The following is a 144,179-nucleotide window of genomic DNA, read 5'->3' as shown; positions in this document are numbered from 1 at the left end:
GTGTTCTTTCACCTAAAATGTACCATTGATCCCACAATTGGCACACCCTGGCATCCAGATAAGTCCCTTGTAACTGGTACCTCTGGTACCAAGGGCCCTGATGCCAGGGAAGGTCTCTAAGGGCTGCAGCATGCATTATGCCACCCTGGAGACCTCTCACTCAGCACAGACACACTGCTTGCCAGCTTGTGTGTGCTAGTGAGGACAAAACGAGTAAGTCGACATGGCACTCCCCTCAGGGTGCCATGCCAGCCTCTCACTGCCTATGCAGTATAGGTAAGACACCCCTCTAGCAGGCCTTACAGCCCTAAGGCAGGGTGCACTATACCATAGGTGAGGGTACCAGTGCATGAGCATGGTACCCCTACAGTGTCTAAACAAAACCTTAGACATTGTAAGTGCAGGGTAGCCATAAGAGTATATGGTCTGGGAGTCTGTCAAACACGAACTCCACAGCACCATAATGGCTACACTGAAAACTGGGAAGTTTGGTATCAAACTTCTCAGCACAATAAATGCACACTGATGCCAGTGTACATTTTATTGTAAAATACACCACAGAGGGCACCTTAGAGGTGCCCCCTGAAACTTAACCGACTGTCTGTGTAGGCTGACTAGTTCCAGCAGCCTGCCACACCAGAGACATGTTGCTGGCCCCATGGGGAGAGTGCCTTTGTCACTCTGAGGCCAGTAACAAAGCCTGCACTGGGTGGAGATGCTAACACCTCCCCCAGGCAGGAGCTGTGACACCTGGCGGTGAGCCTCAAAGGCTCACCCCTTTGTCACAGCCCAGCAGGGCACTCCAGCTTAGTGGAGTTGCCCGCCCCCTCCGGCCACGGCCCCCACTTTTGGCGGCAAGGCTGGAGGGAACAAAGAAAGCAACAAGGAGGAGTCACTGGCCAGTCAGGACAGCCCCTAAGGTGTCCTGAGCTGAGGTGACTCTGACTTTTAGAAATCCTCCATCTTGCAGATGGAGGATTCCCCCAATAGGGTTAGGATTGTGTCCCCCTCCCCTTGGGAGGAGGCACAAAGAGGGTGTACCCACCCTCAGGGCTAGTAGCCATTGGCTACTAACCCCCCAGACCTAAACACGCCCTTAAATTTAGTATTTAAGGGCTACCCTGAACCCTAGAAAATTAGATTCCTGCAACTACAAGAAGAAGGACTGCCTAGCTGAAAAACCCCTGCAGAGGAAGACCAGAAGACGACAACTGCCTTGGCTCCAGAAACTCACCGGCCTGTCTCCTGCCTTCCAAAGATCCTGCTCCAGCGACGCCTTCCAAAGGGACCAGCGACCTCGACATCCTCTGAGGACTGCCCCTGCTTCGAAAAGACAAGAAACTCCCGAGGACAGCGGACCTGCTCCAAGAAAAGCTGCAACTTTGTTTCCAGCAGCTTTAAAGAACCCTGCAAGCTCCCCGCAAGAAGCGTGAGACTTGCAACACTGCACACGGCGACCCCGACTCGACTGGTGGCGATCCAACACCTCAGGAGGGACCCCAGGACTACTCTGATACTGTGAGTACCAAAACCTGTCCCCCCTGAGCCCCCACAGCGCCGCCTGCAGAGGGAATCCCGAGGCTTCCCCTGACCGCGACTCTTGAACCTAAAGTCCCGACGCCTGGGAGAGACCCTGCACCCGCAGCCCCCAGGACCTGAAGGACCGGACTTTCAACTGGAGAAGTGACCCCCAGGAGTCCCTCTCCCTTGATCAAGTGGAGGTTTCCCCGAGGAACCCCCCCCTTGCCTGCCTGCAGCACTGAAGAGATCCCTAGATCTCCCATTGACTTCCATTACAAACCCGACGCTTGTTTCTACACTGCACCCGGCCACCCCCGCGCTGCTGAGGGTGAAATTTCTGTGTGGGCTTGTGTCCCCCCCCGGTGCCCTACAAAACCCCCCTGGTCTGCCCTCCGAAGACGCGGGTACTTACCTGCAAGCAGACCGGAACCGGGGCACCCCCTTCTCTCCATTCTAGCCTATGCGTTTTGGGCACCACTTTGAACTCTGCACCTGACCGGCCCTGAGCTGCTGGTGTGGTGACTTTGGGGTTGCTCTGAACCCCCAACGGTGGGCTACCTTGGACCAAGAACTAAGCCCTGTAAGTGTCTTACTTACCTGGTTAACCTAACAAATACTTACCTCCCCTAGGAACTGTGAAAATTGCACTAAGTGTCCACTTTTAAAACAGCTATTTGTCAATAACTTGAAAAGTATACATGCAATTTTTATGATTTAAAGTTCCTAAAGTACTTACCTGCAATACCTTTCGAATGAGATATTACATGTAGAATTTGAACCTGTGGTTCTTAAAATAAACTAAGAAAATATATTTTTCTATATAAAAAACCTATTGGCTGGATTTGTCTCTGAGTGTGTGTACCTCATTTATTGTCTGTGTGTATGTACAACAAATGCTTAACACTACTCCTTGGATAAGCCTACTGCTCGACCACACTACCACAAAATAGAGCATTAGTATTATCTATTTTTACCACTATTTTACCTCTAAGGGGAACCCTTGGACTCTGTGCATGCCATTCCTTACTTTGAAATAGCACATACAGAGCCAACTTCCTACACACTGTAAAAGTGATATAAAGGGTCAAGTCTTTTAAAAGCAAACAAAGTCTCTTTCAAGCACTAAGTACCTGATTCACGTGCAAAATCTCTGCAAAGAACCGCAGAGGAGGAGATGCGGGGAACCAAAGGCGTGTGTGTCGATTTCTCGTGCTTCACATGGCGATGTGCCATTTAGTTTTCACGCAGGGACAGCTGTGCATTGATTTCCGGTGCTCGGTCATGGATCCTCTTCAGGTTGAGGGGTTTTCGGATGCCCCAGGGACGATGCGTGGATTTCCTGCACTGGCAGGACAAAGTCACAGGAGCTGTGTCGATTCGGTGGGCGTTGCGTTGAACTTTCTCCCGCATGGCAGCTGCTGCGTCAATTCCTCTCTGGAAGTCGGGCTGCATCGTTCCGGCTCAGCTGTGCGTCGATCGGGAGGGCTGTGCATTGAATTTCCGGTCACTACGCTGGCGCTGCATCGATATTCTCAATGCAAGTCGGGCTGCGTTGTTCCAGTTCGGTGTGCGGTGAAATTTTCACCGCACTGCAGGCTGTGTGTCGTTTCTGTCAGGCTATGCATCGAATTTCGCCGCACAAGGAGTCCTTCTTGTAGAGATGAAGTCTTTTTGGTCCTGAGACTTAAGGGAACAGGAGGCAAGCTCTATCCAAGCCCTTGGAGAGCACTTCTTCACCACAGCCAGAGAGCAGCAAGGCAGCTGTCCTTCAACAGAAAGCAGACAGGTGAGTCCTTTGAGCAGCCAGGCAGGTCTTCTTGGCAGGATGCAGGTTCTGGTTCTGGTTCTCTTCTCCAGGAAGTGTCTGAGTGGGTAGGGGCAGAGGCCCTGTTGAAATACCCAAATGTGCCTTTGAAGTGGGGGAGACTTCAAAGAGTGACTTAGAAGGGCACAAGGTCCCCTTTCAGTTCGATCCTGTCTGTCAGGGGCCCAGTATGGGGGTGTGGCAGTCCTTTGTGTGAGGACAGGCTACTGTCCTTTGTCATGTAATTGTCAGCCCATCCACCCTCCCAGCCCAGGAAGACCCATTCAGAATGCAGATGTATGCAAGTAAGGCTGAGTATCCTGTGTGTGGGGTGTGTCTGAGTGAATGCACAAGGGAGCTGTCAACTAAACCCAGCCAGACATGGATTGTAAGGCACAGAAGGATTTAAGTGCAGAGAAATGCTCACTTTCTAAAGTGGCATTTCTAAAATAGTAATATTAAAGCCATCTTCCCCAGTCAGTAGGACTTTGTATTACCATTCTGCCCATACTAAATATGACCTTCCTACTCCTTTCAGATCAGCAGCTGCCACTCAAACAATGTATGAGGGCAGCCCCAATGTTAGCCTATGAAGGGCGAAGGCCTCACAGCAGTGTATAAACAAATGTAGGAGTCTTACACTACCAGGACATGTAAACTACACAGGTACATGTCCTGCCTTTTTCCTACACAGCACCCTGCTCTAGGGGTTACGTAGGGCACACCTTTGGGGTGACATATGTAGAAAAAGGGGGGTTTAGGCTTGGCAAGTACTTTTAAATGCCAAGTCGAATTGGCAGTGAAACTGCACACACAGGCCTTGCAATGGCAGGCCTGAGACAAGGTTAGGGAGCTACTTAAGTGGGTGGCACAGCCTGTGCTGCAGGCCCACTAGTAGCATTAAATCTACCTGGGCACAGATAATGCACTCTACCGGGGACTTATAAGTAAATTAAATTGTCCATTTGGGTATGATCCAATGTTACCATGTTTAAAGGGAGAGAGCATATGACCTTTAGCACTGGTTAGCAGTGGTAAAGTACGCAGAGTCTTAAAACGAGAAAAAATAGTATCTAAAAAGTGGAGGGAGGCAGGCAAAAAAGTAGTGGTGACCACCCTAAGGCTGTCAGGTCTAACAGTTGCTAACAAAAGTTTGAGGCTAATTAGGCAGTACATCTGCTGGCCTATCAAGATTCTAGAAGTTTGGACTCCATTGCTAGATTAACAGAAAATAGCAATTAATGTTCAAGAACCTGAAACATATCAGCTCCAAAATGCATAGCAGATCACTGGGAGTAAGGAAGGAGCAGGAATATTTTGTAAATAGGAGCGATGAGAGCAGTTTTATCATGATTTGTACAGAACAATGATCAAAAATATATAATCTTATGAATAGACCCCCAGAATGACAGTGTAGCCACTTCTTGATTGGACTGGTTTGTGGCTCTTTAAAGTGTACATACTTATAATATAACTGAAACATAGCCATGAAAGCATTAACACAGCGTTCGATATACATATGGAATCAGCCAAATGAAGCAGCTCACAGATGTCCCCACATCCAAGATGGACATCCGGTGCCTCACTGTCAGAAAGGTTATTGGGGGGGGGGGGAGGTGAGACTGAATCCCCACTCAAGCAAAACCACAATCCTTGTGAGGGTGAACCCCCAAAAGTCACTGAATTAATCTATGTTTAACTCCTTGGCAGCTTGGCACAAAACCAGTCAGGCTTAAGTTAAAGGCAATGTGCAAAATATTTATGCAGCACACAAACAGTAATAAAATGAGAACACAACCCAAGAAAAATCCCACACCAATTTTGAAAAAGAGAACAAAATGTAATAAATAAAATGACAGCAAAAAATGACAATCAATCAATAGAATCGGATTTATGCAAAGATTTTTAGGAAAAATAGTGCTTATAAGCAAATAGCGCCAATTACGGTTATCTGAATGCGCTGCACCTGGACACAGTCACAGGTTCAGGCTGACCGTGATGGAGTGCACGCCAGGCACACAACCAAGTTTGACCCGCTGAGCTAGTATCTTAGGATGCAAAGTGTGTGTCAGCCTGCTCCACGCTGTGTCGAGGAGCCACTGAGCAGGAGCTGCAATGTGTGGTCCTGGTTTGAAATGCATCGCGCAGGGTCAGTGCTGTAGACGTTGTTGATTAGAAGTTGTGATGCTGGCATTGGTTTGATGAAGCCACCGGTCTGGGGCTGCAAGTCAGAGAATTGTGTTGGGATGTGGCACGCTGCATTGGTGCAGAGGAAGCCATTGGTCTGGAGCTGGCGGTGCGAGGACTTGCATCAGGAGGCGTCACCCTGCATTGGTTCCGACGATGCCGCCAGTCAGAAGCCTGTTGTGTCCCTGTAGCTCAGAAAAGGAGGCCAGCCCACTGACCTTTGGGGACACTTTTGTAGGCCTGGGTTTTAAGCACCAGGGGAGGGAGCAGGGCAGTTCTGAAACTGCCGCATGGCAGTCCTTCTTTTTGTAGGGTCCACAGGTCCAGGAGTGTTCTCTAGAGTTGGTGCCAAGGTCCAATATTTATACCTGGTGCCACTTTAAAGTGGAAGAAACTGCTGGGCTGCCCCTCCATCTTGTTCCCGAATTTCCTTTCTTCCCCTGCCCAGGCCCCAAGATGTCTGGGGTGACAAAAAGCTAGTGTAAAGTTTTCTTTATTAAGAACAAAAACGTGTGGGGCCCTCAAGCAAGAACAACATTTTCTACTCCTTACCACATATCAGCTCAAGCTCGGCCTTAGAAACTGAATGTCAAATTTCCTTTGGGGGTGATGAGAGTGCAAACACTGTCAATATTTCATTTGTATGTGAGCCATATTTCCAAACATCTGAAATCACAATATGGACATATTTCATTAGCTCAAAAATAATTAACATTTTGCTAAATTTTACAATTGCATAATATATACATTAATTTAAATTCACAGAATGTACGCCAGCACAACATTACCCAGAGGTATTATGAAAAAAGCAACACAGAATGGAACGTGCAGTCTGCGTGCTGCCTGCGGAACGTCAAGTGGTGAAGTTTTCCCTCTTTAGTCGGCTTCATCTAGGACCTGATTTATATTTCGGCGGACAGGACACTCAGTCACAGTCATGATGGATATCCTGTCTGCCTTAATACTATTACATGATATCACGCGGCACTTGTAATACGGCGGATGGGAAATCTGTCACAGTCGTGATGGATATCCTGTCTGCCTTAATACTATTACATGATATCACGCGGCACTTGTAATACGGCGGATGGGATATCTGTCACAATCGTCATGGATACCCTGTCTGCCTTAATACTATTACATGATATCACGCGGCACTTGTAATATGGCGGATGGGATATCTGTCACAATCGTCATGGATACCCTGTCTGCCTTAATACTATTACATGATATCACGCGGCACTTGTAATACGGCGGATGGGATATCTGTCACAATCGTGATGGATACCCTGTCTGCCTTAATACTATTACATGATATCACGCGGCACTTGTAATACGGCGGATGGGATGTGTGTCACAATCGTGATGGATACCCTGTCTGCCTTAATACTATTACATGATATCACGCGGCACTTGTAATACGGCGGATGGGATATGTGTCACAATCGTCATGGATACCCTGTCTGCCTTAATACTATTACATGATATCACGCGGCACTTGTAATACGGCGGATGGGATATCTGTCACAATCGTCATGGATACCCTGTCTGCCTTAATACTATTACATGATATCACACGGCACTTGTAATACGGCGGATGGAATATCTGTCACAATCGTCATGGATACCCTGTCTGCCTTAATACTATTACATGATATCACACGGCACTTGTAATACGGCGGATGGGATATCTGTCACAATCGTCATGGATACCCTGTCTGCCTTAATACTATTACATGATATCACACGGCACTTGTAATACGGCGGATGGGATATCTGTCACAATCGTCATGGATACCCTGTCTGCCTTAATACTATTACATGATATCACGCAGCACTTGTAATACGGCGGATGGGATATCTGTCACATTTACGGTGGAGTATCCAGTCCACTGCCATATAAATTAGGTCCATAATTTGGTAACTTTCTCTCCAAATCATATTCAAGATAGTAGGAAATTTAATGACCAGAAGCAACAGCAAAGAAACCCCCACTCCATCTTTTCTCTGGGACTCAAAATATTAGGAAGAAGAAAGCAAGACAAAGCAGAAGCGTGTGTACATCTTGCAAACCTTCCATTCTCATTCTGAATTATTGTCCATTTGTTCTGGGGCGTTGATGCAGCTCTTTGCAAAAGTCTTTATTCTCTATCAGGCAGTACTAGGCCTTGGTGAATGAAGGATGACAAGCCCTGGAGCAGCATCCGGCTGTGGGTAGTTCTCGGTAAGTGGAGATGAGGACGCAGCGCTGGTGAAACAGCCTTGATCCATCCCTTCAGCGTGCAACTAGTGGGCAAGACGAGTCGTGGATAAGATCTGATTTTCCTGTTGACAGGCTTCTGTCTGAGGTTGTAAGAGGTAGGATGTTGTGGGGTCAGTGGAGAGGGTAGGAAAGGATGGCGCTCTGAAGTGTAGGAAAGTAAACATTTCTAAGATACTTTACAGGAGTTCAGTGCAAGGTCTGGCAGCCATCGAGCACCAGGAGGCTGTGTGACAGGTAGAAAACTGTCTCTGCAAAAAGGAAATGAACGTGAGGAAAAAAAAGAGAGTTTTCTGCTGTCAGCATAGAGAGGACACAAAACTCTGAAGGAAGCAATGATTTGGCTGAGAGATGAGGACTGTGACAAGAAGGCAGTGCTTAATTTGTGCTCGCTGTTTCTGGTGCGGAGTACCAGCACTTATTTTTTAGGGCGGCACATTTTTGTGCCTCAAGGATTTACTGAGATCAAAAGACACATATGGGAAAGATGGAGGAAGACAAACACGAAAAAGCGTCACAATGGGATAAAGCAGAAAGCTGCACGAGTGAGCTGGACGGGCAGGGAGTGAATGTAAATGGATTGAAGAGGCCCGAGATGGCTTTAGGAGTACGCTACCTAAGTATTCCGTGGGCCCGTGTAAGGAAATGCCTCCTTGGCATGGTTACCTCCTGGCTTTTTGCCTTTGCTGATGCCAAGTTATGATTTGAAAGTGTGCTGAGGCCTGCTAACCAGGCCCCAGCACCAGTGTTCTTTCCCTAACCTGTACCTTTGTTTCCACAATTGGCACACCCTGGCATCCAGGTAAGTCCCTTGTAACTGGTACCCCAGGTCTCGAAGGGCTGCAGCATGTCTTATGCCACCCTGGAGACCCCTCACTCAGCACAGACACACTGCTTGCCAGCTTGTGTGTGCTAGTGGGGATAAAATGACTAAGTCGACATGGCACTCCCCTCAGGGTGCCATGCCAACCTCACACTGCCTATAGGCATAGATAAGTCACCCCTCTAGCAGGCCTTATAGCCCTAAGGCAGGGTGCACTATACCATAGGTGAGGGCATAGGTGCATGAGCACTATGCCCCTACAGTGTCTAAGCAAAACCTTAGACATTGTAAGTGCCGGGTAGCCATAAGAGTATATGGTCTGGGAGTCTGTCAGACACGAACTCCACAGCACCATAATGGCTACACTGAAAACTGGGAAGTTTGGTATCAAACTTCTCAGCACAATAAATGCACACTGATGCCAGTGTACATTTTATTGTGAAATACACCCCAGAGGGCATCTTAGAGATGCCACCTGAAACCATACCCGACTTCCAGTGTGGGCTGACTAGTTTTAGCAGCCTGCCACACACCAGACATGTTGCTGGCCACATGGGGAGAGTGCCTTTGTCACTCTGTGGCTAGTAACAAAGCCTGTACTGGGTGGAGGTGCTTCTCACCTCCCCCTGCAGGAACTGTAACACCTGGTGGTGAGCCTCAAAGGCTCACCCCCTTTGTTACAGCACCCCAGGGCACTCAAGCTAGTGGAGTTGCCCGCCCCCTCCGGCCACGGCCCCAATTTTGGTGGAAAGGCCAGAGGAGATAATGAGAAAAACAAGGAGGAGTCACTGGCCAGTCAGGACAGCCCCTAAGGTGTCCTGAGCTGAGGTGACTCTGACTTTTAGAAATCCTCCATCTTGCAGATGGAGGATTCCCCCAATAGGATTAGGGATGTGCCCCCTCCCCTCAGGGAGGAGGCACAAAGAGGGTATAGCCACCCTCAGGGCTAGTAGCCATTGGCTACTAACCCACGAGACCTAAAAACACCCCTAAATTGAGTATTTAGGGTCTCCCAGAACCTAGGTAACTAGATTCCTGCAGCCTAAGACAAAGAAGGACTGCTGAGCTGAAAATCCTGCAGAGAAGACGGAGACACCAACTACTTTGGCCCCAGCCCTACTGGCCTGTCTCCCCACTTCAAGAAAAACTGCAACAGCGACGCGCTCCACAGGGTCCACCGACCTCTGAAGCCTCAGAGGACTACCCTGCATCTAAACGGACCAAGAACTTTTGAGGACAGCGGCTCTGCTCCAAAGAAGAAACATCTTTGCAACAAAGAAGCTACTTTGAAAGAACACACGTTTCCTGCCGGAAGCGTGAGACTTTGCACTCTGCACCCGACGCCCCTGGCTCGACTTGTGGAGAACCAACACTACAGGGAGGACTCCCCAGCGACTGTGAGCCCGTGAGTAGCCAGAGTTGACCCCCCCTGAGCCCCCACAGCGACGCTTGCAGAGGGAATCCAGAGGCTCCCCCTGACCGCGACTGCCTGCTTCTAAGAACCCGATGCCTGGTAAGGACACTGTACCCGCAGCCGCCAGGACCTGAAGGATCCGACCTCCAGTGCAGGAGCGACCCCCAGGTGGCCATCTCCCTTGCCCAGGTGGTGGCTACCCAGAGGAGCCCCCCACCCTTGCCTGCCTGCATCGCTGAAGAGACCCCTAGGTCTCCCATTGAACTACACAGCAAACCCGACGCCTGTTGGCACACTGCACCCGGCCGCCCCCGTGCCGCTGAGGGTGTACTTTTTGTGCTGACTTGTGTCCCCCCCGGTGCCCTACAAAACCCCCCTGGTCTGCCCTCCGAAGACGCGGGTACTTACCTGCTGGCAGACTGGAACCGGGGCACCCCCTTCTCCATTGAAGCCTATGTGTTTTGGGCACCACTTTGACCTCTGCCCCTGACCGGCCCTGAGCTGCTGGTGTGGTAACTTTGGGGTTGCCCTGAACCCCCATCGGTGGGCTACCTTGGACCCAACTTTGAACCCGGTAGGTGGTTTACTTACCTGCAAAACTAACAAACACTTACCTCCCCCAGGAACTGTTGAAAATTGCACTGTGTCCAGTTTTAAAATAGCTTATTGCCATTTGTGTGAAAACTGTATATGCTATTTTGCTAATTCAAAGATCCTAAGTGAAATACCTTTCATTTAAAGTATTGTTTGTAAATCTTGAACCTGTGGTTCTTAAAATAAACTAAGAAAATATATTTTTCTATATAAAAACCTATTGGCCTGGAATTGTCTGAGTGTGTGTTCCTCATTTATTGCCTGTGTGTGCACAACAAATGCTTAACACTACCCTCTGATAAGCCTTCTGCTCGACCACACTACCACAAAATAGAGCATTAGAATTATCTCTTTTTACCACTATCTTATCTCTAAGGGGAACCCTTGGACTCTGTGCATGCTATTTCTTACTTTGAAATAGTACATACAGAGCCAACTTCCTACATTGGTGGATCAGCTGTGGGGTACAAGACTTTGCATTTGCTGGACTACTCAGCCAATACCTGATCACACAACTAAATTCCAAATATTTTCATTAGAAACAGATTTTTGACATTTGAGCTATTTTTCTAAATTTTTAAAAGTCCTGCTAGGGCCTTGAGTTAGTCCGTTAGCATTTCTTTTAGAGTTTAAAAGTTTTGTAAAAGCTTGAATTAAGTTCTAGAGATAGTTTTAGATTCTTAAAAAGTATTTCAACTTTTAGAAACATAATGTCAGCTGCAGAAGAGATTGTGATGGAACACAACCTCACCCCTTACCTGCATCTTAGGATGTCAGAGTTAAGGTCTCTCTGCAAAATCAAAAAGATTAAAACTGGTTCAAACCCTACCAAAGTACATGTCAAGGAGCTTTTGGCAGAGTTTGCTAAGAACAACCCCTCTGAGGATACCTTCCCAGAGGGGGAAGCTAGTGATGTGGAGGACTTCCCACCCCCACTCCTAGTTAGGGAGAACAGGGTCCCTCAAACCCTGTCTCCACAAGTGATAGTCAGAGATGCTGCTTCCCTCACAGGAGAGTCCAGCAACTCTGGAAGCATTGAGGGCAGCCTCAATGAAGATGACCTCCAGTTAGCCAGGATGGTCAAAAGATTGGCTTTGGAAAGACAGATCCTAGCCATAGAAAGGGAAAGACAAGAGATGGGTCTAGGTCCCATCAATGGTGGCAGCAACATAAATAGGGTCAGACATTCTCCTGACATGTTGAAAATCCCAAAAGGGATTGTAACTAAATATGAAGATGGTGTTGACATCATCAAATGGTTCACAGCTTTTGAGAGGGCCTGTGCAACCAGAAAAGTAAACAGATCTCACTGGGGTGCTCTCCTTTGGGAAATGTTCACTGGAAAGTGTAGGGATAGACTCCTCACACTCTCTGGAAAAGATGCAGAATCCTATGACCTCATGAAGGCTACCCTGATTGAGGGCTTTGGATTCTCCACTGAGGAGTATAGAATTAGGTTCAGGGGGGCTCAAAAATCCTCGAGCCAGACCTGGGTTGATTTCGTAGACTACTCAGTGAAAACACTGGATGGTTAGATTCATGGCAGTGGTGTAAATGATTATGATAGGCTGCACAATTTATTTGTGAAAGAATATCTGTTAAGTAATTGTTTCAATGATAAACTGCATCAGCATCTGCTAGACCTAGGACCAATTTCTCCCCAAGAATTGGGAAAGAAGGCGGACCATTAGGTCAAGACTAGGGTGACCAAGACTTCCACAGGGGGTGACCAAAAGAAAGGGGTCACGAAGACTCCCCAGGGGAAGAGTGTTGAGACATCCAAGGGAAAAAGTAAAGAGTCTTCTATAGGGCCCCAAAAACCTGCTCAGGAGGGAGGGCCCAGAGCCTCTTCACAATCCAATTTTGGGTACAAGGGTAAAAACTTTGATCCCAAAAAGGCCTGGTGTCGTAGCTGTAATCAGCAAGGACACCAAACTAGAGACAAGGCCTGTCCCAAGAAAGGTTCCACTTCTAACTCTACTCCAGCTAACACTGGAATGGCCAGTCTCCAAGTGGGATCAACAGTGTGCCCAGAGCAAATCAGGGTTCACACTGAAGCTACATTAGTCTCTGAGGGTGGGGTGGATTTAGCCACACTGGCTGCCTGGCCCCCTAATATGCAAAAATACAGGCAGCAACTCTTAATTAATGGGACAAGTGTAGAAGGCCTGAGGGATACAGGTGCCAGTGTCACCATGGTGACAGAAAAACTGGTTTCCCCTGGTCAATACCTGGCTGGACAAACGTATCCAGTCACCAACGCTGACAATCAGACTAAAGTACATCCCATGGCTATGGTAACTTTAGAGTGGGGAGGGGTCAATGGCCCGAAACAGGTGGTGGTCTCCTCAAATATCCCTGTAGACTGTTTGCTTGGAAATGACCTGGAGTCCTCAGCATTGGCTGAGGTAGAACTCATGCTGGGTATCCCTGAACTGGTGTGTGTCACAGTGGCAAGGCTCAGGGTGAAAAAGTGGTATTGGAGCCTGTAAAAATGGCCCAACCCTCCAAGAGAAAAGGAAAGAAGACTGGGGAACCAGCTTCCACACAACAAGAGAAAGAGAACCTCTCTTCTCAGGAAGAAGTTCTGCCCTCTGAGGGAACTGAGCCCATGGAGTTAGAACCTTATCAGGTTGAGCTCCTAGGACCAGGGGGACCCTCAAGGGAACAGTTGTGTAAGGGGCAAGAAACATGTCCCTCTCTTGAAGGCCTTAGGCAGCAAGCTGCTGAAGAGTCCAAAGGAAAAATAACATGAACACATAGAGTCTATTGGGAAGATGGACTCCTTTACACTGAGGCAAGAGATCCCAAACCTGGTGCCACTAGGAGAGTGGTAGTGCCTCAGGAGTTTAGGGAGTTCATTCTAACCTTAGCTCATGATATTCCTCTTGCTGGGCATTTGGGACAGACCAAGACGTGGGAGAGATTAGTCAACCACTTCTATTGGCCCAACATGTCCCAGAAGGTCAAGGAGTTTTGGGTCTCCTATGCCACCTGTCAAGCCAGCGGTAAGACCGGTAGACACCCAAATGCCCCCCTCATTCCACTTCCAGTGGTGGGGGTCCCCTTTGAAAGGGTGGGTGTGGACATAGTGGGTCCACTTGAACCTCCCACAGCCTCAGGGAACCAATACATACTAGTAGTAGTGGATCATGCTACTAGATACCCTGAAGCAATTCCCCTTAGGTCAACTACCGCCCCTGCAGTAGCTAAAGCACTCATTGGTATTTTTACCAGAGTTGGATTTCCTAAGGAGGTGGTGTCTGACAGAGGTACCAACTTCATGTCAGCACACCTGAAACATATGTGGAATGAGTGTGGGGTGACTTACAAATTCACCACACCATACCATCCACAAACCAATGGTCTTGTAGAAAGATTTAACAAGACATTGAAAGGCATGATCATGGGGCTCCCTGAAAAACTCAAAAGGAGATGAGATGTCCTCTTGCCATGTCTGCTTTTCACCTACAGAGAGGTGCCTCAAAAGGGAGTAGGGTTTTCCCCATTTGAACTTCTGTTTGGCCATCCTGTTAGGGGACCACTAGCTCTTGTAAAAGAAGGCTGGGAGAGACCTCTTCATGAGCCTAAACAAGATATAGTGGACTATGTACTAGGCCTATGTTCAAGGATGGCAGACTACATGGAAAAGGCAAGTAAAAACCTTGAGGCCAGCCAACAACTCCAGAAGATGTGGTATGACCAAAAGGCTGCTATGGTTGAGTTTCAGCCAGGGCAGAAAGTCTGGGTTATGGAGCCTGTGGCTCCCAGGGCACTTCAGTACAGATGGAGTGGCCCTTACCCAGTGCTAGAAAGGAAGAATCAGGTCACCTACCTGGTAGACCTAGGCACTAGCAGGACCCCCAAGTGGGTGATCCATGTGAACACCCTCAAACTCTTCCATGACAGGGCAGATGTGAATCCGTTGATGGTAACAAATGAGGACCAGGAAGCTGAGAGTGAACCTCTCCCTGATCTCCTCTCCACAGACCCTAAAGATGGCTCAGTTGATGGAGTGATCTATTCAGACACCCTCTCTGGCCAACATTAAACTGACTGTAGGAAGGTCCTGCAACAGTTTGCTGAGCTCATTTCCCTAACCCCTGGTCAGACACACCTGTGTACCCATGATGTGGACACAGGAGACAGCATGCCTGTCAAAAACAAAATTTTCAGACAGTCTGACCAAGTTAGGGAAAGCATCAAGGTGGAAGTCCACAAGATGCTGGAATTGGGAGTCATTGAGCACTCTGACAGCCCCTGGGCTAGCCCAGTGGTCTTAGTCCCCAAACCTCACACCAAAGATGGAATGAGAGATATGAGGTTCTGTGTGGACTACAGAGGACTTAATTCTGTCACCAAGACAGATGCCCATCCCATTCCAAGGGCAGACGAATTGATTGATAAGCTAGGTGCTGCCAGATACTTAAGTACCTTTGACTTGACAGCAGGGTACTGGCAAATCAAAATGGCACCAGGAGCAAATGAAAGACAGCATTCTCCACACCTGATGGGCACTATCAGTTCACTGTGATGCCCTTTGGTTTAAAGAATGCCCCTGCCACCTTCCAAAGGTTGGTGAATCAAGTCCTTGCAGGCTTGGAGTCCTTTAGTGCAGCTTATCTTGACGATATTGCTGTCTTTAGCTCCAGCTGGCAGGATCACCTGGTCCACCTGGAGAAGGTTTTGAAGGCCCTGCAAGCAGCAGGCCTCTCTATCAAGGCATCCAAATGCCAGATAGGGCAGGGAACTGTGGTTTACTTGGGACACCTTGTAGGTGGAGGCCAAGTTCAGCCACTCCTGCCCAAGATCCAGACTATTCTGGACTGGGCAGCTCCAAAAACCCAGACTCAAGTCAGGGCATTCCTTGGCTTGACTGGGTACTACAGGAGGTTTGTGAAGGGATATGGATCCATAGTGACACCCCTCACAGAACGTACCTCCAAGAAAATGCACAAGAAGGTAAACTGGACTGTAGAATGCCAACAGGCCTTTGACACCCTGAAACAAGCAATGTGCACAGCACCAGTTCTCAAAACTCCAGATTACTCCAAGCAGTTCATTGTGCAGACTGATGCCTCTGAACATGGGATAGGGGCAGTTTTGTCCCAAACAAATGATGATGGCCTTGACCAGCCTGTTGCTTTCATTAGCAGGAGGTTACTCCCCAGGGAGCAGCGTTGGAGTGCCATTGAGAGGGAGGCCTTTGCTGTGGTTTGGTCCCTGAAAAAGCTGAGACCATTCCTCTTTGGTACTCACTTTGTAGTTCAAACTGACCACAGACCTCTCAGATGGCTAATGCAAATGAAAGGTGAAAATCCAAAACTGTTGAGGTGGTCCATATCCCTACAGGGAATGGACTTTATAGTGGAACACAGACCTGGGACTGCCCATGCCAATCCAGATGGACTTTCCAGGTTCTTCCACTTAGAAAATGAAGACTCTCTTGGAAAAGGTTAGTCTCATCCTCTTTTGTTTGGGGGTGGGGGGTTATGTAAGGAAATGCCTCCTTGACATGGCTACCCCCTAACTCTTTGCCTTTGCTGATGCTAAGTTATGACTTTAAAGTGTGCTGGGACCCTGCAAACCAGGCCCCAGCACCAGTGTTCTTTCCCTAAACTGTACCTTTGTCTCCACAATTGGCACAACCCTGGCACTCAGATAAGTCCCTTGTAACTGGTACCCCTTGTATCAAGGGCCCTGATGCCAGGGAAGGTCTCTAAGGGCTGCAGCATGTCTTATGCCACCCTAAGGACCCCTCACTCCCCTCAGAGAGCCATACCAACCTCACACTGCCTGTGGCATGGGTAAGTCACCCCTCTAGCAGGCCTTACAGCCCTAAGGCAGGGTGCACTATACCGCAGGTGAGGGCATATGTGCATGAGCACTATGCCCCTACAGTGTCTAAGCAAAACCTTAGTCATTGTAAGTGCAGGGTAGCCATAGGAGTATATGGTCTGGGAGTCTGTCATACACGAACTCCACAGCACCATAATGGCTACACTATAAACTGGGAAGTTTGGTATCAAACTTCTCAGCACAATAAATGCACACTGATGCCAGTGTACATTTTATTGTGAAATACACCCCAGAGGGCATCTTAGAGATGCCCCCTGAAAACATACCCGACTTCCAGTGTGGGCTGACTAGTTTTGCCAGCCTGCCACACACCAGACATGTTGCTGGCCACATGGGGAGAGTGGCTTTGTCACTCTGTGGCTAGTAACAAAGCCTGTACTGGGTGGAGGTGCTTCTCACCTCCCCCTGCAGGAACTGTAACACCTGGCGGTGAGCCTCAAAGGCTCACCCCTTTTGTTACAGTGCCCCAGGGCACCCCAGCTAGTGGAGATGCCCGCCCCTCCGGCCACTGCCCCCACTTTTGGCAGCAAGGCTGGAGGAGATAATGAGAAAAACAAGGAGGAGTCACCCACCAGTCATGACAGCCCCTAAGGTGTCCTGAGCTGAGGTGACCCCTGCCTTGAGAAATCCTCAATCTTGAGTTTGGAGGATTCCCCCAATAGGATTAGGGATGTGCCCCCCTCCCCACAGGGAGGAGGCACAAAGAGGGTTTAGCCACCCTTAAGGACAGTAGCCATTGGCTACTGCCCTCCCAGACCTAAACGCACCCCTAAATTTATTATTTAGGGGCTCCCCACATCCCAGGAAATCAGATTCCTGCAACCTGAAGAAAAAAGAAGGACTGCTGACCTACAAGCCTGCAGAGAAGGAGGAAGACGACAACTGCTTTGGCCCCAGCCCTACCGACCGGTCTCCAACTTTGAAAACCTGCCCCAGCGACACAACCGACAGGGACCAGCGACCTCTGAAGCCTCAGAGGACTGCCCTGGACTACAGGACCAAGAAACTCCCGTGAACGGAGGCCCTTTTCAAAACCAGCTACTTCTTTGCAACAAAGAAGCAACTTTTAAAGACTTCATGTTTCCCGCCGGAAGCGTGAGACTCTAGACTCTGCACCCGACGCCCCCAGCCTGACCTGCAGAAAACTAACACCTCAGGGAGAACTCCACGGCGACTGCGAGCACATGAGTAACCAGAGACGACCCCCCTGGCCGCCCACAGCGACCCTGCAGAGAGAATCCAGAGGCTCCCCCTGACCATGACTGCCTGTAACAAGGGACCTGACGTCTGGAACCAACACTGCACCCGCAGCCCCCAGGACCTGAAGGAACCGAACTTTAATGCAGGAGTGACCCACAGGTGATCCTCTGCCATGCCCAGGTGGTGGCTGTCCCGAGAAGCCCCCCTGTGCCTGCCTTCACTGCTAGAGTGACCCTCGGGTCCCTACATTGAAACCTATACAAAAACCCAATGCCTGCTTTGCACACTGCACCCGGCTGCCCCTGTGCCACTGAGGGTGTGTTTTGTGTGCCTACTTGTGTCCCCCCCAGTGCTCTACAAAATCCACCTGGTCTGCCCTCCGAGGATACAGGTATTTACCTGCTGGCAGACTGGAACTGGAGCACCGCTGTTCTCCATAGGCACCTGTGTGTTTTGGGCACCACTTTGACCTCTGCACCTGACCGGCCCGGAGTTGCTGGTGTGGTAACTTTGGGGTTGCCTTGAAACCCCAACGGTGGGCTGCCTATGCCCCAGGACTGAGACCTGTGTTTTACTTACCTCCTAATCTAACCTTTACTTACCTCCCCAAGGAACTGTTGATTTTTGCACAGTGTCCACTTTGAAAATAGCTTATTGCCATTCTTACAAAGACTGTACATGATATTGTTTCCATTCAAAGTTCATAATGTATCTAAGTGGAGTACCTTACATTTAAAGTGTTTACTGTAAATCTTGAACCTGTGGTTCTTAAAATAAACTAAGAAGATTTATTTTTCAATATATAAACCTATTGGCCTGGAGTAAGACTTTGAGTGTGTGTTGCCTATTTATTGCCTTTGTCTGTACAACAAATGCTTAACACTACTGTGAGAAAGTAGCTTCTTTCTAGCCTTGTTACCCCCACTTTTGGCTTGTTTGTGAGTGTATGTCAGGGTGTTTTCACTGTCTCACTGGGATCCTGTTAGCCAGGGCCCAGTGCTCATAGTGAAAACCCTATGTTTTCAGTATGTTTGTTATGTGTCACTGGGACCCTGCTAGCCAGGACCCCAGTGCTCATAAGTTTGTGACCTATATGTATGTGTTCCCTGTGTGATGCCTAACTGTCTCACTGAGGCTCTGCTAACCAGAACCTCAGTGGTTATGCTCTCTCTGTACAAATTGTCACTAACAGGCTAGTGACCAATTTCACCAATTCACATTGGCATACTGGAACACCCTTATAATTCCCTAGTGTATATGGTACTGAGGTACCCAGGGTATTGGGGTTCCAGGAGATCCCTATGGGCTGCAGCATTTCTTTTGCCACCCATAGGGAGCTCTGACAATTCTTACACAGGCCTGCCACTGCAGCCTGAGTGAAATAATGCCCACGTTATTTCACAGCCATTTACCACTGCACTTAAATAACTTATAAGTCACCTATATGTCTAACCTTTACCTGGTAAAGGTTGGGTGCTAAGTTACTTAGTGTGTGGGCACCCTGGCACTAGCCAAGGTGCCCCCACATTGTTCAGGGCAAATTCTCCGGACTTTGTGAGTGCGGGGACACCATTACACGCGTGCACTATACATATGTCACCACATATGTATAGCGTCACAATGGTAACTCCGAACATGGCCATGCAACATGTCTAAGATCATGGAATTATCACCCCAATGCCATTCTGGCATTGGGGAGACAATTCCATGATCCCCCGAGTCTCTAGCACAGACCCGGGTACTGCCAAACTACCTTTCCCGGGGTTTCACTGCAGCTGCTGCCAACCCCTCAGACAGGTTTCTGCCCTCCTGGGGTCCAGCCAGGCTTGGCCCAGGAAGGCAGAACAAAGGACTTCCTCAGAGAGAGGGTGTTACACCCTCTCCCTTTGGAAAAAGGTGTCAGGGCTGGGGAGGAGTAGCCTCCCCCAGCCTCTGGAAATGCTTTCATGGGCACAGATGGTGCCCATCTCTGCATAAGCCAGTCTACACCGTTCCGGGATCCCCCAGCCCTACTCTGGCACGAAACTGGACAAAGGAAAGGGGAGTGACCACTCCCCTGACCTGCACCTCCCCTGGGAGGTGTCCAGAGCTCCTCCAGTGTGCCAAAGACCTCTGCCATCTTGGAAACAGAGGTGCTGCTGGCACACTGGACTGCTCTGAGTGGCCAGGGCCAGCAGGTGACGTCAGAGACTCCTTCTGATATGCTCTTACCTGTGTCGCTAGCCTATACTCCTTCCTAAGTAGCCAAACCTTCTTTTCTGGCTATTTAGGGTCTCTGCTTTGGGGAATTCTGTAGATAACGAATGCAAAAGCTCATCAGAGTTCCTCTGCATCTCTCTCTTCACCTTCTGCCAAGGAATCGACCGCTGACTGCTCTGGAAGCCTGCAAAACTGCAACAAAGTAGCAAAGACGACTACTGCGATCTTGTAACGCTGATCCGGCCGCCTTCTCGACTGTTTTCCTGGTGGTGCATGCTGTGGGGGTAGTCTGCCTCCTCTCTGCACTAGAAGCTCCGAAGAAATCTCCCGTGGGTCGACGGAATCTTCCCCTGCAACCGCAGGCAACAAAAGACTGCATCACCGGTCCTCTGGGTCCCCTCTCAGCACGACGAGCGTGGTCCCTGGAACTCAGCAACTCTGTCCAAGTGACTCCCACAGTCCAGTGACTCTTCAGTCCAAGTTTGGTGGAGGTAAGTCCTTGCCTCCCCACGCTAGACTGCATTGCTGGGTACCGCGTGATTTGCAGCTGCTCCGGCTCATGTGCACTCTTTCAGGATTTCCTTTGTGCACAGCCAAGCCTGGGTCCCCGACACTCTAACCTGCAGTGCACGACCTCCTGAGTTGTCCTCCGGCATCGTGGGACCTTCTTTTGTGACTTCGGGTGAGCTCCGGTTCACTCTTCTTCGTAGTGCCTGTTCCGGCACTTCTGCGGGTGCTATTTGCTTCTGAGTGGGCTCCTTGTCTTGCCTGGCGCCCCCTCTGTCTCCTCACGCAATTGGCAAAATCCTGGTCCCTCCTGGGCCACAGCAGCATCCAAAAACCCTAAGCGCGACCCTTGCAGCTAGCAAGGCTGGTTTGCGGTCTTTCTGCACAGAAACACCTCTGCAAACTTCTTCACGACGTGGGACATCCATCCTCCAAAGGGGAAGTTCCTAGTCCTCTTCGTTCTTGCAGAATCCACAGCTTCTACCATCCAGTGGCAGCTTCTTTGCACCCACAGCTGGCATTTCCTGGGCATCTGCCCACTCCTGACTTGATCGTGACTTTTGGACTTGGTCCCCTTGTTCCACAGGTACTCTCGTCTGGAAATCCATCGTTGTTGCATTGCTGGTGTTGGTCTTCCTTGCAGAATTCCCCTATCACGACTTCTGTGCTCTCTGGGGAACTTAGGTGCACTTTGCACCCACTTTTCAGGGTCTTACAGTCCCAGCGACCCTCTACAAGCTCACATAGGTTTGGGGTCCATTCGTGGTTCGCATTCCACTTCTAGAGTATATGGTTTGTGTTGCCCCTATACCTATGTGCTCTCATTGCAATCTATTGTGACTGTACATTGCTTTCTATTGCTATTACTGCATATTTTTGGTATTGTGTACATATATCTTGTGTATATTTGCTATCCTCATACTGAGGGTACTCACTGAGATACTTTTGGCATATTGTCATAAAAATAAAGTACCTTTATTTTTAGTATATCTGTGTATTGTGTTTTCTTATGATATTGTGCATATGACACTAGTGGTATAGTAGGAGCTTCACACGTCTCCTAGTTCAGCCTAAGCTGCTCTGCTAAGCTACCCTTTTCTATCAGCCTAAGCTGCTAGACACCTCTTCTACACTAATAAGGGATAACTGGATCTGGTGCAGAGTGTAAGTACCCCTTGGTACCACTACAAACCAGGCCAGCCTCCTACAACTACCCTCTGATAAGCCTACTGCCCGACCACACTACCACAAAATAGAGCATTAGAATTATCGACTTTTGCCACCATCTGACCCCTAAGGGGAACCATTGGACTCTGCGCACACTATTTATTACTTTGAAATAGTATATACAGAGCCAACTTCCTACACCCGTGTAGCATAAAAACCACGGGACCAAACCTTTTAATGCCTTAATCCAGAACAAGGTGTAGCAAAGTACCATCTTGCCTGGCATGTTACCCCCATGTTTTACTTGTGTGTTAGTTTGTTTTTGCCTATCTCACTGAAATCCTGCTAGCCAGGACCCCAGTGTTCATAGTTGTGACCTGATGTGTTGCTTGTGTGGTGCCTAACTGTGTCACTGAGGCTCTGCTAACCAGAACCTCAGTGCTTATGCTCTCTCTGCTTTTAAAATAGTCACTGCAGGCTAGTGACCATTTTTACCAATTCTTATTGGCACACTGGAACACCCCTATAATTCCCAAGTAAATGGTACCTAGGTACCCATGGTATTAGGGTACCAGGAGATCCCTATGGGCTGCAGCATTTCTTTTGCCACCCGTAGGGAGCTCAGACAATTCTTACACAGGACTGCCACTGCAGCCTGAGTGAAATAACGTGCACGTTATTTCACAGCCATTTTACACTGCATGTAAGTCACTTATAAGACACCTATATGTCAAACCCTCACTTGGTGAAGGTTAGGTGCAAAGTTACTAAGTGTGAGGGCACCCTGGCACTAGCCAAGGTGTCCCCACATAGTTCAGGGCAATTTCCCTGGACTTTGTGAGTGCAGGGACACAATTACACGTGTGCACTACATATAGGTCAATACCTATATGTAGCTTCACAATGGTAACTCTGAATATGGCCATGTAACTTGTCTAAGATCATGGATTTTGTACCCCCCAATGCCAAATATGGTATTGGGGTGCCAATCCCATTCATCCTCGGGGCACCAGCATGGATCCCGGGTACTGCCAAACCAGGTCTCTGGGGTTTTCACTGCAGCTACCGCTGCTGCCAACCCACAGACAGGCTTCTGCCCTCCTGGGGTCTGAGCAGCCCAGTCCCAGAAAGGCAGAACAAAGGATTTCCTCTGAGAGAGGGTGTTACACCCTATCCCTTTGGAAATAGGTGTTAAGGGCTGGGGAGGAGTAGCCTCCCCCAGCCTCTGGAAATGCTTTGAAGGGCACGGATGGTCTACAGTGGTTCAGGGATTCCCCAGCCCCTGCTCTGGCACGAATCTGGACAAAGGAAAGGGGAATGACCACTCCCTTGTCCATCACCACCCCAGGGGTGGTGCCCAGAGCTCCTCCAGTGTGTCCCAGACCTCTGCCATCTTGAATGCAGAGGTGTGAGGGCACAATGGAGGCCTCTGAGTGGCCAGTGCCAGCAGGTGACGTCAGAGACCCCTCCTGCTAGATGCTTACCTGACTAGGTGGCCAATCCTCTTCTGAGGGCTATTTAGGGTCTCTCCTGTGGGCTTCTCTTCAGATAACGAATGCAAGAGCTCACCAGAGTTCCTCTGCATCTCCCTCTTCGACTTCTGCCAAGGATCGACTGTTAACGGCTCCAGGACGCCTGCAAAACTGCAACAAAGTAGCAAGAAGACTACCAGCGACATTGTAGCGCCTAGTCCTGCCAGCTTTCTCGACTGTTTTCTGGTGGTGCATGCCCTGGGGGCTGTCTGCCTTCACCCTGCACTGAAAGCCAAGAAGAAATCTCCCGTGGGTCGACGGAATCTTCCCCTTGCTAACGCAGGCACCAAACGTCTGCTTCACCGGTCCTCTGGGTCCCCTCTCTTCGTGACTAGCGTGGTCCCTCGAAAACAGGAGCTGGATCCAAGTGACCCCCACAGTCCAGTGGTCCATCTGTCCAAATTTGGTAGAGTTAAGTCCTTGCCTTCCCACGCCAGACAGTAATCCTGTGTACTGCGTGAACTGCAGCTGCTAGGGTTTCTGTGCACTTTTCCAGGAATCCTTTGTGCACAGCGCAGCACAGCCCAGGTCCCCAGCACTCCGCCCTGCATTGCTCAACTCGCTGAGTTGACCACCGGCTTCGTGGGACCCTCCTTTGTAGTGTTGAGACGACCGCTGTGCTCAGTTTTCTTGAACCTGTGTTCAAGTACTTCTGCGGGTGCTGCCTTCTTCTGCATGGGCTCTCTGTGTTGCTGGGCGCCCCCTCTGCCTCCTCCTCCAAGGGGTGACTTCCTGGTCCTTCCTGGGCCCGGGAAGCACCCATTCTCTTCAACCGCGACCTTTGCAGCTAGCAAGGCTTGTTTGCTGTCTTTCTGCGTGGAAACAACTCTGCATCCTCCAGCACGCCGTGGGACATCTTCTATGCAAAGGAAAAGTTCCTGGCACCTTGTTGCAGAATATTCAGTTTCTTCAACCCGGTGGCAGCCATTTTGCACCTTCATCTGGGGTTTAGTGGGCTCCTGCCCCCCGTGGACCCTTTCGTGACTCTTGGACTTGGTCCCCTTTCTTTACAGGTCCTAAGGTCCAGAAATCCGTCTTCAGTGCTTTGCAGCCAGTTGTGGTCTTTGCAGAATCTCCTATCACGGCTTTAGTGTGTTTATGGGGAAGTAGGGTAACTTTACACCAACTTTTCAGGGTCTTGGGGTGGGGTATCTTGGACACCCTTCATGTTTTCTTACACTCCCAGCGACCCTCTGCTCAATACACTAGGCCTGGGGTCCCTAAGTGGTTCGCATTCCACTTTCTTAGTATATGGATTGTGTTGCCCCTAGGCCTATTGCATCCTATTATATTCTAGTGTTTACACTACTTTTCTGTTTAGTTACCTGATTTTGGTTTGTGTGTATATTTTGTGTTTTTTACTTACCTCCTAAGGGCGTATATCCTCGGAGATATTTTTGGCACATTGTCACTAAAATAAAGTACCTTTATTTTTAATAACTCTGAGTATTGTGTTTTCTTATGATATAGTGCTATATGATATAAGTGGTCTAGTAGGAGCTTTGCATGTCTCCTAGTTCAGCATAAGCTGCTCTGCTATAGCTACCTCTATCAGCCTAAGCTGCTAGAAACACCTCTATTCTACTAATAAGGGATAACTGGACCTGGCACAAGGTGTAAGTACCATCAGGTACCCACTATAAGCCAGGCCAGCCTCCTACACCAGGGTATATCGTAAGAATTACCACAGCAATCCTGTGGGTCCAATTTGTGAACAGGTATATTCCTTACATGATAATTTGTATTCAACACACTATTTGTCAAATATTACACTGGAGACCTTTCAAAATGTAAACATATAGTCATGACATCTCCTTGATTGGTGTAACACTTTACAACAGTGCAGAGAGTGTGTTTCTAATTCTTGTGGCTGGAGGCTAGGCACCAAAAACACACCTTGTGACGGTCTGCGACTGACATCTGCTTGCAATAGTCTCCTATCCGCCTGAAGCTTGTAATTTTCAGTGAGGGCATCATTCACTAGCACACTGTCTTGGGAATTTTAAGACTGTGGGAAACCAACAACATAGGAACAAACTCTGGAGCCACTTCGGAAGATACAGAAAGAAGAGAACGGACTTCAGTGTGCAGAAATGGAGTTCATATGAGGCCCTGCTTAGTCACTTCCAGGGTGGCACAGAACCAGGACACCACCTACTGGCACTGATGCGCAGGAGCACTGCTTAAGAATTCTTCATATCCAGTCTATGCCTTGGGAATAGTCTAACGGTAAAATATAAGCATCCGAAGAAAACAGTTTCTTCCCAGGCCCATTCACCTACTGGGTCTCTCCAGCACTATGAGGATGGATGCAATGTCCCAACCATGGATAACCAAATGTACCATTGTGACTTGTAGCAAAGGGGGAATCTGCATATACACTACAGACATTGTGGGACACACCAGAGCAGTAGAAGTTTTCACTTTTAATCAAAGTATGTCTTCCTCGATTACCAAAAGGCATTTATGTAAAGCTGAGATTAAAGAACAAGTTACTTCTCTTTTGTAATGCCTCATCTGGTGGAGACTGTACCTGGCCACAGGTTTGTTATATTAGAATTATTCCCAGGTGTCAGACTGGATCTGGCAATTCTCTAGCAGTACCCATGCACGCTGGTAGGTGGCATCGTTCAGCTCCATGTTGGTGTCAGCACCGGAAGTGACATACTCGGCACCTGTACAACTGGAATGGGTTAAGGATGTTTGAAGCACAGTGCAGACTCGAAACCACTCTTAGGGCCAGATGTAGCAAAGGTTTTTACCCATTCTGTGTCTATGGGAAAAAGTGTTCGTACATATGGCCCTTAGTCGCTAACCCAACCGACATAGGTTTCAAAGTCTAAACACTGTTTTCCAATGTGGAGCAAAAAGAAAAAATGCCTGCCACAGAACACATGAAATCTCACAACTATATTTATTACCCATTTGTTTCATGATTATCATAGATAATTTTTTGACAACAATAATCCAAAATGTATACAAATATTTATTTTTAGAACAGTTTCATAGGAATTATAGTACAGAACAACAGCAATGTCCCAAACTTATCCAGACAACATGTATTGAATAAATGTTCTTTAAATCCATTGACAGAAACATTTTTGAAATAGGTCTTAAAAGGTTCCTTTTGAACACAGCCAAAACGTTTCCCTGCCTTAAAAGCTGCTTCTTCAGAGCTAGAAGGAATTAACATAAATGTCATGAGTGATTCGGATTTCTCATACAGAAACTGTCCTATATTGTACTATACAACGTTTTTTTCCTATTAGTAGTAAGGGAGAGGGTGGCAAAAAGAAACATGCAATAGGTCTGTTTGAAAAATATAACACATCACAAATTTCTCAACATGATTTATTACTGGAAAAATCCCCAATCAATTCCAACCTCTGTAGCTCGAAAAAACCCTTAGGTTCCTCAGAAATCCAGAAGCAAGGTCTTTATCTAATAAGTACTGCTGATGATTCACTAGCAGGATGCAGGAGGCTATGAGGCCGAACAGCCTCGGAGTCTGTCTCACCGAAACCCAGTACAGAGGCTAAAACATCGGTATTGTAGCCTAAAAATCCTAGTCTTGCTGTTTGGGAAGAGAAGCCAGAAACTGCACTGTGTTAAGAACTGCTCCAATGAAAGTCAGCTTTTGAGAGGGCATCAGTTGTGACTTCCACACATACACAGTGAACCCCAGCGAGTGCAGTAGATTTACGTAGTCTGGAGGTGGGAGGTGACTGCTTGTGGTGAGTCTACCTTCTACTGCCAATCGGTGAGGTAGAAGAAGAATGGAACTCTAGACCTTTGCAGGTGTGCTGTAACCACCGCCATCACCTAGTGAACACCAAAGGGGCGCTGGTGAGGTCAAAGGGGAGCATGTAAAATTGAAAGTGCTCCTGGCTCACGGTGAACTGCAGATAATGTCTGTGGCTGGGCAGGAAGGGATGTGAAAATACACATCCTGCAAGTCTAACATCACCATCCAGTCTCCCAGATTCAAGGCAGACAGGACTTGAGCGAGCGGGGGCATTCTGAATTTCATCTCTTTTGAGAGCTTGAGAAGCAGCAGGTCAAGTATAGGACGAAGGTCTCCATCCTTTTTCAGCACTAGAAAGTAGTGGGAATAACAACTACGACCTACTTCTGATACTGGCACCCTCTCTATAGCTCTCTTGGCCAAAAGAGAAGACACTTCCTGACAAACAAAGGAAAAAAGGTCCTCCGTCGACCGATCATAAGTGGATGGCATTGGTGGAGAAGCAACCACAATGGGGATGGAGTAGCCCCTTTTTACAATTTGTAGTACGCAACTGTCTGATGTTATTGACCTCCAGTGGGACATGTGATGCTGTATCCTCCCCTCCCACTGGATGCCCATGCGGCTGCTTACCTCTGGCTACCTGTCCCATGTGGTCCGAGGGAAATGTCTCCTTGACCATGCAGGAGCCCAGAAGCTTGCTGGCCGTGGTGGCTGGAAGGGTATAGACACAGTTGGAAATTCCTTCTGTGGCCACAAAAGGGGCGAAAGGTGGACTGGGGTGGTGAGGGGCTAGAGAGAGACCCAAGGACCTGGCAGTAGCCCTGGAGTCCTTAAAGAGCTCTAACGCCAAGTATGCCTTCTCTCTGAAGAGACAGGAGACATCAAAGGGCATGTCCATAAGCAAAGCTTGGACATACCCAGAAAAAGCAATAGTCCTCAGCCGGACATGGCACCGAAGGGCCACCAATGAAATGATCACTCTGCCCAGTGAGCCGGTCATGTCCAGCCTACGACAAAAGGCAAACTTTCCTACATCCCTCCTGTTGGCAATAGCCTGAGAGAGTATGGCTAGGGCCTCCTCTGAAACCATAGGCAGCACTTGTGTCACTGAGTCCCAGATTGTGTGGGAGTAACGTCCCAAGAGGAATGCAGTTTTCACCGACCACAGTGCTAGGCTGGTGGAAGAGAACATTTTCTTTCCAAAAGGTGTCCATCTTTCCGGATTCCCTATCTAGTTTAGTGGAAGTGAACGCACCAGGGTTTATCCTGGAAGCGGAGGCTTAGACTACCTAGCAATCTGGAGTGGGGCACTGGGGAAGGAAAATGGGTTCCCCTGGAGTAAGGCAGTGGGCCATCATCCTGTGCACTGGAGCCCTAGTGCAGAGCTTGAGCCAGGCCCTGAGGAGGATGAGTGAGGGCTTCATTGAAGGAGAGGAAGGAATCAAAGGGGACAGTCCCCGCCTGAAGCACACTTGTCCCGACGTTTTTTTAGACTGCCACTAAGGGAAGCGTAAGGTGGAAGATATCAACTGCCCTACGCACAACCATAGCAAAAGAGACCCCCTTTTCCATAGTCACAGTAGGAGGGGAGACCAAGACAGTGTCAGGTGAGGTGTCTAACCCACTGGCATCTGCCAGATCTTCGTATCATCCAATGGGTGGTGATATTTATCAGGGTCGCCATACCCCTCCAATTTGTCCCCTGTACTAGACCTGTCAAAGACAAATGGCTCTTGGCCGAAACCGAAAAGCATGGTTTTAGATGCCACCGAGATCTGCGCTGGCAGACACCTGTCCTGCTCAGTGTCGGAGTCATGGACAATTGGGATTACGTCATTGATGGGCTTCGTACAAAAGTGAGCACTAGAGAAGGTCTCGGTCTCGCTGGTTGCGCCACTTTGAATCCAGCACTGCATCCAAGGGGCCCAACTGGCGCTGAGGGCTTACCCGCTGGCTGAAAAACAGTAGGGGTCTCTCCCAAACCCATGGGGCCCAAAGGCGCTCCAGAAGGGTTGGGCTACCCTAAAATGAGGTGAATAGCCTCATAAAATTCCCTAAGTTGGGCAGGGATCGCTCTGGAAAAATTGGGAAAGCACAGAGCCGACCTTGGTTGGGGCTCTGTCGAGTCACAGGCTTGGAGTGCCGATACCTCCTCGTCTCATCCAAAAATTTGGACGGACGCAAAGAAGTCAAAGATCGCTTTGACTTCTGAGATTTCTTTTTCTGATGTGACTTACCAGACAATTACTTTGACCGGGACAAGGACCATTGGATGCACAGCTCCGCGAGTGGACCCAGGACCTTCCATGCGACTGGGATTTTGCTCTTCTTGGGGTTGTCCAATGCTGTGAGGCGAGGAGCATGAGGCAGTGCTCCCTTAGTGCTTTCAGGTGCATGGCACGGCAATGCTCACAGGCCTTCAAATCATGGTCCTTCTCGAGGCACAATAAACAGACCAGGTGCGGGTCTTTCACAGACATCTGCTTGTGACAGGCACCACATGGTTTAAAACCAACGGGTTTCTTCGGAGACTTCATGTCTCTTCAGAAGAAACAAAATTTCTTTAAAACGTGGCAGACAAAAGGTTGAAAACAGTCAAAAAGTGACTGAGCAATAGCTCCTCACGGATCTGCGGTACCTGTGGTAGAAAGGAAAGAACTGACATCAGAGTGCCGAGGTGACAGCTATAGCGGTACCACATACGTCACTTCCGGTGCGGACAATGCTAATGCAGAGCTGAATGACGCCATCTACTAGTGCGAAGGGTAGCTACTGCTCGTAAATGTCTGGATCCAGTCTGACACCTGGGGACAATTCTAAGGTAAGAAATCTGAGCCTAGAAGTTTCTATCAGATAAGACTGCTGCTTAAAAATAGGTAGTGTTTGTTGAGTACGAGAGCTAGCAGGTAATGTGTGGGTGACCTATTGCCTCACATCTGGTGGCTGTCACTAAGGGGCGTTGCCTCCATTGGTCTGGCTACTAGTTAACCTGCCTCACTCTCTTTCTGGACTACTGGGCCTTTTGGAGTACTGGCTGTGTTCCAGAAGCATACCTTAGAGACCAAATGTTCTATTGCAGGCACTGTGACCAGTCGCTGCTAACCGCGGTTACTCAAACTATACCCTGCTTTCAGTGGCCCCAATCCTTCTTCACTTCTCCTTTTGCTGTTGAGCTTACCTTCTCTCATCTGTGTCAAGTCTTCCTTTCACCCTTGCTTTCCGCTTGCCGTTTTTCCTTTTCTCCTTCTCTGCCCCCTCCCGCTTTCTCTTTTCTTTCATTGTCTAGTCCCCATCCTCTGGTTTATTTTCTTCATTGTCTCTGCCATTTTCTACTCCTACCATTGAGTGTCTTCCCTGTGGCCCCCCCTTACCTGTTCCTCCAGTCACCCTCTATTCTTCCATTCATTCCTATCCTTTTTGCAGCCTTTTCCTCTTCTCAAATTGTCAGTTCTGTTCGAATGACAATGACACAAAGTTAATAATAAACATGAGGAAGATTACACTCCTCCAGGACCTGCTCAGTGTGTTCGAGAAGATTACACTGATACTATTTGCCACCAGCCTTTAGTTTAGAGAAACCGGAGCTACGTGTGTTAGACCTGCTTATGCCCACAATGTGCCTGCTCTGAGTGTTTGTGATGGAAGGACCCTTTACTGCTTCCTGTGCAGTGTACGTGAGTGTGTGCGGATGGGAAGCTGCACTCCACACATCCTCATATGTGCGTGCCTGCTCTGTGTGTTTGTGCGGGGATGTGTGGGTGTTTATGCGTGCACATGCAAGGGAAGCTGCACTTCACAATCCTTGCTCAGTGCCTGCCATGCTCATACCCACACTTGTGCATGCTGTGTGTCTGTGCGGGATGGTGTGTGTGGGTTTGTGTGGGTGTGCATGCTGCACTACACACATCCTCGTTCAGGGCTTGCCAGGCTCATCCCACACTATGCCTGCTCTGTGTGTCTGTGCAGGGTGGTGTGTGTGTGGGTTTGTGCGTGCAAGGGAAGCTGCACTCCACACATCCTCGTTCAGGGCCTGCCATGCTCCTCCCACACTGCGCCTGCTCTGTGTGTTTGTGCGGGATGGTGTGTGTGTGGGTGTGCATGCTTGTGCATGCAAGGGAAGCTGCAATCCACACATTCTCGCTCAGGGCCTGCCATGCTCATCCCACTCTGCGCCTGCTCTGTGTGTTTGTGCGGGATGGTGTCTGTGTGGGAGTGCATGCTTGCACATGCAAGGGAAGCTGCACTCCACACATCCTCGTTCAGGGCGTGCCATGCTCATTCCACACTGCGCCTGCTCTCCGTGTTTGTGCGGGATGGTGTGTGTGGGGGGTGTGTGGGTGTGCATGCGTGCGCATGCAAGGGAAGCTGCACTCCACAATCCTTGCTCAGTGCCTGCCATGTTCATACCCATACTTGTGCGGGATGGTGTGTGTGGGTTTGTGCGTGCAAGGGAAGCTGCACTCCACGCATCTTCGTTTAGGGCCTGCCATGCTCATCCCCACACTGCGCCTGCTGTGTGTGTGTGCAGGATGGAGTGTGTGTGTGTGCACGCATGGACGGGAAGCTGCACTCCGCACATCCTCGCTAAGTGCCTGCTCTCTGTGTGTGCGGGATGGTGTATATGGGGGTGTGTGTGGGGGTGTATGCATGCCCATGCAATGGAAGCTGCACTCTACACATCCTCGCTCAGTGCCTGCTCTGTGTGTGTGCGGGATGGTGTATATGGGGGTGTATGCGTGCCCATGCACGGGAAGCTGCACTCCACACATCCTCGCTCAGTGCCTGCTCTCTGTGTGTGCGGGATGGTGCATATGGGGGTGTATGCGTGCCCATGTACGGGAAGCTGCACGCCACACATCCTCGCTCAGTGCCTGCTCTCTGTGTGCGGGGGATGGTGTATATGGGGTGTGTGTGGGGGTGTATGCGTGCGCATGCACGGGAAGCTGCACTCCACACATCCTCGCTCAGTGCCTGCTCTCTGTGTGGCGGTATGGTGTATGTGGGGGTGTATGCGTGCCCATGCAAGGGAAGTTGCACTTCACACATCCTTGCTCAGCGCCTGCTGTGTGTGTGCGGGATGGTGTATGTGGGGTTGTGTGTGGGTGTGCATGGGAAGCTGCACTCCACACATCCTCGCTCAGTGCCTGCTCTCCGTGTGGCGGGATGGTGTATGTGGGGGTGTATGCGTGCGCATGCAAGGGAAGCTGCACTCCACACATCTTCGCTCCGCGCCTGCTCTCTGTGTGTGCGGTATGGTGTATGTGGGGGGTGCGTGTGGGTGTGCATGGGAAGCTGCACTCCACACATCCTCGCTCAGTGCCTGCTCTGTGTTGGTGCAGGATGGTGTATGTGGGGGTGTATGGGTGCGCATGCACGTGAAGCTGCACTCCACACATCCTTGCTCAGTGCCTGCTCTGTGTGTGCGGGATGGTGTGTGTGTGGGGGTGAATGCGTGCGCATGCACGGTAATCTGCACTCCACAGATCCTCGCTCAGCGCCTGCTGTGTGTATGTGGGATGGTGTATGTGGGTGTGCATGGGAAGCTGCACTCCACACATCCTCGCTCAGTGCCTGCTTTCTGTGTGGCGGGATGGTGTATGTGGGGGTGTATGCGTGCCCATGCAAGGGAAGTTGCACTTCACACATCCTTTCTCAGCGCCTGCTGGGTGTATGTGGGTGTGGGTGTGCATGGGAAGCTGCACTTCACACATCCTTTCTCAGCGCCTGCTGGGTGTATGTGGGTGTGTGTGTGTGTGGGTGTGCATGGGAAGCTGCACTCCACACATCCTCGCTCAGTGCCTGCTCTGTGTTTGTGCGGGATGGTGTATGCGTGGGTGTATGCGTGCGCATGCATGTGAAGCTGCACTCCACACATCCTTGCTCAGTGCCTACTCTGCGTGTGTGCGGGATGGTGTATGTGGGGGTGTGTGTGTGTATGCATGCGCATACAAGGGAAGCTGCACTCCACACATCCTCGCTCAGTGCCTGCTGTCTGTGTTTGTGCGGGATGGTGTATGTGGGTGTGTGCATGCGCATGCAAGGGAAGCTGCACTCCACACATCCTTGCTCAGCGCCTGCTGTGTGTATGTGGGTGTGTGTGTGTGTGGGTGTGCATGGGAAGCTGCACTCCACACATCCTCGCTCAGTGCCTGCTCTGTGTTTGTGCGGGATGGTGTATGTGGGGGTGTATGCATGCACGTGAAGCTGCACTCCACACATCCTTGCTCAGTGCCTACTCTGCGTGTGTGCGGGATGGTGTATGTGGGGGTGTGTGTGTGTATGCATGCGCATACAAGGGAAGCTGCACTCCACACATCCTCGCTCAGTGCCTGCTGTCTGTGTTTGTGCGGGATGGTGTGTGTGGGTGTATGCATGCGCATGCAAGGGAAGCTGCACTCCACACATCCTCGCTCAGTGCCTGCTGTCTGTGTTTGTGCGGGATGGTGTATGTGGGGGTGTGTGTGTGGGTGTATGCGTGCGCATGCAAGGGAAGCTGCACTCCACACATCCTTGCTCAGTGCCTGCTCTGTGTGTGCGGGATGGTGTGTATGTGGGGGTGAATGCGTGCGCATGCACGGTAATCTGCACTCCACAGATCCTCGCTCAGCGCCTGCTCTCTGTGTTTGTGTGGGATGGTGTATGTGGGGGTGTGTGTGTGTATGCATGCGCATGCAAGGGAAGCTGCACTCCACACATCCTCGCTCAGTGCCTGCTGTATGTGTTTGTGCGGGATGGTGTATGTGTGGGTGTATGCGTGCGCATGCACGGGAAGCTGCACTCCACACATCCTCAATCAGTGCCTGCTCTCTGTGTTTGTGCGGGAAGGACCTTTTACTGCTCACTGTACAGTGCGTGCGAGTGAGGATGGGAAGATCCACTGTACACCTCCTTGCACCCCTTTCAATAATCACATTTTATATTTCGACATCTTTATCGCTCTGCCACGTGCTTTACCAAAAGCCTAACATGTTCCAAAACATCCCATCTTTTTACCTCAACCAAAAGCCAAGTTTCAAAGCAGCCAAGGATCGTCTTCAAATTAAGATTCTCTGAAGAGCATGGGGGCTCCATATAGTGTGGGGGGCATCTCGTTTCTTAAGGAGCAGCTCAAGGTATGTCATTTCCCCCAATACAAGAGTCCCCCAAGGCAAACAAGCTGCAGGCACACGAAGGCTAGACACCAGGCATTTATGTACTCACGTCCAAAGATTTTTATTTACATACTGGGCTGGACATAGGTAAATATAAAACAAAGGCACGTGTCAAAGACTGCTTCACCTGGGCACCCCCAACATTACAAGAAGGCACATTCAACTGAGTAATGTAAAGATTGGAATTACAACTTTTTATTCTGCTGATACAAGAAATAGAAAGGAAAGTGCATCTGGGCTTTGGTTCTTACATTCAGGAATTCATGATACAATGGCAACTAATGACTGAGGACACAAAGTAGTTTGGAAATCAGTGCCAGCGATAGAAGAGAGTGACATTTCAATGTGTAAAAGGTGGCTAGGCTGTATGCAGGCTCATTGCCTCATGCCACCCACCATTCTGACTGCACATGGGCTCCCCACTGCCTGGGGCCTGCAGCGCCCCCCTGCAGAGGGTTTACCTCGGGACACAAACATTTTACAGTAATTACAAAACAACAGGAGCGGAGGAAAGTGGGGGTAGTTTTAAAAGAAATAGAGGTACACGGATCTGCATCATGAATGTAAAAGGACAGAAAACATGTAAAAGTAAAGTAAAAATAACTAAAGAAAAACAACTGCACATGGCCCCGCACTGCCTCCTACAGGCGAGAATGAAATTGGCACCAGATTCAAGCGAGGCACAAGGTCAATGCCACTCACTCGGAAGCACAGGGCAGGGGTTTATAAACTGACTGGTCTGCTTGCATAAGAGGATCAGAAATCGGATAATGAGTCGTTTAAACACATAGTCAGAGACAACTCACTGAGGAGGTCACTATGGAGATGGGGGTCCCCACTGAACACTGTGTCCCACACCCCTGGTGATGCAATGGGAACGGATCAGCTCAACATATCTCCAACAGAGGTAGTTATCATTCGGACAGGCCTGAGCCTGTGACGGGTTTTCAGGATGGCAGGAGCTATACATTAAGGCTCCAATAAGTTAACTCTGAGAGAAGCCCTCCTTGGCACAATGGAAGAATCTCAGACTGCATTTGCACATATGCTTCGGAATGAGGCTGCATTTTTCATTAAACAAAATATGCAAGAGAATGCTCAACTGGAAGAAGCTGCTGATTTGGTGAACGCTTCATGCCACAAGTTAAAAGACAAAATTCAATATATATGGAGACAATTAAAAAAAAATCCAATTAAGAAACTGCCAACATCTAGAGAGAGGTTTTTGTTTATATTTTTATGATAGAAGCATAGCAGGGTTTTATTTTGAGTAAAATACCATATCAGAAAATGTGCAGATAAATATACAAATTTGGAAAATCTAAGTGGTGTGCATTAAGGACAATGTTACATAACCTGTAACCATCAGTTTGTAGATTGCAGTGCTGTAGATTCACATGTTGTGCACACTCCTGCCATCTAGTGCTGAGTGCAGACATTTGCAAGTTGTTTATTTGCAAAGATGCGTTTGCTCTCAAGATAATTTAGTGACTTCTCCCTTGACTCACAATCAATCAGGACAAAGAATCCACCTTGGCTTTTCTTCTTCTTGTAGGTAAGTAATGTAGTGTTTGTATCGAGACAGCAACTGTGTACAGCGCATTGTGGATAAGTAAGCTACGACGAACCTCGGAGATAATAGCTCATGTCCCAGGAGGTGACGATCGCATTTGAATTTACAGCAGTACAAGCAACAAGCAGATGCTTACAGGGTAAGTAACATTTTAAGTTTGTAGCATGTGCTACTGTTGAATGCAGGGCTAAATAGATTGAAAATAAGTGCACACCCATAAAGTGGTAGCTAGGGGTCAGATGCCAATTTTTGGAATAAAGCTTTCATCACTGTTTCATCAACTTACGTCTCTTGGTGAGCTTGAACAGCCACACAGTAATGGTCCGTGTATGTCATGGTGTTGAATTTGTGGACGTTTAACAGATTCCTGCTATAGTTAAGTTACCTAAGAAGGCCAGAACTCCTTCGTTTTTTCTTTCTTTCTTTTTCTAAAGAAATGTGCCCTAGCAACAGAAAGCAATGTTTGCTTAAGTATTGAATTTCTGTGTGCATTCACCACCCATCTCACAATCCCACCCTTTAGAAATGGATTTACTAGGTGAGGGAGTTTTAAAAGCAACACACAGTTGCTTGGTCTTGCAGATGGATTTAGTCCTGTCAGTGTTGTACATTACCGTCCTCTCGCCATCTTATGTGTGTAATGCCCTCTCTGCCACTGTCTAAAGATGTAGAAAGAACATAGGCAATTGAGCAGTCTGATGAACATGAAATGGGAACCCACCTTGGGTAGAAACCTAGGGTTTGTCCCAAGGACAACTACGTGAACATAGATGAAAGGTTCCTACCCTGTGAGCACTCGAATTCACCAACCCTCCTCACCGAGGCCACTGCAAGTAGAAAGGCTACAGGACACGACTGAAAGTGCCCATCACAAGTCTAGTCGCTGAAAGAGAGGTCCAAAAAGTCCTGCTAACACCCTATTAAAGGCCAATGTGGGGGCAAGGTTACAGCAGAAATAACACTCATGAATATCGGGATTCTGGACAATGAAGTATGCTCTCTACTTCGCGTTGTGCCAGCTACTGCAGCTAAAGGTAATTGAATAGAAGTGTATGCCAGTCCAGCTTTTTCAAGAAGTAATAGATAATGAAAAATACTGTGCATTAATTCTTCACGTGAGTGGATCTGTTTAGGCACTAAGGGACAAACCCTTTCTATTTTGTGACACAGCAGGCCCATGTGGTTGGCTTGCATGCCTCGGACAGGTTTTCTACAGTCCTGAGGCAGTTGTAAACAATGAAACCAAACAACCATGACCTCAGGTGTCAAGTGGCCAGCTTCATTTTCCTGAGTTTGGATAGCCTAGCTGACCCTGATGCTGAACAGTATGTCCGATGTGATGGGTAACTTTATGTGCAAATGATCAGGCGTTTCCGGTAGCACTGAATACTATGCCAGTTTTTGCCCATTTTGGGAAAACCAGTGTGAGATTCATGGTTCTTAACCTCCCTTCCCACACTAAAGGCCCATACTTATACTTTTTTAGCACCGCATTTGTGTCATTTTTTGATGCAAAAATGGCACAAACTTGCAAAATATAATTGTATTTTGTAAGTTTCCGCTGGCTTTGCATCAAAAATAGACGCAAATGTGGCACTAAAAAAGTATAAATATAGGCCTAGGTGTGGAATCAGAGGCAGCAGAGAAAAGCGTGGGCAAAGATCCCTGACTAGTTCATCCATAGTGCATTACCCATCCACCGTGGGTGCAGATACCAGGAGCAGGGGTGTGGAATTCCTATAAACCGACGTCCAGGTCATAATGTTTGGGGTCAAGGGTAACAAGTTTTCATGTTTTTGTCCTTGGGACAAGTAGGCCCAACCCCCTGCAGCACAAACCCTTTGGCTGCCAGTTGACAGGACCACATTATAGATCAGGGAATGGAACGGTCTGCACTTAAGGTAATATTTGTGTCCATGTGTTAATGATGTTTACCTTGTACTTATGGTTCATTAATGCAAAGTCTTTCTTATTATGGTGAGCACTCTATAGAAATGTTGGAAGCTGGGACTGTACTACTGGCAGTGGTTCCAGCATAAAAAGGCGTACACACACACTTTTGCAAAGTTTAACAATATGAGGCTATGTATAATGCTCCCAGTATGATCTCTGGTTTGATACAAATATTTGCAAAAGCTTGAAAAAAAAAAAAATGGTGATTCTCCGATCTCCGAACAAAATGTTCACAAAAAATGCAAGCAGGGAAAAAACGTTTTGCTAAATTATTGTGAAATTTAGGTACCATTTCTTTAAAGCATAATTCAATAAAATGTGCTCATGCATGCTAGTATTTCAAAACACAATTCATAATGGAAAAGTCAGTGTTACTAGTTCCATCAATATTATAGGAAACATGAAGATAAAGAAGCATTGGCAAAGCCAATAGGTCTGACATTGATTGTCAGCATTTTGGTTTTGTCAATGCATGTCTTGTTTTGACAAGGTTTTTTCTAAAACTTTATTGTGGGAGCTGGTGGACCTTCACCATCATAAAAAACATTGGCAAAAACAACTCTATAAGCCAATATGCTCCTTGCGAAAGAGTAGAATGCGGTCACTCGCAGTAAAGCCATCTGATAAACAAAGAGAGACAGAATTTTATTACAAACAGAAGGTCTTGGATAACTAATTAGGGGCCCGATTCTTAAAGAAAATCATGAAAATGCAGTAGTAGTAGTGCAGATTTACGGCTTTCATGAATTCAAAATAATTTTACAGAAGTAGGCCAGGAAACGTGCTCCTAAAAAATATTTGTGAACTATATTTTAGCACAAGCAAATACGCATATGCCTATTTGCTCATAAGACAATATGTTGAGTGTTTCTAAGGTCACTTTCCCTCCAACCACTTTTTCCCAACCCTGGAGGAAGTTTTTCTTCTGCCCTTGTCAGGAGTAAATGTTCAACTCTTCTATCTATGGGAAAAGATCTTAGAAGAGATGGTGAAAACCCCTAAAATATGCAGGTTAGCAGGTTTGCACAAACTCAAAAAGGCATTTTAAACCTAGAATTATTGCTTACTCCTATCAACACTCCCAGGATGTAGATATTCTGAAAGGTGCCAAAATAAGGAAATTGCTGGTGTTCAAGTCCTACTATAGTATGATCTCTGGCAAAATCAGAGCCTATTATCAGAGCTCTTATATAATGAGGTCACTACCATAATTTGTCGCTGCACTACATGGTACCAAAGGGACAAGTGTATTTTTTTTTTTTAACAGAACAAGTAGATTTATGAAGCAACCTGTTCCACAGGCAAGTAGATATTTTGTAAAATTCCACACCCCTGCAGGAGATAACATTTGGACATCTTCTGTTTTCTGTGGTGGTGAACAGATCAACTGTGGCTGCGCCCCATTTCTGAAAGCATTGCTTAAGCAACATAGGATTAATATACCATTTGTGGGCTGGATAATGCATCCTGCTTAGCAGCTCCACAAAGTAGTTGCCCACCACAGACTGGTACTCCTACTGAAGCAGGATTTGGTTGTGATCAGTTTAATGCCTGATCGTTTGATCTAGAGTGGACAGCACAGGAGTGCGAGTCCCCTCCCCGTGTATCTGGATACAGTACATGGTGGTCATGTTCTATGTTTTACCAGGACTATTTTTACGAGAATAACCATGAAAAACAGTCTGCTTGCCAAATGAATCACTCGTTTCGGAATGACTGAGGTGAGAATCCCATTGTTTCGGTGACTCTCCTCGTCTGGTCACTGATGAGCCAGACATTTTTGCAGTGGGCGAAGATGCATTCTTGTGTGGGACTAATGCAAAACATGAAGCTATAACTCCCAACAGCTTCATCACCGTAAGGGTTTGGGTAGGCTTTCTGTGATAGAGTTTAAAGTAGCTCTAAGAAAAGATTGCACTTGCAATGGGTTGATATGTTATTTCTTTGGATTTACCATACACCCTAATCTCTGTAGTAGAGAGACTTCTGCCTGAGTTACTGATAGGCATTGTTGCTGACTGCTGTTCTTTATCAACCAGTAGTCGAGCTATAGAATGACGTGTCATTTATGCGCAGATCTGTTGCAACCACCAGTGGACATTTGGCAAACACCCTCATGGCTGTTATGACCCTCGAAGGTTAGGAAGTATGAATTGGTAGTGTTGGCATTTACCACAAACCACAGGTAGTGGTGAAACACCAGATGTATGAGGATGTGGAAGTAGGTGGCTTTAGGGTCAATTGTAGCCATTTGGTCTACTGTACAGAGGGATGAGATCCTGGAGCATTGTCCTTTTAAAGTGCTCTGAAAAGATGGAGCTATTCAGTAGACTGAGGTCAAGGATAGTCTGAGAAAATGCAGGGAGTATACTCTCTGAGCCCGCTGGTGTGGGAATACTGCCTCGATGGCACCCTTGGTTAGAAATATTTGAGCTCCTGACTGTGTGCTGCTGAGGTGGGATGTTTGGTGTTGTGATGTAGAACTCGAGCTTATATTTGCATTTGATATAGCCTTGCCTTCCAGTACCAGCTCCTTCCCTCTCTTCTGGTACACCTCTGACAGCTGTTTTATCGGCTGCACTATTTCTTCCCAATGATAAAGGGAGAGAATATCTACAGAGTTGGTGGTACCCTAATGTAACGCGGTCCCTCCTGCGCCACACTTTCCTTATGCGTCCATTTTCTTATTTTCTTGTCAGGAGGCAGGGCCTCCTTGGTTGCTTGGGTACAATCTTTCTACTCTCCACATGGATGACAAGGGAGTCAGATGGGACATGATCATTGAAATAAAGATAGTTATCTGGTGCTGGTTTATCTTTTTTTCCAAGCTTTCAAATCCGAATCCGAAAGGGGAAAAACAATCTGAGGTTCAGCCTTTGCCATAGTGCAGTTTGGGCTAACTGAGTCACAAGATACCTTGAGAACAAAGACTTCTCTGAGGAAAAACAACTTGCACTTATCTAAACCCAACACCACACAGCAGTAGTATGCAGATCATGTGATTTACAGCCCTGTCTTTCCATATAAAAGTGGACTATTTTTGTTTCTCGCTGGTGTGTCTTCTTTGGTGTATCTTTAGCTGTCCTTTTACACGAAAAGTTTTGCCACAATCATCACATTCATGTGGTTTCTCGCCAGTATGGATGCGATAGTGCAGCATAAGCTGGCTCTTTTTAAAGAAAGCTTTGTCACATTCAGCACACTGATGTGGCCCTAGAGCACCATGGACTGCCTCGTGCCCTTTTAAAGAACTGTTTGTACTGAAAGCTTTGTCACATATAATGCATTTATATGGCTTCTCACCAGTATGCATTCTTTGATGTATAATAAGAAGTGCCTTTTTATAATATGCCTTGTCGCATTCAGTGCATTGATATGGTCTAACCTGTGTGTGGTGTGCCAGATGATTCTTACAGGCACCACTTGTTCTAAAAGATCTGTCACATTCAGAACATTTGTATGGTTTCTCACCAGTGTGAGTTCTCTGGTGTACCACCAGCTGTCCCTTTAAAATGAAAGCCATGTCACATTCAGTACATGCATGTGCTTTTTCACCTGTGTGGCATTTCTGATGTATCAATAACTGATAAGTATCTTTAAAATTCTTGCCACATTCAGAACAGTTATATGGTTTTTCTCCTGTGTGATATCTCTGGTGTGACACCAGCGCTGCTTTTGTAATGAAAGCCTTGTCACATTCAGTACATTTATATGGCTTTTCTCCAGTGTGGGTTTTCAGATGCACTGTCAGATGCCCCTTCTGTATGTAAGCTGCGCTACATTCTGAGCATTTAAATGGCTTTTCCCCAGTGTGGAATCTCTGATGTCTTAACAGATCTGCCTTTTGAATATAAGCCTTGTCACATTCAGAACACTTATATGGTCTCAGTCCTGTGTGAACTGCCTGATGTATCTTTAGACTGTCTATTCTAGAGAAATATCGGTCACATTCAGTACATTTGTGGGGCTTCACATTGGTGTGTACTGTCTTATGTCGCGCTAGATGCCTCATTCGGTCGAAAGCTTTGCCACATTCAGTACATTTGTATGGTGTCTTACAGGCACTGTTTCTCTGATGAATCCTGAGCTCACTCTTTTTAATGAAAGCCTTGTGACACCCAATACATTTATAAGGTATGATTCCTGTGTGGCTTACCTGGTGTATTGTCAGACTGCCCTTGGTACTATACGCTTTTTCACATTCAGAACACTTAAATGGTTTCTCATCGGTGTGCTGTCTCTGATGAGTCGTCAGCAGCCACTCTGAAAGGAAAGCCTTGTCACATTCCATACATTTATATGGTTTTAGTCCTGCGTGGACTGTTTTGTGTCTGTTCAAAGTATCATTTGTGCTGAAGTCTTTGCCACACTCTGCACATGTATATCTTTTCTCCCCACTATGGATTCGATAGTGAAGCAGTAGCTGGCTTGATCTAACAAAAGCCTTGTCACACAGAGTGCATGTGTATGCTCTGGGAGCATTATGGCTTAACTGATGTTGCTTTAGACCACTACGAGTATAGAAAACCTTGCTACATTCATCACATGTATAATGCTTCTCCATCATGTAGTGTCAAACAAATACTTCCTTATAATTAATTTCTTGAAACAATCAGTGTATGGTATAATCTCTCTGAGGATTCTCTGCCAAGCCCATAAACATAGGTTTAGAATAAAAGTGAAGTCAGATTAAGGATATTTTTATGGCGGCTCCTTGGGTTACTGTCTCCTGTGTGTGGGTTTTTAGATCTCCTTACTGGAGTTCCTTTACACTGCTCTGTTCCTTCTACAGGTAGGTTTCCATCATACAATAACACAATACAGAAATGTTATGACTGCTCATATCTTTACATGACCTCTCTTTGTAATGCTTCCAAATTAGGTAAATTTGTAAATTATTGACCTGCTGATGGAGAAGCACTCTTCCTGCACTCAGGGCAATTTTATTGCCTATTTCTTTCTAAACGATCTATGCTGATAGGCAACAATCCTGCTAGAGTCAGTGCTTAAGGAATCCTGTTGCAGTCAATGCATTTGTTCGGTATGTTTACTATGCATTTCTTTTGACGTTTTACAGTTCTTTTTAATGCGGTGTCATCATACCGATTACACAAGAATCACCTCTCCAGCGGTACACAGAAATTGATTGCCTGCACCGTCTTTTTCAACGTCTTTGTTTAGTTGGCACTGAATGCTTATGTGCCTCCGAAGGCTTTCTTTGTCCATCGCTGTCATGGGGAGGGTCAGATTGGTCAGCGTATTCACTGCTTGTCGTGCTCAAAAGGTTTCCAAAGATCTTTTTTCTGCTATGGGAATGGTTTCACCTGCTGGCTGAAATAGAAATATAAAATTAATTAGTGTTCCATGGGCTTAAAACATAATAAACTATTAAAAAAACCTTTAAAAATCTTTATAAAACCCAGAAAGTTCGGCCTCTTTATTTGAAATGCAATTGCACTGTGCTAATGAAAACTGAAATATAATTTATGCAGGGGGAGCAAAGGAATGGTAGAGGTTTGGATGGTCTAGAATTCTGTTTTCTCCTTCTCTCTCTCTACAGCTTGCAACACCACAGAAACCAAGATACTAATCACAAAAGACCAAAACCTATGCAAAGTTTCAGAGTAAGGCTTAGCACATGTGACTCCGTTACACAGTTCATCTGTTCACCTACTGCACAGAATTGTATTCTTTCATTACTGCTCATGGCAGACCAAGCCTATAACATAATATTAAAGGTTATTTTGGTTTTTATGTTTGTTGCCATTAACATATCTGCTCATTTTTCATATACAAAGCTGAGCTACAAAATACAATTCTTATGACTAACCCTCAATTAAAGTGAGTAGAGGGCACAGTAATAAAAACATACACACTGGGCCATTAGGTTTCACAGATTCATAATAAACTTCTCACACACAGGCCTGTGTGCCTCCAGTTTTACTTGGCATGATCAATTATCTACTTGTAAGAGTTTTTAAAAAAATATATCTGGCTACATACAGCTGTAGCTGATTTTGCAGTCCAGAAGATCTTATATTCACAATTCTTCAAACAAATTAGTAGCAGTATCAACAGAGTGGACTTTATGCCAGCCGGTCAGCTATTGCATTTTATGTATTTTTCCTATTTTGCCGTAGCTTGATTGTGTTGTCCATCATTTTGTGGATAGTTACACTATACAATTAGTGCAAGACAAAGCGAGCAACCAGGGCACTCCAAAGTGGTAAGTCCAAAATGAATAAATTTGCAGAAGATGCTTTAATCCTTAGTAGTGAGAAGTCGAATAGATATACAGAAATAATTAAAGTCCATATGTTAGATCAGGTATATGAGAGTTCGGTAACAGCCAACACGTGTTTCGTCCTCACGGACTTCTTCAAGGCTCAAAGACTAACATTTGGGTAACCAAAGTATTTCTGTTATCACTCCAAAGGTAATTCTATATCAGAAAACATGAGTATTTCATCAAAGTAAAAAGGGTCCCTTATCATACAGGGAAAAATACTCTTCCAAAGCAGAGGGACTATCCCGTAGAGTGTATCCGTAGTAAAGGATAAACACTATGACAACGGCCTAAGTAGACCCAGTCCGTACTACCCCAGGATCCGGGAGTCAGGAAACAGCGGTGTGTGTGATAAATCGCAGCGCGTGATAACGCTGCCGTGTTCAGTGAGAAACACGGCAGCACCCGCAGAAGTACCCGAACAGGCACTTAGAAGATTTGTGAACCTGAGCTGGCTCAGAGTCCCAAAGGAGGGTCCCACAACGCCAGAGGCCAACTCAGAGGGTTGAGCACTGCAGGATGGAGTGCTGGGGACCCAGGCCAGGCTGTGCACGCAGGAAATCCTGGAAGAGTGCACAGGAGCCGGAGCAGCTGCAAATCACGCAGTACACAGGTTTGCAGTCTAGCGTGGGGAGGCAAGGACTTACTTCCACCAAACATGGACTGAAGGATCAGTGGACTGTAGGAGTCACTTGGATAGAGTTCCTGTGTTCCAGGGACCACGCTTGATAGGATTAGAGGGGACCCAGAGGACCAGTGATGCAGTCTTTTGGTGCCTGCGTTAGCAGGGGGAAGATTCCGTCGACCCACTGGAGATTTCTTCTTGGCTTAAAGTGCAGGGTGAAGGCAGACAGCCCTCAGAGCATGCACCACCAAGAAACAGTCGAGAAATCTGTCAGGACTAGGCGCTACAATGTTGCTGTTAGTCGTCTTGCTACGTTGTTGTGGTTTTGCAGGCGTCCTGGAGCAGTTAGCGGTCGATCCTTGGCAGAAGTCGAGGCAGAGGAACTCTGGTAAGCTCTTGCATTCGTTATCTGACAGGAAACCCACAGGAGAGACCCTAAATAGCCCTCAGAGGGGGATTGGCTACCTAACCAGGTAAGAGCCTATCAGGAGGGGTCTCTGACGTCACCTGCTGGCACTGGCCTCTCAGAGGTCTCCAGTGTGCCTTCACACCTCAGCATTCAAGATGGCAGAGGTCTAGGACACACTGGAGGGGCTCTGGGCACCATCTGTGCCCTTCAAAGCATTTCCAGAGGCTGCAGTGACAATTTTAAAAGCAGAGAGAGCATAAACACTGAGGTTCTGGTTAGCAGAGCCTCAGTGATACAGTAAGGCACCACACATGGACACATATAGGCCACATATTATGAGCACTGGGGTCCTGGCTAGCAGGTTCCCAGAGAGACAGGCAAAACAAACTGACACACAAGTAAAAATGGGGGTAACATGCCAGGCAAGATGGTTATTTCCTACAAATGGCAGGTAACGTCTGTGGGCATGCAGGATGGGACTGTGCAAATAAGCGTCCTGCAAGTCCAATGCTACCATCCAGTCTCCTGGATCTAAGGCAGATAGGACCTGAGCCAGGGTGAACATTTTGAATTTCTCCTTCTTGAGGAAGTAAGTGAGGTCCCGAAAGTCTAGGATGGAACGCAAGCCCTTGTCCTTTTTTCCGCACCAGAAAGTAGCGGAAATAATAACCACAACATACTTCTGGCACAGGGACAATCTCTATGGCTCCCTTGGACAAGAGAGCTGCGGCTTCCAGGTCGAGAAGTGCCAAATGATCCTCCGGAAGATGGCTGACTGATGGAGGCATGGTTGGTGGGGCAGATTCGAGGGGGGGGGGGGGGGGGGGGGGGGGGGACTAGCCCTTTCGAACTATCTGCAAAACCCACGTGTCTGTAGTGATGGATTCCCAGTGGGGCAGGTGGTGGCGAATCCTGCCAACTGGATCGGAATGAGGGGACGGACTAAGAGGGTTTGGAGGCTGCGGCAGAGGTGGACTGGATAGACCTCTGGTACCCTGTCCCACGCAGGATTATGCATCCCCAGCCACAAAGTGGCTGAACAGCATGGGTGGCACGGTGGCTGGGGACGTGACGGGGAGCCCCTTCCTTGGCCACGAGGGGTGAAAGGCAGACTGTTGGGGGCGAGAGGCAGTGGAAAGGCCAAGGGACTGAGCTGTAGCCTGGGGGTCCTTGAACCTCTCCAAGGCAGAGTCTGCCTCGTCTCCAAAGAGACGGCAGCCATCAAAGGGTATGTCGATGAGAGACCAGAAAGTACGCAACCAGGCTCTGGCCAACGTCGTCGCTAACCGATCTACCTAGAGTCGGTCATGTCCAGCCCATATCAGATCGTTAACTTCGCCGCATCTCTCCCATCGGTGACAGTTTGGGAGATGATAGCACGGGCCTCCTCTGGTATCTGCAGCAGAACATGCGCGACCTTATCCCGCAGAGAGTGGGTACAGCAGCCCAAAAGGCATGCAGTGTTCACAGACCGCAGCGCGAGACTGGAGGAAGAAAACATCTTCTTCCCAAATTGTTCCAGCAGTTTTGATTCCCTATCCGGGGGTGCGGAAGGGAATGCGCCAGAGGAAGAGGAAACCTAGATGACAAGACTCTCAGGCCTAGGGTGTTGGGACAGGAATTTAGGCTTTTTTGGGGCGGGCCTATGCAGGCGTGCGATAGTCCTGTTCACAGAAGCCCCTGTGTTGGGGTTGGACCAAGTACCCAAGAGGACATCGGTGAGGGCTTAATGGAATGGCAGAAGGGGCTCAGATGAGGAAGCCCTTGGCTGAAGCACCTCAGTCAGGAGATTTGACCTGACCTGTACAGTAGGCAGCTCAAGGCCAAGGACCTCTGCCACCCTACTGACCACCATAGAATAAGTCGTTCCCTCTTCCGTAGCCACGGTAGGTAGAGACAGCATGCCAACGTCTGGAGAAGTGTCTAGGCCCCTGGCCTTGCCCAACTCCTGTGCCCAGTCCAAATTGCGGTCTTCCTGGTCCAGGGACCCCTCCAATCCTTCCCTGAATTCGAACCCATAGGAAAAAGGGTCCAAATCTGACCTGGAGTGAGTAGGCCCCATCAAAGCCAAAGATGGCATTGGCCAACACTGTTCAGACTCCGAGTCAGAGTCGTCGGGGATGAGGATCAGGTCGACATCGATGGGCACCACTAACATCAGGAGCGTCGACAATCGAACCAGCACTGGGGAAGGTCTTAGTGGTACGATCAGCGTCAGTGTGGATCTGGAGGGGACCTCGGTGGCCGGAGCCAAAGCTGCCGGCCCGGAACCCAAAGGCCCCCCCTGACCAAACCCCTAGTGCCCGAAGGCACCGTATCAGGGTCTGCCTGCCCCAAAATAAGGCGCATTGCCTCATAAAGCTCCTTTAATTGGGCAGGGGTTTCTCTAGCTCCAGGAAATTCAGAGAAGCGTGGAGTGGACCCAGAAGCAGACTCCGAAGACTGAGGCCTCAAGCGTCGACGCTCCTTCCCGCATTTTACCAAAGTGTGGTAGTATATATATTCAATGCAGGTTGTCAATTTTTCCATGCCAAGGAAGTCCCACAGTTTGTAGAACCAATCAGCGTGAGGTGTTATGGCGTCTGAGCCCCACCTGGATAGGATGACTTGCTTTGCAGCGCAGAGGGTTAAGGTGATGGCCTTCCCTTTGGAAGTGGGTAGGTCAGTGCTTTGGGAATTCCTAGTATCACATAACTAGGAAGATTGGGTATGTCTGTTCTGTATACCTCATTACTATCCTTCAGTATAGCATCCCAATATCTTTACGGTTTGGTACAGTGCCATAGGAGGTGCATTAATGACTATGTTGCCACAGTTTCTCCAGCAGTCAGCACAGCCTTGGGTTTTCGTTTAGCCATTCCGCAGAGGGTGTAGTACTAGTAATCCACTATTCTATACTGTTTCCTTGCCTGTGGTGCTATAAGACGAGTTCTAGGTCCTCAAGGGGATGCCAGCCTATTCTTTAGGTGTAAAGGAACAGACCAGCTCAGATTCCCAGCATATCTGGTCTGGGGATTTGTTGATGCCTAGGGGTTTGTTTAGGAAAGTGTATATATCTGAGAACAGACTTTTAAATCGGTGAGTTTGGTTAGAAGCCATTTCTCGAAGGCCTCCTTTATTCATTTACAGTTGGCCTCTTGCCATGGGAGGAGCATAGTATCATGCATAGCTGGTGGAAAATTGGGACTGCCTATGATGGGCACGAATGGTGAGATGTGTGAGGATAGGTTTTTCACTAACTTCACTTTATTGCGTGTCCCAACTGTGGCCCAAGTGATCAGTGAAATATAGAATGCGGGCGGTGTTGTTTGGAGAGGCAAGCAATTTTCCATATATGGATCCCAGCAGTGGTTTGGTCAATGAGGCACCAGCGTTTTTCCAAAAGCCGCCTATTCAGTTTCACAGTATAGAGCGTAGCTGACCTGCTTGGTAATAGTGGATAACGTGGGGAATACCCAGGCCTCCCTCTGCTACAGATAGGCCCATCTCCCAGCCATGTGCGTTGGGTTCGTGGGTGTCTGTAAATCAGCTGGTGGGTCTGGAGTTTGAAGCTGTTGTTGATTTCTTCTATCTTTCGACAGAAATGGGTTGCAAGGGAGTTTCAGAACTCCTGTGATGGTGGGGATTCGTTGGAGCAGGTCCTGGGAGCGGAGAGCTCTTTGATGATGCCAAAGAGCTCTTTACTGTTGTGAGTGTTTGTGTCAATGCGTTTTTTGAAGTGGGTCCTTTTGGGGGTGCGGATCAGCTGGTGATGTTTGCGTATGGCATCCTTGAGTGTGATGTGGTTTGAGTCGGTAGGTTCGAGGCGCCATGTTTTCTCCATTCTGCGACATAACCGTTTCGATTCCAGTAGATCTGGGGTGAACCAGCTGGCCTTGGTTCTGTGGAGGGTATTAGGGCTTTTTTGAGCAGCGCGAGGGTGTTGGCGCAGTCTTCTATCCAGCGATGCAGGTTGGTGGCGGCTGAGTCAGGGTCCAGGGTCCCAGGGAGTGGGGCCTGGGCGAGGGTGGAGATCAGTTCTGTTGAAATTTTGCTCCAATTGTGTTTGGTGATGTGGTTGAAGGAGACGTGGCTGCTGGCTGAGAAGATGGGGTTGAGCGTGTGGCCTGCGGAGTGGGTGGCCGAATTGACGAGTTGTTTGAGGGCGAGGTTGTCCAGCAGGTTTGGTGGTGTTGGTGTCGTCGTTGTTGTTTTCTAAGTGGAAGTTCAAATCGCCGAGGAGGATGTAATCCGTAGAGTCGAGGGCGTTGGCACTGACCATGTCGGCGATGGCATCGCAGAATTGGGATCAGGGGCCCGGGGCTCTGTAGATCAGAGTTCCTTTGAGGGTGGTGTTGGCGTTGATGTGGATGTTGAAGTGGAGGTGCTCGGCGAGGTTGAGGGTGTCATGGGTGCTGCTCGAGACTTTAATGGTGCTTTTGTGGACTATGGCGATTCCTCCTCCTGGTTTGTTGGTGCTGTCTCTTCTGGTGATTTTGTAACCTTCAGGGATGGCGATTACTAGGTCGGGTTCCGAGGCCGAGTTTGTCCAGGTTTCAGTGAGGAAGCCGATGTCCGGTGAGGTTGAGGCCAGTAGGTCCCAGAGTTCAATTGCAGGTTTGTGGATGGAGCGGGTATTGAGTAGGATGCAGCTGAGGTGGTTGTCGGCAGGTCTGTCGTGGTGCTTTAGGGTACAGGTGAAGTGGCAGGCATGGCAGGAGAAAGGTCCCTTGGTGTTCTTCGAGGAGGACTGTAAGCAGGTGGAGGGCGTCCTGGATTGAGGGCGAGGAGGTCACTGGCAGTATAACAGCATGCGGAGGTGCGGGAGCCTCACGGGCCAGGGGGAGTGGCGCTGGGCGTGGTCCAGGCGCAGACGGGTGCAGACGGGCTTGCCTACAAGGCAAACAATGGAAAAAAAGGCACAATAAAAGAAAATAAGGCACAATAAAATGGACAGAAAAAGGAAGCACAAGTCTAGGAGCGCTTACCAGAGCAGCCCACTGGACACCAGGGATAAGGCGCGGGCGGGTGCCTGCGGGTGGTAGAGGGCCTTGAACATGCGACAGCAGCGTGGGCGGGGTCAGTGACACAGGCACAACATGGTGGAGCTGCGCGCATGGGGAGCGAGCTATAGACCCTAAAAGCGGGTCAGGGGTCACTCCCTGCGATGCGCAGCGGGCACCATTAAGAAGGGGAGGTGGGAAGGAGGAGCAGCTGGGAGGGACGAGCGAATGGGGGGTGAGGGGGGTGGGGCCGCAGGGATGCAGCGGCGGGAAATGAGAGAGGCTGAAACGGCTCGGGGGAGCTGAGAAACTGAGCGCAAGGGCAGGGAGTGCACAAGGGGCAAAATGGCACAAAATACAAAGCAAACAATGGAAAATAAGGCACAATAAAACAAAATAAGGCACAATAAAAATGGACAGAGAAAGGAAGCACAAGTCTGGGAGCGCTTACCAGAGAAGCCCACTAGACACCAGGGATGAGGCGCAGGCGGGTGGTGGAGAGCCTCGAACACGCGACAGCAGGGTGGGCGGGGTCAGTGACACAGGCACAACCTGATGGAGCTGCGCACGTGGGTAGCGAGCTCTAGAACCTAAAAGGGGGTCAGGGGCCAAGGTTGCCATGCTCTCCTGTATGGATCTCTGGCTGTCTTCAGAGCCAGGCAGGCTGTGCACTCTGGGGACCCTCGAAGGGGAGCATGTTTCTGCCATCTCCACTCAACAGGCTGTTATTGTCCTCCACCTTCTCTTCATCTCCACTACCTTGGGGTAATTCCTTCCCCAAGGGTGGGGATACCCTGTGAGCCTCCTCTGAGGCTCCAAAGGGCCTTAATTTAAGCAGCTTTCATCGCTTTCGCTCCCATGATGACTTTCCTCCCTGCACAATTCCTCTTTTATGAGGACAGATTTGTTGAGTTCCATGTCTCCTTTGTCGAAACGTGGCTTCTAAGCTAGTTCAAGAACTTGTGGAAACTTTATCTCCCTCTAGTTGAAGCTGTAGGAAACTTTCCCAAACTTTTTCAAACTCTCCTTTCCTGGGGAATGTTTTTGCAACTCTTGAAACAGTACTCTGGAATTCAATAATGTTCACAGAAAATATTTTTTGGAGAAAGAACTTCTTTTCTAGCTGTTTACCTTTGCAGATTCTCAGAGGTCTTGACTTCAACAATTGTGTGCTACTACTAAACGCAAGTTCAGGATCCCACCGCTAGACACCAAAGTGAGGAAATGGAGTTTATTATATAGGGTGCTTGTGCAATCTCACAATGTAATACACTTATCAGCCCCACAGGTTTGGGATTTCTATAACCCGAAGCCCAGTACATATTGTTTTAGGTCAAGGACAACAAGTTTCCATGTTTACTTCGCCCTTGGGACAAGTAGGCCCAATTCCATGCAGCACAAACCCTTTTCCTGGCAGTTTACAGTACCACACTATGGAGCAGGGAAGGGAACTGTTTGAAGTTGAAGTAATATCTGTAATGTTCATGCTGTTTGAACTTCTATTTATGGATGAGCGCTCTAAATAAATGTTGTAATCGCAGACTGCACTACTACAGTGGTTCCAGTAAAAAAAAGTGTAGAAATGTTTGTAAAGTACAATAATATGAGGCCATGTATAATGGTTCCAGAATGCTCTCCGATTAGATGTAAATATTTTCAGAAGCTTGCAAGTAAGATTGATGATTCTTTGGGTTCAAAATAAAATACTTACAAAAATGGACCTAGGAAAAACATGTTTTGCTAAATTACTTTTAAATTTTAGGTACCATTTATTTGAAGCATCATTTAGAACAATGTGCTGATGTAGGCTAGTCTTGTTTTTACATGGATTTTGTAAAACTTTTTTGTTTGTAGGAGCTGCCAGCCTTCACCATTGTAACAAATCTTGGCAAAAACCAAAAAATATGTTTTGCCTTTCAAAGTACACATCACCACAGTAGTTCTCCAAAACTACTTTGTGTCACGATATGCTCCTTATGAAAGACCAGATCGCTATCACTCATAGTGAACCCAAGGATAGAAAGAGAGATAGAATTGTAATTAAAACAAAAGGTCTTGGTTAACACCAGAATTAATTAGGAGCGCAATTAATACTCACAAAGGTGCACCCAGCTTAGCTGTCTTTGAATCACTGCAAATTTATGTATTTTGTGAATTCACAAGAATCTTCACAATTAGACCAGAAAACTGTACTCCTAGAAAATGTGTGAACTATATTTTAAGCAAAGGAAAATATGCATGTGCAGATTTGATCATGTAAAAATCTGTTGAGGGTTTGCAAGTTCATTTTTCCTCCAACCACTGCCACCCTTGTTAGGAATACATTTCCAACTCTTCATAGTATGGGAAAACATTAGAAAAGAGCTGGTGAAAACCCTTAAAACGTGCAAGTTACTAGGTTTGCACAGACTCAAAAGGGCATTCTATCCCCGGAACTAATGCTTATCGGCATCTCTGGCCCCGGTATGTAGATCTGCAGAAAGGCAACAAAATAAGGAAATTGTTTGTAATCAAGCCCTACTATAGTATTAGCCCTGCCATAAACAGCAAGGCTTTTATCAGAGCTCTTATATAATGTCTAATCTTATTATATCTTATATGAGATCCCTGCCATAAATTGTCGCTGCACTACACACACCAAAGGTACAATTCTATTTTTTTTTAAAGGACAAGTATATTTATGAAGCAACTTGTCACATGGACAAGTAGATATTTTATTAAATTCCACACCCCTGCATCCCATTTATGTCCAGAAGTTTTCGTATGTAAAATCCTCTGCGCAGTCCTGGGTATCTTGAAGAATAAATTGACATGATCTTCAAGAAATCGGACACCAATTTATAAAACTAGACTATTTTTATATGACTTTAGACACTAGAACGAAAAGATCCAGAGGATTGAGAGATATCGATTGTACAAACAATAATAAAAATAAAAGCTATTTCACTCAACCGTGAACAAGCCTTGGCAAAGTGAATGAATTAGACACTTTTTAAGTTTCAAATTGTCAATGCTGTTAGAAGTACTTGGGGCGACCATCTCCAGCAGGAAGCTGGTCAGGAGGACCAGCAAGGTCATCAAGAACAGATACCTTAACAAAAGAAGCACTCTGTCAGCAGTTCCAGGCACTTTATCCACGTCACAATGGATTTCTAGAGTGGTCCTGATGCAAGGGATAAAGGATGTTGAAGATGCTCGAAGAATGCTGTTGATGCGATGCGGTCGACGGGGATCTTCCTACAGGGAACCCTTTGTCCACGAAGATATTAAGGGGGTCCTGGTTGCAGGGTCAACGTCCCATTAAGTCCTCTTCAGTTTTGCTGAAGGGAAGTTGCCACTGTACTACCAGTTGCCCATTGTTGCTGTCACAGGCTAATCCTTCCTGAGTCTGTAACTTGCCTGTTGAGCATCCCAGCACCATCCAACAGAATTCCTGGGCTCAGCGAACTAGGGTGCAACTCTGTGCATAGGGTCTCGCAGCCTCAGTGCTGCATGGTGGCGGTGGTACAGTTAGAAGACTTTGGGCTAGCAACTTGCCCCACCAGGCATCTTCAGCTGTTGTGTCCATGTGCTGCAAACAGGAGGCCAGTCAGCTGGCCCTTGCAGTTCACTTTGCTTGACAGGGCTCTGGAGACAGCTTCTACACAGTCCATCTCTTCACTAGCCAGCAGCTACAACAGCTCCAGTCTTCATCGATGCACTCTCTCTTTGTTGGTCCCTCGGTGCAGCAGGGCAGTCTTCCTTCCAATTGGGTTGAGATCTGGCTGCCAGGAGTGTCACCTTTATGCTCGGAAAATGTTCTCTGGACAGGATATGGTTGGTAGCCAATGGGCTAACAGGTCCCCTCCCACCTGGTCCACTCCCTGTGCAGTATGGCATCTACCTATCCCAGGATGCACCATTCTTCCAGATCCCAAGATGGTGAGGCTCCTCTTTCAGTTTTCAGTCCTCCCTAGCCCACCGCAGTCAAGCTCATCAGCGTCCGTCAGCAACCAGTTAGCATCAAGCACCAGCAACTTTGCTCGTGGTAAGTCTTCTCCAGGCTTGCTTAACGGATACTCAGCCTGCACCCTACGAACTCCTGTACTTCTCACTTTAACTTACTTGATGCTAAGGAGCCACTCTTTTGTCTTATCTGTCACTTTAATCAAGGGCAATCCCTCCTTAGGGTGGCCTCAAATTAGGCCATGTTGAAAATGCCCGTTGTGCCATCGTTCTGCAATTGGGTTGCTTTACGTGTACCTAAACAAGGTGTACAGACAACTAAAAACAGGATGACATGTGTAACAACCTTTAGTACATGAAGCCATGAAATACGCAAAATCATTAATCGCATTGGGCATTGGTCTCAGATGAAATTAAAACAAACAAGCTCCTCATAAATTCCTTGAAGAACAAAGATTATGTGGTAAGCTCTTTTTTTAGGAATACCACTCAAAACCATCTACTAACACATTGTGGGATTAGCTAAAGGTTAAAGGGGATTTCAAGTGTGGGAAGCGTAAAGCATATGGCCTGGCGTTAGAGACAAGAGTTTTCAGCTACAAGGAAAAGACCTACACATTAGGGGAACATACAAAATGTAACAGTGTGGATGTCATCTAATCTCCGAGCGAGCTCCTCTATGTAGGTCAGACCAGACAGAGGGTAAAGGCACGTATCCTCCAGCATTGCGGTAGGATCAGGTGCAAGGTTCAGGACACACCCTTAGTGGACCATTTTACCGTCTTGAATCATCCTATGGACAGTTTATGCTAGCAAGCGATTGAGAAGGTTAGAGCAAATCCTAGAGGGACAGCTTTGCTGTTTTTTGGATTTTTTAAATGAAAGTAGCCAAACAATGGATTTTTAAAGGACCACTGTTGTTATGTATCATTATTACCCAGGTCCTTCTGTTGGGTGACCCTGTTGTTATGTAAAGAGCTCTTTATAGCGGAGACTTAGCTCACCCACACAGCCCTCCCCACAGTTGAAATGGCCATCCCTACCGAGTACAAATTCTACCATTTAGAGCAGCCTAGCGGGGGGGATTGCTAAGGTTTACAACCAAGTATGCAGCTGAATTTATGACCGTTGATCGAGTAGAAGGGGAAACATTTGGTTTCTGTTGCACACTGTCTTTTCAGCTGTCGTTAGCTGACATCTTAGTCTTTTTAAAACTCTTTGGATGCAGCTTTAGCCCACCTGGTGATGAAATGCTTGCATTTGATAGTATTACGTGATTTCAATATTCATGTGGAGTGTTTTGCGGAGATGGAGGTAGACACTTAGCTAGATAAAATATCACCATGAAATCTGATGCAATATGTCACTGAACCCATCCACTTGGCAGGCCACACAATCAATAAAAGGTTTTCTACTGTCATGCCAGATATGCTGGATGCCACCCCATACTCTGGTACTGCACATTTTTAGTGATGTTCAGATGGTCTGCTTCATTGCCGAACGGAGATCATGTAAGGAAACGCCCAAGCTAGTTTAGGCCGTTTAGTAACTTCAAGCCCAGTGAGCTTTTTGGCTCTCCAAACCCTACAGTTCCAATACTATCAGGAAATGTTGCATTAGATGCCACTACTGTAGGTAGCTGCCTTTGCCTTGCTTTGAACAAGCTAGCTCCAATCACTGTACCTAAATCCTGCAGAAGCAGGCCTTTAGTGCCCTGATTTACAGAAACAAAGCTGAAGAAAAAAAAAAAATCTCTGCAATAAGGGCCAAGAGATGTTGGTGCAAGCACTACAATAAGGAGGATAAGCTATTTACTGGGCGTCCTTAAGGAAATATCATGCTTCAGTTAAGATTGCCAATAAAGCCTTCTTTAACAGGACTGAAGCAGCAGGAAACAAGCCATGAGAAGTGTTTAAGATTTAAAAACAAAACTGCTGCTTGTGTCAGAAGCGTGCCATCTTCCTTAGACTGGTGTGAAAAACGAGTGAACTTATTTCATGATACGATTCTCAAAGTACAAGCTAATTTTTTCATGGGTTCTCTGAATGGGATGATAAGAGCTCCTTTTGATGAAGTAATAGAGGATACGTAAAGCTCTTTGTTCGCTTTTAATTCTATCCCCAGGAGTGGGGGGGGGGGCACTTTAGCTGCTATTTGCCTTTAATCGGGGCCCCCATCCGATCCGTGTCCCATTGATCTGTTAATTTTAGGGGCAGATGTAACCAACCCATTGGTGAAAAAACTACTTAGTGACTCAATTGCTACTGCTGTTGTACCTTACCCAAAGATGCGCTGGTCACAGGTGAGTAAAGTGGTGTCAGGGGTCAATCTCCCAGGGAAGAGGTAGCTACAGGGGAGGCCACAAGGTAGCACCAAACTTACACCTTCAGCAGCACAGGGGCAGCTGGGTGCAGAGTGCCAACACAGCGTCGGGCACCCAATGCAAGTCAAAGGGGGAGATCAGTTTTGGAAAATTGCTGCAGGCTCGAGCCAGGAGGCTGAACGAAGAAACCCCTAGCTGCCCAAGTAAGTTCTAATGCTAGGAGACGTAGGGACAGAGACGGTCCAGCTCCCCAAGACGAGGGGCTCTGAGTGCACGGGTGTTCTTTGGCATTGGGAACAGCTTACCGAACAGGTTGTGGGCAGGGGAAGTCAATCAATCAATCAGTGATTCCTAAAGTGCAGCTAATTACCCAAGGCGCTGTTTGAGGGCATACTGCTCAATCACAGAGCCACGTCTTGAGGTCCTTCCTGAACTGCTTCAGTGATGCGGTCTGCCTGAGTTTGAGGTAGCGTGTGCCATGTCCGGGCTGCGAGGTAGGAGAAGGATCTTCCTCCTGCTGTGCTTTTCCGGATCTTGGGAACGGCTACGAGGGCGAGCTGGAAAGAACAGAGATGTTGGTTAGGTATGTAGAAGGCGAGGCTATGGTTGAGATATGCCAGTCCAATGTTGTGTAGTGCCTTGTAGGTGTGGGTCAGGATTTTGTATGTGATGTGCTTGTTGACTGGGAGCCAGTGGGAGGAGATGTGGCTGTGTCACGGGATGTCCAGGATGAGTCTGGCTGCTGCATTCTGGATTCTTTGTAGTCTTGACTGTAATTTCTTGGTGATGCTAGCATAGACTGAGTTGCTGTAGTCCAGTTTGCTAGTGATGAGTGCATGGGTGACTGTCTTCTTCGTGTCAGAGGGGATCCACTTGAAAAGGATCGGAAGATGTGGAAGCAGGATGATGAGACAGCGTTGACTTGGCGGGTTGTGGATAGAGAGGAGTCCAGGATGATGCCCAGACTGCGTGTGTGGTATCTGGGAGCAGGGGGCCACCAGGAGTCATTCTAGGTGGAAGGGGTAGAGCTGATTACGAGGTTCTCTGTCTTGTTCAAGTTGAGTTTGAGGCAGCTGGATTCCATCCAGGTGGTGACTGTTCTCATCCCGTTGCAGAAATGTCTTTTGGCCTTTGCAGGGTCATTGGACAGGGAGAGGATCAGCTGGGTATCGTAGGCGACTATGTTTAGCCAGTGTTGTTTGATGATCTTGGCTAGCGGGACCATGTAGATATTGAAAAGGGTCGGGCCGAGTGATGATCCTTGGGTCACTCTGCAGCATGTGTCTTTGAGTTCGGACATGAATAGCGGTAGTCTGATACTCTGTATTCTTCCAGTGAGGAAGGACCTGATCCAATCCAACGCTTCATCTCGGATGCCGCTGTCATACACCTTGGCGTAGAGGGTGGAGTGGGAGACGGTGTCAAACGCAGCAGAGAGGTTGAGGAGAAGGAGTGCTGCCGTGCCTCTGTGGTTTAGTATGGTGCGTATATCGTTGGTGGCTGCTAGGAATGTTGTTTTGGTTCTGTGGTTGCTTCTGAATCCGGATTGGGATGGATCTAGGATTTGGTGTGTCTCAAGGGATTTGGTGAGTTGCTGATTGACAGCCTTTTCCGTTACTTTGGCTGGGAAAAGGAGCACAGAGATGGGTCTGTAGTTTTTAGCTCCCTTGGGTCAGCAGTGGGTTTCCTGAGCAACGGGTTGATCTAGGCGTGCTTCAAGTCTGATGGTAAGACTTCAGACAGGGAATACACAAGCAGGCAGAGTCACAGAATGGTGTAAGCAAGAAAATGCCCACTTTATAAAAGTGCCATTTTGAAACGGAAAATTTAAAAAACAATTTTACCAAAAGATGTGTTTTTAACTTGAGAGTTCAGAGACCCTAAACTCCCTATCTCAATCTGCTCTGAAAGGGAAACTGCACTTTAAGGATATTTAAATGCAGCTCCCATGTTAACCTATGAGAGAGATAGGCCTTGCAACATTGAAAAGCGAATTTGGCAGTGTTTCACTGCTAGAACATGTAAAACACATCAGTACATGTCCCACCTTTAACATACACTTCACCCTGCCCATGGGGCTACCTAGGGCCTACCTTAGGGATGCCTTACATGTATAAAAAGGGAAGGTTTGGGCCTGGCAAGTAGGTACACTTGCCAGGTTGAATTGGCAGTTTAAAACTGCACACATAGAAACTGCAGTGGCAGGTCTGATCCATGTTCATGGGGCTACTCATGTGAGTGGCACAACAAGTGCTGCAGGCTCACTAGTAGCATTTGATTTACAGGCCCTGGGCACCTCTAGTGTACAGTACTAAGGACTTACTAGTAAATCAACTATGCCAACCGTGGAAAAGCCAAGTACACATACATTTTACACGGGGAGCACTTGCACTTTAGCACTGGTCAGCACACAGTCCTAATCTGGGAAGTAGAGGCAAAAAAAGACAGGGGCGACCACTCCAAGAATGCCAGATCTAACACGTGTCCCGCGCTGCTGAAAGTGGGGAGAACTACCCAACCTCATGGGAGTTCTCATCACTAAGGTGGAAGAATCTGGACAGATCATCAGCATTGGCATGTGAAATAGACCACCTCAACAGTTTTGGGTTCTCACCCCTCATCTGCATTAACCATCAGAGGGGCCTGTGGTCTGTCTGAACCCGTAAGTGAGTCCAAAACAAGAAGGGTCTTCAGAGCCCAGACCACAGCAAATGCTTCACGCTCAATTGCACTCCACCTGAGTTCCTGGGGAAGTAACCTCCTAGTGATGAAGCGTACAGGCTGGTCTAGGCCCTCTTCATTTAGCTGTGTCAACACTGCTCCTACACCATGCTCTGAAGCATCAGTCTGTGCAACAAATTCTTGAGAGACGTCAGGTGGCTTCAGCATGGGTGCTGTGCACATTGCTGCCTTCAGGGCATCAAAAGCTGTCTGGCAAGACTCAGTCCAGATCACTTTTTGTTTTTTTGTTAAGGGAGCAACAATGGTGTCATACCCCTTAACAAACCTCCTAAAAAGGCTCTCACCTCAGTCTGGGTCTTGGGAGGCTCCTAAGGCATATTGGTATAAATCTTTGGCTGTAGGGGGTCACCTGGCCACTCCCCATCTGGTGTCCTAAGATTCCTGAAGATCTAAGAAGAACCAGAGGCTATAGAGTCGCATCAGCAGAGAAGACTGCAGACACCAACTGGTCTTTCTGCAGCCCTCGACAATGCTGATCCAAAAGATGATACGTCCTGCAAGCCAGCGATTACCAAAGCTTTGAGAGGACTGCCTGCCTTCAACAAAGATCAAGATCTCCAGAGAATAGCTGACCTGTTAAAGAAGAAAGCAACTTTAAAAGAAAAGAACTCTGCCTTGTGGAACACAAACCCACCTCCAGACCCACCTTTGCACCCGATGCCCACGGCCCGAGTCCAAGTGGCCCACTGGTCTTGGGAAGGTTCCCCAGTGATTCTGAGTCCAAGTCTACCGTGGGCTGACTCCTGCCGACTATGCCTTAAAAGCCTGCAGCCTCAAATCGAAGGCTTGATGACATTTACGAAGGCTTCAGGAAACAAAACCCACCCACAAACACCACCATGGACATAACACCACACCAGATCGTGAACTCCTGTATCCCCCATCTCCAAAGAGAACACCCAAAAACTCCATTCACTTGGGAGCAACCTCAGATCTGTGCCCTCATCATATCTTTATCCTGGCCAGCGCCACCATAGCACCTGAGCTCTGTCGCACTATCAACAGATCTTCTGAGACCGCCTCCTTACCTAGAGAGGCTAGAGTGGTGGGAGGAGTGGTCACTTACACCTGAATGGGCTGTGCCTGCCCTCACACAATGCAGTCTCCAACCCCCTGGTGTGTGTCTGGGGTCTGGCCTGGGGAAGGCAGGATCCTGTAAACAGAGGCTTTTCTTTGAAGCTAGGCAACTTCAAAGGCAAAATGGGGTATAAGTATTGGACCCAAACCCCCAGACTTTATATTTCTTCAAGATTTGCTTCTGGAACCAAGAGGAATCTCTGCCAAAGAGAACAGCTGAGGAGAAGTGCTGCCCCTGCCTGTGCTTTGTTGGGCTATCTTGCAGTTGCTGCTTTTGCCTGTAAAAGGGGACAAAGACTGGACTTTGTGGCATATTCCTGCTTGAGAAGAACCTCGAAGGGCTTGGACTGAGCTTGCCTGCTGTTCCGAAGTCCCAGGGCCATCAAAGACTTCTTCTGCCAGCACCTGGGCTCTCTATCGAGACTCTTACCCTACCAAATGGTGCCTAACCCAGTCCCTGGGCCCTTGAAAGGAGAAGCTGGTGGAAAAACCCCAAGAAAAAACAAGTAAACTGACTTCGTACGACTATGGACTGACGCCGCTGCCGAATCCTCCGACGCAGCCTGCAATCGAAGCCGTGGTCCTTGCTGGAGTGCGACGACCTGACGCCGCTGCAGCCTGGCCAAATTCTGTGACTCTGTGGAAGATGCCGCACCACATTGTGACGCCAGATATCAACTCTGCCGGATGTGCACAGATCTAACGCGTCGCATCGACCCCGCCTTATCTCCGCCGCAACGACCAGACGCCTCTTTGTGACTCCTTCACTCCGCAGCACCGGAACCAACCTCACCTTGGATCCAGCGAAGCTGCGATCCCAGTCTCCGTGCACCGGCTCGTTTCCTCATTTTCACAAGGTACTGTACGCGGTGTTCCCCGGACTTTGTGAGTGCGGGGACACCATTACACGCGTGCACTACATATAGGTCGCTACCTATATGTAGCTTCACAATGGTAACTCCGAATATGGCCATGTAATATGTCTATGATCATGGAATTGCCCCCTCTATACCATCCTGGCATAGTTGGCACAATCCCATGATCCCAGTGGTCTGTAGCACAGACCATGGTACTGCCAAACTGCCTTTCCCGGGGTTTCACTGCAGCTGCTGCTGCCAACCCCTCAGACAGGCATCTGCCCTCCTGGGGTCCAGCCAGGCCTGGCCCAGGATGGCAGAACAAAGGACTTCCTCTGAGAGAGGGTGTTACACTCTCTCCCTTTGGAAAATGGTGTGAAGGCAGGGGAGGAGTAGCCTCCCCCAGCCTCTGGAAATGCTTTCATGGGCACATTTGGTGCCCATTTCTGCATAAGCCAGTCTACACCGGTTCAGGGACCCCTTAGCCCTGCTCTGGCGCGAAACTGGACAAAGGAAAGGGGAGTGACCACTCCCCTGACCTGTACCTCCCCTGGGAGGTGCCCAGAGCTCCTCCAGTGTGCTCCAGACCTCTGCCATCTTGGAAACAGAGGTGCTGCTGGCACACTGGACTGCTCTGAGTGGCCAGTGCCATCAGGTGACGTCAGAGACTCCTCCTGATAGGCTCCTTCAGGTGTTGCTAGCCTATCCTCTCTCCTAGGTAGCCAAACCCTCTTTTTTGGCTATTTAGGGTCTCTGTCTCTTGGGATTCCTTAGATAACGAATGCAAGAGCTCATCCGAGTTCCTCTGCATCTCTCTCTTCACCTTCTGCCAAGGAATCGACTGCTGACCGCGCTGGAAGCCTGCAAAACTGCAACATAGTAGCAAAGACGACTACTGCAACTCTGTAACGCTGATCCTGCCGCCTTCTCGACTGTTTTCCTGGTGGTGCATGCTGTGGGGGTAGTCTGCCTCCTCTCTGCACTAGAAGCTCTGAAGAAATCTCCCGTGGGTCGACGGAATCGTCCCCCTGCAACCGCAGGCACCAAAGAACTGCATCACCGGTACCTTGGGTCTCCTCTCAGCACGACGAGCGAGGTCCCTTGAATCCAGCAACTCTGTCCAAGTGACTCCCACAGTCCAGTGACTCTTCAGTCCAAGTTTGGTGGAGGTAAGTCCTTGCCTCCCCACGCCAGACTGCATTGCTGGGAACCGCGACTTTTGCAGCTACTCCGGCCTCCGTGCACTTCCGGCGGAAATCCTTTGTGCACAGTCCAGCCTGGGTCCACGGCACTCTAACCTGCATTGCAGGACCTCCTAAGTTGTTCTCCGGCGACGTGGGACTCCTTTGTGCGACTTTGGGTGAGCACCGTTTCACGCATCCTCGTAGTGCCTGTTTCTGGCACTTCTCCGGGTGCTGCCTGCTGCTGAGAGTGCTCCTTGTCTTGCTCGACGTCCCCTCTGTCCCCTGACGCAATTTGCGACATCCTGGTCCCTCCTGGGCCACAGCAGCACCCAAAAACCCTTACCGCACAATTTGCAGCTAGCAAGGCTTGTTGGCGGTCTTTCGGCGGGAAAACACTTCTGCACGAATCTCCACGGCGTGAGGGATCCGTCCTCCAAAGGGGAAGTCTCTAGCCCTTGTCGTTCTTGCAGAAACCTACGCTTCTACTGTCCAGTAGCAGCATCTTTGCACCCACAGCTGGCATTTCCTGGACATCTGCCCATCTCCGACTTGCTTGTGACTTTTGGACTTGGTCCCCTTGTTCCACAGGTACCCTCGACTGGAAATCCATTGTTGTTGCATTGTTGGTTTGTGTCTTTCCTGCAGAATTCCCCTATCACGACTTCTATGTCCTTTGGGGAACTTTAGTGCACTTTGCACTCACTTTTCAGGGTCTTGGGGTGGGCTATTTTTCTAACCCTTACTATTTTCTAATAGTCCCAGCGACCCTCTACAAGGTCACATAGGTTTGGGGTCCATTTGTGGTTCGCATTCCACTTTTGGAGTATATGGTTTGTGTTGCCCCTATCCCTATGTGTCTCCATTGCATCCTATTGTAACTATACATTGTTTGCACTGTTTTCTAATACTATTACTGCATATTTTGGTATTGTGTACATATATCTTGTGTATATTTGCTATCCTCATACTGAGGGTACTCACTGAGATACTTTTGGCATATTGTCATAAAAATAAAGTACCTTTATTTTTAGTATATCTGTGTATTGTGCTTTCTTATGATATTGTGCATATGACACTAAGTGGTACTGTAGGAGCTTCACTCGTCTCCTAGTTCAGCCTAAGCTGCTCTGCTAAGCTACCATTATCTATCAGCCTATGCTGCTAGACACCCTATACACTAATAAGGGATAACTGGGCCTGGTGCAAGGTGCAAGTACCCCTTGGTACTCACTACAAGCCAGTCCAGCCTCCTGGGAAGGGTTAGTTTCATCCTCCACTGGGTCCGTGCTAAACAGGTTCCCAGTACCAGAACTCTCTCCCCCCATGCCATTTTTCCCAATTAGCAAACCTTTAGCTACCACTGTAAGTCCCTCATAAATGGTTCCCCTGGTACCTAGAGCTTGAGGTACTAAAGGAAGGACCCTGAGGGCTGCAGCACAAATTGTGCCACCCTTGGGAACCCTGTCACTAAGTGCACACAGTGCTGCTTTTGAGGGAGCGTCTCTTGGTGCAGAACTAAAATGAAAACTCAACATGGCGTAAGGTGCCATCTGAGTGCATGTACTAATAAATCCATCACTGGATTCAGTGAGGGTTTACTAATATGAGATGTTTGATATCAAACATCTTTATCTTCAGTGAAGCCATCATGTAGCTGGGGAACTCGTAATGACCAGTGTCCAGCGCACTTACTTAAAATGGCTTCTCTGTTCACTTACTATGTCTGAGAATGGACAAAGACATAGCAGGGGCATATCTGCTCATGCAGGTACGCCCTCACACATTATATATTGCACCCTGCCTATGGGGTGGAAGGCCTTCTAGGGCAGGCCGCAAAAAATTATAAAAATGTTGCTAGACCTGCGGGTCGAGTAACTTGAATAATCTACTCGACTTACCTGTAAAGTACTTGACCTGTAAATGGGTCTCAAATTGTGTGATCTTCGGCAAATATTTTAGTTTACAAAGTCGTCTTTTTCATGTGTATGTGAGCTTAGCATTTCCGCTGTACAAAAAAAATCTTTTGCTTGATTAAATCGACTAAATGTTTGATCTATGCATAAGAATCTAGCCCACATATAGGGTGTTTCTCAGTTAATGTTTAGACACGCACATTTACTAAATTTACTACTAAAGCATGATGTGGCAGCACACTGTCATTTACAGACAGTACATTTCCAAGAAATGTCCTAAAACCATTCCATTAACTTGCAGCTTTACTGATATTATATAGTGTATTAACAATCTGTGAAATTTGGGTTTCAGAAAACATATTTATCATTTGCAAATCACTAAGCAAAGTGTTATGATTTGTTCTTAACCTTTTAAAATATTTTTTTCTTCACAAAGAAGTACAAAAATGGGCTTTCACAACTACTGAAATATATTTTGAAATGACTATACACACACACAACATTTAAATAACACTTTCCTACAAATAGGCTCCAGGTTGTACAAGATGTGGCTGCACAGCAGATTCTCAATCTTTCTCTGAGAACTAGTGTCTCCCCACATTTTCATTCTCTGCTCTGGCTTCCAGTGAAGAAACTGATTTTATTCAAGACACTTGTACTTACCTTTACAGACTTACATCTGGTATGCCCTCGATATCTTGCAACAAGAATTCATTTTTACTCTCCCTCTAGGGAGCTATGCTCCTCTACTCTGGCCTTGGCAGTGGTATCACGGATCAATCGTTCCAGGATACTTGGCCGCTCCTTATCCTTTCTATTGCCCTCTGCCTGGAAAAAAGTCCCCTTGGACTTTGTGTTGTAAGGTCTAAACAGAACTTTAGGAAGAAGCTGAAAACTTGGCTTTTTGTTCAGACTCAACTTCCTGCTTGTGAGTACTAGTGCCGGGACACTCCTTGAAGCATCTGTGTGTGCTTTATAAATTTATGCTCATCTTCATAATGGTGGACAGAACACGAGCCACGATGTCACAGAGTGCCCTGTGTGGCAGAAATGTAAAGAATTGACTTGCTTTCAAAGTGCTTTTTAGGGAAATTACGTATACAACACAAGGACAACCCTAAGTGACCACGAGAACCAGGGTAAGCGTGATAAGTCAAACAAATGTCCTGTGGGACTCATTCACCAACACTTCTAATTGCTTTGAAAGTGTGTAAACTCAATTAGTAACTCGTATCATAATCAATGTTATTAAAAAAGGGTGCACAATTTCTTGCACAACGATTTTACATTTTTTTGTATTAATACAATATACATTTCATTATGTATCAAAATGAGTGCAGATGACAGTGCTCAAGTGAACTAATAAGTATACAGCAACACAGAACAAGACAGTCAACAAATTCCAAGGTTGAATGTGATTTTATATCAAACAAACTTAAGCGGAGATCCTGCTGGTTCATAGATATGGTATCTCTCGACGAACCATAACATATGGATGTCGACGATTTGACCTGTAATTAGTCTTCTGACTACAGTTCCCTAGAAACCGTGGAATATTGGGAACTTCAATAAGGAATCCTGTAAGCAATAAGTGCACGAATAGCAGTCATAGACAAAGCCAACAATGCAAAATGGCCCACCCGGCTCCTTCAACGGTCCCGTAGAGGTAAGTGGATTACTCAGGAAAAGCACATCTTTGCACATCATGCTGCAGCCATGACCTACCAGACGCCTCTCACAGACCTTGGTTTGATCTGTTTCTGTAGTGGGCACTAGGCCCAGCAACACAAGTGAGGCAGCGTTTTTATCAACACAAGTGGGGTAATGCTGGGTGGTAGGAATTGTGTAGATTCCTGTAGTTTCCATCAGAGAAATGTAAGGAAAATGCATTGTTTCAATGTTTGAGGTTTGGAGGGCATTGTGAGCAAGAAAACCTTGTGGAATCCACGCAACGCACACCACCCTGGACTCTTTTGGTAGGCTTGCATGGGTCGCGCCACAGCATGGCACCAAATAAAGCGGCTACTCCCATTGCTTATCTGTCAACGGGCACTTTAGGGTCTTTTGTGTTGTGGTCTCTTGGCCCGCCCACACACCATACTTATTGGGAAATGAGTGGGAACTCAGGATAGTAGGAAATCTGTGGCTCTATGCAGATTCCAGAAGTTTTCCACTTAGTAATGTGTGGAAAATGTGAGTTTTAGTAGAATTTTGAGGTGTGCAAAGGCTTCTGGGTAGAAGACCTGGCAAGAGCCGCACAAGTCACTCACCCCCAAATAAGGGTCCTTTTTCAGTGTAAGAATGTGCTCTATCTATTGTAAGAAAACTGGCTCTTTGCAGATGCCCCGTCCTACCCACAAAATTATTGGCCCCATTTGGACTACTAGATGCTGGTTTTCTGACTGACAGTACAGTGGAACCTGCTAATCGGGCTCCGGTGTCTGATCTCTCCCTAAATGAATTGTTAACATGGGGACGCCCTGAGTGGCAAACGCTTTACCCCTTAGAAGCCCAGAGTAAATGGTACCCAGGGCACAGGTGATAAAGGGGTCCCCAAGGCAGCACAAGTTTGTGCTACCCTAGGTGACCCCCACAAATTGCTGGTGGCAGGCTTGTCACTGCAGACTGCCAGAGCAGTGCAAACTGCTCAAGTTCAACTGTGTCCTCACCATGAGTGGCACAATCCCATGCACTGCTTGCAAATATGTCAGACAACCCTAAGGAAGGTCTCTCCAGCCCAAGAGGCAGGGTGCATTCTATTTAAGGTGCATGTAAGCACAAGCTTATATATCTCTATAGCGTCCTTTCCGTTAAGGCACAGTATAAGTGCAGGCCGGTCCATAGCATAAAATGGGACTTAAGCCCGGGCAGCTAGCTCCATTATGGTACCACTTAAATATGTTGAGTTTGGTGTCAAACATCTTGCTTTCTCTCCCTCAACACAAATCTGGTGTCGAGGGATGGCTGGCATGCACCCAAGTGGCACACTAGAGGTAGCCTACCTGTTGGCCACCCTTTTTTGTGTTCTGGCTTGTCAGGGCGTGCTTTTTTTTTTCCATGCTTGCTGCCACCAAGACAGGTTTCTGACCTCTTGCCAGGCAGCGTAGGTGCTCCCAGGAGTCAGAGACAAAGGCTGAAGCAGGAAGGAGGTTACACCTCCTTCCTCCCAGCCGGGCTAGTGAATAGAGCCATCAGGGCAGAGAGCTTCAAAGGCTTTGCTGCCCCTGACAGCCATCTATGCTGTCCACCTGCGGAGGACACAGCCCTCCCACTGCCCCCAGGCACATTTGCTCGTGGTCAAGTGGGAAATTATGCAGGACAGTGCCCCTCCTCCCCCAGCAGGCTGACCACACCTGTAGGGCGAGCAGCCCAGTCTGTGCACTAAATTTTTATTTCTGCCATGTTTGGATTGGCAGGAAAGAGAGTTCTGGGTAGCTAAAGGTGACCTGCCCCACCAGATGTGGTCACCTAAGGAATTAATTAGCTGTAGGAGCGAGCTGCCCATTGGCCACTAGCCTCCACACCCTCAACTCCCTTAAATCCAAGATTTAAGGGATACCCCTGACACAAGAACTCCAGTTTTAATCTGCCAGCTTCAAAGAAGGACTAAGAGGAGCTCTGCATCACCAACAACCAGACTTTGCCCACTGCACACAGGCAAAAGAGGGATACTCTGTCCCTGAGGCAAAAGACTGGGCACGGCGTAAACTACCCGCTTCCTTGGCTGAAACTTGACACACCTGACCAGAGGAACCTTTTGGAAGCCAGGAGCACCCCAGACTTCCTTGGACTAGTGTCACTAGTCCCCTGCAAACTGCAGATTAAAAACACTCACAGGATCTGAAGTTTCACAGGCCATCAGGCTCGCTGTGGAAATCGATGAAAGCAAGGTGGTCCAGTGTCTTCTGGGAATTGTCGTCCCACTTGCTACCACATTTCAGGCCCCTACATCGATCTCCTGGACCCTTTGAAGTCCCCAAAGCATTTCTACATCCTTTATCGCTGCCAAGGATTGTTGGTTGCCAGTCCAGTAACTAATCCCCACACTTGACACTGCAAATGCAGGGCACATCGTTCAGCCTGCATCCGACATCTGCAACCCAGCTCCAGCTGAGATTTGGCATCTCTTTATCAGCACCATTGTGTAAGCAGTAAAACCAGCATCAGTGAGAACCCCGTTCAGCACCACAGGCAAGAAGGACAACTGTGCGCCCGGATGCCAATAAGAAGGTAAAAATGAACTGACTGTTGTAGCCTAGTCCTATGACCCACACAACCTTAACCCTTTAAGTGCTCCTCACAGCTCGACCTCCAAGTGGTCATTTGTCAACCATGGTATCACACCACTGACTTCCACGCAAGTCCCATTCAGCACCACAGACAGCCAGCAAAACTCTGCACCTGGCGGCCCAGGTAAAACTGAACTGACTGTCCTGATCTGGTCCTAGGGACTGCACAACCTTAACTCACGTACCATTTTGCAACCAATGATATTTCTACATAGACTATGCAATGTTTAAATGCCAGTTCTGCTGTGATTTCATATTGCTTCTAAAATCTATAGCTCAGGTTATACTGATTCAATTCGGTTCATACTCGTGTCTAAAATACGATAACAATAAGCTCTATTTTTATAAATTGGTGTCAGAGTTGTGTCAATTACTTATCGTCCATGTTGGTGCTCTGAAATGCTCAACACATCCTCTAAGTAAACCCTGACTGGTGTTTGCCACAATACAAGTACTGAGCTAAGGATTCACTAGTGAATCCAAGAACCATCTTTGGGGTATTTTGAGAAAGTTACATGGTGAGGACTAATACCCACACCACATAGTACTCCAGTTTCCCACATCGATGTTGTGTTTTGGGCCATTTCCTGTCGACGGCACAAGGTCTACCTGCATAAGTGAAGTACCATTTTTATCAGGAGAGTTCGGCGAATGCTGGGTGGAAGGAAGTTTGTAGACCCATCCATCACAGAAATGTGTTTTTTAGCCAAGGTTTGCAAGGGATTGGGGGGGATGGAACTGGTGACAGCCGTGAAAGTCGCCCCACCCTGGATTACCATAGGTGTCTAGTTTTAAAAAAAAGGACAGGTTTCCCTAGGTGCCGGCTGAGCTAAGATCCAAAGTCCACAGCTACCCACACTGGGGGGGAAAAGTGACAGATTTGAGTGCAAATGTGTGATGCATCCATGTTGCATTTTGGCCCATTTCTTGTCAAAGGCAACAGGCCTACCCACACAAGTGAGATAATTACCCGAGACCAGAGCGTAAAATGCATGTGCTTCCCCTTTGAACATAGCTAAATTGGTTGTATTCCTGATTAGTATGTTTAACTTGTGCATAAGTCCCCAGTATTAGTATATGATGTACTCAGGGCCTGGAAGTTAAATACCACTACTAGACTGCAGCACCTATTGTGCCATTCACTACAGTAGCAATCCATACATGGCTTCAGGCCTACCTCTACCCTGTGTAGCCAGACCGGAAGCGTAAAACTTGCCAAAGCACCTGTCAAAATAGCCCATTTGACAGATATTCCTACATAAACTATGGAATAATTTAACAGTGGGATATGGAGAGGATTAATATTACCATGAGTACAGATTAAAATACTATTACTGTTAAATTGTGAGAAGGTCTAGAAAAATACTTAAACTATATTTAATTGTTTTTAAAAATTATATTCTGTGATGAAGCCTGACATAATAAATATTAAGGCAAAGTAACTTTTAGAAAGTTACCTTTTCTCTAAAGTTCTTGGAGGCTAAATTTCACTAGCTCTCCTGCAGCATCCAAGCCAGTGATTAGCATTTAGAGCTGCCAAAGGGGTATGAAATGTACCTGAAGAGCAAACAATAGGCTGACCCCAATGGGCAGAGACGACTTATCCAAGCTCAACAAAATGTGCAGGGTGGGGCTGTGGCTCTCCTTTTGACAGCACAGAGCAAACGCCTACTAGACGGATCTATTTAGCTACATGTAACTCTTGAAAAGCACTTGAAAGGAAGAGAACAGAATGCCAAGACCATTCTTGTGCATTCCATCTCTGGTTGCTGAAGAACCTGCTTTTGTCCTACCAGACTTCTATCTCTGGGCTTTTGTGGGTACAGGGGCTGCCTCAAACTGGATTTTAGAGTTAGATGTGGCAGGACATTTTAGGATTACCATACACTCCCCACTCAGAGCCAAAGGTTAGTGTGGCCCAAGACTTTCTGTCATCTTGAAAATGCCTTGACACATAACAGTTTGGGACTGTCTGCAATAAGGAAAACAGGAACAACTGAAAAAAATGGGTAGGGTTGGCCCAGGGAACTTTAATCCCATTGGCTAGAGAGGGGATAGGAGTCACCCCTACCCACTAGCTAGTGACTAGTCTAAATGTGACATACCCGGGCATACTCTTCAGAACACCTTCTGGATTTGTGAAAGATCAGAAGAGGACTGGGCTGGCTGCCTGTTACCTTAGAGGAGTCCTGCAAGACTTGACCTGCTCCTTCTTGAATCCAGGAAAAAGACACAGACTCCAGAGTCAGTTGCCTGACCCATGCAGCTACAGTTAGACAACAAACTGAAAGAGGCCCTTTCCTTGAAGTACCCAGCTGACCACTGGCAGCTGGAAAGTGCTGCTGACCTCTGCCTGACACCTTCTGTGTCTCCAAGTGCCTTTCCTAAGGTCCTGCAGTCCTTTGAAGTACAGTCTTATATAGCGCCTAGGTCCCCGTCTACCACGATCATTCACTATCACTTGAGCGTTGTGTGTTTTTATGCTAATTTTACTTAAATCTACATCTCCCGTTCCCCATTTAGTTTTTTTTTTAAAATCATTTAGTTTATTTAATTTTTGTCTATTTTACTAATTTGGTTTGGGAATTTTATTGTTTTGCTATGTCTTCCTGTTATGGTACTACATGAATACTTTTCTTTGCACTAAGGTAATCCGGTCTGTTCTGTGCTATAGGAGGTCAGGTTAAGTTAGTGACTTTGAGGGTTCACTCTAAGACGACTTGTGGATATTCCTTGACGTGGGTAGCCACTCATCGCAAATAATAATCCAATTTCTTACACTTTGAAATCAGTCGCAGGACGTTTGTGCTTATGAAAGCAGTTCTTGCTTTTCATTGAAGGCTTGAAAACCTGTCTCTATCTCTGTAGGCTAGGGTGGACTCATTACATATCTTTTGCTCATGTTCCCTCAGCATCAAAGCACCTAAAAGGAAGAAAGGGCACCACAACACCAGAAAAGCCCAAGAGATTATAACACCAAAATGGATAAAGGACGCAACACCCTTGGTTCGAACCCCAAGCTTGATGGATGAAGACAAGGAACTCCCTTGTAACAAGTAGTTTTTCACATACTTTCTACCCATGGATTGCAACTGTCACTCTAAAATCCCAAGGTTTCAAACAGAAACACTTACCTCCTTTCTTTTCTCTGAGGATGACCACCACAGCTCCTAGACCGGCTTAGACGACATCGTGTACGTGACAACTTTTGAGGCACAAGCGCACCCTCAAACTGGCAACTAAAGGTTTAGCACAATAGCATTAGAATGAAAAACCACACCTGCTATGTACTAAGCATGATGTAAGAAGCACATTACAAACAAGCAAGTTTCCAACCCTCACCCTTGTTTCTGGTCTGGAGGTTGCACCCATTTGACAAAGTTATGAATCACCTTGACTCAGGGAACGTTCAGAATGTTTTCAGACTAAGGGTAACAAGCACAAAACAATGCAGCAGGCCATGACCATCTACGCAACCAGGATCTGAAGTTGAAGATTCACCTTTTTAAAGAGCATAATTACAGAAAAATATTAAAAAGTGACAGTGATTTCTTTATGAATAAGTAATCTTGCTCTGAAAAGGAACTGAGGATGACATGCTTAAAGATTTCTAAACAGTCATCTTTCTATGGCTTCAAAATCTACTTCAGGGAAGTAAAGATACAGCAAAAGTACAGAGCACATTTCCCCTAAATCCAATTTAGTCCTCCCGCGTGGGTGGGACAGAGTTAGTAGCGGTAACAGACAATTGCTGCCCTCAATCAGTTGTCATTAGATGAAATTTACCCAGCAGGTAGAGACCCACCATGTTTGGTGGGACTTCTAAACCACAAGATGTGTACTGACGCAGCGAGTGGGATTTATTTATATGGGGACGTGCACCACACTAGAGGTAATCTTTCAGCCCAGTGCAGCTATTACTCTTGAATGCAGAGTAAGGAGAGTCAGTTGAGCCTACTGCACCCCGTCCAGGTGGGTGTGCAGGGCAGTATCCTTTCTAAAGGGATGGGGTAGATGCTCCTTGTCATCTCCCGGTGGCAAGAGGATATGGGGAATTTTAATCTCCTGGCTACTATAAAACTAAGCAAAATTACCCAAAGTCAGTGTTTGCAGCCCATATCTGGTCAGACTTCAAACAGCAACTAGAAATAGAAAGCACTGTTAAACATGTTCTATACTGAGTTAATGATCATTGACTGTTAATTATAGTAAACAAAGACAGAAGATTCAGGTTACAAATGAATACATATACTTTTGTTGAAAGTCCTACTTAGTATCACGTCTAGGCCTTTGCAGACTCTTAAAACAACAACAAATGAAAAATGTTTTTCTCTCCTGGAAAGATAACAACCTTAGCTTCTGGTTAGCCTCAGCTCGTGACTGAACTGCCCTCCCAGTTGTCTTCTCTTAACTAGATGATTCATTCTGATTGGTGGTAAAGATTGTCTTATCTCTATAAACTAGGATATTCTTTAATTCCACAGAAAAATTTCCCTTACCACAATTACCTATGGTGCTACCCTTTCAGTCATTTAAGGGGATCCCCATGCCCAGTGGTGCTACATTTCCCACAATGCCTGCGCCACACACATGTGATGCAGTCATGCACCATACCTTGTGATGCTTTTATACTGCTATCAAGCTTCCTTGGCATGACACACTTCCTTCAAAAAGCTGCACTGCATTTAAGGTGGGTGTCCGCACCGCAGAGCGATTTCCAGCAGAAGACAAAGGATGTGATATTTTCTTGCCCTAAGCTTGACACAACCTTTTTTTCTATATCATTGTCTATTCACAGGCTTGCCAATGTTACTTGCACAAGAAAAATGCCTTAGTCGCCCTGATGAAACTGAATGCAATTCACTATCCCCCCTGGTAAGTCATGCATGCAGTGGTTTTATGCATCCATGCACTGGCTAATCTACAGGTTTTGGAGTGAGTGCTTTGGGTTATTTTACAACAAGCGATTGCCGATGGAGGAATGTACTGAACTGCTCTCCACAACACAGCTTCTTCTCATTCACTTTGCAGGGGTATTTATAATGTTGTACCTCTTTACTTTCTGTTCCCATGTGTCTTTAGCCTACAGGTGAATGAATCAATCCCACCTGTTCACGATGGGACGAAGCCTTACTCTCTTTCCCCTTTCTCATTCCCACCCTATTACTTGGAGATAATATTGCTTAGAACAGATGCAAAAACAGAAAAAGGTTACGAGTGTCTCACAGTCCTGAAAAATGCCCCAGACCATGTGGGGCTCTTACTCACTGCAGAAATGTTGACACACAAGATAGAGAGTTATTAGAAGGGTCCTACAGCCCATATTCCTGATTTCTAAAGTTATGTTTGGGAGGTCACAATAAACAATCTACCACTATGCAATTTTAATTCCCCCAAAGACTGTCAGGTAAAGATGTTTCAGTGGGATATTAGCAGCACTTATATGTTATGAGTATCTGCCAAGCGTGTTATCACCTGCGAGGAGATCCTGGTGCTGAGCAGGTGTCGGTCCTAGCCCTGCTTATGGTAGGTCAGTTAACTGAAAAGCCAAGTCTTCAGCTTCTTGCGAAACTCAAGAAGAGAGGAGGAGGGCGTTCCACACTTTAGGAGCAATGCAAGTGAACATCCACCCTCTTGATCTGCTTCTGTGTATGCATGGGATATCTGCAGAGTAGAGGTGCCTGGGTGGCTGATGGAAGGCGGTGCGGCTGGTCAGGTAGGTGGGGTCTAAGTTGTGCAGTGCCTTGAGTGTGTCATACCAGGGAGAGTGCAACAAACCCTACAGCTTCTTTCACTCTGCCCTGTAAGCTATATACTGTTTCAATATGCTGACCTGTTTGTTTTCCACCTGCCTTGCATGTGTAATTATTTTACACCATACTGTAGTGCAACCAGGTCTGCTGCTACATCAATGTGCAGCTTAATGAGTCTGTCCATCGTCTTGATGAGAGCTACGACTGAGCTCCTTATCAGGTGCCAGTCTCAGTGCAAGGGACATGCAGAAGGCCTTGTTGGTCTTTGGCAGAAAAGTGTGGTCTGGGCGGCTACCGGCACATGCAGAGGAGGTGCAGGGTTTGTAATTGTCAGTACTACAGTACGCAGCCACTGTACGCTAGTGGTGATGCGTTATGTGCTCTTCAAACTAGGAACCAGAATTCCCAGCATGCTAAAGGCATTATGTCGGAAAATTAAGACACTGACAGACGGTTATACCGTTCTGGCACAAAGATGCAACAGTAGTTGAAATTACCATTGTAGCACTGGATCCTTGCTGGTCAATCGAGCTATGTGGAGTTTCTGTTGTATTCTGAATAAGTCCTGTTCTGCTCAGAAACCGATTTCTGATTGCTGATGAGAAATTTGTCAACATCTGTAGAGGTTTCTTCTGACAGTTCATTATTTCAACTTGATTTACTAAGGTTTAGGGTTAGAAAACATTGTTAGGAACTGGAAAATTAATTATTTTTTTATTTAATTGTTAGACACTAGTCTGGACACTGATTTGAGTCATTTACTAAGAAGACAGAACCTATACTATTCTCTATTTTCAGGTTATGCAGAATATTTCCTGGTTGGGACAGAAGTGACTGCGTGCTGTAGTCACCTTAAGCCAGAGCCACAATCCAGTCAGGAGCATATCTTTCAGTTCTTTTGTGTAATACTCCAGAACACAAGATTGGGCAGAATAAGTAAGACTTGTTTTTTTACTTTTTCTATACAGATATATATTTTCTGCTACTGAAGATTAACACAGGTATTTGAGGTTTCAGTTTGCCTATCTTCCACTTAGGATTTTGCCTTTCTCTTCTTATTTTATTAAGGGTACATTAACTGAATTGGGATTGGAGGAGTCTGATGCAACCATCAATCTCATTATAACATTCTCTTAACATCTGACAGATCGATCTGTCATAGCAGCACAGACACACTGTCTAGTTTGTATGCTTCCTTGCAACAGCTGCACAGTGTTCATGCTTCTGCACACTCTTAAACAAGGAGTTTAAACCAGGAGCTGGCTGCACATCAGGCAGGGAAAACCACTCCAAGTCTAAGATAACCACAACAGTGAGACACAAAGAACATGCAATGTCAAAGCCATCAGGCCCCAGCTTTTTGGGCTTTGAAAATGCAAGTAATCAATGCTGTGAGACATCAGCTAAAAAATGCACACACTAAATAAATAAATGTAAAAACTGAGATGGCTGCAGCCGAGTCATAGGGTAGATGTACGCATGTGTCACCACACAAGTACATGCCTATGAGTTGATGCAGGCTCTTTACTTTTTATTTTTTACTGAGACAGTATTCATCAGTTAGTTTAATATAAATGATATTTCACTAGCAAGTCGCTGCCTGGCCCTCCCAAAATAAAATATAATAAAAAAAAGGACTGCACATGGTGGGGGAACAGAGGAGTGCATGAGAAGTAACCAGGAGAGAGGAAGGGAAACGCAGCATGAGGGCGAGAGCAATACACAAGTATGAGAGCAAAACGGGGAGAGCAGGAGAAGCATGTCGGGAAGAAAGCAACACAGAGGTGAGAGGGGGGGTTGTTTTTTTCCAAAGGAGAAACACATGAGCGAGAGACAGCAATAAGGTGAGCAGGCTGGTATCTGGCAGAGGAGAAGCACAGGACGAAGAGAGCTGGAAACCACATGTACGCTCTTCAAGTGCTTAAACAAGTAAAAAAGTTCCATGAAAGTGAGCAGTGGAAGGATACACATAGGTCAACCAAAGAGGACATGCCATGGGGGAAGGGAAGAACACAAGAAGAGGAAAGTAAGCCATCAAATAAGAATAAAAAAAAATGAGACTGACAATAAAGCAAACCAATGGTAAGCAATGGGCGGGCAGTAGATTCCCTTGTAAGTTGTTGGTAAAGTGACAAAAGCTCTTTTGCACCCACACAGCTTGTAACGATTGGTAGGTGAGACCTAAAAATAAACTGCAAACAGTATAAGTGAAGCTGCCACAGTTTTTAAAAATGTAATAACCAGTTGTACATATTTACATTCCTTTAAGGTAGCATGTACCCTGGAGAGGAAACTTGCTTCTTCGTTAGCTGTCTGTTGTTTCTCTAACTGTATAGTACAGAAGCCCCTCCTCTCAACTCGAAGCAACTAACCATTAAGGAACAGTTGATTTTCAACAGAAAGTACAATAAATCTTTGGTAAAATACATGGAGCTTGGGAACCCCATTCTCAATAGCAGGTGAGTTAATAACCTTGCAATAACCGAGTGGAAGGACACTGGCCACAAACAGGAACCTGTGCTGGATTCATGCAGAAGCCCAGAGAAGACTGCAGGAGGCGGCGAGCGGGAAGCAGGAGGCATTCAATGGTATCTGGAAGCAATGGGCCTAAACACATTTTTATTAAGCTGTTTATTTTCACAATAGCTTCCGCTGACAGCATATGCACGCTATAGGCAAAACCTACAAAAAATGAAGAATGCCTTTAATATCAGAAACTGAAGCAGTAAAAAGATGAAATAGGAATGCCTGGACCCAAAATCGTGACAGGGCCAAAATGAAATTATCAATAAGGAGTCAGCTCATCTTGGAATGTGCGCAATCAAGAACACGCACTCAAATACAGATACTGCTGTTAACCCTGAAATGTACTACTCTGAATCTAATTTGCTACTTCTATTATTAGTAAGTCACTACCCTTAGAAATTGATCAGTAGTCCTTACATAAGTGATCTCCTTTCAGGGCTTTGCAGCACATTCAAGGCCTTTTTGGAACATCTTGTTGGTCAAATGGGTCATTTTTTTATATTTATCTGCTGACATTGTGTTATACCCGATACCCTCAGGTAATGTATACACATGCGTTCATACTGTTATGGTGGCTTTATTAATATTTTATGGTGGTTTTATTAATGTTTGTACTTCTTTTATTGTTATTACTGTTTATGCTAGAGCAAGATCTTGCTAGTGTCAATATTCTGATGTAGAGTGTTTTTCCTTCAACTAGCGAGCTCTGGGCCCGTGCTGTTTATGGTAGTGGTTGTCTCAGTGACTGCTGAGAAGATGCAGGAGAAGCTCCTTAGCTGCACAAATCCATTGTTAGGTGAAGGTCTCTGCCTGGCAAAGAGTACTGAACGTTCAGTCATTTCCACTTGCATGATGTCTCAAGAAAAGATCTACTCTTCAACATTTGTGAATACTGTGGCAAGTCCAGAACATGTTGATGCCATTCATCTCAAGGACTAAAATTTTAAATGTGTCACGCAATACTAACCATTTTTGTTTCACTTGAAGATCTAAACCACATTTAAGTAATTGTGTACAGTTTCCAGGGGTTGGTAAGCTCTGCACAAAGTGGAAGAAAATTGGTCATATTCATAATGTATGTAGGATGGGTAAGCACAGGAGTTGACTAATAATGACAATACTTTAGATTTTTCAAAATTAGTGTTGAATCTTGAGGTTGATTCTGTATCTGTGGATAAAGTTAAAGACCCTACATGTCAAGTTACATTGGGTGTGACTCTCGCGCTGGACATGATGTGTGATTCAGGAGCACCTACAACTATTATTTCTGACACTATGTTCAACTCACATTGGGGTGTGAATGTGCTGTTGAAGTCATCAGATGTGCAAACTAAAGCATACAGGGAACAAGACATCAACATAGTGGGGTACTTTGTGGCTATGTAAAGTGCCTTGGGAGGAAAACTTTACCAAAAATGTACACAGCTATAAAGGGAAGGCATACTATTGGGAGGCAGACCTCACCAGATTTGCCTTATGTTGGTTCCAGGTGCGGACCCACTTGTTGGGATTTCTATTTTACCTATTTCTTTAGTCTATGCAGATGGACAAAACCCTGCTGAGGATATCAAAGGCTTTCTGGAGATTTTCATAGACAAAATTGGTTGTATGGAAAAAATGTGTGTGCACTAGCAAGTTAAAAATAGCCATGCCTGTCTCACACAACTTCAGACTAATTCTGTTGAATGTAACAATTGAACTGAAAAATCTTCTTGAGAAACTGCTAAACTCCTCTGAGTGGTTAGTAAAATAGTAATTGTCCACAACAAGGATGGAGACATTAGCTTATGTGCTGACCTTCGAAGTCTTAATGAGAACATTATGGTGGCTTGCCTACTGGGTAACATTGGTTATTTCATTTTTTTAAGTCAGCTTATCATAAGCATCCTTTAGATGAGAGCTCCCAATTACTAACCACCTTTCTCACCCTGTTTGGTGTGTACAAATTTTGCAGGTTACCTTTCGGGCTGGCATCTGAGACTAGCGTGTTTCAACGCCTTCTGAACACCATTTTGGAGACTGTGGATGTGGTGCAGGCCTTCCACGATGATCATCTTATATTTGCTAAATCTCCAACTGAGCCTAACCATATTCTTGAAACAGTTTTTAGGAAATTAGAAGAGCGCAGGATCACACTTCGCCCTGATAAATTTAAGTACCTAGCTCGAAGCATTGATTATTTAGGGCATTCCACCGTATCCAGTGGAATAGCTCCTAAATTTTTACTCATTACGGCTACTGAGGAAGCACAACTACCTAGGGACAAATATATGCTTCACTCATTCCTTGAGTTAAATTAGTACTACTTGTGTTTTGTGCAGGGTTATGGGTTCATTGTCCAACCATTGAGGAATCTACTTAAGAAATGTGTGAACTACATATGGTCTGATGCATTCAGGAGTCCTTACAAACTGTAAAGAAACTCATTAGCTCTGCCCCAGCGTTGCCTTCATTTGTGGCTAGCAGAAAATGTCTCATTACAGTTGACGCCTACTGGGTGCTGTTTTTCTCAGTTGGCACAAGACAAAGAACATATCAATGCTTTTGCCTCTGGCTCCCTCAGTGCTGATGAAACACATTACGGAATGTTTGAGTGTGAGGCATTAGCTTGTTCTTGAGCGGTTACGAGATTTAAGTTGTTCATTTGGGGTTCACATTTTGACATGTAACCTGAATATAAACCACTGCTACACCTACTCAATAGGAAATGGTTCTGAGAAGTCATCAGCAAGTCAAGTTGCTTTCCAACTTGCAAGAACATACATTCACTGTAAAGTAAATTCCTGTAGTTCAGGGCACTGAACAAAACTACTTTATGTGTTAATATGCTCCTTGTGAAAGAGTAGAATGCTGTCACTCATACTGAAGCCAACCGATAGAGAGAAAGAGAGAGAGAATTTTAATACAAACAAAAGGTCTTGGATAACCAATTAGGGGCCCAATTCTTAAAGAAACTCACAAAAATGCACACATAGTATATGTCCCTGGATTACTGCAAATCTACGGCTTTCATGAATTCACCATAAATTACAGAAGTAGGCAGGGAAACCATACTCCTAGAAAATATTTGTGAACTGTATTTTAGCACAAGCAGATATGCATGTGCAGATTTGCTCATGTGAAAATCAGTTGAGTGTTTCCATGGTCACTTTCCCTCTATCCACTTCTTCCCCCCCCCCAATCCTGCAGGACGTTTTACTTCTGCCCTTGTCAGGAGTAAATTTCCAATATTTCTCTCTATGGGAAAAGATTAGAGAAGAGATGGTGAAAACTCATAAAATATATTCAAATTAGTAGGTTTGCACAGACTCAAAAAGGGCATTTCACCCCTAGAACTATTACTTACTTTCTCCACCCTCAGGATGTAGATCTGCTTAAAGGTGCCAAAATAAGGAAATTGCTAGTATTCAAGCCCTACTATAGTATGATCTCTGGCAAAATCAGAGTCAATATCAGAGCTCTTATGTTATGAAATTGCTGCCATAATTTGTCACCATACTACATGGCACCAAAGGGACAACTGGATTCTTTTTTTTTACAGAACAAGTGGAATAATGAAGCAACCTGCCCCACAGACAAGTAGATATTTTATCAAATTCCATACCACTGTGTCAAGGGTGTAATGTTAAACACAGGAGACTGGATTTTGGCCAGGAGTCCACAAGGGTAAGGAAAGGGGAATACAAATTTTCCAGGCCTGTTCCTGTGGGCAAGTTTTCTAAAGGATCTGTTATTTTGCTTAACAAGGGATGGTGGAGAAGAGATGTGGTTAAAATCAAGGCAGAACAAGCTTGCAAAATTCCAACTGTCCGGGGGCATGATCGCATTCCCAATTGTGGTTTTTGGTGGATGAATACTGAAACAGTTTCGTATCATAGGTGGTGGTACAAATGTATGCGGACTCGGGGTCTCCATACACCATTGTGAATAAACATGTTTGGGAATCTAAATTTGTAAATAATTTAGGGGAAAAACGACTGGAATCTGACATTAGCCCCAAAGGATTTTCTATGGAAAGATATATATAATTGGTTACAGACCAATAGTTTATATTTTTAAGAATAGGGAGTCGTGGAAAATTATATATCTCAAAACAAGCATTTACAGTGCAATGGGTCTTGCATTTGCTTGAGTTAGAGCTACTGGCACTGTTAATTCATAACTGGCAAGACAGCCACGGAGGAACAACAAAAAAAAACTAGAAGGGTCACCCAAACATATCAAGAGTGTTCTAACAATCATAGTTTAATAAGAATGTTAAGTTGACCTGAATCATGGTCATAACTGCAAGAAGGAGGGAGTATTAAAATGTACACAATTATCATATAAGCCCAAGAAAAACATTTACCAGAAATAAATGTTTGGCATTAGAAAACACTACAATGAAAATAGCATTTGTAAGAAACATGGTCATGTTACCATATAGTTAGGCCCTAGAGGGCATACTCACAAGAAAAGAAAATGACTGTAAGAATTGCAATGTAACCTGATTTAGCTCCTTGAGGGCATAGCGCATTACACATTTTCAGGGCAAGCAGGCCTAGCTGCAATGATATTCTAAACAAGATCCTTAAAACACAAACTACTCTCAGTTGTAATACAAGAGTTACAGTAATGAGAGCAGTTGAAAAGACAGTGAATGGAGGGAGGGGTTATTATTTTGGGGTCCCCACTAACCTAGTGTGGGGGCTCAGAGATGATGTAGATAGTAAGAGCAGGTTGTGTTGAATACTTTGAAGGTGGTCCCATTGTCCTACGACCACCACAGGATGAGTTATGAACAAAATTGTTTTGTAAAAAGAATACCCTGCAAAGTATTATGGGATGACCGAGTGCTGCAAATATTGCAGTATGTAGACTGCAATACTCAGAACAGCCCCTTGAGAACACCACAATAAAAATATCATTTGTAAGAAACATGGACATGCAACCTTATAATTAGCCCCTAGAGGGCATAGCCACATGAAAATAGAACAGCACAAAGTAATGTAGTGCAACCATATATTTAGCCCGTAGAGGGTATAGTACCATACACATTTTGAGGCCTAGCAGGTCTACTGCAATATTAAAGCCTTTAGAACACAAACTACTGCAAGCTTTAAAACTAAAGTTCCAGCCATAAGAAAACTTAACAAGCATTTACAATGCAAAGGATCTTGCATTTGCTTGAGTTAGAGATGTAAGTGTTGTAAATTCCTAACTGGACCTTTCTTGCTACATAAATTGAAAATGAAAAGTAAAACAGTTGACATAAGAGCCGGTTCAAAGCGCCACAGCCGCCATGAGTGCGAAGGAGGGACAAAAAGGGAAAAATAAGTTTGCTCACAGTCAAACGTATTGACAAAAATGCAATTATCCATGTAACGGGGTCAGCGTCCATGGCGGTAACAAAACTGTTCCAAGGCAGGACAAACTTAAACCATTTACCACTGCTAACAAAGAATTTTTGAAAGGAAAGCCCATGAATGAGTGATCGAGATGGGCATGGTTAAAAGCTCACAGACAGATTACAACAGGTCAAAGCTCTTGCAAGCTTGACCTAATAAGGGATGGAATGGTGGGAGGGGTTATTTTTGGGACACCACTAACGTAGCGTGGGGACCCAGAGATGACCTAAACAGAAAGAGTGTGTCATGCTGACTGTTTTGGTGGTGGTCCCATTGTCTTAGGACCACCACAGGCTGAGTTATGGACAAAAGGGTTTAAAAAAGAATGCTTGCTCTCTCGCTGTGCTGGGACAATGTGAACAAGGTGACCAGAGCTCCAATACTGCTGATAGAGTTTGCGCTGTTGCCGCTGTGAGGGGCACGAAGGTGAGAGAAAAAAAATAAAAAATAGTTCACCCATGCTGAAGTATATCGGCAATCATGCAATTATCCATGTAACAAGGTCAGTCTGCAAGGCGGTAACAAAACCGCCCCAAGGAGGGACAAATGTAAAGCAATTACAAATGACATCCAGGGATTTTTGAAAGGCAAGCCTACAAAACAAGTGAGAGTGATGGGCATAAGGTGGGCATGGTCAAAAGTCCACAGTACCTACAACAGGTCAAAGCACCTGCACTCTCGACCTAAAATGGTCCAACGGTTTTAGAATGGAAGAATCAAGGAGATTTAGATATAATCTTAAATCCTAATAGCCCTGAACCTGTTATGGTAATGGATGAAGGAGAATTGGAGCAGAAATGTTAAAAAAATGTCCTAAAGTGTTTAGTGGTAATATTAGAAATCGTAACAATTTCAAACATCAGATTATTCTAAAAAGTAATGCTTGCCCCAAAATACACAAAGTACGAAACATTCCTACCTTACTGAGAGAAGAGTTAGAAAAGGAACTTGAAAAATTGGTGGAAGCTGATATTATTGAACCCACTGCGTCATCGGAATGGATGTCACCTGGTGTAGTGGCTAGACGTGGTAAAGGTAAAATTAGGTTAAGAATTGACCTATGCCATTTGTACAACAACATTTTAGTGGACAAATTTACATTGCCTAAAATTTTGGAAATGTTGGCCTTGGTGAAGGATGCCAAGTGGTTTGCCACTATTGATTAATCTGCAGCTTATCATCAGATCCAGTTCAGTGAGGAGAGTAAATCGTACTGCAATTATCACTTCTATAGGCTGTTTCTAATACAAAAGTATGCCTTTCGGTTTAGCTTCAGCTGCTGACATATTTCAAAGACTCATGTACAAATTGTTTGTTAAGCACAAAAATATCAGGTGTTTCCTGGATGATATTTTAGTTTTTGGCAAGGATAAAAAAGAACTTGATAAAATCTTAGAAGTTTTGAGTGTTCTTGAAAGTCGTGGTTTGACTGTTGAACATTCAAAATGCAAAACTGCAGTAAGATCAGTAACGTATTTGGGTCATGTTCTATGTAAAGAAGGTGTTTCTACCAAACCATCATTAGTGGAAGCTATTCAGATTGCTCCACATCCGACTAACTAAAATGAAGTGGGATCCTTTCTAGGTTTTGTAGAATTTTATTCTAAATTTGTAAAGGATTTTTCAAGGAGAGTGTTTGATATAAGACTACTGTTAACAAATAAAAAATAAAAAGTCACATTTCAATTGTCTGAGAACTGTAAAAGAGAATTTGAATATGTAAAAGAATATATTGTGAAAGCTTTTAAAAAGAATTTGACCCAGAATTAGAGAATGTTATCAACTGTAGACACCAGTAACAAAGGTTTAGGAAGTGTTCTGTCACAAGTGAATTCTGAGGGGAAGGAGAATTTTAGTGCTTGTGCCTCTCGTGCATTGTCTCCTGCAGAAGAAAAGTTTTCTGTTATAGAAAAGGAAGGGGCACTGGAACATTTTAGATGTTTTGTGTTGGGTAAGGAATGCAAAGTGTGATCAGATCTCAAACCTTTGGTAACACGTTTGACTAATGAAGGTTTATTTAATGCATCTGCAAAGATAGCTAGCATGTCTACGAGACTACAAGTCTATATTTACAAAATAGAATATGTGCCTTGCAAAAAGAATGTACTAGCAGATTTTTTGTCTCGGTTGCCAACTGACATACACGAAGGTCAAGAAAATGAATGGGACTATTTCAAGTAGCCTTGATTCATGATCAGGAAGCAACAAGGTTGAAAGAAGAGGAGTGGAACAAACATTACTTTTTAGATACTAGCTTGCCAAAAGTCATTACGTTTTTTAAACAAGGGTGGTTAAAGAAAACAAATAATTCCTAAGGCTCTGAAAGTTTTATGGAAAATAAATTAGTTCTATGTTATACATGGTCATGTTCACAAAGGTGACATAATTATTCCACCTACTACATTAAGGAATTATATTTTAAAATTGTGTCATGAAGGTCACGGTGACATTGTAAAGACCAAAGGATACAAAAATGGTACTGGTGCCCAGGAGTAGACATGCATGCTGAGAGAATTGTAAGAAATTTTATGTGGTGTGCTTATTCGGATAAATCACTTACAACTTTAAAACCGGTCATTTCTGAACCAACTGGTCCTAAGAAACCTTGGCATACAGTGGCTATAGATATCATGGAACCAATAGGTACACCAGCAAAATACTTTATTGGTCTTATTGACGAGTTTTCAAGATGGCCTGTGATTAAATTTGCAGTTTCTTGATAAGGTATGTGTTGATGAATGGTTGGCTATGAAAATCATTAGTGACAATGAGGAACAGTTCCTATCTAAATTGGTGAAAGACTATTTTGAAAAAGTGGGGGTTAAGCATAGAACCACCTACTTGTCGAATCCCAGTGGTAATGCAATGATTGAAAGGGTCAAAAGAGTTTTGAAGAGTGCTATACAATTAGCTGTAAAGAATGGAGGAGATTAAGAAGTTCGAATTTGTAAAACCTTATGGATGTGTAGAACTATGTCTCACAAAGCCTTGGGTGTACCTCCATTTGAAGTTATGAGAGGAAGGGAAGCGAGAACTAAGTTAAACCCTGAATGGTTGCCGCAGACGTCTGATGCTATTGTAGAGGACTATTCTTGTCAAACATCAAAAGTATAAAGAAATATTTCATCTTAAGACTGGGTCTGATAAAACTGACAAAATAAGGTATGTGGGTAAAGAAACAATGGAAAGTAAAAAAAAAAATTTTTTTAAAAAAGTGTGTCAATTTTCTGAACCTATGAAGATAACCAAAGTGTTCCAGAATGCTGTTCATTCAAGTGATGGAAAGGTATGGAATCTTAGAATTGCGGTTTTAAAAGGAGAGAGCACATTATATGTCAAATTGAATGTAAGTGGAAATGCCATAGTCTCTGGAGAAAGGACTAGAGATGTGATACAAATAAGGAACCTTGATAATTGGTGGGAAGACGAGTTAGCAAGTCAAAGAGAAGGGAATGATGTTAGTGTAAGCACACGTGAAGGAGTTCACTGTGTAAGTATCAGTGAAGGTGCGGTAAATGTAGGTGTGAGTGCTGGTGTAGGACCAGATGAGATGGAGGATATCAGTAAGAATATAGTGTCTGATAAAGTTTAAAGGACTGATATTGAAATGGCAAATGATGGTGAGACGAGAAACAGAAGTAGGCAATGAAGTCACATGGAAGGGTGAGTTGACCACTGATTCGGTTAACACAAGTGAAATTGAAGACAACATACCTGTTGTTAATAGCAATGCCCAGAGAAAACAACAACTGGAGAATTCGATGCAGACCTAAGTGGATCTCTGATTTTGTTTGGGATGATACATTGGATCAAATTTAAATGAGATGTATATCTTGTGTAAGGAAATGCCTTCCTTGGCATGGTTACCCCCTAACTTTTTGCCTTTTGTTGATGCCAGTTATGATTGAAAGTGTGCTGTGATCCTGCTAACCAGGCCCCAGCACCAGTGTTTTTTCCCTAAACTGTACTTTTGTTAACACAATTGGTACAGCCCTGGCACACAGATAAATCCCTTGTAAATGGTACCAAGGGCCCTGTGGCCAGGGAAGGTCTCTAAGGGCTGCAGCATGTATTAAGCCACCCTGAGGACCCCTCACTCACGACATGCACACTGCCTCACAGCTTGTGTGTGCTGGTGGGGAGAAAATGACTAAGTCGACATGGCACGCCCCTCAGAGTGCCATGCCCACAAACCACTGGCTGTGGCATAGGTAAGTCACCCCTCTTGCAGGCCTTACAGCCCTAAGGCAGGGTGCACTATACCACAGGTGAGGGTATATGTGCATGAGCACTATGTCCCTACAGTGTCTAAGCCAAACCTTAGACATTGTAAGTGCAGAGTAGCCATAAAGAGTATATGGTCTGGGAGTCTGTCAATTACAAACTCCACAGTTCCATAATGGCTACACTGAAATCTGGGAAGTTTGGTATCAAACTTCTCAGCACAATAAATGCACACTGATGCCAGAGTGGGATTTATTGTAAAATACACCCACAGGGCATCTCAGAGATGCCCCCTGAATACAGACCGACTCCTAGTGCTAGGCTGACTAGTTTCTGCCAGCCTGCCAAAACCAGACGAGTTCCTGGCCACATGGGGCGAGTGCCTTTGTCACTCTGTGCCCAGGAACAAAGCCTGCACTGGGTGGAGGTGCTTCTCACCTCCCCCTGCAGGAACAGTAACACCTGGTGGTCAGCCTCAAAGGCTCATGCCTGTTACAGCGCCCCAGGGCATCCCAGCTAGTGGAGATGCCTGCCCCTCTGGACACAGCCCCCACTTTTGGCGGCAAGTCCGGAGGAGATAATGAGAAAAACAAGGAGTCACCTACCAGTCAGGACAGCCCCTAAGGTGCCCTGAGCTGACGTGACCTCTGCCTTTAGAAATCCTCCATCTTGGTTTTGGAGGATTCCCCAATAGGAATGGGGATGTGCCCCCCTTCCTTCAGGGACGAGGCCCAAGGAGGGTGTAGCCACCCTCAAGGACAGTAGCCATTAGTTACTGCCCCCCAGACCTAAACACACCCCTAAATGTATTATTTAGGGACGACCCTGAACCCAGGAAATCAGATTCCTGCAACATAAAGACCATCCACTCCGGTGCCCCCTCAGGACCCCTGCCCTCACTTCATCTTCAACAAAGCCGACGACATCATCGCCCCCCCATCTCCAGACCATCATCAACAGCTCGTTTGCATCTGCCACCTTCCCCGAGAGCTGGAAACACGCAGAAGTCAACGCTCTCCTGAAGAAACCTACGGCGGACCCCAGTGACCTGAAGTACTTACGCCCCATCTCGTTCCTCCCCTTCCCTGCCAAAGTCATCGAAAAGACCGTCAACAAGCAACTGACCAAATTCCTTGAGGACAACAACCTACTCAACCCCTCCCAGTCCGGATTCCGAGCCAACCACAGCACGGAAACCGCCCTCATCGCAGTCACCAATGACATCAGAACTCTGCTGGACAATGGAGAAACAGCCGCCCTCATCCTCCTTGACCTCTCGGCTACCTTCGACACTGTCTGCCACCGCACCCTAACATCCCGCCTCCGCTCCACCGGTATCCAAGGACAGGCCCTGAACTGGATCACCTCTTTCCTCTCTAACAGCTCCCAAAGAGTCTACCTCCCGCCGTCCTGCTCGGACCCCACCGAGATCATCTGCGGCGTCCCACAGGGCTCCTCGCTCAGCCTGACTCTCTTCAATGTCTACATGAGCCCCCTCGCCGACATCGCACGCAAACACAACATCAACTCCTACACCGACGACACCCAGCTGATACTTTCCCTCACCAAGGACCCTACCATAGCCAAGACCAACCTGCAGGATGGAATGAAAGACGTCGCAGAATGGATGAAACTCACCCGCCTGAAGCTGAACTCTGACAAAACGGAAGTCCTCATCCTCGGAAACACCCCGTCTGCCTGGGACAATGCTTGGTGGCCCTCGGCCCTGGGCACCGCACCAACCCCCTCAGACCACGCACGCAACCTCGGATTCATCCTGGACTCGCTTCTCACCATGACAAAACAAGTCAACGCCGTCTCGTCTTCCTGCTTCCTCACTCTCCGCATGATCTTCCGCTGGATCCGCGCCGACACGAGAAAAACTGTGACCCACGCCCTCGTCACAAGCCGCTTGGACTACGGAAACACCCTATACGCAGGAACCACCGCAAAAATCCAGAAATGTCTTCAGCGAATACAAAACGCCTCCGCACGCCTCATCCTCGACATACCCCGCCACAGCCACATCTCCGCCCACCTGAGACACCTGCACTGGCTACCCGTCAACAAAAGGATCACCTTCAGGCTCCTCACCCACGCACACAAAGCCCTCCACAACAAGGGACCCGAATACCTCAACCGTCGCCTCAGTTTCTACACGCCCACCCGTCAACTTCGCTCCGCCAGCCTCGCACTCGCCGCCGTCCCTCGCATCCGCAGCACCACGGCAGGTGGGAAATCCTTCTCCTACCTGGTGGCCGAGACATGGTACTCCCTCCCCGCCAACCTCAAGACCACCTCGCATTCCGGAGGCAGCTCAAGACCTGGCTCTTTGAGCAACAGTAACCCTCTCCCCCTAGCGCCTTGTGACCCTCACGGGCGAGTAGGGCGCTTTATAAATATTATTGATTGATTGATTGAAGAAAGAAGAACTGCTGACCTGAAAGCCCTGCAGAGATGACGGAGACAACAACTGACTTGGCCCTAGCCCTACCGGCCTGTCTCCCGACTCAAAGAACCTGCACAGTGACGCATCCAGCGGGACTAGCGCCCTCTGAGGACTCAAAGGACTGCCCGCATCTAAAGGACCAAGAACCTCCCGAGAACAGCAGCACTTTTCAGCAACAGCAACAAACTTGCAACAAAGATGCAACTTTTAAAGAGACTCACTTCCTGCCAGAAACGTGAGTCTTCACATACTATACCCGATGCCCCCGGCTCGAGTCCAGGACAACAAACACCACAGAGAGGACTCCCAGGTGACTCAAACGACGTGGACACCCTGAGTTTACCTCCCTGCACCCCCACAGCAACGCCTGCATAGACGATCCAGAGGCGCCCCCTGACCGCGACTACCTGGTAACAAAGGAACCCGACGCCTGGATCAAGCACTGCACCTGCAGCCCCCAGGACCGGGAGGAACCACCTACCAATGCAGGGGTGCCCTGCAGGCGGCCGTCATCATAGCCCAGTCGGTGGTTGGCCAGAGAAGCCCCCCTGTGCCCTGCCTGCATCGCCTGAGTGATCCCTGGGTCCCTCCATTGCTTTCAATAGCAAACATGACGCCTACTTTGCACACTTCACCCGGCCACCCATGTGCCGCTGAGGGTGTGTTTTGTGTGCCCCGCCCCACCCAACCAGTGCTCTACAAAATCCCCCTGGTCTGCTCCCTGAGGACGCAAGTACTTACCTGTTAGCAGTCTAGTACCAGAGCACGCCTGTTCTTCATAGGCGCATATTTGTTTTGCGCCCTCCTCTGACCTCTGCACCTGACTGGCCCTGTGTTGCTGGTGCTGTGGCTTTGGAGTTGCCTTGAACCCCCAATGGCGGGCTGCCTATGCACAGGAGACTAACTGTCTAAGTGCTTTACTTACCTGCAAAACTAACCAAAACTTACCATGCCCAGAAACTGTTGATTTTTGCATTGTGTCTACTTTTAAAATAGCTATTTGCCATTTTTACCAAAACTGTGTGTACTATTGTTTAAATCAAAGTTTTATACTTACCTGTGTGAAGTACACTGCATTTGATGTACTTACCATAAATTTGAATCTTGTGGTTCTAAAATAAATTAAGAAAAGATATTTTTCTATATAAAAACCTATTGGCCTGGAGTAAGTCTTTGAGTGTGTGTTCCTCATTTATTGTTTATGTGTGTACAACAAATGCTTAACACTACCGTCTGATAAGCCTACTCCTCGACCACACTACCACAAAATAGAGCATTAGTATTATCTAATTTTGCCACTATCAACTTCTAAGGGGAACCCTTGGACTCTGTGCACACTATCTCTCACTTTGCGATAGTATATACAGAGCCAACTTCCTACATCTTGTATTTATATTTTTTGTGAAAGGAGATCTGTTATATCTTATAATAGAATATATATTTACAGAGAAATTATAATTATTTGTGCTTTTAGTATATTATTGTTTATATGGTTAGAGCCCCACCTCAGCCCCAGACATCGCCACTGCCATTCCCAATGGCTACAAAATCACCCACAAAGACTGAGTCAATTGACCAGGAGGAGGCATCACCAGTCTACAGGAACATCCTCCGCCTGTCGACCACCATTGAGACACAGAACCAGACAACTACCCTCAAAACACCTCCACATCCAAATTCAGACAAACCTAAACATCTCCCTCCGTGGCATGCTCATCTACAGACCGCCCGGGCCCTGGACCCAGTTCAGTGAAACCATCGCCGACCTCGTCACCACCCCCACGCACCGGCCTCAACCGACTACATCCTATGCGGTGACCTCAACTTTCACATTGATAACCAAGATGACCCACACACCACAACTCTCCTGGACAACCTCGCCACCCTTGGTCTCAAGCAACTAGTAAACCTCTCCACTGACTCAGCAGGTCACACCCTCAAATACCGTCTTCACGACATGAAACATCACCACCATCCCTCACACCTCCGAACATCATTGGACCGATGTGTCCATTTCGCTTTCACAAAGACCACTGCATGCCACCATGCCTCCGCCCCCAGCAGAAACTGGAACAAAGTCAGTAAAGCCCAACTCACTGACGCGCTCAGCCACTCCCCCACCGATGGATGCCGCAAACGACTTGGTGATCCAGCAGTGCAGGTTGCGTGATAACACCATAGCCCCCCTCAGAAAACCTGCTGGAAATCAGCACCATAAGGAACCTAGATAGTTCATGAAAGATCCCCAAGAGTCAAAACGCACCTCCAGACAACTGGAACAAAAATGGAGAAACAGCAAAACAACTGCAGACCACACAGCCTACAAAGGCGCAGTCACCACCAGCGCATCAGAGCCTTCCAGAAAGTTGCCACCGAAAGACACATCAGCATCAATGCTCAAAACAGCAAGGAGCTTTTCACCATAGTCAAGAAATTCACAAACCCCGGACCAGACACCTCGCCCCCTCTCAAGACCTATGCGACAACGTAGCCACCTTTTTCCACCAGAAAAGCTAGTACATAAACGAAGGGTTCAGGAACCAAAACCCACCCCCACCAGCATCACCACAGACTCCACGCTGCACCAGACCCTGAACCATTGGATCCCTATTTCCACAGAAGACACCCAGAAACTCATGAACTCCATCCATTCAGAGGCACCCTCAGACCTGTGCCCGCATCACATCTCCAACTTGGCTATCGCCACCATTACACCAGAGCTTTGCCAGACTATCAACAGTTCCATCAAAACCACCACCTTCCCACCCATGTAGAGATCAACCCTCTCCTAAAGAAACACACTGCCAACCCAAGGGAGATGAAGAATTACAGGCCCATCTCTCTGCTCCCCTTTCCAGCCAAGTAACAGAAAAGGCCATCAACACGCAACTCACTGGATTCCGAGTTGAATCACATCCTTGTGAGAAGGTAGCCTCTTTCTAGCCTTGTTACCCCCACTTTTGGCCTGTTTGTGAGTGTATGTCAGGGTGTTTGTCACTGTTTTCACTGTCTCACTGGGATCCTGATAGCCAGGCCTCAGTGCTCATAGTGAAAACACCATGTTTTCAGTATGGTTGTTATGTGTCACTGGGATCCTGCTAGTCAGGACCCCAGTGCTCATAGGTTTGTGGCCTATATGTATGTGTCACTGGGACCCTGTCACACAGGGCCCCAGTGCTCATAGGTGTGCATGTATATGTTCCCTGTGTGGTGCCTAACTGTCTCACTGAGGCTCTGCTAACCAGAACCTCAGTGGTTATGCTCTCTCATTACTTTCAAATTGTCACTAACAGGCTAGTGACCAATTTTACCAATTTACATTGGCTTACTGGAACACCCTTATAATTCCCTAGTATATGGTACTGAGGTACCCAGGGTATTGGGGTTCCAGGAGATCCCTATGGGCTGCAGCATTTCTTTTGCCACCCATAGGGAGCTCTGACAATTCTTACACAGGCCTGCCACTGCAGCCTGAGTGAAATAACGTCCACGTTATTTCACAGCCATTTTACACTGCACTTAAGTAACTTATAAGTCACCTATATGTCTAACCTTTACCTGGTAAAGGTTAGGTGCAAAGTTACTTAGTGTGAGGGCACCCTGGCACTAGCCAAGGTGCCCCCACATTGTTCAGAGCCAATTCACTGAACTTTGTGAGTGCGGGGACACCATTACACGCGTGCACTACATATAGGTCACTACCTATATGTAGCTTCACCATGGTAACTCCGAATATGGCCATGTAACATGTCTATGATCATGGAATTGCCCCCTCTATGCCATCCTGGCATTGTTGGTACAATTCCATGATCCCAGTGGTCTGTAGCACAGACCCTGGTACTGCCAGACTGCCCTTCCTGGGGTTTCTCTGCAGCTGCTGCTGCTGCCAACCCCTCAGACAGGCAGCTGCCCTCCTGGGGTCCAGCCAGGCCTGGCCCAGGATGGCAGAACAAAGAACTTTCTCTGAGAGAGGGTGTGACACCCTCTCCCTTTGGAAAATGGTGTGAAGGCAGGGGAGGAGTAGCCTCCCCCAGCCTCTGGAAATGCTTTGTTGGGCACAGATGTGCCCAATTCTGCATAAGCCAGTCTACACCGGTTCAGGGACCCCTTAGCCCCTGCTCTGGCGCGAAACTGGACAAAGGAAAGGGGAGTGACCACTCCCCTGACCTGCACCTCCCCTGGGAGGTGTCCAGAGCTCCTCCAGTGTGCTCCAGACCTCTGCCATCTTGGAAACAGAGGTGCTGCTGGCACACTGGACTGCTCTGAGTGGCCAGTGCCACCAGGTGACGTCAGAGACTCCTGCTGATAGGCTCCTTCAGGTGTTAGTAGCCTTTCCTCTCTCCTAGGTAGCCAAACCCTCTTTTCTGGCTATTTAGGGTCTCTGTCTCTGGGGAAACTTCAGATAACGAATGCATGAGCTCAGCCGAGTTCCTCTGCATCTCCCTCTTCACCTTCTGATAAGGAATCGACCGCTGACCGCGCTGGAAGCCTGCAAACCTGCAACATAGTAGCAAAGACGACTACTGCAACTCTGTAACGCTGATCCTGCCGCCTTCTCGACTGTTTTCCTGCTTGTGCATGCTGTGGGGGTAGTCTGCCTCCTCTCTGCACCAGAAGCTCCGAAGAAATCTCCCGTGGGTCGACGGAATCTTCCCCCTGCAACCGCAGGCACCAAAAAGCTGCATTACCGGTCCCTTGGGTCTCCTCTCAGCACGACGAGCGAGGTCCCTCGAATCCAGCGACACCGTCCAAGTGACCCCCACAGTCCAGTGACTCTTCAGCCCAAGTTTGGTGGAGGTAAGTCCTTGCCTCACCTCGCTGGGCTGCATTGCTGGGAACCGCGACTTTGCAAGCTTCTCCGGCCCCTGTGCACTTCCGGCGGAAATCCTTCGTGCACAGCCAAGCCTGGGTCCACAGCACTCTAACCTGCATTGCACGACTTTCTAAGTTGGTCTTCGGCGACGTGGGACTCCTTTGTGCAACTTCGGCGAGCACCGTTTCACGCATCCTCGTAGTGCCTGTTTCTGGCACTTCTCCGGGTGCTACCTGCTTCAGTGAGGGCTCTTTGTCTTGCTCGACGTCCCCTCTCTCTGCAGGTCCAATTTGCGACCTCCTGGTCCCTCCTGGGCCCCAGCAGCGTCCAAAAACGCCAAACGCACGATTTGTGTGTAGCAAGGCTTGTTGGCGTCCATCCGGCGGGAAAACACTTCTGCACGACTCTCCAAGGCGTGGGGGATCCATCCTCCAAAGGGGAAGTCTCTAGCCCTTGTCGTTCCTGCAGTATTCACAGTTCTTCAGCCTAGTAAGAGCTTCTTTGCACCAACCGCTGGCATTTCTTGGGCATCTGCCCATCTCCGAGCTGCTTGTGACTTTTGGACTTGGTCCCCTTGTTCCACAGGTACCTTCAGACAGGAATCCATCGTTGTTGCATTGCTGATTTGTGTTTTCCTTGCATTCTCCCTCTAACACGACTATTTTGTCCTTAGGGGAACTTTGCACTCACTTTTCAGGGTCTTGGGGTGGGTTATTTTGCTAACTCTCACTATTTTCTAATAGTCCCAGCGACCCTCTACAAGGTCACATAGGTTTGGGGTCCATTCGTGGTTCGCATTCCACTTCTGGAGTATATGGTTTGTGTTGCCCCTATCCCTATGTTTCCCCATTGCATCCTATTGTAACTATACATTGTTTGCACTGTTTTCTAAGACTATACTGCATATTTTTGCTATTGTGTATATATATCTTGTGTATATTTCCTATCCTCTCACTGAGGGTACACTCTAAGATACTTTGGCATATTGTCATAAAAATAAAGTACCTTTATTTTTAGTATAACTGTGTATTGTGTTTTCTTATGATATTGTGCATATGACACTAAGTGGTACTGTAGTAGCTTCACACGTCTCCTAGTTCAGCCTAAGCTGCTCTGCTAAGCTACCATTATCTATCAGCCTAAGCTGCTAGACACCCTATACACTAATAAGGGATAACTGGGCCTGGTGCAAGGTGCAAGTACCCCTTGGTACTCACTACAAGCCAGTCCAGCCTCCTACAATCCTAAACTCCCTCCCTGTCTGGATTCAGGAGCAATCACAGCACCAGAACTGCACTCCTTGACATCCGCGACATACTGGACCATGGAAATATGGCTACCCTCATCCTCCTCGACCTCTCCATCGCATTCGACAGTCTTCCACTATACCCTTTGCACCAGGCTCCACGACGCCAGCATCCGTGGCAAAGGGCTGTAATGGATTTAATCCTTCCTCACTTTAAGAATCCAAACTGTCAGACTCCCACCGTTCACCTCGGCACCCAAAGGATCCTCACTAAGCTCACCCCCCTTCAACATCTACATGGTCCTGATTGTTAAAATCGCTAGACAGCATGGCCTAAACATTGTCGGCTATGCTGACGATACCGAACTGATGCTCACCTTGACCCATGAACAGCCAAGAGAAATGTCCACACCGAAATGAGCGCAGTCGTTGCTTGGATGGAAACCAGTTGCCTCAAACTCAACTCAGAGAAGACGGAGACTCTTATAATCTGCTCCACGCCTCCACCTGGGATGAGTCCTGGTGGCCAACTGACCTAAGAAACGCCCCCACATGGAATCTGGGTATCATCATGGACTCTCCGCTTTCCATGACTTGTCAAGTCAATGCCGTTCCGTCGTCCTGCTTCTACACTCTGCGTCTCCTCCAGAAGATCTTCAAGTGGATCCCGGCTGAGACAAGAAGGTCAGTCACCAAATTGGACTACGCAATGCACTCTACGCCGGCATCACAAAGAGGATACAAGCAAGACTGCAGAGAATACCGAACGCAGCAGCCAGACTCATCCTGGACACCCCTCGCCACGGCCACCTCAGAGACCTCCACGGGCTCCGGGCGACGAACGCATCAGCTTCAAGCGCCTGCACAGGAGCGGCCCAACCACCACCTCCTGACCCTCTGCACCCCCCCTCGCCGCCACCCCCAGGGCCAGGAGACGCAGAGCTGGAGGCAGGAGAACTACACCCCCCTCAGAGAGTTCAGGACGGAGCTCAAGACGCGGCTCTGGGAGTGAGCAGCCGGCAGCGGGGGATATACCGCGTACAAGCGACTGACTGATCCAGGCACATGGGCCGGGGTCACCTGGAAACCAGGACGTTACGCCGAGGGCCCCCCGAGTGCACCCAGCCGGGCCGGGCACCTCAGACTCATCCCTTCACACGCCGCCACCTACCTCAGCACCGTCTCCCGCGGCCGCCACCTGGGGAAGGTCACGGGCGCCGGATATCCGGTCTGCGCTCCAGAGCGTTGACGCTACGCATGCTCACTGGGCCAACTCACACTACCTTCAGAACTTCTGCACATGCGCACCAGTCAAGGGAAACAACCCAGAAACGGCAGTATCTCTGCTCTGCGCATGCGCGGTGAGCTCCACCTCTGTGACCACTGGTGCGTAGCAGGACGGTTCCCATTTCCTGTTCCGGGTCACCGACCACAGGGTCAGCACCAGAAGTAAATGCTAGAGTAGGAGGACGGATCTCTTGGTTTTCTGCGCAGTTATTATTATTTATTTTTATTATGATTGTGTTACTCGAACCTGGACCATGCACTTTCCAGTGCTTTACAGATTACAACAGAGATAAAAACTAGTCGATTAATGGTGCCGATGAACAGATCCGAACTTCAGCATCAAAATTCCAAATGAAAAACGTGTAAGTAAGAGCGTTCTATGCGGGAGGCCCTTTGAAGAATTGGGCCGTTAGCTCAGGCATGAATAATGGCCCTTAGATAAAATGTAAGTATAGGAGGACAGTCAAGCACCTGGCAGGAAGGTCACCACTGGGATAAATCCCACCCCGGGGGTGGGAGGAGGTAAAGCCCGGGATACCCGAGGGTAAAGCGGGGGTGTTGTGTCCATAAGCCAGGTGCGGTCGTAGGGAACTCCCCTTTAACACCTGGAGCTCCTGTGCCACCCTGTGTGGTGTAGCCCTGCTGATGACATTACTGCATACAAAACAAACAACCGCCCCCCTGCTTAGGCAGAGAGAGTTTCTCAGAGGAAGCATGTGTGTCTGTGTCTCCACGCAGCTCATTCGTGACCACTACCAGGCCTAGTGGGAAAATCTTTAAAATTGCATATAAAATCAAGCAATGCTTTCACAAGTGTCACTTTCTGTTCCTAGGTTGAGGTAGTCGAGATGTCCTGCGGGCCATCCGAAGAAGTTTGGGCGGTTCCCGGTTCAAGTGGGGGCAGGAGCTGAAAGTCCTGGAGCTGGTGCACAAATGTAGAGGGGGGCCACTTGGAAACAACTGCACAGTTGGGCTTCAAGGAAGGTCCAGTGGGTCCCCTTGGAGGGTGGAGGTCGCAAGGGGTTAGTGGGACCCCTAGAGCACAGTTTGTCAATGCAGGGGCCAGGAAGGCCCGGTGCAGCGCAGATAGGTCAGCCAGGAGTTGTGAGTCTTCGGAGCCAGGAACAGGTCACTTGGAGGGTAGATTGCAGGTCAGCAGGGCCACTCTAGGGGTGGTTCTTGGGTGTCCTGAAGTCTCTCGACTGGTGGTTGCTTCTGGGCTTTTGAGAATCCGGGATGCACTTTGCTTCTTGGTGTCCGATGTTGGGGGTCCAGTGCCCTTGGTAATGGCATGTCTGAGGCCCTGAAAGTCCCAGTGCCACCAAACTTGGCACACACAGGTATTTTTTTCCTTTGGGTCCATCATGTGGTTTTTGGTCAGGCTGCAGGGTCTGGTTCATTGATCAGCAGCCGGTCAGTGAACTGGAGTTCACTGGTTCCTTGCTTGCAGGATGCAGGACAGTGATACCTTTACTCAGAGGGAAGTTCTTGGTGATTTTCAGAAGGCTGGGGGTTCTTTGGGGTTTTTGTAGAGTCCTGTAGGTTTCCAGGTGACACCTCAGCTGTGATGGTCGAGTCCTAGGACCAGCAGGCAGGGTTTGGCGCCTTTTTCTTTGTGCTGCAGGACTTCTGTTCTCAGAGCTCGGATCTTCTTTGTTCCTGGTCGTCTTGTGTCCATCAAATCTGATCTGTTGGTCTAAGGCCGCCCACTAAATACTGCATTAAGGGGGTGTTATGGGGTGTACCTGGTAGTGGCCAATGGGCCACCTACCTTAGGGTAGCTACACTCACTAAGTGACTACTTCCTGTGAGAAGGGGTCACATCGCTTACCTTAATTGCCTTCCAAGATGGGGGGAAAATGAAATGTATTGGTCACCTCATCTGCCATACCTGAGGGGTGGTGCAGGCTGGGAGTGGCCATTCCACCTATCCTTGCTAGTTGTCCAGTCGGTTTCCTACCTAAAGTGCAGGAAAACCATTGGGTTGCCATTTGCTACTAGAAGCAGAGGCGGGCGGACTTCAAAGGCAGTAAAGCCTTTGAGAGTAACGGCTCGTGCAGGGTGCCTGTCTGGGGAAGGAGGTGTAACGCATCCACCCAGGAAAGGCTTTGTGTTCTGGTTCCTGAGAGCAAATGGCTCTCACCCCAGGAGTCCAGAATCATGTCTGGCAGTGGCAGGCTGGTTAGGACCAGTCAGCAACCATGCCAGGGCTGTTAGGTTTTGCAGGGGCACCTCTAATGTGCCCTTCGCAGTGCATTTTATAATAAATTCAACACTGGCATCAGGGTTGGTTTATTATTCTGAGTTGTTTGGTAACCAAACAACCCAGGGTTCAGAGTGGCTGTCATGTAGCTGGGGAAATTGTAATGACCAGTGTCCAGCACATGCCTTTGCTTCCCTCTACACTTACTGTGTCTGAGAGTTCAGCAAAGACCCAATAGGGGCATATTTGCTCATGCAAACATATTCCCTCACATGTATTACAGTTCACCCTGCCTTAGGGCTGTAAGGCCTGCCAGAAGGGTGACTTACCTATATTGCATGCAGTGTTAGTGGACATGTTACTCTTGGTGAGTGCCATGTCGTGTTTGCAACTTTTGGATACACCTTGTCATGCACTTGCAATGGCAGTCTGCCTGAGGCTAGAGTGGGGCCTCTCAGAATGGCACAATTGGTGCTCCAGCTCTGGGGGACCCTTTCAGTACCCTTGCACTTTGTACCATAGGTACAGTTTACTAGGAACCTACGGAGGTGGCTGAAGTGCCAAAAATAGTACAGCTTTGGGGAAAGGGATCTGGTCCTGGGAACCCGTTTAGTAGGAGCACAGGGCACTTACAGTTTGAAACCAAATCATTTTCCAGTAAAAAGTAGGGAGTTACCATGTCAAAAGAGGCCCTTTCTCACACAGAGGAGAAATGTTGCTGTGGTGACCTGAAAGCAACAAGTTCCTAGAAGAGAGGACTTACCTGAGGAACACTGCAAGGCTGACAGAGTCAAGAGTGTCTCCATACATCTACCCATTTGAACCTGAAGTATTGTGCTGACATTTGAAGTATGGCTGTTGCCTATGGTCACCTCTGATAACTGGGTACGTTGCTGGAGCCAACTGAATGTTTGGAATGGGTCTCCATGCCTCCCCATATGATCCCAGCGCATTTCACCAATGAAGAGAAGTGTGACCACCACCTGCAGTCTTTGTAATGCTGTGCCTCAGAGAACTATGACCCATGCTGGCACTTGCAACAAGCTTTGATTCACCCAGTCTCCATACACTCTAACAAGTGACCTGTAGGTGGGCCCTGTCATTATTTGGACAGGGTGAGTGTGTGGCCTAAATTACGCTGCTAGCCCCAGAGAACAACTGTGTCATCTTCAGCTTCAGTGGCAGTACTGACAGGAAAGGCAGGGCCATATACATACCATTAGACTTGGCATCCCTGGCGTGGCCTCCTCTAACTTTTTGTCTCTGTTTCCCAGGTTGTTGATGTGTGCTGGACTCTGTTTTTGCTGTTTTTTTATACTCTGGGGACTTTGACACCGCTATCCAGTGCTAAAGTGGAAGTACTCCTATGAAAAATGTATGTGTAATCGGCTTTCCATGATTGGCATATTTGATTTACTAGTAATTCCTTAGTACAGTGCACTAGAGGTATCCAGGGCCTATAAATCAAATGCTACTAGTGGGCCTGCAGCACTGGTTGTGCCACCCACAAGGGTAGCCCTGTAAACATGGCTCAGACCTGCCACTGCAGTGTCTGTGTGTACAGTTTAAACTGCCAATTCGATTTGGCAAGTGTACCCACTTGCCAGGTCTATACCTTCCCTTTTCTTGCATGTAAGACACCTCTAATGCAGGCCCTAGATAGCCCCAGGGCCAGGGTGCAGTGTATGTTTAAGGTAGGACATATACTGATGTGTTTTATATGGCCTGACAGTGAAATACTGCCAAATTCGGTTTTCTCTGTACAAAGCGTATCTTTCTTATAGGTTAACATGGAGGCTGCCTTTATTAATTATTAAAGTGCAGCTTCCCTATGGGAGCAGATAGCAATGTGGAGTTTAGTTTTCTCTGAACTCACAATTTTAAAATAAATCTTTTAGTGAAGTTTGTTTTTAGATTGTGTGTTTGGAAATGCTACTTTTAGAAAGTAAGCATTTTCTTGCTTGAACCATTCTGTGACTCTGTGGATTCCCTGTCTGGGTCAGATTGACAGTTGGGCTGTTTGCACCTCTCCTCTAGCCAGTGACACAAAGAGAGCTGCGGTGGAGCCTGCATATCCTGATGAGCCATCTGTGCTGGGAGGGAGAGGAGGAGTGGTCACTTACACCTGAAAGGGCTGTGCCTGCTCTCACACAATGCAGTCTCCAACCCCCTGGTGTGTGTCTGGGGCCTGGCCCAGGCAAGACAGGATCTTACAAACGAGAGACTTTCCTTTTGAAGGTTGCCTAATTCAAAGGTAGAAAGGGGTTTAAGTAGTGGACCCAAAACCCCTGAAAAATAGAACACTTCTGGAATCAAGAGGAACCTCTGCCAAGGAGAAGAGCTGTGGAGAAGTGCTGCCTCTGCCTGTGACTATGCTTTGTTGGGCTGTCCTGTAGTTGCTGCTTCTGCCTGTGAAATGGGACAAAGATTGGACTTTGTTGTGCATTCCTGCTTGAGATGAATCTCCAAGGGCTTGAACTGAGCTTACCTCCTATTATTGAAGTCTCAGGGTCATCAAAGACTTCTCCTGCCATCACTTGGGCTCTGTGCTGAGACACTTGCCCTGCCAAGTGATGCCCTATCCACTCCCTGGACCCTTGAAAGATGAAGTTGGCAGACAAGAACTGAAAATCCACACACAGAACGCAGTGCGGGGACATTTTTGACGCACCTTCTGTAACGTGGCTGATAAACGATGCGCCGCTGGCTTCGCAGCTGAAATCTACGCTCCACCTGCATCGCGGCTGGGAGATCGACACATTGTGGCTGGAGAAATGACGTGCAACACCCACTTGGGGAGGCTGATATTGATGCAAACCCCACACAGCGCAGTTTTCTGATACCGTGCAACCAGATTTTCCACAAATCATCCCTGGGTGTAAAAATCAACCCGACTCTGCGCAGATCTGAGGTGCCCAGTCCGGAAATCGACGCATTGTGCTCTCGCAAAGGAGAAAACCGATGCATCGCCGACCCGACCGGAGAAGGAAACGACTCACGGCCTCACTTGCGGGTAAGGAATCAACACATCGCTACCCTTTTCCAAAGCTCGCCCTGCGGCTTTATTATTGACGCTAATCAGGTACTTTGTGTAACAACAGCATTCTCACTGCTTTCTAAGGATTAAGGGGGTCATTACAACATTGGCGGTATAAGGCGCTTACCGCCATGCAGAAGACCGCCAATACACGGCCGCGGTAGACCGCCACAGCAATTATGACACACATCACGGAATCCGCCAAAATTCAGACACCCACACAACACCGCCACACCAAAGGCCAGCGATAAACATGCGGAAACAAATCCTCCCCCTCCACGCCAACAGAAACACGCCAATGCTATTACGACCCACAAATCCACGCGGCGGTCATTCAACCGCGGTATTCCATTGGCGGTACACACCGCCACGCTCAAAATACACACACGGCTCCAAAACACCACCACATTGGACAATTACAAATACACACACCTGATACACATACACACACCACTCCCACACACCCAACACAATATAAAATACACACCCACATCACCCACAAACCCCTACAACCAGAAATTCTGAGAGAAGGCGAGAGAGAGAGCACAGCTATTGACAACCCCATCACACAAAGGCACGCAACACCATCACCCACACAACATCCACGCACAAAACGCCACATACCACTGCACTCACCACACTCATCACCACATACACCACCCCACACTCACACACACCACCCCATGTCACGCCAGAGACACCCCCGCTTCTCCGAGGAGGAGCTCAGGGTCATGGTGGAGGAAATCGTCCGGGTAGAGCCACAGCTATTTGGCTCACAGGTACAGCACACATCAATAGCCAGGAAGATGGAGTTATGGCGCAGAATAGTGGACAGGGTGAACGCCGTGGGACAGCACCCAAGAAATAGGGAGGACATCAGGAAGAGGTGGAACGACCTACGGGGGAAGGTGCGTTCCACGGTCTCCAGGCACAACATCGCAGTGCAGCGGACTGGCGGCGGACCCCCACCTCCTCCCCCGCAACCAACAACATGGGAGGAGCAAGTCTTGACCATCTTGCATCCTGAGGGCCTCGGAGGAGTCGGTGGAGGATGGGACACTGGTAAGTCAAATCTTAACTATCACATCCCCCACCCTACCTGCATGCTATCACACACCCCACCCTCCCCTATCACCCCAAATCCTCACTAATCTACCCATAACACAAACCACCCATCCCAACACCAAGCCCTGCATGACACAACTAAGCATGGTCACCCCTCACTAAAGCATGCTCACTGCACATACCCAGAACACCCCCCCAACCATCATCACACAAGCCCCCACACAGGAATGCCTGCATTGGGGTTAACGCACACCCACCCATTGCACACCATGAAACACACACATGCAATAATCATGTACTTATACCCCTGCAGGAACCCGAAGGTCAATCACCACACCAGAGGGTCCAGACAACACCACTGCACCCCCAGAAAGAGGCCCACAGTGACGACAGCAGCTCTGCCCCACTGGATCTTGATGACCAGCCCGGACCATCGTGGGCCTCAGGACAGTCGGTTCCCCTTGCCCAGCCACAGCCCAACACCGAGCTTCCATCCTCTGGTAACACCAGCACAGCACCCACCCTGCGGGCCCAAACCTCCCTACCCAGGACAGGTCTATCAGCGGTGTGTCCACCACTACAGGTCACCCAGGCTAACCCACCACCCCAACAACAACAGGGACCTGGGGGCAGTGGTAGTGGGCACACGGTCCAGGGGACGGAGGCACAGGAACACCGGGGAACTGGGAGGGCTGCTGTGCGACAGAGGGAGGACAGGCCAAGGGAACCAACTCTTCACGAGGCCCTCTCCTCCATCATGGGAGCCTACCACCACTCCCAGGAGACGATGGCGACGGTCCTGGACAAGTTGCAGGAGACCCTGCGTCTGCAGGAGGAGCAGTATTTGGGGTTTAGGGAGGAGCTCAGGACCATCGGCTCCGCCCTGGGCACCATCGTAGGGGTGCTGACGGACATTCAAAAGACCTTGAGGGACACCGTGGCACTCCAAGGGGCCCCTGACACTAGCCAGGACCATGAAGTGCCCACCACCTCCGCCGGCGCTAGTGGACAGGAGGCACCGCCACAGGACCACCACACCAGCACCCCACCCCCTGCAGACAGACAACCACCACGCAAGCGGTCCCTGAGATCCAGGAACAGGAAAGAGCAAGAGGGCAAGACCCCCGCCAGGAAATAAGACCACCCTGATTTTCCCCCCACTGTCCCACTTTGTTACCCTGTCCCTATTCGAACTGCCCCAGCTCCACTTCCAAAGCCCAGATGGCCAGTGCACCTGTGAGACTAATAGACTGGACTCTGCCATGGACATTCCTCCACCATCACCCATCACCATTTTACAACCCCCCAACATTTTATGAGCACTTAAATAAACACCCTTGAAACACCAAAAAATCTGGAGTCAGTCTATGATTTGGTACTTTGTATTATCAATCAGTGTCATAATGGGTTACCCATTGTAAGGCTAACATACCTATGTCACACATCACAAGCCCTTGAAGGATGCAAGCAGTTGACACGTAGGTTACCACACTTGTGAAACTGAAATGGAAGGGTACAACTCAATTAACAAATAGTGAGTGAAATGTAGGTACAGGATAGAGGTAGACGTGTGAAAGTTAATGTAATGTCAAACCAGAAAATGTTCTCACCTGTGTGTCACTGGAAATATTGCTGTATGACTGACTCCCTGTTGTCGTTTTCTTCTTCCTCAGCTTCATCCTCATCATTGTCCACAGGCTCCTCAGCTGCTACAACACCGTCATCTGGATCATCCTCCTGCAGAAAAGGCACCTGGCGACGCAATGCCAAATTATGGAGCATGGAGCAGGCGACGATGATGTCGCACACCTTCTCCGGTGAGTAGAATAGGGATCCACCTGTCATATGGAGGCACCTGAACCTGGCCTTCAGGAGGCTGAAGGTGCGTTCGATAACCCTCCTAGTCCGCCCATGGGCATCATTGTACCGTTCCTCTGCCCTGGTCCTGGGATTCCTCACTGGGGTCAATAGCCAGGAAAGGTTGGGGTAACCAGAGTCCCCCAATAGCCATACACAGTGCCTCTGGAGTAGACCCATCATATCAGGGATGCTGCTATTCCGCAGGATGTAGGCGTCATGCACAGAGCCAGGGAACATAGCATTTACCTGCAAGATGTACTGGTCTGTCAAACAGACCATCTGGACATTCATGGAATGATAACTCTTCCTGTTCCTGTACACCTGTTCACTCCTGCGGGGGGGGACCAGAGCTACATGGGTCCCATCAATAGCACCTATGATGTTGGGGATATGTCCAAGGGCATAGAAGTCACCTTTCACTGTAGGTAAATCCTCCACCTGAGGGAATATGATGTATCTCCTTACGTGTTTCAGCAGGGCAGACAACACTCTGGACAAGACGTTGGAAAACATAGACTGGGACATCCCTGATGCCATGGCCACTGTTGTCTGAAATGACCCACTTGCAAGGAAATGGAGCACTGACAGCACCTGCACGTCAGGGGAGATTCCAGTCGGATGGCGGATCGGTGACATCAGGTCTGGCTCCAACTGGGTACATAGTTCCTGGATAGTGGCACGGTCAAACCTGTAGGTGATGATGACATGTCTTTCTTCCATTGTCAACAGGTCCACCAGCGGTCGGTACACTGGAGGATTCCGCCATCTTCTCATGTGTCCCAGCTGACGGTGCCTACGAAGGACAACAGCGAAGAACCAGTCACTATTCCTCCAGGTATGTACCCACAGTTAGACACAAGACTACACCAGACACAAAACCCTTCCTGTATGTGTGTTGAGTGTAGGCCTAGCTATGTGTGACGCAGTAGTAAATGAATCCATGTGGGCCCCTGAAATGGCGGCTGCCTGACCTCTAAACTGGGACAATGGGATTGTGGGGTAACTGCGCTGGCGTTGCACCCTGTCGCGGTAGGCGGTCGTAGACCGCGGCGCAATGCTGCATTGGTTAACATTGGACACCTCCTATAACCACCTCCTCTTCCTCCACTCCCAGACCCCCTCCAGCTACCCATCCCAGTGTCCGTCAGAAACTGTCCCTATGTCAAATTGACCTTTTTGCCCCCACCCCAACCCCCTCCAATTCATCAGTCCCGTCGTAGCACCTCAGCCAAAAAGCCTCCAATACCAGTGGTGCGTGTTCAAGCTTTGTGGAGTGCACCGGCCACCAGGGCAGGCAGTAGGACCCGGAGCCAAGGCACTGGCAGCCCACCCCCTGTAAAGGCTCTGAAATTGGAGAGTGGCCGACGGGACCGTGTTAAGACTCCTGGTGGGACAACAAGTGACATGGGTTCGAAGGGGATTGGTGAGTCAGCTGTAACTCCAACAAAGGTGGGGAAGGTCCAGAGGAAGTCTGCCCAGCCAGTTGTGAGTGTCACGGTGGAGAAGTGCGCCATCATTTCCGGCGGTCCAGACACAACCGCCAGCACCGTCGTCACTGGTCCAGAGACCACCGCCACCGCCGGAGTCACAGCCCAGGAGGGCCCAAGTATCGTCACTGGTCCAGAAACCACCGCCGGAGTCACAGCCCAGGAGGGCCCAAGTATCGTCACTGGTCCAGAAACCACCGCCGGAGTCACAGCCCAGGAGGGCCCAAGTATCGTCAGTGGTCAGGAGACCACCGCCGGAGTCACAGCCAAGGAGGGCCCAAGTATCGTTACTGGTCAGGAGACCACCGCCGGAGTCACAGCCCAGGAGGGGCCCGGATGATAGAACGTCATGCCACCCACCAATGCCGATTGTAGAGAACGTCATGCCACACACCAATGTCCGTATCAGAACCGCCATGTGAAAGCACCGCTGAACAGTCTAGAACCGCCATGTCAAAGCACAGCTGAACAAGGCAAAGACTGCCATGTCAAAGCACCGCTGAACAGGGCAAAGACCGCCATGTCAAAGCACCGCTGAACAGGGCAAAGATCGCCATGTCACAGCCCAGGAGGGGCCCGGATGCCACAGCCCCGCTGGGCAATGATAGAACGTCATGCCACCCACCAATGCCGATTGTAGAGAACGTCATGCCACACACCAATGTCCGTATCAGAACCGCCATGTGAAAGCACCGCTGAACAGTCTAGAACCGCCATGTCAAAGCACAGCTGAACAAGGCAAAGACTGCCATGTCAAAGCACCGCTGAACAGGGCAAAGACCGCCATGTCAAAGCACCGCTGAACAGGGCAAAGACCGCCATGTCAAAGCACCTCTGAACAGGGCAAAGACTGCCATGTCAAAGCACCGCTGAACAGGGCAAAGACCGCCATGTCAAAGCACCGCTGAACAGGGCAAAGACCGCCATGTCAAAGCACCTCTGAACAGGGCAAAGACCGCCATGTCAAAGCACCGCTGAACAGGGCAAAGACCGCCATGTCAAAGCACCGCTGAACAGGGCAAAGACCGCCATGTCAAAGCACCGCTGAACAGGGCAGAGACCGCCATGGCAAAGCACCGCTGAACAGGGCAAAGACCGCCATGGCAAAGCACCGCTGAACAGTCCAGAACCGCCATGTGAAAGCAACGCTGAACAGGGCAAAGACCGCCATGTCAAAGCACCGCTGAACAGGGCAAAGACCGCCATGTCAAAGCACCGCTGAACAGGGCAAAGACCGCCATGGCAAAGCACCGCTGAACAGTCCTGAACCGCCATGTCAAAGCACCGCTGAGCAGGGCATGCACCGTGTAGGAATGAAGAGGCCGCCACATCAGGTATCCTTCTCCCATGTGCAGCTGGGACAGTGACAGGACATGAACTTTCACGGGGAGACTCATCCAGTCTGGGCACCAGTCCCACCCAGTACCAGTAGAGAACTGCATCTACTTGAGAGACTGTGGCTTTGCACTCCCCAGGATGGTACAATGGGCTACCCACCCACTGTAGAGACTTGAGAGACTGTGGCTTTGCACTCCCCAGGATGGCACAGTGGGCAAGCCACCCACTGTAGAGACTTGAGAGACTGTGGCTTTGCACTCCCCAGGATGGCACAGTGGGCAACCCACCCACTGTAGAGACTTGAGAGACTGTGGCTTTGCACTCCCCAGGATGGCACAGTGGGCAAGCCACCCACTGTAGAGACTTGAGAGACTGTGGCTTTGCACTCCCCAGGATGGCACAGTGGGCAACCCACCCACTGTAGAGACTTGAGAGACTGCGGCTTTGCACTCCCCAGGATACATCAGTGGGCATGGAGCCCCGTCGTGGATCTGGCTTTGCATTCATGTGGCTTAGGTGCCCCCTCTTCCCTTCCCCCTGAGGTGCCTGTAGTGTTTCTATCTGATGCCCCAGCAGTGTTCTCTCCGATTTTGGTCAGGTATAGTTTGTGGGCCTCGCCCATGCATTTTTGGACTGTTGGTGCACGGACATTGTTGTGTACATATCTGCTCTACTTCTCGGATTGTATGTGTAAATAAGAGTGATTTTGAGATATTTATATCTGTATATTTTTGTATGACATGTATATTGCCACATTACAATGTTTGCCCGAAATTCGCTTTGTGTTTTCATTCTTCCGGGGGGATTGTGGGTTGTTACTGTGATTGTTGTGACTGCATTGGTGTGTATGTTGTAATATGCAAGGGTGGGGGAGGGGGTGTTTGTTGGGTGTCCCCCTAACTTTTGCCTCCCCCCTCCCCGTGTCGTAGGTGCAGTACTCACCGGTGTCTTCGGCGCCTACGTAGCTGTTGGTCGTAGAGGAGCAGAAAGACAAGGGCAGGTAGGATTTGTAATTCGGGCTCCATGGTGTCCTCGTTCCTCGTGGGATGTGTTCAGGTGAGCGTTTTCCCATAGCAAAAGCTGTTTCCGCCGTGTTTTTATCCACAGTGAATCTGCCCCGGAAAAGGTGGCGGATTGACGGGTTGTAATTGTGTGGGCGGTACATTGTCTCCCGCCTGCCTGTTGGCTGTAACCGCCGCGCTGCTTGTCTGTACCGCCGTGGCGGGCGGTGTGTTAAAGTGGCTGTCTTTGTTGGCGGTTACCGCCAGGGTCATATTTCCCTTTTTTTGTCCGCCGGCCTGTTTGCGGTATTTACGCAGCTTTAACACCTTCCGCCAGGGTTGTAATGACCCCCAATGACTTTCATTCTTTTGAAAATTCATATCTTGACTTGTGTATGTTGGATTTTTGTCATTTTGGTCTTTTTTGATTTAGATAAATGTTAGCTATTTTTCTAAACTGGTGTGGTGTCCATTTTGTAGTGTTTTCACTGTTTTACTGTGTGTGTTGGTACAAATACTTTACACATTATTTCTGAAGTTAAGCCTGCCTGCTCGTGCCAAGCTACTAAGGGTGTGAGCGGGGGTTAACTGAGTGTGATTCTTTTTTTATCCTGATTAGAGTGTGGTTCCTTGCTTGGACAGGGGCTAACCTGACTGCCAACCAAAGACCCCATTTCTAACACATACTACACAGCACATCTTGTGAGGACCTCACACCGAAGTACTGTTGCGCTGGAGAAGGTAAACGTCCACTCAGCACTGCCCCAGAATGCTGCAGCTTAGAGCTGAGACTGAGGGTTTAATTGCTTAAATGCAAAGAAACAAGGTAGCATTAAGAGTATGACCTGCATGTTATAAATGGAGTAACCTGCTTGCACTTCCCCGTGAGCCTGTAGTTTTAATGTGACATCGTAGCTTGCTTTAAGAAAGTGGATTATATTTAAGGTGGGCAAAATCACACCTCAAGGAACAATAGTACTTTTGTCAGAGGGAACCCTCAAAACCACTAAATTACCCTGAGCTCAACTCACTGGTAGATACGGCACAGAGCAGACAGGATTAACAAAGGGCAATGTGTAAAGTATTTATGAGTACCAAAACAGTAACAAAGTCAAAACACCAACCAAATTAGAAAAATGAAAATGTAATAAAATGATACCAAAATGACAACTAGCCAATACGGGGAACCAGAGACATTACTTTTAAAAGTTTAAAGTAAAACGGACTATGCCTGAAAGAGGAAACCGCCTCTCTGGATTGTTTTTGTGCAGGAAGGTGCTCCTTCCTGCACAAAAACAATCCGACATGCAATGCAGGCGTCCTTTGTAGGAAGTTGGCTCTGTATGTACTATCTCAAAGTGAGATATAGTGTGCACAGAGTCCAAGGGTTCCCCTTAGAGGTTGATAGTGGCAAAATTAGATAATTCTAGTGCTCTATTTTGTGGTAGTGTGCAGGGGTGTGGAATTTATTAAAATATCTACTTGTCCAGGGGACAGGTTGCTTCTCAAATCTACTTGTCCTGTAAAATGATCTACTTCTCCCTTTGGTGCCATGTAGTGTGGCGCCAAATTATGGCAGCAATCTCATTATATAAGAGCTCTGATAATAACCTCTCTGATTATGCCAGGGCTACTGCCATAGTAGGGCTTGAATACTTGCAGTTTCAATCCCTACTGTAGCAATTTCCTTATTTCCTTATTTTGCCACCTTTCTGCAGATCTGCATACTGGGGCTGGAGGAAGCAGTAAGCAATAGTTCCAGGGCTGGAATGCCTTTGAGTCTGCAAACCTACTAACCTGCATGTTTTAAAGATTTTCACCAGCTTCTCTCTCATATTTTCCCATAATAAGAAAGGTTGGACATTTACTCCTGACAATGGCAGAATTAGAACTTCTTCCAGGGTTGGGAAGAAAGTGGCTGGAGGGAAAATGAACTTGCAAATGCTCAATAGATTTTCACATGAGCAAATCTACACATGCGTATTTACCCATGCTAAAATACAGTTCACAAATATTTTATAGGGGTACGACATATACCATGGGTGCACTTTTGTGACTTTCTTTAAGAATCTGGGGCCACATGTAGGTAGGTTCAGATTTGCGACCCGCAAATTGTGAGTCAGAGCGAGTCGCAATTTGCGAGTCGCAAATCCGAATGTAGGATGGTGTCCCTGACACCATCCTACATTCGCAAGGGCTTCGCAAATGCCCACCTCATGAATAATCATGAGGTGGGTCGCAATTTGCGACCCCCTTGCGAATGGCGGCCCTCACAGGGATGGTGGCCTGCTGGAGACATCAGACCACCATGTCTGTGACTGCTTTTCAATAAAGCAGTTTTTTTTTTTTTTTTTTGTAATGCATCCCGTTTTCCTTAAAGGAAAACGAGATGCATTACAAAAACGAAAAATGAAACGTTTTCGTTTCATTTTTTCAGAGCAGGCAGTGGTCCTTAGGACCACTGCCTGCTCTGAAAAAATGTTTACAGTGACATTCACAATGGGGAAGTGGTCCCATGGGGACCCCTTCCCTTTTGCGAAAGTGTTAGCACCCATTTGAAATGGGTGCAAACTGCGATTGGTTTGCGCCCGCGTTCGCAGAATAATCCTACATTGCACTGTAAGTCGCAATTAGGAAGGGAACACCCCTTCCTAATTGCTAGTCGCAAACCCGTTTTGCGATTCAGTAACCAGGTTACCGAATCGCAAAACTGGGTTTGTGCATCGCAATGTGCTTTTTGCACGTCGCACACAGCGAAAGTCACTGTTTGTGACATGCAAAAAGCTACCTACATGTGGGTCTTGGTCCCTAATTAGGTCTGGTGTTAACAAAGACATTTTGTTTTTATTAAACTTCTATTTCTCTCTCTTTTGGCTGGCTTTACTGTGAGTGATTGCATTCTGCTCTTCCACAAGGAGCATATTGGCACACAAAGTATTTTTGTTCAGTGTCAGGAACTACAGTGGCAATCAGTGACGTAACGAAATTGGAAGGTGCCCCTTTGCAAAGAACATGGAGGAGCCCCCTATCCAGACTCACTCAGGGCAGGGCTGAAGGGGCCCCCTGGAGGGCGGCTGCGGGGCCTTTGTTATGCCACTGGTGGCAACGTGTGCTTTTAGAGTTCAAAAACGTTTTGGTTTTTTTTTTGCCAGTGTTTGTTACAATGTTGAGGGCCTGGTAGCTCCCACAACAATAAAGTGTTACAAAAGCCATGTCAAAACAAGACACGCATTGATGAAACTAAAAGACTTATAAAAATATGTCAGATCAGTTGGCTTTGTCAGTGTTTGTTTATTTTCATGCTTCCCATAATCGTGTTGAAAATGGTTACACTGATTTTCCATTAGAAATATTTTTGGGAAATACTAGCATGCATCAAAACATTTTACTAAATGACACTTCATTTGCATCTAATCAGAGAGCATTCTGGGAGCATTATACTTAGCCTCATAGCCTAAACTTTTCAAACATGTGTATACACGTTTTTTTTTTTTGTACTGGAACCAACGTCAGTAGTGAAGTGTGACCTTAAAACATTTATTTACAGCACTCACCCTAATAATGAAGGCTTTCAAATAATGAACCATAAATACAAGTTCGAACAGCATTATCTATTGGAAACACATTACCTCAACTGCAGAGAGTTCCACTCTCTGTAAACAGGCAACCAAAGGGTTTGTGCTGCAGAGGGTTGGGCCTACTTGTCCCAAGGACAAAGTAAACATAAAAACTTGTTGCCCTTGACCCCAAACAAGATGTCCCGGGCGTCGGGCGATAGGAATTCCACATCCCTGAGTGTGGTTGAGCAGTAGGCTTATCAGAGGGTAGTGTTAACCATTTGTTGTTCACACACAGGCAATACATGAGGAACACACACTCAAAGACTTAACTCAAGGACAATAGTTTTTATATAGAAAAATATATTTTCTTAATTTATTTTAGAACCACAAGATTAAAGATTTGAAGTAAATACATAAAATGCAAGGTACTCCACACAGGTAAGTTAGGAACTTTGAATTAGAGCACTGACATACACAGTTTTAGTATAAATGGCAATAAGCTGTTTTAAAAGTGGACACAGTGCAAAAATCAACAGTTCCTGGGGGAGGTAAGTAATGGTTAGTTTTTCAGGTAAGTAAGTCACCTACAAGTTCAAGTTCCTGGGCATAGGCAGCCCACCGTTGGGGGTTCAAGGCAACCCCAAAGTCACTGCATCAGCAACACAGGGCCGGTCAGGTGCAGAGGTCAAAGGAGGGCCCAAAACATATAGGCACCTATGAAGAACAGGGGTGCTCTGGTTCCGGTCTGCCAACAGGTAAGTACCTGCGTCTTCAGAGGGCAGACCAGGGGGTTTTATAGAGCACTGGGGGGGGGGGGGGGGACACAAGTAGAGACACCAAACACACCCTCAGCGGCACAGGGGCAGCCGGGTGCAGTGTGCAAAGCAGGCTTCTGGTCTGTAATAGAAATCAATGGAGGGACCCGGGGGGGTCACTCTAGTGGTGCAGGCAGGGCACAGGGGGCTTCTTGGGCCAGCCACCGACTGGGCTAGGCAGAGGGTCGCCTGATGGTCACTCCTGCACTCAAATTCGGTTCCTTCTGGTCCTGGGGGCTGCGGATGCAGTGCTTGGTCCAGGCGTCGGGTTCCTTGTTACAGGCAGACACGGTCAGGGGGAGCCTCTGGATTCTCTCAGCATGCGTCACTGTACGGGTCCAGGGGGGGTCGTCTCGAGCTACTCACGAGGTCGCAGTCGCCTGGAAGTCCTCCCTGTAGTGTTGATTCTCTGGAGCTCGAGCCGGGGGCGTCGGGTACAGAGGGTGAAGTCTCAGCTTCCGGCGAGAAGAGTGAGTTCTTTAAAAGTTGCTTCTTTGTAACAAAATTGTTGTTGTGGGTGAACAGTGGCGCTGTTCTCGGGAGTTTCTTGGTCCTTTGGGTTTCAGGGTAGTCCTCTGAGGCTTCAGATGTCGCTGGTCCCTGTCAGATGCGTCGCTGTGCAGTTTTCTTTGAGTCTGGAGACAGGCCGGTAGGGCTGGGGCCAAAGCAGTTGTCGTCTCTGCAAGGCTTTCAGGTCAGCAGTCCTTCTTTGTGTAGGTTGCAGGAATCTGATTTCCTGGGTTCTGGGTCGCTCCTAAACACTGAATTTCGGGGTGTGTTTAGGTCAGGAAGGCAATAGCCAATGGCTACTGTCCTGGAGGGTGGCTACACCCTCTTTGTGCCTCCTCCCTGAGGGGAGGGGGACACATCCCTAATGCGGTCAACACTGCCATGCTATACAACTGAAACAACAAACTAAATTAAAATAACAAATGCAGTCACCACTGCCGTGCTACACAACTGAAACAACAAACGAAATGAAAATAACAAATGCGGTCACCACTGCCGCGCTACACAACTGAAACAACAAACTAAATTAAAATAACAAATGCGGTCACCACTGCAATGCTATACAACTGAAACAACAAACTAAATCAAATTAACAAATGCAGTCACCACTGTCGTGCTATACAACTGACCAATAAACAAAATTAAAAAATGTAGTCACCATTGCCGTGCTATACAACTGAAACAACAAACTAAATTAAAATAACAAATGCGGTCACCACTGCCGTGCTACACAACTAAATCAACAAACTAAATTATAATAACAAATGCTGTCACCAATGCCATGCTACACAACTGAAACAACAAACTGAATTAAAATAGCAAATGCGGGCACCACTGCCGTGCTACACAACTGAATCAACAAACTAAATTAGAATAACAAATGGGGTCACCACTGCCGTGCCACACAACTGAAACAACAAACTAAATTAAAATAATAAATGCGGTCACTACTGCTGTGCTACACAACTGAAACAACCAACCAAATTAAAATAACAAATGCTGTCACCACTGCCGTGCTACACAACTAAAACAACAAACTAAATTAAAATAACAAATGCGCTCACCACTGCCGTGCTACGCAACTGAAACAACAAACTAAATTAAAATAACAAATGTGCTCACCACTGCCGTGCTACGCAACTGAATCAACAAACTAAATGAAAATAACAAATGCGGTCACCACTGCCGTGCTACGCAACTGAAACAACAAACTAAATTAAAATAACAAATGCGGTCACCAATGCCATGCTACACAACTGAAACAACAAACTAAATGAAAATAACAAATGGGGTCACCACTGCCGCGCTACACAACTGAAACAACAAACTAAATTAAAATAACAAATGCGGTCACCACTGCAATGCTATACAACTGAAAAAACAAACTAAATCAAAATAACAAATGCAGTCACCACTGTCGTGCTATACAACTGAATCAACAAACTAAATTAGAATAACAAATGCGGTCACCACTGCCGTGCCACACAACTGAAACAACAAACTAAATTAAAATAACAAATGCGGTCACTACTGCTGTGCTACACAACTGAAACAAACCAAATTAAAATAACAAATGCTGTCACCACTGCCGTGCTACACAACTAAAACAACAAACTAAATTAAAATAACAAATGCGCTCACCACTGCCGTGCTACGCAACTGAATCAACAAACTAAATTAAAATAACAAATGCGGTCACCACTGCCGTGCTACGCAACTGAAACAACAAACTAAATTAAAATAACAAATGTGCTCACCACTGCCGTGCTACGCAACTGAATCAACAAACTAAATTAAAATAACAAATGCAGTCACCACTGCTGTGCTACGCAACTGAAACAACAAACTAAATTAAAATAACAAATGCGGTCACCACTGCTGTGCTACACAACTGAAACAACAAACTAAATTAATATAACAAATGCGGTCACCACTGCTGTGCTACACAACTGAAACAATAAACTAAATTAAAATAACAAATGCTGTCACCAATGCCGTGCTACACAACTGAAACAAAAAACTAAATTAAAATAACAAATGCAGGCACCACTGCCGTGCTACACAACTGAATCAACAAACTAAATTAAAATAACAAATGCGGTCACCAATGCCGTGCTACACAACTGAAACAACAAACTAAATTAAAATAACATATGCGGTCACCAATGCCATGCTACACAACTGAAACAACAAACTAAATGAAAATAACAAATGGGGTCACCACTGCAGTGCTATACAACTGAACAATAAACAAAATTAAAAAATGTGGTCACCAATGCCATGCTACGCAACTGAATCAAAAAACTAAATGAAAATAACAAATGCGGTCACCAATGCCATGCTACACAACTGAAACAACAAACTAAATGAAAATAACAAATGCTGTCACCAATGCCGTGCAACACAACTGAAACAACAAACTAAATGAAAATAACAAATGCGGTCACCGCTGCCGTGCTACACAACTGAAACAACAAACTAAATTAGAATAACAAATGCGGTCACCGCTGCCGTGCTACACAACTGAAATAACAAACTAAATGAAAATAACAAATGCTGTCACCAATGCTGTGCTACAGAACTGAAACAACAAACTAAATGAAAATAACAAATGCGCTCACCACTGCCGTGCTACACAACTGAAACAACAAACAAAATGAAAATAACAAATGCGGTCACCACTGCCGTGCTATGCAACTGAAACAACAAACTAAATTAAAATAACAAATGCAGTCACCAGTGCTGTGCTATGCAACTGAAACAACAAACTAAAATAAAATAACAAATGCAGTCACCACTGCCATGCTACACAACTGAAACAACAAACTCTGTTTCTGTTGGTTGTAGCATTTTCTTTCCTGTTCTTTAAAAGTGTGTTTCTCTTATCAGTATCCAGAGGCCCTAATAGTCAGCCTCATCCGCTTTAGTGGGTGAAACTTGTTTCTTAGGCTGCACAGTTACCGATAATTAGTTTCCGCTGGCTGCACGCATTTGCGATACTTATCTTCCCATGGCTTCATGCGTTTAATACGTGCTTGTTTAACTCTGCTTTTGCAGGTGGAAATTATATATTATTGTTCTGCTAATGAAATTGCATTTTTTTCTGGTGTCTCGTGTTTTTCGCTAACAAAATCATTTTTTTCTGTGTCATCTGTCTGTTGTTGCGACATTCTTTAGCGTAAACCCAAATTAAGTGATTTCACCGCTTTACATGAGCACTTTCCATGGTGCTCTGAAGAGATGTTTTAACAGCCTTTATCCGTTGGGACAGTTTCTGTATAACATTATAGCGCCAGACTGTAGGAAAGTACCATCTTGCCAGGCATGTTACCCCCATTTTTACTTGTGTGTCAGTTTCTTTTTTGCCTCTCTCACTGGGATCCTGCTAGCCAGGACCCCGGTGCTCATAGTTTGTGGCCTGAATGTGTTTTCCCTGTGTGGTGCCTAACTGTGTCACTGAGGCTCTGCTAACCAGAACCTCAGTGCTTATGCTCTCTCTGCTTTTAAAATTGTCACTACAGGCTAGTGACCATTTTTACCAATTCTGATTGGCACACTGGAACACCCTTATAATTCCCTAGTATATGGTACCTAGGTACCCAGGGTATTGGGGTTCCAGGAGATCCCTATGGGCTGCAGCATTTCTTTTGCCTCCCATAGGGAGCTCAGACAATTCTTACACAGGACTGCCACTGCAGCCTGAGTGAAATAACGTCCACGTTATTTCACAGCCATTTTACACTGCACTTAAGTAACTTATAAGTCACCTATATGTCTAACCCTCACCTAGTGAAGGTTAGGTGCAAAGTTACTAAGTGTGAGGGCACCCTGGCACTAGCCAAGATGCCCCCACATTGTTCTGGGCAATTTCCCCGGACTTTGTGAGTGCGGGGACACCATTACATGCGTGCACTACATATAGGTCAATACCCATATGTAGCTTCAGAATGGTAACTCCGAGTATGGCCATGTAACATATCTAAGATCATGGAATTGTCCCTCCATGCCAAATATGGTATTGGGGTGCCAATCCCATGCATCCCCGGGTCTCCAGCATGGACCCCGGGAACTGCCAAACTAGCGCTCTGGGGTTTTCACTGTAGCTACCGCTGCTGCCAACCCACAGACAGGCTTCTGCCCTCCTGGGGTCTGGGCAGCCCAGCCCTGTAAGGAAGGCAGAACAAAGAATTTCCTCTGAGAGAGGATGTTACACCCTCTCCCTTTGGAAATAGGTGTTAAGGGCTGGGGAGGAGTAGCCACCCCCAGCCACTGGAAATGCTTTGAAGGGCACAGATGTTGCCCTCCTTGCATAAGCCAGTCTACACTGGTTCAGGGATCCCCCAGCCCCTGCTCTGGTGCGAAACTGCACAAAGGAAAGGGGAGTGACCACTCCCCTGTCCATCACCACCCCAGGGGTGGTGCCCAGAGCTCCTCCAGTGTGTCCCAGACCTCTGCCATCTTGAATGCAGAGGTGTGAGGGCACAATGGAGGCCTCTGAGTGGCCGGTGCCAAAAGGTGATGTACATTGTAGCGCCTAATCCTGCCCGCTTTCCCGACTGTTTCCTGGTGGTGCATGCTCTGAGGGCTGTCTGCCTTCACCCAGCACTGGAAGCCAAGAAGAAATCTCCTGTGGGTTGACGGAATCTTCCCCCTGCTAATGCAGGCACCAAACTCCTGCTTCACCGGTCCTCTGGGTCCCCTCTCATCTCGACGAGCGTGGTCCCTGGAACACAGGAGCTGGATCCAAGTGACCCCAACAATCCAGTGGTCCTTCTGTCCAAATTTGGTGGAGGTAAGTCCTTGCTGCCCCACGCCAGACAGTAATCCTGTGTACTGCGTGAACTGCAGCTGCTAGGGCTTCTGTGCACTTTTGCAAGGAATCCTTTATGCACAGCATAGCCCAGGTCCCCAGCACTCCGTCCTGCATTGTTCAACTCGCTGAGTTGACCACCAGCTTCGTGGGACCCTCCTTTGTACTGTTGAGATGACCTTGGTGCTCAGATTTTTTGAACCCTTTGTTCAAGTGCTTCTGCGGGTGCTGCCTACTTATGTGTGGGCTCTCTGTGTTGCTGAGCGCCCCCTCTGTCTCCTCCTCCAAGGGGCGACCTCCTGGTCCTTCCTGGCCCGGGCAGCACCCATTTTCTTCAACCGCGACCTTTGCAGCTAGCAAGGCTTGTTTCCGGTCTTTCTGCATGGAAACAACTCTGCATCCTCCAGTACGCCATGGGACGTCTTCTGCGCAAAGGAGAAGTTCCTGGCATCTTCCTTTGTTGCAGAATCTTCACGAGGGACAATAAGGCTAACCTTGCCCAGATGAGTCTTCATTGTCTAAGTGGAAATATCTGGAGAGTCCATCTGCATTGGAGTGGGTACTCCCAGGTCTATGTTCCACTGTATAGTCCATTCCCTGTTGGGAGATGGACCACCTCATCAATTTATGGTTTTCACCTTTCATTTGTTTAAGCCATAATAGAGGTTTTTGGTCTATTTGAACAATAAAGTGAGTACCAAAGAGGTATGGTCTCAACTTTTTCAGGGCCCAGACCACAGCAAAGGCCTCCCTCTCTATGGCAGACCAACGCTTTTCTCTAGGGGTCAACCTCCTGCTGATAAAAGCAACAGGTTGATCCTGGCCCTCAGTGTTAAGCTGTGATAGAACTGCCCCTATCCCTAATTCAGAAGCATCAGTTTGAAGTATGAATGTCTTGGAGTAACAAGGGCTTTTTAGGATAGGTGCAGAGCACATGGCCTGTTTGAGCTCATCAAAATCCTTTTGACGGCTAGCTGTCCATAATACCTTTTTAGGCATCTTTTTGGGTGTGAGGTCATTAAGAGGGGCAGCTATAGAGCCATAATTCTCCTGTAGTACCCTGTGAGGCCTAGGGAGGCTCTCACTTGCGTTTGAGTTGTAGGGGGAGCCCATTCCATAATGGTTTGGATCTTCCCCTGCAGTGGTGCAATCTGTTCGCCACCTACCAGGTGGCCCAGATAAACCACTTTCCCCTCACCTATCTGGCACTTTGAAGCCTTGATAGTGAGGCCTGCCTTTTGCAGGGCCTCCAAAACATTCCACAGGTGGGCCAGGTGATCATCCCAGGTGGAGCTAAAGGCAGCTATATCATCCAGATATTCTGCACTAAAGGCTTCCAATCATTGGAGGACTGTATTCATGAACCTCTGAAAAATGGCAGGTGCATTTTTCAATCCAAAGGGCATAACAGTGAATTTATAGTGCCCTCCAATGGTTGCAAATGCTGTTTTAGGTTTAGCATCTTCTAACAACTTCATCTGCCAATATCCTACAGTTAAGTCAAAAGTGCTTAGATACTTGGCAGAAGCCAGTGTATCTATTAGCTCATCTGCCCTGGGTATAGGGTGAGCATCAGTTTTGGTTACTTACTGTGAGTTTTAGGGACAAGCACCACTGGGCTGGCCCATGGGCTTTCAGAAGGTTCAATCACTCCCAGATCTAACATTTTCTGTACCTCTTCTTTAATGCAGTCCCTGACATGGTCAGGCTGCCTATAAATCTTACTTTTGACAGGTAAACTGTCTCCAGTATCAACTCTGTGCTCACACCAGGTAGTTGTACCTGGAATCAGTGAGAAGAGGACAGAGAACTGATCTAGGAGATTTATGCAGTTGTCCTGCTCAGCAGTAAGGCAATGTGCTAACACAGCTCCCTCCACTAAGCCATCAGCTTCAGTGGTGGAGAAGAGGTCAGGGAGAGGGTCACTCTCTTCTTCCTGCCCCTCATCAGTGGCCATGAGCAGGTTAAGTCAGCCCTGTCATAATAAGGTTTCAGCCGATTGACATGAAGCGCCGTAAGGGGGCTTCTGGCAGTGCTCAGGTCTACTAAATAGGTGACCTTACCTTTTTTCCCCACAAGGAGATGGGGCCCACTCCATTTGTCCTGGAGTGCTTTTGGGGCCACAGGCTCCAATATCCACACATTCTGTCCTGGGTGGTACTGAGTCAGGACAGCCTTCTGGTCATGCCATTGCTTTTGGAACTCTTGGCTGGCCTGAAGGTTTTTGCTGCCCTTTTTCATGAACTCAGCCATTCTAGATCTGAGGCCAAGTACATAATCCACAATGTTTTGCTTGGGAGCTTTTAAAGGTTGTCCCCACCCTCCTTCACAAGAGCACCCTCCTTACAGGGTGTCCAAAGAGGAGTTCAAAGGGGCTAAAGCCCACTCCTTTTTGGGGTACCTCCCAAAAGCAAAAAGGAGGCATGGCTACAGGACTTCCCATCTCCTCCTGAGTTTTTCAGGGAGTCCCATGATCATGCCTTTGAGAGTTGTATTAAACCTCTCAACCAGTCCATTGGTTTGTGGATGATAAGGAGTAGTGAACTTGTAAGTTACACAACACTCCTTCCACATAGCTTTGAGGAATGCGGACATGAAGTTACTACCTCTGTCTGATACCACTTCCTTAGGGAAACCCACTCTGGAAAATATTCCCAGGAGGACTTTGGCCACTGCAGGAGCTGTAGTGGTCCTTAAGGTTATAGCTTCAGGATACCTAGTGGCATGGTCATCTACCGCAAGGATAAATCTATTTCCTGAAGCTGTTGGAGGGTCAAGAGGTCCAACAATGTCAACCCCTACCCTTTCAAAGGGCCCCCCAACCACTGGGAGTGGAATTAAGGGGGCCTTAGGTGTGCCACCAGTCTTGCCACTAGCTTGGCAGGTCACACAGGAGCGACAAAACTCATTGGTGTCCTCTGACATATAAGGCCAGTGAAACAATGGAACAAGTCTGTCCCAAGTCTTACTTTGGGCCAAATGCCCAGCCAAAGGAATATCATGAGCCAAAGTCAGAAGAAACTCCCTATACTGCAAAGGGATGACCAATCTCCTGGCAATTCCAGGTTTAAGGTCCCTTGACTCAGTATGGAGCAGGTTGTCTTCCCAATAGACTTTATGGCTATCAGTGATATCCCCATTCTGCTATTTGACAGCTTGCTGTCTTAAACCCTCTAGTGTGGGACAGGTCTGCTGTGCCGCATTCAGCTCTTCCCTAGCAGGCTCCCTGCACCAAAAAGCTCAGCAGTGTCTGCTGCCAGCTCATCTGGTGTAGGTTCTGCACAGTGAAAGGATTCCTCTTCCTTAAAAGGGGTATCTTCTGGAGAGGGAGGGATAGTGGGCAAGGGTTTACCCTTTCTACCCCTAGCTTTTGGGAGCACTTGGTCCATTTTTCCAGGATCCAAGTTTCCCTGTCCTCCTTGCTTCTGGGTCTGAGCCTTTGTAAGAGCAAAGATATGCCCTGGAATGCCCAGCATTGCTGCATGAGCCTCCAACTCCACTTCAGCCCGAGGCTGATGTCTCCTAATCATTGCCTTTTAAGCAGTCTACAGGTAAATCATTGACTACCACAACTGTCTTTGGGCCAGTAAACCCCCCTCCAGTTGAGATTCACAACAGCCTATGAAGAACAGGGGTGCTCCGGTTCCGGTCTGCCAACAGGTAAGTACCTGCGTCTTCAGAGGGCAGACCAGGGGGTTTTATAGAGCACTGGGGGGGGGGGGGAGAACACAAGTAGAGACACCAAACACACCCTCAGCGGCACAGGGGCAGCCGGGTGCAGTGTGCAAAGCAGGCTTCTGGTCTGTAATAGAAATCAATGGAGGGACCCGGGGGGGTCACTCTAGTGGTGCAGGCAGGGCACAGGGGGCTTCTTGGGCCAGCCACCGACTGGGCTAGGCAGAGGGTCGCCTGATGGTCACTCCTGCACTCAAATTTGGTTCCTTCTGGTCCTGGCGGATGCAGTGCTTGGTCCAGGCGTCGGGTTCCTTGTTACAGGCAGACACGGTCAGGGGGAGCCTCTGGATTCTCTCAGCATGCGTCACTGTACGGGTCCAGGGGGGGTCGTCTCGAGCTACTCACGAGGTCGCAGTCGCCTGGAAGTCCTCCCTGTAGTGTTGATTCTCTGGAGCTCGAGCCGGGGGCGTCAGGTACAGAGGGTGAAGTCTCAGCTTCCGGCGAGAAGAGTGAGTTCTTTAAAAGTTGCTTCTTTGTAACAAAATTGTTGTTGTGGGTGAACAGTGGCGCTGTTCTCGGGAGTTTCTTGGTCCTTTGGGTTTCAGGGCAGTCCTCTGAGGCTTCAGATGTCGCTGGTCCCTGTCAGATGCGTCGCTGTACAGTTTTCTTTGAGTCTGGAGACAGGCCGGTAGGGCTGGGGCCAAAGCAGTTGTCGTCTCTGCAAGGCTTTCAGGTCAGCAGTCCTTCTTTGTGTAGGTTGCAGGAATCTGATTTCCTGGGTTCTGGGTCGCCCCTAAACACTGAATTTCGGGGTGTGTTTAGGTCAGGAAGGCAATAGCCAATGGCTACTGTCCTGGAGGGTGGCTACACCCTCTTTGTGCCTCCTCCCTGAGGGGAGGGGGACACATCCCTAATGCGGTCAACACTGCCATGCTATACAACTGAAACAACAAACTAAATTAAAATAACAAATGCAGTCACCACTGATGTGCTACACAACTGAAACAACAAATTAAATGAAAATAACAAATGCGGTCACCACTGCCGCGCTACACAACTGAAACAACAAACTAAATTAAAATAACAAATGCGGTCACCACTGCAATGCTATACAACTGAAACAACCAACTAAATCAAATTAACAAATGCAGTCACCACTGTCGTGCTATACAACTGACCAATAAACAAAATTAAAAAATGTAGTCACCATTGCCGTGCTATACAACTGAAACAACAAACTAAATTAAAATAACAAATGCGGTCACCACTGCCGTGCTACCCAACTAAATCAACAAACTAAATTAAAATAACAAATGCTGTAACCAATGCCATGCTACACAACTGAAACAACAAACTGAATTAAAATAGCAAATGCAGGCACCACTGCCGTGCTACACAACTGAATCAACAAACTAAATTAGAATAACAAATGCGGTCACCACTGCCGTGCCACACAACTGAAACAACAAACTAAATTAAAATAACAAATGCGGTCACTACTGCTGTGCTACACAACTGAAACAACCAACCAAATTAAAATAACAAATGCTGTCACCACTGCCGTGCTGCACAACTAAAACAACAAACTAAATTAGAATAACAAATGCGCTCACCACTGCTGTGCTACACAACTGAATCAACAAACTAAATTAAAATAACAAATGCGGTCACCACTGCCGTGCTACGCAACTGAAACAACAAACTAAATTAAAATAACAAATGTGCTCACCACTGCCGTGCTACGCAACTGAATCAACAAACTAAATTAAAATAACAAATGCAGTCACCACTGCTGTGCTACGCAACTGAAACAACAAACTAAATTAAAATAACAAATGCGGTCACCACTGCTGTGCTACACAACTGAAACAATAAACTAAATTAAAATAACAAATGCTGTCACCAATGCCGTGTTACACAACTGAAACAACAAACTAAATTAAAATAACAAATGCAGGCACCAATGCCGTGCTACACAACTGAATCAACAAACTAAATTAAAATAACAAATGCGGTCACCAATGCCGTGCTACACAACTGAAACAACAAACTAAATTAAAATAACAAATGCGGTCACCAATGCCATGCTACACAACTGAAACAACAAACTAAATGAAAATAACAAATGGGGTCACCACTGCCGCGCTACACAACTGAAACAACAAACTAAATTAAAATAACAAATGCGGTCACCACTGCAATGCTATACAACTGAAAAAACAAACTAAATCAAAATAACAAATGCAGTCACCACTGTCGTGCTATACAACTGAATCAACAAACTAAATTAGAATAACAAATGCGGTCACCACTGCCGTGCCACACAACTGAAACAACAAACTAAATTAAAATAACAAATGCGGTCACTACTGCTGTGCTACACAACTGAAACAACAAACTAAATTAAAATAACAAATGCGGTCACTACTGCTGTGCTACACAACTGAAACAACAAACTAAATCAAAATAACAAATGCAGTCACCACTGTCGTGCTATACAACTGAAACAACAAACTGAATTAAAATAACAAATGCAGGCACCACTGCCGTGCTACACAACTGAATCAACAAACTAAATTAGAATAACAAATGCGGTCACCACTGCCGTGCCACACAACTGAAACAACAAACTAAATTAAAATAACAAATGCGGTCACTACTGCTGTGCTACACAACTGAAACAACAAACCAAATTAAAATAACAAATGCTGTCACCAATGCCGTGCTACACAACTAAAACAACAAACTAAATTAAAATAACAAATGCGCTCACCACTGCCGTGCTACGCAACTGAATCAACAAACTAAATTAAAATAACAAATGCGGTCACCACTGCCGTGCTACGCAACTGAAACAACAAACTAAATTAAAATAACAAATGTGCTCACCACTGCCGTGCTACGCAACTGAATCAACAAACTAAATTAAAATAACAAATGCAGTCCCACTGCTGTGCTGCGCAACTGAAACAACAAACTAAATTAAAATAACAAATGCGGTCACCACTGCCGTGCTACACAACTGAAATAACAAACTAAATTAATATAACAAATGCGGTCACCACTGCTGTGCTACACAACTGAAACAATAAACTAAATTAAAATAACAAATGCTGTCACCAATGCCGTGCTACACAACTGAAACAACAAACTAAATTAAAATAACAAATGCAGGCACCACTGCCGTGCTACACAACTGAATCAACAAACTAAATTAAAATAACAAATGCGGTCACCAATGCCGTGCTACACAACTGAAACAACAAACTAAATTAAAATAACAAATGCGGTCACCAATGCCATGCTACACAACTGAAACAACAAACTAAATGAAAATAGCAAATGGGGTCACCACTGCCGCGCTACACAACTGAAACAACAAACTAAATTAAAATAACAAATGCGGTCACCACTGCAATGCTATACAACTGAAAAAACAAACTAAATCAAAATAACAAATGCAGTCACCACTGTCGTGCTATACAACTGAATCAACAAACTAAATTAGAATAACAAATGCGGTCACCACTGCCGTGCCACACAACTGAAACAACAAACTAAATTAAAATAACAAATGCGGTCACTACTGCTGTGCTACACAACTGAAACAACAAACCAAATTAAAATAACAAATGCTGTCACCACTGCCGTGCTACACAACTAAAACAACAAACTAAATTAAAATAACAAATGCGCTCACCACTTCCGTGCTACACAACTGAATCAACAAACTAAATTAAAATAACAAATGCGGTCACCACTGCCGTGCTACGCAACTGAAACAACAAACTAAATTAAAATAACAAATGTGCTCACCACTGCCGTGCTACTTAACTGAATCAACAAACTAAATTAAAATAACAAATGCAGTCACCACTGCTGTGCTACGCAACTGAAACAACAAACTAAATTAAAATAACAAACGCGGTCACCACTGCTGTGCTACACAACTGAAACAACAAACTAAATTAATATAACAAATGCGGTCACCACTGCTGTGCTACACAACTGAAACAATAAACTAAATTAAAATAACAAATGCTGTCACCAATGCCGTGCTACACAACAGAAACAACAAACTAAATTAAAATAAAAAATGCAGGCACCACTGCCGTGCTACACAACTGAATCAACAAACTAAATTAAAATAACAAATGCGGTCACCAATGCCGTGCTACACAACTGAAACAACAAACTAAATTAAAATAACATATGCGGTCACCAATGCCATGCTACACAACTGAAACAACAAACTAAATGAAAATAACAAATGGGGTCACCACTGCAGTGCTATACAACTGAACAATAAACAAAATTAAAAAATGTGGTCACCAATGCCATGCTACGCAACTGAATCAACAAACTAAATGAAAATAACAAATGCGGTCACCAATGCCATGCTACACAACTGAAAGAACAAACTAAATGAAAATAACAAATGCTGTCACCAATGCCGTGCTACACAACTGAAACAACAAACTAAATGAAAATAACAAATGCGGTCACCGCTGCTGTGCTACACAACTGAAACAACAAACTAAATTAGAATAACAAATGCGGTCACCGCTGCCGTGCTACACAACTGAAATAACAAACTAAATGAAAATAACAAATGCTGTCACCAATGCTGTGCTACAGAACTGAAACAACAAACTAAATGAAAATAACAAATGCGCTCACCACTGCCGTGCTACACAACTGAAACAACAAACAAAATGAGAATAACAAATGCGGTCACCACTGCCGTGCTATGCAACAGAAACAACAAACTAAATTAAAATAACAAATGCAGTCACCAGTGCTGTGCTATGCAACTGAAACAACAAACTAAAATAAAATAACAAATGCAGTCACCACTGCCATGCTACACAACTGAAACAACAAACTCTGTTTCTATTGGTTGTAGCATTTTCTTTCCTGTTCTTTAAAAGTGTGTTTCTCTTATCAGTATCCAGAGGCCCTAATAGTCAGCCTCATCCGCTTTAGTGGGTAAAACTTGTTTCTTAGGCTGCACAGTTACCAATAATTAGTTTCCGCTGGCTGCACGCATTTGCGATACTTATCTTCCCATGGCTTCATGCGTTTAAAACGTGTTTGTTTAACTCTGCTTTTGCAGGTGGAAATTATAAAAAAATTTCACATTCTTTATGATATTGTTCTGCTAATGAAATTGCATTTTTTTCTGGTGTCTCGTGTTTTTCGCTAACAAAATCATTTTTTTCTGTGTCATCTGTCTGTTGTTGCGACATTCTTTAGCGTAAACCCAAATTAAGTGATTTCACCGCTTTACATGAGCACTTTCCATGGTGCTCTGAAGAGATGTTTTAACAGCCTTTATCCGTTGGGACAGTTTCTGTATAACATTATAGCGCCAGACTGTAGGAAAGTACCATCTTGCCTGGCATGTTACCCCCATTTTTACTTGTGTGTCAGTTTCTTTTTTGCCTCTCTCACTGGGATCCTGCTAGCCAGGACCCCGGTGCTCATAGTTTGTGGCCTGAATGTGTTTTCCCTGTGTGGTGCCTAACTGTGTCACTGAGGCTCTGCTAACCAGAACCTCAGTGCTTATGCTCTCTCTGCTTTTAAATTTGTCACTACATGCTAGTGACCATTTTTACCAATTCTGATTGGCACACTGGAACACCCTTATAATTCCCTAGTATATGGTACCTAGGTACCCAGGGTATTGGGGTTCCAGGAGATCCCTATGGGCTGCAGCATTTCTTTTGCCTTCCATAGGGAGCTCAGACAATTCTTACACAGGACTGCCACTGCAGCCTGAGTGAAATAACGTCCACGTTATTTCACAGCCATTTTACACTGCACTTAAGTAACTTATAAGTCACCTATATGTCTAACCCTCACCTAGTGAAGGTTAGGTGCAAAGTTACTAAGTGTGAGGGCACCCTGGCACTAGCCAAGATGCCCCCACATTGTTCAGGGCAATTTCCCCGGACTTTGTGAGTGCGGGGACACCATTACATGCGTGCACTACATATAGGTCAATACCCATATGTAGCTTCAGAATGGTAACTCCGAGTATGGCCATGTAACATATCTAAGATCATGGAATTGTCCCTCCATGCCAAATAGGGTATTGGGGTGCCAATCCCATGCATCCCCGGGTCTCCAGCATGGACCCTGGGAACTGCCAAACTAGCTCTCTGGGGTTTTCACTGTAGCTACCGCTGCTGCCAACCCACAGACAGGCTTCTGCCCTCCTGGGGTCTGGGCAGCCCAGCCCTGTAAGGAAGGCAGAACAAAGAATTTCCTCTGAGAGAGGATGTTACACCCTCTCCCTTTGGAAATAGGTGTTAAGGGCTGGGGAGGAGTAGCCACCCCCAGCCACTGGAAATGCTTTGAAGGGCACAGATGTTGCCCTCCTTGCATAAGCCAGTCTACACTGGTTCAGGGACCCCCCAGCCCCTGCTCTGGTGCGAAACTGCACAAAGGAAAGGGGAGTGACCACTCCCCTGTCCATCACCACCCCAGGGGTGGTGCCCAGAGCTCCTCCAGTGTGTCCCAGACCTCTGCCATCTTGAATGCAGAGGTGTGAGGGCACAATGGAGGCCTCTGAGTGGCCGGTGCCAAAAGGTGATGTACATTGTAGCGCCTAATCCTGCCCGCTTTCCCGACTGTTTCCTGGTGGTGCATGCTCTGAGGGCTGTCTGCCTTCACCCTGCACTGGAAGCCAAGAAGAAATCTCCCGTGGGTTGACGGAATCTTCCCCCTGCTAATGCAGGCACCAAACTCCTGCTTCACCGGTCCTCTGGGTCCCCTCTCATCTCGACGAGCGTGGTCCCTGGAACACAGGAGCTGGATCCAAGTGACCCCAACAATCCAGTGGTCCTTCTGTCCAAATTTGGTGGAGGTAAGTCCTTGCTGCCCCACGCCAGACAGTAATCCTGTGTACTGCGTGAACTGCAGCTGCTAGGGCTTCTGTGCACTTTTGCAAGGAATCCTTTATGCACAGCATAGCCCAGGTCCCCAGAACTCCGTCCTGCATTGCTCAACTCGCTGAGTTGACCACCAGCTTCGTGGGACCCTCCTTTGTACTGTTGAGATGACCTCGGTGCTCAGATTTTTTGAACCCTTTGTTCAAGTGCTTCTGCGGGTGCTGCCTACTTATGTGTGGGCTCTCTGTGTTGCTGAGCGCCCCCTCTGTCTCCTCCTCCAAGGGGCGACCTCCTGGTCCTTCCTGGCCCGGGCAGCACCCATTTTCTTCAACCGCGACCTTTGCAGCTAGCAAGGCTTGTTTCCAGTCTTTCTGCATGGAAACAACTCTGCATCCTCCAGTACGCCATGGGACGTCTTCTGCGCAAAGGAGAAGTTCCTGGCATCTTCCTTTGTTGCAGAATCTTCACGAGGGACAATAAGGCTAACCTTGCCCAGATGAGTCTTCATTGTCTAAGTGGAAATATCTGGAGAGTCCATCTGCATTGGAGTGGGTACTCCCAGGTCTATGTTCCACTGTATAGTCCATTCCCTGTTGGGAGATGGACCACCTCATCAATTTATGGTTTTCACCTTTCATTTGTTTAAGCCATAATAGAGGTTTTTGGTCTATCTGAACAATAAAGTGAGTACCAAAGAGGTATGGTCTCAACTTTTTCAGGGCCCAGACCACAGCAAAGGCCTCCCTCTCTATGGCAGACCAACGCTTTTCTCTAGGGGTCAACCTCCTGCTGATAAAAGCAACAGGTTGATCCTGGCCCTCAGTGTTAAGCTGTGATAGAACTGCCCCTACCCCTAATTCAGAAGCATCAGTTTGAACTATGAATGTCTTGGAGTAACAAGGGCTTTTTAGGATAGGTGCAGAGCACATGGCCTGTTTGAGCTGATCAAAATCCTTTTGACGGCTAGCTGTCCATAATACCTTTTTAGGCATCTTTTTGGGTGTGAGGTCATTAAGAGGGGCAGCTATAGAGCCATAATTCTCCTGTAGTACCCTGTGAGGCCTAGGAAGGCTCTCACTTGCGTTTGAGTTGTAGGGGGAGCCCATTCCATAATGGTTTGGATCTTCCCCTGCAGTGGTGCAATCTGTTCGCCACCTACCAGGTGGCCCAGATAAACCACTTTCCCCTCACCTATCTGGCACTTTGAAGCCTTGATAGTGAGGCCTGCCTTTTGCAGGGCCTCCAAAACATTCCACAGGTGGGCCAGGTGATCATCCCAGGTGGAGCTAAAGACAGCTATATCATCCAGATATTCTGCACTAAAGGCTTCCAATCCTTGGAGGACTGTATTCATGAACCTCTGAAAAATGGCAGGTGCATTTTTCAATCCAAAGGGCATAACAGTGAATTTATAGTGCCCTCCAATGGTTGCAAATGCTGTTTTAGGTTTAGCATCTTCTAACAACTTCATCTGCCAATATCCTACAGTTAAGTCAAAAGTGCTTAGATACTTGGCAGAAGCCAGTGTATCTATTAGCTCATCTGCCCTGGGTATAGGGTGAGCATCAGTTTTGGTTACTTACTGTGAGTTTTAGGGACAAGCACCACTGGGCTGGCCCATGGGCTTTCAGAAGGTTCAATCACTCCCAGATCTAACATTTTCTGTACCTCTTCTTTAATGCAGTCCCTGACATGGTCAGGCTGCCTATAAATCTTACTTTTGACAGGTAAACTGTCTCCAGTATCAACTCTGTGCTCACACCAGGTAGTTGTACCTGGAATCAGTGAGAAGAGGACAGAGAACTGATCTAGGAGATTTATGCAGTTGTCCTGCTCAGCAGTAAGGCAATGTGCTAACACAGCTCCCTCCACTAAGCCATCAGCTTCAGTGGTGGAGAAGAGGTCAGGGAGAGGGTCACTCTCTTCCTCCTGCCCCTCATCAGTGGCCATGAGCAGGTTAAGTCAGCCCTGTCATAATAAGGTTTCAGCCGATTGACATGAAGCGCCCTAAGGGGGCTTCTGGCAGTGCTCAGGTCTACTAAATAGGTGACCTTACCTTTTTTCCCAACAAGGAGATGGGGCCCACTCCATTTGTCCTGGAGTGCTCTTGGGGCCACAGGCTCCAATATCCACACATTCTGTCCTGGGTGGTACTGAGTCAGGACAGCCTTCTGGTCATGCCATTGCTTTTGGAACTCTTGGCTGGCCTGAAGGTTTTTGCTGCCCTTTTTCATGAACTCAGCCATTCTAGATCTGAGGCCAAGTACATAATCCACAATGTTTTGCTTGGGAGCTTTTAAAGGTTGTCCCCACCCTCCTTCACAAGAGCACCCTCCTTACAGGGTGTCCAAAGAGGAGTTCAAAGGGGCTAAAGCCCACTCCTTTTTGGGGTACCTCCCAAAAACAAAAAGGAGGCATGGCTACAGGACTTCCCATCTCCTCCTGAGTTTTTCAGGGAGTCCCATGATCATGCCTTTGAGAGTTGTATTAAACCTCTCAACCAGTCCATTGGTTTGTGGATGATAAGGAGTAGTGAACTTGTAAGTTACACAACACTCCTTCCACATAGCTTTGAGGAATGCGGACATGAAGTTACTACCTCTGTCTGATACCACTTCCTTAGGGAAACCCACTCTGGAAAATATTCCCAGGAGGACTTTGGCCACTGCAGGAGCTGTAGTGGTCCTTAAGGTTATAGCTTCAGGATACCTAGTGGCATGGTCATCTACCGCAAGGATAAATCTATTTCCTGAAGCTGTTGGAGGATCAAGAGGTCCAACAATGTCAACCACTACCCTTTCAAAGGGCCCCCCAACCACTGGGAGTGGAATTAAGGGGGCCTTAGGTGTGCCACCAGTCTTGCCACTAGCTTGGCAGGTCACACAGGAGCGACAAAACTCATTGGTGTCCTCTGACATATGAGGCCAGTGAAACAATGGAACAAGTCTGTCCCAAGTCTTACTTTGGGCCAAATGCCCAGCCAAAGGAATATCATGAGCCAAAGTCAGAAGAAACTCCCTATACTGCAAAGGGATGACCAATCTCCTGGCAATTCCAGGTTTAAGGTCCCTTGACTCAGTATGGAGCAGGTTGTCTTCCCAATAGACTTTATGGCTATCAGTGATATCCCCATTCTGCTATTTGACAGCTTGCTGTCTTAAACCCTCTAGTGTGGGACAGGTCTGCTGTGCCGCATTCAGCTCTTCCCTAGCAGGCTCCCTGCACCAAAAAGCTCAGCAGTGTCTGCTGCCAGCTCATCTGGTGTAGGTTCTGCACAGTGAAAGGATTCCTCTTCCTTAAAAGGGGTATCTTCTGGAGAGGGAGGGATAGTGGGCAAGGGTTTACCCTTTCTAACCCTAGCTTTTGGGAGCACTTGGTCCATTTTTCCAGGATCCAAGTTTCCCTGTCCTCCTTGCTTCTGGGCCTGAGCCTTTGTAAGAGCAAAGATATGCCCTGGAATGCCCAGCATTGCTGCATGAGCCTCCAACTCCACTTCAGCCCGAGGCTGATGTCTCCTAATCATTGCCTTTTAAGCAGTCTACAGGTAAATCATTGACTACCACAACTGTCTTTGGGCCAGTATTGTGACTGCCTTTAGTTTTGCTCGTTTTCTGTGTTTTTGCCCCTTGTGCGCTCCCCGATCCCTGCCGCTGCCTCCCTGCGGCCCCGCCCCCCTCGCGCCCCCATTTGCCGCTCCCTCCCGCCTCCCGCCTCCCAGCTGCTCCTCCCTCCCCCCTCCCTTCTTAATGGCTGGCGCTGCGCGTCGCGAGTGAGCGAACTCTGACCTGTTTTAGGTCCTGAGCTCGCCCCCCACGACCGCAGCACCAACCTGCTGTCTCCTGCCTCTGTCCCACGACCACGCTGCCGTTTGCGTGTTCGAGGCCCTCCTCCACCCGCAGGCATCCTCCTGCGCCTCATCCCTGGTGGCTAGTGGGCTCACTTGACCCGTGTGCCGCTTCCGCCGTCCCGTAAGTTGTTTTTCGTTTTTTCTGCGCCTCGCCGCCGGCGCTTCTGCCCCCATTGTGCCCCCCTGATTGCTGTCTCCCCGATCGTGTATTGTGCCAGTATTGTATTTCTTATTGTGTGGTTTTTCTTATTGTGACTGCCTTTAGTTTTGCTCGTTTTCTGTGTTTTTGCCCCTTGTGCGCTCCCCGATCCCTGCCGCTGCCTCCCTGCGGCCCCGCCCCCCTCGCGCCCCCATTTGCCGCTCCCTCCCGCCTCCCAGCTGCTCCTCCCTCCCCCCTCCCTTCTTAATGGCTGGCGCTGCGCGTCGCGAGTGAGCGAACTCTGACCTGTTTTAGGTCCTGAGCTCGCCCCCCACTACCGCAGCACCAACCTGCTGCCTCCTGCCTCTGTCCCACGACCACGCTGCCGTTTGCGTGTTCGAGGCCCTCCTCCACCCGCAGGCATCCTCCTGCGCCTCATCCCTGGTGGCTAGTGGGCTCACTTGACCCGTGTGCCGCTTCCGCCGTCCCGTAAGTTGTTTTTCGTTTTTTCTGCGCCTCGCCGCCGGCACTTCTGCCCCCATTGTGCCCCCCTGATTGCTGTCTCCCCGATTGTGTATTGTGCCAGTATTGTATTTCTTATTGTGTGGTTTTTCTTATTGTGACTGCCTTTAGTTTTGCTCGTTTTCTGTGTTTTTGCCCCTTGTGCGCTCCCCGATCCCTGCCGCTGCCTCCCTGCGGCCCCGCCCCCCTCGCGCCCCCATTTGCCGCTCTCTCCCGCCTCCCAGCTGCTCCTCCCTCCCCCCTCCCCCTTCCCCCCTCCCTTCTTAATGGCTGGTGCTGCGCGTCTGCGCCGCTGGCGCGCCGGAGGCGCGCCAGAGGCAAGCCCGTCTGCGCCCGTCCGCGCCTGGACCGCACCCAGCGCCACCCCCCCTGGTCCTCGCACCCCCCGTGTCCGCTACTCAGCCAACGAACTCCGCGCTTTCAACACCGGCTCCTCCACGGAGTGCTTCCTGGCGTCCCCGAAGCACACTAAAGGACCTTTTTCCTGCCGCTCCTGCAACTTCTCCTGCATCAGAACGACAAAACCAACAATAGAATCACTCAACCCCAACCACCTGAACTGCATCCTCATCAACACCCGCTCCGCACGAAAACACGCCATCGAGCTCTGGGATTTGCTCGACTCCACTGCACCCGACGTGGCCTTCCTGACCGAAACCTGGTGGAACGACTCCTCGGCTCCGGACATCGCCATCGCCATACCGGACGGTTACAAAATCACCAGAAGAGACCGAACCAACGGAATCAGCGGCGGAATAGCCATCGCTCACAAAGCTTCCCTCAAAATCCACACCCACACTGACGACACCCTCAAGACAGCCGAACACCTCCACTTCCAGATCCACACAGACCCCAACACGACCCTCAGAGGAACCCTCATATACCGCCCTCCAGGACCAAGAGCCCCCTTCAGCGACACCATCGCCGACCTCGCAAGCACCCACGCCCTCGCTTCCCCGGACTACATCCTCCTGGGAGACCTAAACTACCATATGGAAAATATCAACAACGTCAACACCGCAGCACTGACCTCCAACCTCCTCAACCTCGGACTCCGCCAGCTGGTCAACACTCCCACCCACATCGCTGGACACACCCTCGACCCCCTCTTCACCTCAAGCAACCACATCTCTTTCAGCCACACCTCCGAACTCTACTGGACCGACCATCACTGCGTCCATTTCTCCTATAAGAAAATTACCGAGCAGCACTGCATCCATCTACCCCCCTACCGCCGCTGGGGCAAAGTCACCCAAGACCAACTGACCAGCACCCTCGTTAAAAACCCTCCACCCGACGCGACCGACCCGAGCACAGCCGCCATCAACCTCCATCAATGGATCCTCGACTGCACCAACACCTTAGACCCACTCAAGAAGCCCACCGCCAACCAAGGAAAGAAAAAAACAGCCTGGTTCACAGACGAACTAACCACCTCCAAAAGCCGTTGTCAGAAGCTCAAAAAGAAATGGATCCTAGAACGCACGCCCGACAACCTCTCCTCCCTCAAAGACGCAAACCGTGAACACCACCAACGGATCCGCGTCGCCAAGCGCGCCCACTTCACCGAACGCATCAACAACAACGCCCACGACTGCAAAGAACTCTTCGGCATCGTGAAAGAACTCTCAAATCCAAAAGCCAATGCCAACGACATCCCGCCCTCCCAGAAACTCTGCGACGACCTCTCCACCTTCTTCCACCAGAAAATCGCTACCATCCACAACAGCTTCAACACCGGCCCACCGCCAGATCCCCCCCCGACGTCTCCAACCGCGACTGCCGCCTCACCGCCTGGACCCACGTGGACGACGCAGAAACCATGGCAACCATGAGCTCCCCCACGGACCCATGCCCTCATCATGTTTTCAACACAGCCAACGCCACCATCGCCCCCAAACTCCGCAAGATCATCAACCTCTCCTTCACTTCCGCCACCTTCCCGGACAGCTGGAAACACGCTGAAATCTAACCCCTCCTCAAGAAACCCAAGGCCGACCCCAACGATCTCAAAAACTTCCGCTGATCTCTCTCCTCCCTTTTCCAGCAAAAGTCATCGAGAAGATCGTCAACACACAACTCACCCACTTCCTCGAAGACAACTCCATCCTGGACCCCTCACAATCCGGATTCAGACGAAACCACAGCACGGAGACTGCTCTCCTCGCCGCCACAGATGACATCAGACATCAAATGGACAACGGCGAAACCTCGGCCCTCATCCTTCTAGACCTATCAGCCGCTTTTGACACAGTCTGCCACCGCACCCTACTGACCCGCCTCCAGGAAGCCGGCATCCGAGACAAAGCCCTCCACTGGATCTCATCCTTTCTCTCCGACAGAACTCAGAGAGTCCGACTCTCCCCCTTTCGCTCCAAAGCCACCAACCTCATCTGCGGCGTCCCCCAAGGATCCTCCCTCAGCCCTACTTTGTTCAACGTCTACATGGCCCCCCTCGCAAAACTGGCCCGCCAGCATCACCTCAGCATCATCTCCTACGCCGACGACACCCAGCTCGTCCTCTCCCTGACCAAAGACCCACTCACCGCCAAAACAAACCTCCACGAAGGACTAAAATCCATCGCCGAATGGATGAACAACAGTCGCCTGAAACTCAACTCCGACAAGACGGAAATCCTCATCCTCGGGCGCTCTCCTTCGGCCTGGAACGACTCATGGTGGCCCGCCGACCTCGGACCCCCACCCACCCCTGCCAGCCACGCAAGAAACCTCGGCTTCATCCTGGACTCTGCACTCACCATGTCCAAACAGGTCAGCACCGTCTCCTCCTCCTGTTTCAACACCCTCCGCATGCTCTGCAGAATCTTCAAGTGGATTCCAACAGAGACCAGAAAGATGGTGACCCAAGCCCTCGTCAGCAGCAGACTTGACTACGGCAACGCACTCTACACAGGCATCCCAACCAAAGACATCAAACGACTCCAGCGTATCCAAAATGCCTCCGCCCGACTGATCCTCGACATACCCCGCCGATGTCACATCTCCCCACACCTGAGGGAACTCCACTGGCTCCCGGTGGAGAAGAGGATCACCTTTAAACTCCTCACCCACACTCACAAGGCACTTCACAACGCCGGACCCTCCTACCTCAACTCCAGACTCAATTTCTACGCTCCCACACGTCAACTTCGATCCGCCAACCTCGCCCTTGCCGTCGTCCCCCGAATCCAGCGCAAGACCTGCGGCGGCAGATCCTTCTCCTTCCTCGCCGCCAAGTCCTGGAACTCTCTCCCCACATCTCTACGCCAGACCCAGGACCTCCTCACCTTCAGGAGACTCCTCAAAACCTGGCTCTTCGACCGCTAACTGCAGCACACCTCCACCCCCCCCCCAGCGCCTCGAAACCCTGACGGGTACATAGCGCGCTTTATAAATATCGTGATTGATTGATTGATTGAGTAAACCCCCCTCCAGTTGAGATTCACAACAGCCTATGAAGAACAGGGGTGCTCCGGTTCCGGTCTGCCAACAGGTAAGTACCTGCGTCTTCAGAGGGCAGACCAGGGGGTTTTATAGAGCACTGGGGGGGGGGACACACAAGTAGAGACACCAAACACACCCTCAGCGGCACAGGGGCAGCCGGGTGCAGTGTGCAAAGCAGGCTTCTGGTCTGTAATAGAAATCAATGGAGGGACCCGGGGGGGGGTCACTCTAGTGGTGCAGGCAGGGCACAGGGGGCTTCTTGGGCCAGCCACCGACTGGGCTAGGCAGAGGGTCGCCTGATGGTCACTCCTGCACTCAAATTCGGTTCCTTCTGGTCCTGGGGGCTGCGGATGCAGTGCTTGGTCCAGGCGCCGGGTTCCTTGTTACAGGCAGACACGGTCAGGGGGAGCCTCTGGATTCTCTCAGAATGCGTCACTGTACAGGTCTAGGGGGGGTCGTCTCGAGCTACTCACGAGGTCGCAGTCGCCTGGAAGTCCTCCCTGTAGTGTTGATTCTCTGGAGCTCGAGCCGGGGGCGTCGGGTACAGAGGGTGAAGTCTCACCTTCCGGCGAGAAGAGTGAGTTCTTTAAAAGTTGCTTCTTTGTAACAAAATTGTTGTTGTGGGTGAACAGTGGCGCTGTTCTCTGGAGTTTCTTGGTCCTTTGGGTTTCAGGGCAGTCCTCTGAGGCTTCAGATGTCGCTGGTCCCTGTCAGATGCGTCGCTGTGCAGTTTTCTTTGAGTCTGGAGACAGGCCGGTAGGGCTGGGGCCAAAGCAGTTGTCGTCTCTGCAAGGCTTTCAGGTCAGCAGTCCTTCTTTGTGTAGGTTGCAGGAATCTGATTTCCTGGGTTCTGGGTCACCCCTAAACACTGAATTTCGGGGTGTGTTTAGGTCAGGAAGGCAATAGCCAATGGCTACTGTCCTGGAGGGTGGCTACACCCTCTTTGTGCCTCCTCCCTGAGGGGAGGGGGACACATCCCTAATGCGGTCAACACTGCCATGCTATACAACTGAAAAAACAAACTAAATCAAAATAACAAATGCAGTCACCACTGTTGTGCTATACAACTGAATCAACAAACTAAATTAGAATAACAAATGCGGTCACCACTGCCGTGCCACACAACTGAAACAACAAACTAAATTAAATTAACAAATGCGGTCACTACTGCTGTGCTACACAACTGAAACAACAAACTAAATTAAAATAACAAATGCGGTCACTACTGCTGTGCTACACAACTGAAACAACAAACTAAATCAAAATAACAAATGCAGTCACCACTGTCGTGCTATACAACTGACCAATAAACAAAATAAAAAAATGTAGTCACCATTGCCGTGCTATACAACTGAAACAACAAACTAAATTAAAATAACAAATGCGGTCACCACTGCCGTGCTACACAACTAAATCAACAAACTAAATTAAAATAACAAATGCTGTCACCAATGCCATGCTACACAACTGAAACAACAAACTGAATTAAAATAACAAATGCAGGCACCACTGCCGTGCTACACAACTGAATCAACAAACTAAATTAGAATAACAAATGCGGTCACCACTGCCGTGCCACACAACTGAAACAACAAACTAAATTAAAATAACAAATGCGGTCACTACTGCTGTGCTACACAACTGAAACAACAAACCAAATTAAAATAACAAATGCTGTCACCACTGCCGTGCTACACAACTAAAACAACAAACTAAATTAAAATAACAAATGCGCTCACCACTGCCGTGCTACGCAACTGAATCAACAAACTAAATTAAAATAACAAATGCGGTCACCACTGCCGTGCTACACAACTGAAACAACAAACTAAATTAATATAACAAATGCGGTCACCACTGCTGTGCTACACAACTGAAACAATAAACTAAATTAAAATAACAAATGCTGTCACCAATGCCGTGCTACACAACTGAAACAACAAACTAAATTAAAATAACAAATGCAGGCACCACTGCCGTGCTACACAACTGAATCAACAAACTAAATTAAAATAACAAATGCGGTCACCAATCCAGTGCTACACAACCGAAACAACAAACTAAATTAAAATAACAAATGCGGTCACCAATGCCATGCTACACAACTGAAACAACAAACTAAATGAAAATAACAAATGGGGTCACCACTGCCGCGCTACACAACTGAAACAACAAACTAAATTAAAATAACAAATGCGGTCACCACTGCAATGCTATACAACTGAAAAAACAAACTAAATCAAAATAACAAATGCAGTCACCACTGTCGTGCTATACAACTGAATCAACAAACTAAATTAGAATAACAAATGCGGTCACCACTGCCGTGCCACACAACTGAAACAACAAACTAAATTAAAATAACAAATGCGGTCACTACTGCTGTGCTACACAACTGAAACAACAAACCAAATTAAAATAACAAATGCTGTCACCACTGCCGTGCTACACAACTAAAACAACAAACTAAATTAAAATAACAAATGCGCTCACCACTGCCGTGCTACACAACTGAATCAACAAACTAAATTAAAATAACAAATGCGGTCACCACTGCCGTGCTACGCAACTGAAACAACAAACTAAATTAAAATAACAAATGTGCTCACCACTGCTGTGCTACGCAACTGAATCAACAAACTAAATTAAAATAACAAATGCAGTCACCGCTGCTGTGCTACGCAACTGAAACAACAAACTAAATTAAAATAACAAACGCGGTCACCACTGCTGTGCTACACAACTGAAACAACAAACTAAATTAATATAACAAATGCGGTCACCACTGCTGTGCTACACAACTGAAACAATAAACTAAATTAAAATAACAAATGCTGTCACCAATGCCGTGCTACACAACTGAAACAACAAACTAAATTAAAATAACAAATGCAGGCACCACTGCCGTGCTACACAACTGAATCAAAAAACTAAATTAAAATAACAAATGCGGTCACCAATGCCGTGCTACACAACTGAAACAACAAACTAAATTAAAATAACAAATGCGGTCACCAATGCCATGCTACACAACTGAAACAACAAACTAAATGAAAATAACAAATGGGGTCACCACTGCAGTGCTATACAACTGAACAATAAACAAAATTAAAAAATGTGGTCACCAATGCCATGCTACGCAACTGAATCAACAAACTAAATGAAAATAACAAATGCGGTCACCAATGCCATGCTACACAACTGAAACAACAAACTAAATGAAAATAACAAATGCTGTCACCAATGCCGTGCTACACAACTGAAACAACAAACTAAATGAAAATAACAAATGCGGTCACCGCTGCCGTGCTACACAACTGAAACAACAAACTAAATTAGAATAACAAATGCGGTCACCGCTGCCGTGCTACACAACTGAAATAACAAACTAAATGAAAATAACAAATGCTGTCACCAATGCTGTGCTACAGAACTGAAACAACAAACTAAATGAAAATAACAAATGCGCTCACCACTGCCGTGCTACACAACTGAAACAACAAACAAAATGAGAATAACAAATGCGGTCACCACTGCCGTGCTATGCAACTGAAACAACAAACTAAATTAAAATAACAAATGCAGTCACCAGTGCTGTGCTATGCAACTGAAACAACAAACTAAAATAAAATAACAAATGCAGTCACCACTGCCATGCTACACAACTGAAACAACAAACTCTGTTTCTATTGGTTGTAGCATTTTCTTTCCTGTTCTTTAAAAGTGTGTTTCTCTTATCAGTATCCAGAGGCCCTAATAGTCAGACTCATCCGCTTTAGTGGGTGAAACTTGTTTCTTAGGCTGCACAGTTACCGATAATTAGTTTCCGCTGGCTGCACGCATTTGCGATACTTATCTTCCCATGGCTTCATGCGTTTAAAACGTGCTTGTTTAACTCTGCTTTTGCAGGTGGAAATTATAACAAATTTTCACATTCTTTATGATATTGTTCTGCTAATGAAATTGCATTTTTTTCTGGTGTCTCGTGATTTTCGCTAACAAAATCATTTTTTTCTGTGTCATCTGTCTGTTGTTGCGACATTCTTTAGCGTAAACCCAAATTAAGTGATTTCACCGCTTTACATGAGCACTTTCCATGGTGCTCTGAAGAGATGTTTTAACAGCCTTTATCCGTTGGTACAGTTTCTGTATAACATTATAGCGCCAGACTGTAGGAAAGTACCATCTTGCCTGGCATGTTACCCCCATTTTTACTTGTGTGTCAGTTTATTTTTTGCCTCTCTCACTGGGATCCTGCTAGCCAGGACCCCGGTGCTCATAGTTTGTGGCCTGAATGTGTTTTCCCTGTGTGGTGCCTAACTGTGTCACTGAGGCTCTGCTAACCAGAACCTCAGTGCTTATGCTCTCTCTGCTTTTAAAATTGTCACTACAGGCTAGTGACCATTTTTACCAATTCTGATTGGCACACTGGAACACCCTTATAATTCCCTAGTATATGGTACCTAGGTACCCAGGGTATTGGGGTTCCAGGAGATCCCTATGGGCTGCAGCATTTCTTTTGCCTCCCATAGGGAGCTCAGACAATTCTTACACAGGACTGCCACTGCAGCCTGAGTGAAATAACGTCCACGTTATTTCACAGCCATTTTACACTGCACTTAAGTAACTTATAAGTCACCTATATGTCTAACCCTCACCTAGTGAAGGTTAGGTGCAAAGTTACTAAGTGTGAGGGCACCCTGGCACTAGCCAAGATGCCCCCACATTGTTCAGGGCAATTTCCCCGGACTTTGTGAGTGCGGGGACACCATTACATGCGTGCACTACATATAGGTCAATACCCATATGTAGCTTCAGAATGGTAACTCCGAGTATGGCCATGTAACATATCTAAGATCATGGAATTGTCCCTACATGCCAAATATGGTATTGGGGTGCCAATCCCATGCATCCCCGGGTCTCCAGCATGGACCCCGGGAACTGCCAAACTAGCTCTCTGGGGTTTTCACTGTAGCTACCGCTGCTGCCAACCCACAGACAGGCTTCTGCCCTCCTGGGGTCTGGGCAGCCCAGCCCTGTAAGGAAGGCAGAACAAAGAATTTCCTCTGAGAGAGGATGTTACACCCTCTCCCTTTGGAAATAGGTGTTAAGGGCTGGGGAGGAGTAGCCACCCCCAGCCACTGGAAATGCTTTGAAGGGCACAGATGTTGCCCTCCTTGCATAAGCCAGTCTACACTGGTTCAGGGATCCCCCAGCCCCTGCTCTGGTGCGAAACTGCACAAAGGAAAGGGGAGTGACCACTCCCCTGTCCATCACCACCCCAGGGGTGGTGCCCAGAGCTCCTCCAGTGTGTCCCAGACCTCTGCCATCTTGAATGCAGAGGTGTGAGGGCACAATGGAGGCCTCAGAGTGGCCGGTGCCAAAAGGTGATGTACATTGTAGCGCCTAATCCTGCCCGCTTTCCCGACTGTTTCCTGGTGGTGCATGCTCTGAGGGCTGTCTGCCTTCACCCTGCACTGGAAGCCAAGAAGAAATCTCCCGTGGGTTGACGGAATCTTCCCCCTGCTAATGCAGTCACCAAACTCCTGCTTCACCGGTCCTCTGGGTCCCCTCTCATCTCGACGAGCGTGGTCCCTGGAACACAGGAGCTGGATCCAAGTGACCCCAACAATCCAGTGGTCCTTCTGTCCAAATTTGGTGGAGGTAAGTCCTTGCTGCCCCACGCCAGACAGTAATCCTGTGTACTGCGTGAACTGCAGCTGCTAGGGCTTCTGTGCACTTTTGCAAGGAATCCTTTATGCACAGCATAGCCCAGGTCCCCAGCACTCCGTCCTGCATTGCTCAACTCGCTGAGTTGACCACCAGCTTCGTGGGACCCTCCTTTGTACTGTTGAGATGACCTCGGTGCTCAGATTTTTTGAACCCTTTGTTCAAGTGCTTCTGCGGGTGCTGCCTACTTATGTGTGGGCTCTCTGTGTTGCTGAGCGCCCCCTCTGTCTCCTCCTCCAAGGGGCGACCTCCTGGTCCTTCCTGGCCCGAGCAGCAACCATTTTCTTCAACCGCGACCTTTGCAGCTAGCAAGGCTTGTTTCCGGTCTTTCTGCATGGAAACAACTCTGCATCCTCCAGTACGCCATGGGACATCTTCTGCGCAAAGGAGAAGTTCCTGGCATCTTCCGTTGTTGCAGAATCTTCACGAGGGACAATAAGGCTAACCTTGCCCAGATGAGTCTTCATTGTCTAAGTGGAAATATCTGGAGAGTCCATCTGCATTGGAGTGGGTACTCCCAGGTCTATGTTCCACTGTATAGTCCATTCCCTGTTGGGAGATGGACCACCTCATCAATTTATGGTTTTCACCTTTCATTTGTTTAAGCCATAATAGAGGTTTTTGGTCTATCTGAACAATAAAGTGAGTACCAAAGAGGTATGGTCTCAACTTTTTCAGGGCCCAGACCACAGCAAAGGCCTCCCTCTCTATGGCAGACCAACGCTTTTCTCTAGGGGTCAACCTCCTGCTGATAAAAGCAACAGGTTGATCCTGGCCCTCAGTGTTAAGCTGTGATAGAACTGCCCCTACCCCTAATTCAGAAGCATCAGTTTGAACTATGAATGTCTTGGAGTAACAAGGGCTTTTTAGGATAGGTGCAGAGCACATGGCCTGTTTGAGCTGATCAAAATCCTTTTGACGGCTAGCTGTCCATAATACCTTTTTAGGCATCTTTTTGGGTGTGAGGTCATTAAGAGGGGCAGCTATAGAGCCATAATTCTCCTGTAGTACCCTGTGAGGCCTAGGAAGGCTCTCACTTGCGTTTGAGTTGTAGGGGGAGCCCATTCCATAATGGTTTGGATCTTCCCCTGCAGTGGTGCAATCTGTTCGCCACCTACCAGGTGGCCCAGATAAACCACTTTCCCCTCACCTATCTGGCACTTTGAAGCCTTGATAGTGAGGCCTGCCTTTTGCAGGGCCTCCAAAACATTCCACAGGTGGGCCAGGTGATCATCCCAGGTGGAGCTAAAGACAGCTATATCATCCAGATATTCTGCACTAAAAGCTTCCAATCCTTGGAGGACTGTATTCATGAACCTCTGAAAAATGGCAGGTGCATTTTTCAATCCAAAGGGCATAACAGTGAATTTATAGTGCCCTCCAATGGTTGCAAATGCTGTTTTTGGTTTAGCATCTTCTAACAACTTCATCTGCCAATATCCTACAGTTAAGTCAAAAGTGCTTAGATACTTGGCAGAAGCCAGTGTATCTATTAGCTCATCTGCCCTGGGTATAGGGTGAGCATCAGTTTTGGTTACTTACAGTGAGTTTTAGGGACAAGCACCACTGGGCTGGCCCATGGGCTTTCAGAAGGTTCAATCACTCCCAGATCTAACATTTTCTGTACCTCTTCTTTAATGCAGTCCCTGACATGGTCAGGCTGCCTATAAATCTTACTTTTGACAGGTAAACTGTCTCCAGTATCAACTCTGTGCTCACACCAGGTAGTTGTACCTGGAATCAGTGAGAAGAGGACAGAGAACTGATCTAGGAGATTTATGCAGTTGTCCTGCTCAGCAGTAAGGCAATGTGCTAACACAGCTCCCTCCACTAAGCCATCAGCTTCAGTGGTGGAGAAGAGGTCAGGGAGAGGGTCACTCTCTTCCTCCTGCCCCTCATCAGTGGCCATGAGCAGGTTAAGTCAGCCCTGTCATAATAAGGTTTCAGCTGATTGACATGAAGCGCCCTAAGGGGGCTTCTGGCAGTGCTCAGGTCTACTAAATAGGTGACCTTAACTTTTTTCCCCACAAGGAGATGGGGCCCACTCCATTTGTCCTGGAGTCCTCTTGGGGCCACAGGCTCCAATATCCACACATTCTGTCCTGGGTGGTACTGAGTCAGGACAGCCTTCTGGTCATGCCATTGCTTTTGGAACTCTTGGCTGGCCTGAAGGTTTTTGCTGCCTTTTTTTATGAACTCAGCCATTCTAGATCTGAGGCCAAGTACATAATCCACAATGTTTTGCTTGGGAGCTTTTAAAGGTTGTCCCCACCCTCCTTCACAAGAGCACCCTCCTTACAGGGTGTCCAAAGAGGAGTTCAAAGGGGCTAAAGCCCACTCCTTTTTGGGGTACCTCCCAAAAGCAAAAAGGAGGCATGGCTACAGGTCTTCCCATCTCCTCCTGAGTTTTTCAGGGAGTCCCATGATCATG

The 144,179-nt window shown here is 47.4% G+C and overlaps 1 protein-coding gene across 9 annotated transcripts; it reads right to left on the bottom strand.

The window, feature by feature from the left end:
• Positions 1-34,011: 34,011 nt before the first annotated feature.
• On the bottom strand, positions 34,012-95,790 carry LOC138249649 (zinc finger protein 420-like). Of its 9 annotated transcripts, none has more exons than XM_069203597.1 (5): positions 95,694-95,790; positions 82,710-82,810; positions 72,219-72,266; positions 71,259-71,363; positions 34,012-42,823 (listed from the first exon to the last, which is right to left on the bottom strand). In XM_069203597.1, the coding sequence occupies exon 5, from the start codon at positions 42,057-42,059 to the stop codon at positions 40,527-40,529; it is 1,533 nt and encodes a 510-aa protein (XP_069059698.1). In that variant the 5' UTR covers positions 42,060-42,823; positions 71,259-71,363; positions 72,219-72,266; positions 82,710-82,810; positions 95,694-95,790; the 3' UTR covers positions 34,012-40,526. The 9 variants fall into 9 exon arrangements, with proteins under 9 accessions (XP_069059698.1, XP_069059699.1, XP_069059701.1 ...); XM_069203598.1 differs by lacking the exon at positions 82,710-82,810 and adding an exon at positions 71,467-71,625; XM_069203600.1 differs by lacking the exons at positions 72,219-72,266; positions 82,710-82,810 and adding an exon at positions 95,058-95,193.
• Positions 95,791-144,179: the final 48,389 nt, after the last annotated feature.

This window comes from Pleurodeles waltl, chromosome 8 (assembly GCF_031143425.1).
Source record: "Pleurodeles waltl isolate 20211129_DDA chromosome 8, aPleWal1.hap1.20221129, whole genome shotgun sequence".
NCBI classification, from domain to species: domain Eukaryota; kingdom Metazoa; phylum Chordata; class Amphibia; order Caudata; family Salamandridae; genus Pleurodeles; species Pleurodeles waltl.
The sequence above is the reverse complement of the archived record's forward strand: the minus strand, read 5'-3'. Positions and strand labels throughout refer to the sequence as shown.

Excerpts from the sequence above, each read along its gene's own strand:
- LOC138249649 (XM_069203600.1), bottom strand. The coding sequence starts at position 42,059 with ATGATGGAGAAGCATTATACATGTGATGAATGTAGCAAGGTTTTCTAT.